At 41.2% G+C, this 121,896-nt stretch overlaps 5 protein-coding genes and 2 long non-coding RNA genes across 14 annotated transcripts; 5 read left to right on the forward strand and 2 right to left on the reverse strand.

Annotated features, from left to right (window-relative positions):
* Positions 1 to 34,944: 34,944 nt before the first annotated feature.
* LOC133479226 (uncharacterized) lies at positions 34,945 to 39,425 on the reverse strand. Its single transcript, XR_009788876.1, has 2 exons — positions 38,246 to 39,425; positions 34,945 to 36,174 (listed from the first exon to the last, which is right to left on the reverse strand). It is a non-coding gene; the product is annotated as an uncharacterized LOC133479226 (long non-coding RNA).
* Positions 39,426 to 39,825: 400 nt separating this feature from the next.
* gbp (glycogen synthase kinase binding protein) lies at positions 39,826 to 41,636 on the forward strand. Its single transcript, XM_061775883.1, has one exon. The coding sequence runs from the start codon at positions 40,289 to 40,291 to the stop codon at positions 40,805 to 40,807; it is 519 nt and encodes a 172-aa protein (XP_061631867.1). The 5' UTR covers positions 39,826 to 40,288; the 3' UTR covers positions 40,808 to 41,636.
* A 4,862-nt stretch (positions 41,637 to 46,498) lies between these two features.
* On the forward strand, positions 46,499 to 62,034 carry dpy19l1l (dpy-19-like 1, like (H. sapiens)). 2 transcript variants are annotated; one of them, XM_061775880.1, is made up of 22 exons: positions 46,499 to 46,798; positions 47,060 to 47,084; positions 48,117 to 48,204; positions 49,196 to 49,333; positions 50,445 to 50,565; positions 51,366 to 51,459; positions 52,416 to 52,473; positions 52,540 to 52,631; positions 54,426 to 54,525; positions 54,625 to 54,702; positions 55,400 to 55,486; positions 55,567 to 55,626; positions 55,728 to 55,808; positions 56,541 to 56,642; positions 56,728 to 56,799; positions 56,874 to 56,956; positions 57,412 to 57,436; positions 58,403 to 58,522; positions 58,601 to 58,775; positions 58,981 to 59,080; positions 59,191 to 59,316; positions 60,865 to 62,034. In XM_061775880.1, the coding sequence occupies exons 1-22, from the start codon at positions 46,597 to 46,599 to the stop codon at positions 61,025 to 61,027; spliced, it is 2,190 nt and encodes a 729-aa protein (XP_061631864.1). In that variant the 5' UTR covers positions 46,499 to 46,596; the 3' UTR covers positions 61,028 to 62,034. The 2 variants fall into 2 exon arrangements, with proteins under 2 accessions (XP_061631864.1, XP_061631866.1); XM_061775882.1 differs by having other exon boundaries at positions 46,675 to 46,798; positions 47,060 to 47,450.
* pkdc (protein kinase-like domain containing) lies at positions 61,919 to 65,869 on the forward strand. The gene is made up of 4 exons (XM_061776426.1): positions 61,919 to 61,925; positions 62,642 to 62,733; positions 63,170 to 63,540; positions 65,031 to 65,869. Exons 1-4 carry the CDS (start codon positions 61,919 to 61,921, stop codon positions 65,620 to 65,622), a joined length of 1,062 nt encoding a protein of 353 aa, XP_061632410.1. The 3' UTR covers positions 65,623 to 65,869.
* A 3,591-nt stretch (positions 65,870 to 69,460) lies between these two features.
* Positions 69,461 to 86,674, forward strand: herpud2 (HERPUD family member 2). 6 transcript variants are annotated; one of them, XM_061776552.1, is made up of 9 exons: positions 70,165 to 70,358; positions 70,437 to 70,699; positions 71,489 to 71,566; positions 72,027 to 72,119; positions 72,205 to 72,416; positions 72,756 to 73,094; positions 74,291 to 74,414; positions 75,917 to 76,025; positions 85,503 to 86,674. In XM_061776552.1, exons 2-8 carry the CDS (start codon positions 70,553 to 70,555, stop codon positions 75,989 to 75,991), a joined length of 1,068 nt encoding a protein of 355 aa, XP_061632536.1. In that variant the 5' UTR covers positions 70,165 to 70,358; positions 70,437 to 70,552; the 3' UTR covers positions 75,992 to 76,025; positions 85,503 to 86,674. The 6 variants fall into 6 exon arrangements, with proteins under 6 accessions (XP_061632533.1, XP_061632534.1, XP_061632536.1 ...); XM_061776549.1 differs by lacking the exons at positions 70,165 to 70,358; positions 75,917 to 76,025; positions 85,503 to 86,674 and adding exons at positions 69,461 to 69,593; positions 75,423 to 75,889; XM_061776550.1 differs by lacking the exons at positions 70,165 to 70,358; positions 75,917 to 76,025; positions 85,503 to 86,674 and adding exons at positions 69,621 to 69,956; positions 75,423 to 75,889.
* tbx20 (T-box transcription factor 20) lies at positions 81,433 to 95,561 on the reverse strand. 2 transcript variants are annotated; one of them, XM_061776547.1, is made up of 8 exons: positions 95,366 to 95,561; positions 93,324 to 93,636; positions 92,128 to 92,292; positions 90,668 to 90,776; positions 89,349 to 89,507; positions 87,997 to 88,073; positions 85,334 to 85,446; positions 81,433 to 84,456 (listed from the first exon to the last, which is right to left on the reverse strand). In XM_061776547.1, the coding sequence occupies exons 1-8, from the start codon at positions 95,493 to 95,495 to the stop codon at positions 84,146 to 84,148; spliced, it is 1,377 nt and encodes a 458-aa protein (XP_061632531.1). In that variant the 5' UTR covers positions 95,496 to 95,561; the 3' UTR covers positions 81,433 to 84,145. The 2 variants fall into 2 exon arrangements, with proteins under 2 accessions (XP_061632531.1, XP_061632530.1); XM_061776546.1 differs by having other exon boundaries at positions 85,334 to 85,449.
* An 88-nt stretch (positions 95,562 to 95,649) lies between these two features.
* Positions 95,650 to 118,946, forward strand: LOC133479480 (uncharacterized). Its single transcript, XR_009788962.1, has 3 exons — positions 95,650 to 95,747; positions 116,189 to 117,205; positions 118,623 to 118,946. It is a non-coding gene; the product is annotated as an uncharacterized LOC133479480 (long non-coding RNA).
* Positions 118,947 to 121,896: the final 2,950 nt, after the last annotated feature.

Genomic DNA, 121,896 nt, shown 5'->3' on the forward strand with positions numbered 1-121,896 from the left:
GATCAACCTACAACCCAATTCCAATGAAGTTGGGACGTCGTGTTAAACATAAATAAAAAGAGAATACAATGATTTGCAAATCATGTTTGACCTATATTTAATTGAATACACTACACTAAGACAATATATTTAATGTTCAAACTGATAAACTTTATTGTTTTTCGCAAATAATCATTAACTTAGAATTTTATTGCTGTATCACGTTCCAAAAAAGCTGGGACAGGTGGCAAAAAAGACTGAGAAAGTTGAGGAATGCTCATCAAACAGCTGTTTGGAACATCCCACAGGTGAACAGGTTAATTGGGAACAGGTGGGTGCCATGATTGGGTAGAAAAGGAGCTTCCCTGAATTGCTGAGTCATTCACAAGCAAAGATGGGGCGAGGTTCACCTCTTTGTGAACAAGTGTGTGAGAAAATAGTCGAACAGTTTAAGGACAATGTTCCTCAACGTACAATTGCAAGGAATTTAGGGATTTCATCATCTACGTTCCATAATATCATCAAAAGGTTCAGAGAATCTGGAGAAATCACTGCATGTAAGTGGCAAGGCCGAAAACCAACATTGCATGCCCGTGACCTTTGATCCGTCAGGCGGCACTGCATCAAAAACCGACATCAATGTGTAAAGGATATCACCACATGGGCTCAGGAACACTTCAGAAAACCAATGTCAGTAAATACAGTTCGGCGCTACACATCTGTGAAGGCACCATTAATGCTGAAAGCTACATACAGGTTTTGGAGAAACATATGCTGCCATCCAAGCAATGTCTTTTTCATGGACGCCTCTGCTTATTTCAGCAAGACAATGCCAAACCACATTCTGCACGTGTTACAACAGCGTGGCTTCGTAGTAAAAGAGTGCGCGTACTAGAAAGGCCTGCCTGCAGTCCAGACCGGTCTCCCATTGAAAATGTGTGGCGCATTATGAAGCGTAAACTACGACAACGGAGACCCCGGACTGTTGAACAGCTGAAGCTGTACATCAAGCAAGAACGGGAAAGAATTCCACCTCCAAAGCTTCAACAATGAGTGTCCTCAGTTCCCAAATGTTTATTGAATGCTGTTAAAAGAAAAGGTGATGTAACACAGTGGTAAACATGACCCTGTCCCAGCTTTTTTGGAACATGTTGCAGCCATAAAATTCTAAGTTAATGATTATTTGCTAAAAACAATCAAGTTGATCAGTTTGAACATTAAATACCTTGTCTTTGTAGTGTATTCAATTAAATATAGGTCGAACATGATTTGCAAATCATTGTATTCTGTTTTTATTTATGTTTAACACAACATCCCAACTTCATTGGAATTGGGGTTGTACATGCTGATTGGCTGGCACCATTGTGGTCACCACAGATCACGTATTGATCACAAAGGAGGTGAATATGGTCGCTCTTGTGTTTTGACTAATTGCTTTGTGATGACATCACTTGTTAGCGACCCCATGGTGCTCATCCGTCAGCTCAGATGTTTAGAATTGGGGGGAAAAAAGCACACTTTGCAGACATGAATGTGTTTTCTTTCCTTTGAAAAGAGTGACAGCGCAAAGCTGCGTTGGGAAGAGGAAGCCCCCCCTCGGAGACGTCAGAATTACCACCACATGTTGGCGGCGGCGGCCTAATGAAAGCAAAGCGACGCTTTGAGAGTGATGGCAAAATGACGTACAGGATGAATGGAATCATTTTGTTAGCTCTTTTTTATGAGCTTGTTCTCATTTAAGTGGAAGCGCCAACAAAATCATACCCAAATCAACAGGGTTCTTCTCCTAGTAGGGAACCATAATAACTCTGAATATTTGAAGGCGTTTGTTGCAAAACGTTAACAGGAAAAATATACCTTCTGATGTGATATCTACTCTGCTGAGTCATATTCAAAACCAACAGGGTTTGTAATTGTACTATCATGCAATCGTCTCCATGTCACAAAGCTGGTAAACCACTTTTCAAGGCCATGTTACATAGAAGGAGAAAACTAGTTCTCTCTGACACGATGGACAGAGGAGTTTCAGGACACAAAGCACGGAAATCTCAAGACAATGTTCATGACAGACCAAAGGTAAATGTAATTGACCACACTGTGTCGTCCACATTCAGTCGTTGACATATGGTTTAAATCAGTATTCATCTGTCCGCCAAATGTCACACGGCAATCTGACAACCATCAACCTGACTGACACAGAATTGTAGCGTGTGTGTGTGCTTGTGTACGTAGGTGTGCGTGTGTTTTCGCAGCAGATGGAGACCAGCCGCCAAATGACACTTGAAATTGTGCGGCATTTCCCTATCACAGGTGACTGACGGGCAAAATGTGTGATTATCTAACACACGCACGCACACATATGCATACACCCACCACCCGTGCGCACACACTTAATGATCGCTAACCGTAATTATAATTAGCCCTGACAAACGAATCAAAAAATGTAGCTGAGTAAAATATGTGATGGCTGCTAGGCTCTTCGGAGTTGCCGGAACACCACACAGAGGCGTGCACACACACGCACACACACACACACACACAAATGTGCACATTGAGTGGGTGTTTGAAGCTATTTCTTTCCACTCTGCCTCTAATAACGGTGTTTTCAAAGAGCTGTCAATCAAGTGGCACCCGCGTCTCCTGTGCTCAGATGCATGATGGGATGCGATGCAATGTTTCCACAGCAAACTGTGACCTGACCGGTTGTTTGGATGGATCCAACGCAAAGATGAGAGTCAAATGGCTCTAAATTCACATCTTTGCTTCTTGAGACTTTTTTGTACTCATGTTAGACATGCCTGCCAAATGTAGTGTTGCAAGGTCAAACTGGTTTCAGGGGCTACATTTTGTTCTATTTTCTGGCAAAGAAACATTTTTGGATAACAATCGGACAGAATTCCCCAAAATGGATTGCATTTGCATGGAATGGAATGCATTTTTGAATCATTCAGAGGTCTCCTGGAAAATGCGGAAACCCTAAAGTGGCCGCTTCAAACCAAAATGGCACAATTTCAGTGTCTTTTCAGAAAGGGCTTCTTGAGACCTGTTTGTGGGCCCAATGGACTGGATTTCACGCTGCCAAGTAAAACTGGCTACAGGGGCTGAATTTTCAAAACATCCCGGAGTGCGCTATTGAGCCAATTATTGTGAGTTTTGAGCATGGCAAAGGTCTCAAAATGTTGAAAATTGTTTGCAAAATATCTACTTGGTGGTTGAAGGGACACCTTTTAAAAGGGTTCGTTCGCATTTATAAAAAGCAGCATAATGTCCTCTCTGCTGTTAGGCTTTTAAAATGCGTACTTAGAGGAGGCTTGTTTGGGCTTTAAAAGCACCTCGTGTGCCTGCGTGGACAAAAAAAACCCAAAAAAAACATCATTACAGTTTTTAATGCAAACTAAAAATATATTTTAATGTCCTCAATCTGCAGCTGCAGGAGCAAAAACGACATTAATTACACGTCGTAAAGGGATTACATGTGCATACTAAAAGGGATAATATGCAATATTGCTTTTGGTGCGTTTACATCACGCGTGCTGTTGGCGCTTGGCTAAAGCCGCTAATGTGAGTCAATAAATTAGCTGCAATAAATAACAAGATTACTTAGCGGACCCGCGAGAAAGAAAAAACAGAGGTGTGTGCACGTGCGTGCGTGTGAGTGTGTGTAACATCCAAGATGATAAACAACTAGCATGGTGGCTAACCACACTTAATTTTCATTTCACTTTTGCCAGTTTGGAGAAAAGGAAATTAAATGAAAGCATAATTTTGACTCTCGAAATAGCAATCTGTCTGTGACGTCACATGACCACGAAGTTAAGTTGCATGACCACACAGTAAGTCGAATGACCACACCATGTTGTCTGTGAAGTCACATGACCTTGTGGTCACACGTCCGCACAGTGAAGTCACAAAAACACATAGTGAAGTTATAGTACCACACTTTGAAGTCACATGACAATACAGCGGCTGTGAAGTCAAATGACCACTCAGTGAAGTCACATGATCACACAGTAAAGCTACATGACCACAAAATAAAGCCACATGACACCAAAGTGAAGTCACATGAGCACACAGTACATTTAATGGAGCTTTGCCCCTTGTTGCCCCTTGTTGTCATGGTAACAAAAGCCATCTTTGGCATTTACATCCGACAGAACCAACCCCCTAAAACAAAGTGATTTCAACCTCTTTTTATCCTTTGTGGATTTTGATGTAAGGATGTCAGAGAGTTTCTGTTAAGACACCTGGGAACTCTTCCAAAATGGCGGGGGAAAAAGGCACAACATGTCTCTTTCAATTGCGGAGCCTTCCCGTTTGTTACGTTTGCCCCGCATCTTTCCCCAGTTTAGGTTCCGAAAGTGACGCCATCAACTTCTAAGGAGCTCCAACTGACTGACATTCCTGACGACCGACTCCAGATTGTCTGCATGCGCACACACACACTAAAGTGGGTCTGCATCTTGTTCCCTGGACTCACACATCTTCAAGTGTTTAAACATGCAGACGCACAGGAAACGGCTGTCAACCAGTCACTCAGTCAGTGTGTGTGTGTGAGACCGTCAGATTATTAATCCTTCAACTCCTCCCGCCATCACGTCCAGGCACCCCCCTTACTGAACCCCAGGATCGTCATCAAAGAAGTCATATTGTTGTAATCACTTCAGTCTTGGACAAAAGTATTGGGACACCGACAGGAAGTGCAAGGTAAGGAAAATGTCAATTCATACATTTTCCATACCGCTGCTTATCCTCACTATGGTCGCGGGTGTGCTGGAGCCTATCCAAGGTGACTCTGGACGAGAGGCGGGGTACACCAAAGTGGCCGTCACCCAATCGCAGGGCACATACCGACAAACAAACATTCGCACTCACATTCACACCTACGGCCAATTTAAAGTCTTTAATTAACTTACCGTGCATGTCAAGTTGGGATAAAAGATTTGGGACCCCCACACGAAGTGAAAATTTATAGATTGGACAAAAGTACAAGGAGACCGACAGAAGGTACAAAATGAAGACAATGTCAACAAAAGTACTGGGACACCCACACAAAGTAAACATTTTGAGTTTGGACAAAAGTACTGGGACACCAACAGGTTGTAAAAGGTAGAATTCTGACAATGTTGAGTCCGGACAAAAAGCCTTGGGACACCACAAAAATGTGAAAATAGGGAGTATGGATGAAAGTGTTGGGACACCTGCAGGAAGGTGAAAAAAAGTGAAGAAAATGTAGCATTTGGACAAAGGTATTGGGACACCTACCACATAAGGTTTATATATATATATGTATGTGTGTGTGTGTGTATGTGTGTGTGTGTGGTTATAGGTATTAAGACACCACAGAAGGTGAAGAGCAGAAGGAAATTTGGATTTTGGTATTTGAACCATGCCCAGCTGTTAAGTCGCATCCAGAATGTAAACAGTCATGACAGGAAGCAGTTTCTTCACAAAGCGTCTCTCTGAACGAGAGTCAAGTCAGCGTGATATTTAAAGAATGGCGAGCGGCGGCATGGCGAGACCCGGGGGACGCGTGTAAAAGACAGTCAGGATGAAGTAGACGCTACGGGTAAAAAGCACTTTGTGTGAGCAGGAAGGCACAAGTGACGCTGGAAGCCAAAAAGGAAGTGGCAGGAAGTCCCGTAGATGCAGAAGAGGACAGCGTTCGTGTCAAGAATGAAACTGTGTTGGGAATCACTTCCTAGCCACAATCCAGTGACCTATATGGAGATTTGGCCATTTTGGAGAGCTGTTCGAATACAGTGAGTATTGGCTAGCCCCTATATAATGCCCTCAATGTATCCGACAATGCACTTTGAAATGTAGTGAACAACCGATGGTCACTGGAAAAGCAATACATCCCATGATGCATTGCACCCATACAGAAAAATGATTGTACAAATGTAAGACCATTTCAAAACGTTTTCCACTGTTAATGTAAACTCTAACCTGTAGAAATTAATTGAAAAATAACTTATTTTTGACAGGGGTAGCAAAAATAAACTGAGAAAATGTGCTTGCAGAAGTGTGCACACCCTTTTATAGCTGGGATGGGGCTGTGTTCAAAATTAACTAATCACATTCCCGTTCGCTGAGACCAGACCAGAGCATGTTCACGGTGCGACGAACTCAGCGAAGAGGGGGAAATGTTTTTTTTTTTTTTTTTTTTTAAATATATACTGCCAGGATACGCCTAATGTCATAAAAACAACAACCTAACGTTGTCCTGCCACTACGAAAACAGGCGACTGTTTTTAAGGAAAATTTAGTCAAGAAAGAGACCAGATGACAAATGTGGGGGTGAGGTTTCAAACAAGGGTTGGGGTCTCAGACCACAGTAGGGTTTGGAATTAGGGTGACAAGGAAAGGTTAGGATTTCAAATGAGGGTTTCAAGGATTTAAAGTTTCAAATTAGGTCTTCAAATTAGTCTTTCAAGCCTGCGTTAGGGTTTCAAACAGGATTTAAGGTTCAAAGAAGAGGTTAAGAGTCACTGATGGTGTAGTGGTACACTCGCCTGTCTCTGGTGCGGGCAGCGTGGGTTCAGTTCCCACTCAGTGACGGTGTGAATGTGAGTGCGGACGGTTGTCTGTGTCTATATGTGCCCTGCGACTGACTGGTGACGAGTTCAGGGTGTAGTCCGCCTTTCGCCAAAAGTCAGCTGGGATAGGCTCCAGTGCCCTGCGACCCTAACGAGGATAAGCAGTGTTGAAAATGGATGGATGGATGGAAGAGGTTAGGGTTTCGAATTAGAGCCGAAAGCCACGGTTAGGATTTCTAGTCAGGGTTTCAAACCTGGGTTAAGGTTTCAATTCAAGACGGTTAGGTTTACAAATTGGGGTTTGAAGGCTTATTGTTGAAAAGCCAAGATTAGGGTTTTAAATCAGGATTTTGAGTCTTGGTTTTAAATTAGGGTTTCAAGCTAGGGTTAAGCTTTCAAGTTAGAGTTTCAAACCATGATTAGAGTTTCAAGACAGGGTTAGGGTTTTAAACTAGGGTTTCAGACCGAGATCAGGGTTTCAAGAGAAGCTTGTGGACAGCAACATGACAATGAAAACAATCAATAATTAATCATCACATCAAGGCTTAACTGTCCTCCATTTAGTCGTTCAGCCATGGACATACTTTTCTGCTGTTGTTGTCCTTACACCAGCACAAAATCTTCCTCTTGTTCCATGCCAACCGAGCAGAAAAGTGGAGGCGTATCAATGCATGACAGCGGAGAGCAGCAGACCACCGGCGCAAATGACGTGATGGCAGGGACAGGCGAGAGAGAGAGAGACAGACAGGCAGAAGATATTGTAGCAATGATATCGTAGCGTGACAGTGTTTTGGAAGGTCGTAGTAGTGCAACAGAGCAGCTAGACGCTGTAGCGAGATGTCGCAATAAGACATTGTAACGAGATGTCTTAAGAGAGACGTACCGTGACATCGTGGCAAGACAACAAGGCGAGACAACAAGCCGTGACATCTAGGCGAAACGTGTCGAGACACACTACGAAATCTCGATAGGTCGTACCGAAACATTGTAGCAAAAGTCGTAGCGTAATGTCATTTAGCCTATGGTCGAAGCACAATGTTGGAGCATAGCGTTAAAGCGTAATGTTGAAGTGACACATCATAGTGGCAAGATTAAGCAGCAAGATTGAATAGCAAGATGGTGTAGTTAGAAAGCATAGCAAGAACTCGAAGTGACTAGGGATGTAACAATAGTCACGATAAAAGTGCCCTGATATCGTCGCGGTGTTGTCTCGGTATAAAATAATGAGCCGTTGTGTTTAAAATTTTGCTTTGCGGCGGCTATATGCAGCCACACCGCTTAGCCAGGCTGCTACAGCCAGACTACAGCGCTCCACTTCCTCATTGAGAGTATAAACGTACCTGTATGTTGATGTACAAATTTAAGCTAAAAATTCAATTTGCCTCATCTCACCCGATGCGGACGTCAAAGTCGTAGTCTTGCGCACGAAATAGTTGATAAATAAGCAACAATTGATAAATAAAAGTAGCGATCGACATTTAGATCATTGTAACGGAGTAAAAGTACCTCTACTTGTTAACAGCAGAAGCGGCGGAAGCGTTTTTTTCTGTTCTTGTTAACTCCTGTGACTTATCCAAGCAGGCCCTGAGCGCACAGGTGGAACCTCAGGCCAATGTGCTCGCATATTAGTCCACTGCGGAGTAATATTCACAATTACATCTGTGTGTGGGTGGTGGATGTGTGGAATGGATGTAGCTGCCAGTGTTCAAGGAGTACAAAACAGCTTATGACGACCCTAGGTCCATTTCTTCTAGCGGACACTGTTCCACGGTCGCCATTGTTGTTCCTTTGTTCCTTGTTACGGAAAGGAAATTAAAAACGGCTACCGGAAATGGCCAAAAAATGCAGAAGAAACGCCACCCTGTGGTGTCCTATCCAATACCAGCTGTAGCAACACCCCCGACTTGGAGGAGAACTGCAGTAGATTTTCAAAACTGCGCACGTGGGTTGCGCTCGAGTATAAAGGCAAACTGCACGCGGGATAGCCGCAGTGACGTCAGCGCAGTCGCCGCCTGGGCGAGTATAAAGAAGCCTTTAAGAATAAGAAGAGCAAGAAAAAGAGAGGTTTTTCTGTTCTCCTGCTTTCGCCTCTTTGCCCGTGAGCTTTCCCACCATATCACAATAATTATCATGCCGTGAGATTAATATGATGATAAAATCAAACCGTGAGCTATAGATATCATTACATCCCTGGCAGTCATACAACAGTGTGAAACATTGTAGCAAGTTCGTATAACAATACAGCATAGCTAGATAGCGCAGCAAGACATTGTAGTGACACATCAGTACAAAACATAATCGCAAAATAGCGTAGCAAAATAGCTTAGCAAGAAAATGTAGCTAGATAGCGTAACAAGACATCATAGTGACGCATCGGTTCAAAAATATCATCGCAAAACATCGTAGCGACACATTCGTGCAAAACGTCATCGGGAAACATCACAACAACACTGTGTAATATCGCAGCATAGCATTGTACCATAGCATCGTTGAGTGAGCTATGTAAATATTAGCACGCATGCTAACAGATGCACAACAGTTTATTCATGACCCACTGTCGTCCCCTGGAGGCTACGGTGAAAATTACAACATGGATGTTGCAAATATAGCAGCCAGGGGGCCAGCTGCGGGAAGGTGCGTCGGTTCAGTGAAGCACAATGAATTTTAAACACGTCCACGGGTCAAAATTGCTGGGTGACTTTCTCATGACTATCCATGATGACTTAATATCACATGACCAGAGGTGGTAAAGGTTTCACCCCAGGTTAGATACCAAAATATATAAACTAGTTCCCCCAAACATGTTAGCGCATATTTAAAACCTGCTGGTGAGCTCCTTTTATCCTGAAAAGCTGATGTTACTGAATTTAGAAAAACAAATAAAGGTATTTAATCGGATGACTTGACACACGCCGACCACTTTTTCACACAGAGATACCCACCCCTAATACTACCCACGAAGCCTTATATGAAGGTTGTCAGACATCAAAATTGCTTTCGACACAACAGGGTTGGATGTTAAATTTCATACTTCCATTTTTGCTTTCTGCTATTTCACACAGATGTTGTCCCATCCATACTAGTGTACCTATGAAGGCGAATAAATATAAATGTCTGACAGCGACAACTGCTTTCGACACAACAGCGCAGTAGAAGTAAGTGCGGGGTGTTACACTAAACACCCCCATTCCAACTTTCCACTATTTCTTGACTTTGACAGGCAATGTGAAAATGTGAAAGGGGCTTAAATTTGACACAGACTTCATAATAATGATCCTAAGTTTTACTTTATTGATCCCAAAGGAAATTCCAATAGTAACTTTGAGTAGTGTGAGCGTGTGTGTGTCTGTGTGTGTGTGTGTGTGTGTGTGTGTGTGTGTGTGTAGTGTAGTGTGACACTCATCTAGTCTGTTTCATCAGCCCACGTTCTTTCATCTCCACAGCGCGCCTGAAAGCGGTAGACAGACGGGAGAGTGACGACGACACCCAGAGGTCCCTGAACGCACCACCAGACGTCCTCCACAATTCAGCGCACAACTCATAAAATCTCCAAACGACATCACGCCTGTCACATGCACGCACGCACGCACCACACACACACACACACACACACACACACGCATGCACACACTGATTGTTCCAAAGAAGACATCCTGTCTGTCTCATCAGATAATTTCCTCCCTGTAGGAGGTATGATTAAGAATCCCACTGACTCACTTTGGGACTTCCTGGAAGTCAATAAGCAATATTCACGTAGCGTAGTAGCATTATTTTGCAGCGTTACTTCGTAGCGTTACTTCAAAGCGTAACTTGCTAGCATTACTTCGTAGCGTAACTATATCTTAACTCCGTAGCACAACTCTGTAGATTAACTCTGTAGCATAACACAGGAGCATATATTCGTAGTATAACGCTGTAGAGTAACTTTGAAGCGTTACTTCGTCGCGTTACGTCGTAGCGTCACTTCGTAGCGTCACTTAGTAGCGTCACTTTGTAGCGTTACTTTGTAGCGTCACTTCGTAGCGTCACTTCGTAGCGTCACTTCGTAGCATTACTTTGTAGTGTTACTTTGTATCATTACTTCGTAGCGTTACCTCATAGCTTTACTTCGTAGCGTTACTTCATAGCGTTACTTCATAGTGTTACTTGGTAGCGTTACTCTGTGGCATTACTTTGTAGCGATACTTTGTAGCGTAACTTCGTAGATCTTGCAGCGTTGCTTCACATCGTTACCCGGCAGCGTTACTTTGCTGGGTTACTTCGTAGTGCTACTTCGCAGTGTCACTTTGCAGTGTCATTTCGTAGCATTATTTTGCTGGGTCACTTTGTAGCATTACTTTGTATCATAACTCTGTAGCATTACTCCGTAGCATAACTCTGTAGCATAACTACTTAGTTTAACTCCGTATCTTAACTCCATAGTTTAACTCCGTATCTTAACTCCATAGTTTAACTCCTTAGCACATCTCCGTAGCATAACTCTGTAGTGTAACTTTGTATTGTAACTTTGTAGCGCAACTCAGTAGTGTAACTCCATAGCGTAATTCCTAGCATAACGCTGTAACATTACTTTGTAGCATTATTTTACAGCATAACTTTATGGCGTAATCCGGAAGCATAACTAGGGAGCATAACCAGCATTACTTTGCTAGCATATCTCAGTTGCATATCTTTTTAGCATAACTTTGTAGCAGGATCGTACCTTTGTAGCTTACCTGTGTAGCGTAACTCAATAGCGTAACTCTGTAACATAACTTCGAAGCATAACTCCGTAGCATAACTCCATAGCATAACTTCATAGCATTACTTCATAGCCTAATTCCATAGAATAACTCTGGAGCGTAACTCAGTAGTGTAACTCAGTGCTTAACTAGGTAACATTACTTAGTGCCATTAATTTTTAGCGTCACTCAGTAAGGTATCTTTGTAGCGTTGCGTTACTTGACAGATTAACTCTGTAGCACAACTCTGTAGCATAGCATGGCATCATAATGAAACATTGTAACCTAACATCGTACCCACAAATCCTACCCTGACATTATAGCACAACATGGTAGCTATAGATTGTAGCACCACATCTTAGCTATTCATCGTAGCTATACATTGTAGCCAAATATCATAGCTAAACGTCTTGGCTATACACTGTAGCTGCACATCATACCTTGAGATAGTAGCAACATACTGTAGCAACACATTGTAGCACAACATCAACGCATAAGATTGTAGCAAAACATCGTAGCTATAAATTGTAGTCAAACATCATAGCACAACATTGTACGTTAAAAACAATGATGTCATTCCTTCTATTGATTGAATGACTTGAAAGCGGAACACAGGAATGAAACGTTTGTCACCTATCCTACTGACCGTGCCAACATTAGCTGCATGGTGTGTGTCTGTGTGGGATAAATTGGGTCACAAAGGGTGTGCGTGCCTTAGGGCCGCTTGTCTGACACCCCCTCCTCTAAACGCTCACGTTGGTGCACGACTGCAGCAGGGAAAAAAAAGGATGGACATGCTTCCTAGTTTAGGATGAGATGGGCACGCTGGAGTGGAGCCATTTGGCGTGGTTTCAAAGAGGCGTGAACGGCGGCGGCCGCTCACACGGTGCTAAACATTTGCTTTTTTTTTTTCAAAGAGTTTTAATTAAAATGTGAGGAAATCAATGCTGACACTGTGTTTGGATGTCATGTGATGACAGGAAGTACACTAGATTTAAGAACGTCTCACTCACTTGAAAGTACATTTGTACCACATGAACTATACGCTGGAACTGGGGACTTTTGGAGGGCTATTGTATGGTTTAACCATGGGAACAACTCTCAAATTTAGTTCTGCCTTGACTGAGTTTTTTTAAGTACCAGCTGTCAATTTTTTTGCCTTCAGATGCGAGCAAAAATTTGAGATACGAGTGCACTTCAGACCCCCGCCGCTAGATGGTTGCAGTAAACTTCCCAATTGGTTTCCTTGCTGTGGAAGGACAATATCAGTTAGTAACATTAATGCACCATCAAACTGGTTTGCCAAACGCCAAAAGATCCCACAGAAGAACAATGAAACACAATACATTTGGTACAGTCCTGTTTCGCGCTCACATTTTCCATGTGTGCAGATTATGTGGAGATTAAATGTTATTATGTGTTTTTAGACAATGCAAAACTGTTGAATAAATTGTTCTCATGAAAAAAAAAAACGTTCAAATTGAATTTTGTTGTTCTTTTGGGTGGCTGGAACAGATTAATTGCATTTCCATTCATTTCACATGAGAAAAAAATGATTTGTGTTTTTAGATAAAAGTGTGGTCACAGAAGGAGTTAAACTTGTATTTCAAGGTACCGCTGTATTCACGTTACTTTTTTCGGATGAATAAAAAAAAAAATATTTAAGAAATATATTTTTACAAATGGTGGCACGGTGAACGACTGGTTAGCGCGTCTGCCTCACAGTTCTGAGGACTGGGGTTCAATCCCCGGCCCCGCCTGTGTGGAGTTTGCATGTTCTCCCCGTGCGTGCGTGGGTTTTCTCCGGGCACTCCGGTTTCCTCCCACATCCCAAAGACATGTGTGGTAGGTTAATTGATGACTCTAAATTGCCCGTAGGTGTGGATGTGAGTGCAAATGGTTGTTTGTTTGTATGTGCCCTGCGATTGGCTGGCAACCAGTTCAGGGTGTACCCCGCCTCCTGCCCGATGATAGCTGGGATAGGCTCCAGCACTCCCGCGACCCTTGCGAGGAGAAGCGGCACAGAAAATGGATGGATTTTTACAAATAAAACGATTTAAAGGATTTATAAATTTGACACATTCGTACTTTAAAAAAATAAATAACTAATTCCCTCCTCCTTGCTCAACCGTCTTTGTCTGTGTGACGTGCACGCACTTACAGCCAACAACGAGGCGCTTTAAAGTGGAAGAGCTAGTAGACGATCTAAGGGCAGATGTATTTTCAGGGGGTGTCGGTATCGTTAACCACCTAGCTCCACGTCATGATTGTCTGTTGATGAGAAGGAAGGCGCTCAAGTTCTTATATAGTGGGGGCGGGACAAACTGCGTCACTAAGTACCGGTTTAGCCACGGCCTCCCCGCCCCCCCAAAAAATCATAAAAACTAAAATGGTGAAAAACAGTTTTATGTCATATCGCCAGAACTGAGTGCTACAGAGTTCTCAGTCTTTGCTCATGTTTTCAGCAGGTATCTTCAAACATGTATAATGTATTTAGAAACCAATCTCTGAATTCACTTTACTGGGTCTTTAAGTGAGTTTACATTATGAGGCACTAGTAAACAAGTACACTCGGAGATGAAGAATTAGCTACTGCTTGCCAAATAGTGAGCCCACATTCTTTGTAGAAAAGTAAATTATAGCAATGTATTGATAACTTCTTAAAGACTTTATGACATGATTATTACCCTGCCATTTAAAAACCCTTCATGAGTGTACCCTTGGGGTAAAGTGTGAAAAAGACGTGCTTTTGACAGAAGCAATAAATCACTGTTTTGCTTTGCTTCATGTGTGAAAACTGCATACAGTATTTTTTAAAAAACAGGACTGTAAATAAATCAACAAATTAATGAAGAGAGCTAATGAACGGAAAATAAATGTGAAGCTTGCTAGTGCATGCTGTGTGCTGCTGCAGGTGGAGACTGGAAGCACAATTTGACCAATTTCACGCATGTTTTGTTTTTACCCCCGACACCGCATAGGTGTGTGTGTTTCTACGTGTGTATCTGTCTGTGCCTCAGTCTGTATGTGTGCGTGTTAGCTTTGCGTCGAAAATGAGGTCAGCCGTGATGCTTCCAACACACTCCTTCCCATCTCTCTAACCTTTAGAGAATCCTGCCGACACTCAGATTAACTCTCAGTGAGGGTAAATCCTGGACGACAGCTCGGGCAGGCGCACACGCCAACACACACATGCACACACGCACACACAGACTCTCAATTTCTCAATCTGGGAGAAATGCACAAACATGCTTAAAAGTCTGCAAGAAGTAAAAGCTGAGACGACACAAACTCTCAATCTGTCCTTAACTCTCTGGTGTGTATACACACACACACACACACACACACACACACACACATGGTGAACTTTGGGGATGTGCGAGTAAAAAGCTGACCTGATATGACGGGAGGTGTGCCGACTCGGCATAACTAAGCGAGTGTCTGTGCGAGTTGACGCAAACCTGCAAGCAGCTGTCAGCTCAGAAAGCATCGACCAGGTTTTTTTTCTTCTTCTATTTATCATATACCGCTGATTTTTACATAAGGGTTTTTTTAAATGTGTTTTTACCGTATATGGGCAAGTCTGATTTTGGAGTTGCATGTCTTCAGTGTAGGACCATGTCCAACATTCCGGGCAGCTCTGAGCTCTACCGGAAGAGATGCAACATAATTCAGAACAAGAAGAAGAGGCAGAGAAGATCCCCAACTAATCTTTCGTATAAGTGATTCTCACAGAGCAGAGAGAATATGCCTGTGAGTATTGCTTGCTGCTGCTCTGTCTGTGTTAAAGTCGAAGTTGTTTGAAGCTTTAGAATGACCCTAACAGGTATGATCATTTCCGTTATGCCATCGATGGTGTTTTCCACGATATGTGAGCAGGCTTTAAAGCTTACATGAAATGATATGGTATGAGTGAACATTTCTACGTTTAAATACAGTGTTTGGTTTATGTGACTGCGATTGGTTGGTGTACGCCGCCTCTCACCCAGAGTCCGCCGGGATAGGCTCCAGCATGCCCGCGACCCTAGTGAGGATAGGCAAGAGTTGTAAGAGTGAGAGTCTTCTTTCTTTTCTTTGAAGTGATGTTATACAATAGTTTCCCATTTCTTGACGCTAAGAGAGTGAAACGGGGGCAAAGGAAGACTTTAAAAAAGTCTGTTTTAATAAGTTTAAATGTGTTTATCGCGTGTGGGAGGGTTTCATGGCTGGTGAGTCAGTGACATAAGAGTCAGATTTATACGCATCGTATGCATCAATGTGTCAAGCAGAGTGGTGTGGCACCCTGACATTAAAAACAAAAACAAAAAAAAATCATAAGAATCAGCATTCTATTCACGCACATAATATTCGACCATAAGGAGCGTTGCATTTCCAGCGAGTTTAGAGCGAATGTATTGCAACTTTTTACTCATTCAATTATGAAGTGCTGCGCAAAAATAAGGAATTTCAAAGAAGTCCTGACGTGTGTATCACTCGGTTTGAAAAGAGCGGGTTATTTTGTTATCTGATGTTTGAAGTTCATCTTTAACGTGTACCCAGTGATAAATGAGCGTTCACTGTGGTATACTATATGGAATATACAGTTTGTCAGCCCACGTGTCTCTTCAGGTCGGGGCCATCGTCATACACGACACGTTTGATCAAGATCTGACTTTTTAGGTTTTCTTGTTGTGTACGGTGAGTCATCAAACTTCGGTGCCTTGCTCCGCGCACACCCATTTATGAAAACTCAAATCCCACACAAAAGTTAGCATCGTCCATCTTTCTACTACAGGTATAGGCGATGAGTCAAATGGCCAAAATGCCCCCGAAATGTCTGCTTCAAACGAAAAATGGCAGACCACCTGTGTCCTTTAGGGCGTGGCTTTCGGAGACTTTTTGGAGGATCTACTTATCGACATGTCTAACACATTTCGTGTTTCTACATGAAACGGGCTTTAAGGGCTTGATTTTGAAAAAGTTCCACGTTGCCCGACAGAACCATTTTTAAAGGCGCCCTGGAAATGAGTCTAGAATGGTTGCTTCAAAACAAAATGGCAGACTTCCTGCGTCTTTTAGGGCATGGTTTCTTGAGACTTTTTTGGTGGGTCTACTCTTTCTAGACATTTTCTACCCAATTTCATATTGCTGTGTAAAACTGTCTTTGGGGGGGGGGGTGAATTTTCTAAATCGCTACATTGTGTCCGGGAGGCAGCAAACGTATGCAACACATAAACACACACAAATCACCACATACAGTATACTGTACATGCAAGCACACACCCCAAGGAAGAGGATTATTATTATCATACACGCAGACACACACACACACACGCACACAAATCTGGTTGAAATAAGGCCCCCGTGCGGCATAAATCTCCGCAATGTCAACTTTAGTGAAACCGATGACTCAGCTGAGCTCTTATTGGCCAATTCCCAGGAAGTATGCACAGTACATGGCAAGTCAATCTAAAAGCAAACGACTGTTCGTGCCATTTTATTTTTAAGGTTGAACCTTCAAGCTGTTGGTCACTCTCAGTTGAAGTTGACTGTAAAACTGACACGTAAAACAAAAGACAATTCAACATTGAATAATTAAACACCAAAATGTTCAACCAAACCATATTATTTAGTCGAATGAAAGTCTGCTACACCAATGCTAATCTATAATGCAAAATGCCATTGACGGGCTAAGTGAAATTATGATAGATGTTAAAGTGAGTCTGAACTTTCAAACAGCTGCTACTTTAAGACAAATGGAGCATAAAATACTCACAGGCATGTATTCTCCACAACTATTACGACTACTTCATGCTGTTAATTACACTGAATGTCTTCCAGTAGAGCTCAGTGCTGCCCAGCATGTTGTGGCAACCTGTGGTACTACACTGAAGGTGTGCAACTCTAAATTCGGATTTGCCGGTACAATGTAAAAAGCCATAAAAACAATCACTCAAGTATTTTTTGTTTCCATTTCGCTTGTCGTTGTCGTGTTTCCTGTAAACCGAGACTACCGCCGAAAGGTTGAAGGGGATTTTTTTTTTTTAAATCAAAAAGATTTAAAATACTAAAATAGAAAATTGAAAGTTCCAATTTGATGGCATTGCAAACAAGCTCTGGCGTCAGAACGTCGCTACGGCGACCGGCCGACAGAAGCAGAGCGGAAGATGTTGAAGATGATGCGACGCGACAGACGAGCTTTTTAAAAGAAGAAAACAATGTTTGGGTTTTTTGGTTTGGGAGATTTGAGAGGGACAACAGCACACAAGAAAGAAACACTAACCCTATCTTGAAACCCTCATTTTAATCCCTAACCCAGGCATGAAATCCTCATTTGAAACCCCAACGTGAAACCTTAAATGTGTCTTAAACCCTAACCCTGGCTTGAAACCCTCATTTTAAATCCCTAAACCAGGCTTTGACCCCTATTTTGAAACCCTAACCCAGGGTTAAAACTGTTATTTGACACCCTAACCCTGTATTGAAACCTTAATGTGAAATCTTAACCCTGTCTTGAAACTAATAAAAAAAAAAAATCCCGAACCCAGACAAGGAAATCCTACTTTTAAAAAACTAGGAACTTTAATTTGAAACCCTAACTTGAAACTTTCACCCTGTTATGAAACCCAAACCCAGGCTTGAAACCCACATTTGAAACCTTTATGTGAAACATTAACTCAGTCTTGAAACCTGATATTGAAACCCTAACCCTGGTTTGAAACCCTTATGTGACACCATAACCCTGTTTTGACACCCTAATTTGAATCCATAACCCTGGCTTGAAACCTTACGATAAAATCGTAACCCAGGCTGGCCGCCCTTATTTGAAAGCTTCCCGTGAAACCTTCAACCTATCTTGAAACCCTAACCCAGGCTTGAAACCATTCTTTGAGACCCTAACCTAGGCTTGAAACCCTTATTTGACACCCTTATCCTGGCTTGAAACCTTGAAGTGAAACATTAACCCTGTCTTACGACCTTACTTTGAAACCCAAATCCAGGCTTGAAAGTCTAATGTGAAACGGTAACCCTGTCTCAAAACCTTACTTTAAAACCCTACTTTAAAACTAGTCTTGCAACCCTAATGTGAAACCCTTAACCTGAAACCATGACGACCGTAAGTCATAGTGGCTTGTTTGCTGCGGTACTACCTACTACTAGATACAAAGTCCTTAGACCAGGAAAGATGATTCTGATTCTGTCTCCTCACAGTCATGAGGCATTTGAGTTCACGGGACAAAAGAGAACTCAGGCTCCACTGCTGGACCGTCCACGTTTGTTTCAGAGGCGTGGCGGCGACCAATCTCTTTGGGCGTTTTCACGAGGACAATTTACGGCAGCGTCAGCGAGATGGATGAGGCCGCGCGACGTGGCAACGCGCGGCTATAACACACACACACACGCAGACGCGCACACACACACGCACACACACACACACGAGTCAGGCACGTGAGGAAAAAGTCGGCATCAACCTTGAGGCCGTGTACAGATCATGAATCAAAAAAAAAAAAAGGCCAGCGAGGAGGGAAATCATTCCGCACTTTGATGTTCAGCACAAAAACCCCGAGGACACCGGACTGACTGGATGGTCAAAGCCCTCATTTGAAACCCCAACCCTGGCTTGAAACCCAAACCCAAACTTGAAGCCATACGTAACCCAGGCTAAATGGGTTTGAATTTGAATCATTCAAGTCGAACCTCAATCCTGGCTTGAACCCCTAATTTAACCCTTTTTGCAACCCTACTTTGAAATGCTAAGTGTGGCTTGAAACCCTACTTTGAAACACTCACTTGAAACCCTAATTCTGTCTTAAAACCCAGCTTTAGGACCCTAAAACGCAACTTTGAACTGCTGAGAACCCTGATTTGAAAGCCTAACCCAGGATTGAAACCCCAATTTGAAGCCTTAATCCTGATTTAAACTGTACTTTGAAGTCCTACATCTGTTTTGAAACCCTAATCATCTTATGAAACACTACATTGAAAAACTAAATCTGACTTGACATGCTAACTTGGAACCCTTACCCAAATTTGAAACCTCACTTTGAATGACTTCCCCTGCTTGAAACCCTAACATTAACCCTGTATTAAAATGTCACTTTAAAACCCTCACCCTAAGCCCTAATTCGAAACCCTAACTTGAAACCGCAATTTTATCTTGAAACGCTAGGGTAATTTTAAACCCTCGCCACGACTTCAAACCGGAATTTGAAACCCTAACCCTAGTTTGAAACTCCAACCCTTGTTTAAAACCCTATTTTGGAACTGTAAGCCTGGCTTGGAACCTTATCCCTTCTTTGAAACACTATGGGCTCGTTTAAAACCCCACGTCCCGTTTAAAAGCCTAACCCCGACCCCCTTCGTGTTGTGTTAAAGTCGTGCATAGCGCTGACATGAGTGCTGTGGTTGCACATAAGTGACGATTCAGCAGGGAAGAACGACTGCTGCCGCTTGTTGCCGTCGATCATTTAAATGTCCAGCGGACGTTTACAAGCATGCCGCCGCCGGCCTGCCCGCACGTTACTTCACCTTCTTTGTGGATTTACGACACTCGCGCCAACACCAACACTGTGAATTAGACTTGTTGACTGACACGTTGATCACGTGACTTCGCTGCCGCCACACATTTGAACAGGAAGGTTGTATGGAAAGCCCCTGTGAGCATTTATTCCACATCCATGATATCCAACATGTGCTACTACTCTCTTTGTCCTTACTAGTTGTGCAGTCACGATCAATTCTTTTTAGAATTGATTCTCCTATTGACTCTTGGTCTAATAATGGAATAATAATAATTTTGCGTCGACTGAGCCGAGTCCCCAGCCCTACTTGCTAGTGGACTATTCAGCACACTAGTAACCTCCTGGACCGTACTAGTATTACCGAAGTGTCCACTAGTAGTTTAGCCTCACAATGATTATGGAGTTGTCTATCTATCTATCTATCTATCTATCTATCTATCTATCTATCTATCTATCTATCTATCTATCTATCTATCTATCTATCTATCTATCTATCTAAGAGCAGGAGGAAATATTTGATCACGGTGAGTTGTTGATTTTTCGACTCGTGAAAAAAGAAGTATACCGAAAGAAGTGGCCAGTTAATGTATATCATCATCCATCCATCCATTGTGTTCCGCTTATCCGAGGTCGGGTCACGGGGGGCAGCAGCCTCAGCAGGGAAGCCAAGACTTCCCTCTCCCCAGTGACTTCCTCTTGCTTTTCCCGGTCCATTCTTCCCTCACTCGTGAACAAGACCCCGAGATACTTGAACTCCTCCACTTGGGGCAGGATCTCATCCCCGACCTGGGGAGGGCACGCCACCCTTTTCCGACTGAGGACCGTGGTCTCAGATTTGGAGGTGCCGATTCTCATCCCAGCCGCTTCACACTCGGCTGCGAACTGCTCTAGTAAGAGTTGGAGATCACGGCTTGATGAAGCCAACAGAACCAAAAAGCAGAGATGCAATACTGAGGTCACCAAACCGGACCCCCTCTATGCCTCGGCTGCGCCTTGAAATTCTGTCCATAAAAATTAGGAACAGAATCGGTGAAAAAAGGGCAGCCTTGGCGGAGTCCAACCCTCACCGGAAACGAGTCCGACTTATTGTCGGCAATGCGGACCAAACTCCCCACCCCCCACAGGAACCCCCGAGGGACGCGGTCGAACGCCTTCTCCAAGTCCACAAAGCACATGTAGACTGGTTGGGCGAACTCCCATGCACCCTCGAGGACCCTGCCGAGGGTGTAGAGCTGGTCCGCTGTTCCAAGGCCAGGACGAAAACCACACTGCTCCTCCCTAATCTGAGATTCGACTTCCCGACGGACCCTCCTCTTCAGCACCCCTGAATAGACCTTACCAGGGAGGCTGAGGAGTGTGATCCCCCTGTAGTTGGAACACACCCTCCAGAGGCACTGTCCCCGATGTCCACGCGATGTTGCAGAGGCGTGCCAACCAGGACAGCCCCACAACATCCAGAGCCTTTAGGAACTCTGGGCGAATCACATCCACCCCCGGCCCGGGGCCTTGCCACCGAGGAGCTTTTTAACCACTTGGGTGATCTAATGTACTGCAAACTACAATGCACTCTATTCCTTTATTAGTGTACAGTGCACTCTATTGTTAATGTACGGTACAGTTTGAGTATGTAGGGAAACATTTCAACAAGACAACGGAATGGAATGGGAAAACGAAGCATTCGGCAGCACAACAGTTGTGTTATGGATACATGCTGCCCTCTATTGGAAGTATATAGCACTGCAGTAAGGTTGACCTGAGCCATTGTGCACGTTAGAAATACATGTAACTTGTCATGAAAGGCACAACTAGGGTGACAGAAACTACGTCGTAAAAACACTATCACGAGGCTTTCGTTGCCGTAGCAATAGATGAATGTGAATATGATCCTTTGGTTACCATGGAGATATTAGTGAGGAGAATGCGTCGGTTGCCAAGGGGATGCAAGTGGGTAGGGTGCTTTGGTTGCCATAGCGATGCCGGTGGGGAGGATGCTTAGGTTGCTATGAGGATACAGGTGAGTAGGATACGTTGGTTGCTATAGCAATGCAGGTGAGGAGAATGCTTTTGTTACCATAGTGATGCAGGATTCATTATTTGCCATGTAAATACAGGAGAGAAGGATGCCTTAGCGATTATAGGTGAGGCGAATGCTCTGGTTACCATAACAATGCAGCTGAGGTGATGCTTTGTTCAGGTGAGAAGTATGCTTTGGTAACCATAGTGATGAAGGGGAGGATGATGCTTGAGTTGCCGTATGATACAGGTGAGGAGGATGCTTCGGTGGCATCGCAATGTAGGTTAGTATGATGCTTTGGTTGCTATATGATGCAAGTGAGTATGATGGGTTTGTTTTTTTTCGGAAAAGCGCCATTGTTTTGCGTCCCTTCAGTTACCGTGGTAACAACACACACAAAAATGAGGCCTACAGCTGGGGTCCTTCAATATTTATGCCTAACCAAAATGTGACGGCTGAAGCGTGCTGACTCAAATAATGACGCCACCGAAATTTAACACAATCTATGATTTATTTTAATAAGCAGTCTGATGAGAAAATATTAAAGTGCTTACTCTGCTGGAGCCAGAAGTCATTGACCGGAGGCAGACGCCGGGCAAACAGAGGCGGCGGACTTTGCAGCGTCACACCGTGTGCTCACTTTCTAATTTCAGCATCCATGTCAGGACAGTGTAAAGTTTCAGAATAGATGGCCGCTACCTAAAAGGAAGCAGGGGGCCGCAAATAGCATTTGATCACCTCGTGTGTGTGTGTGTGTGTGTGTGTGTGTGTGTGCGCACGCTCGTGTGTTTATGTAGGGCGGGAGGGAGGGAGGGAGATGGGTGGCGGGCAACTGACTGGCGCTCAGTCACTGTTTGCTCTCTTTGGGATCTTTAGCCCCATGAAATAAGTGCCAATAATGTGTTCCAGCCCCTGCCCAAAAAAAACAACAACAACATTTTGCAATCCATCCATCCCTCCATTTTCTGAGCCGCTTCTCCTCACAAGGGTCGCGGGCATGCTGGAGCCTATCCGAGCTGTCATCGGGCAGGAGCCGGGGTTACACCCTGAACTGGTTGCCAGCCAATCGCAGGGCACTCTATAATATTGTACCTTATTAAAAAATATATAATGTGATGACATAATTAAATATGTTAACCATTTTGGCGCCATTTTCTGCTTCAATTCAATGGATATTGTACAGATCTTTATTTTTTTTTTTTGTCCTGTTCGGCTGTTAGTTTCAAGCAGAATGGAAGATCTGTATCCCTTTTATGGCGGAGCAGTTTTATTGTGTCACAGTGGAGTTTTTAAGCGTCTGCTGTGGTTTCTTTGTGTTATAATTGAAGTGAAGTGTCCTGTAATTGCTGTGCCCGCACCACGGAGGCTGAGAAACCCCACCCAATCAATCGAGGGACGGGATCAGGCCCAGGGGTCCACCCGAGAGCAGCCCAGCGGACTGGACACATCCCACACCGAGGGACCCAGGGCGGTGTGCCGGCCCCACCGAGGCGCCCCGACAACCGGCCACCCGGTGGGGGCCGCAGAGACTCACTGCTAGGCCGCTCCTTCTCGTGTGTGCATCTTGGCCACATGGGGTCAGTATAACCCAGACAGGATGGCCCTCTTCGTGGTTTTCCGACCTAATGGGCCCGACCTGCAGGAGCCATGCCTCTTAATCACTCACTTAGCACACGCTCACACCATTCACTGTATATATTTTTCTCACTAATCACATCTGGGCAGATACGCATATCAAAGGGTTCCTGGGGGACTGGTATGGGATCGGGAGGGTGCGGGTGTCGGATCGGGTTTCAGCACGTCTGTGCTGTTTCCCGGTCCGTCCGGTCTGCCCCTCCGCCCTGCCTGCCCCCCTGGATTTCACAGACACTCCCCATGTTTTAATGCACCACATCTCCTTCTTCTCTTGGCTGTTAGGCAGTAGTGCCTGGGAGCTCTGCCCCAACCCCTTCGGCTAACTGACCCCTCCAGATTTTAATGCATCACATCCCTCGGGGGGGCGGCACTGATACACTGGATAGGGCCAATGACTGCCAGTCGGGGACCTGGCAGTCATAGTAACAGGGTGGAGGTGGGTCTCACTTACTTGCAAGACGGTGCTCCTGAGGCGGGGCCCACCGGGCTGGATGACTGCTTGGTGTTGAGGCTGACCTCTCATGGCCCGCGGCTGCTCCTGGGTTTCCCTCCCCTATTATCGTTCCCTTGTCGCGTGCCCCTATCCCCCCTCCTTTCCAACAAACAAGGGACACTCTCCCGCCCTTGGGCTGGGCAGGGACTGGCTGCATTGCGGGCCCTGCGGGTTGGGGCGGTGGGCGTCTTGCTCTCCTGGGGGTTGAGGGTGGAGTGGGGTGGCGGGACGTGTGGGGCGGTGGTTGGGGTGGGGGGGTTGTCTGGGGGGGTGGTATTGGGTCCCTGCGGCCCCCAACGGGTGGCCAATTGTCGGGGCGCCTCGGTGGGGCCGGCGCACCGCCCTGGGTCCCTCGGTGTGGGACGTGTCCCGTCCGCCGGCTCCTCTCGGGTGGACCCCTGGGCCTGATCCCGCCCCTCGATTGATTGGGTGGGGTCCTCAGCCGCCGTGGTGCGGCCACAGCAATTACACGACACTTCTGTCAGTCTTTGCTCATGTAAAACGGTATCAATTCACTTGCATGTGTACGCAGGCACACACCCCGAGGACTCTTTCACTGGGTGTGGGCTTACACAGTTAGTGCAACAAATAACTCGTGAATATGCAAATCGCTTGTGTTATCCCCTCACTTATACTCTCGTCCTGTAGACTTTTATAATTCACATAATTAATGCCACCACACTTCAGTTGTACAGTCGGGTTCACGACCCTTGTCCTGCATGCTTCTTCTCCTGTCCTTGTCTTGTTCTATCTTGTCCTACCCTTCCCTCACAGGATGTAGCACTACAGCCCCATACAACACTCATATTTGATGTTTCATTGTTGTAGATAGGCGGCATGGTGGGTGACTGGTTAGAGCGTCTGCCTCACAGTTCTGAGGACCGGGGTTCAATCCCCGGCCCCGCCTGTGTGGAGTTTGCATGTTCTCCCCGTGCCTGCGTGGGTTTTCTCCGGGCACTCCGGTTTCCTCCCACATCCCAAAAACATGCGTGGTAGGTCGACTGACAACTCTAAATTGCCCGTAGGCATGACTGTGAGTGCGAATGGTTGTTTGTTTGTATGTGCCCTGCGATTGGCTGGCAACCAGTTCAGGGTGTACCCCGCCTCCTGCCCGATGACAGCTGGGATAGGCTCCAGCACGCCTGCAACCCTAAGTGAGGAGAAGCGGCTCAGAAAATGGATAGATGGATGGATTGTTGTAGATAATATAATGATTTACTTCTCTTATCATGTTTACAATTAGTGCTTTGTCTTTTGTTTTTGTTTCTCTCTCCCTTCAAGAAACATTGTTCTGTTCGACTGATCTGATTCTCAATAAATCTCAATTATAATACCACAGCGGAAGCTTAAAAGCTCCACTGTGACAGATGCTTGTGTGTGTGTGTGTGTGTGTTGTTATACTGTCTGTCTACATGTATTGCTGCACCGTTTGTTCAAATATCCATTGTGTGAAGGTTTATAACATTATTTGTACGTTATCTGCCAAAGTGCTGCGAGTTGGGAAGCGAGTTGTGTTCACTGTCATCATACAGCGCTCCTATCTCAAATTTTTGCTTACAAGTCAAAGCAAAAAAATCCGCAGAACGACAGCTCATGTCTCGAACAACAGTTAGGTCCTTCGTATATCGAGGCACCATTATACATTTAGGACAAATGTGAAAAGTACGTACAAAGTAACTAACCTCTGTGTTATCCCTTTTCTTGTGAAAAATCTAAAAGTGTTTTGGGCTTTTATTATTAACACTTTAGTGGCACAGGCTGGCTATTGGCTGCTTTTTAAAGATCACATGACACCACATGAACACACGTGTATCATCTTCTTCCATACTGTCCGTCACGCACTGGAAATATATGCGGTGTCGTAAAAACGTGGCATGCACCAAATATGCCTCTTTTAGTAACACATAATTGCGATGTAGTACATACAGTAGTTCACATACTTGCGCCACGAATCCCATACGGTCTCAAGGTTAGGATTCCTGGTTTTCACCCAGGTGGCCCGGGTTTGCCTCCCAGTGTTAGAAAGACACGAGTTTTGAGTGTTATGTAATCAAACTGAAAGGAGGGAATGTCAACAGACAGACTTTACTGTTTATGTGTATGTGTGTGTTTGCACTTGTTTGATAAGCTTATCCAAGACTCCGGGACAGTGTGTGTGTGTGTGTGTGTGTGTGTGTGTTTATCAGCACATGCACACTACTATGGAATGACAAAAGTATCGGGTCAGAGGCACTGATCCCTAAATACTTAATGTTTTGACCTCAATAAGTAGGATTTTCTTTTACATTGAGTATATGAAATTCTCTGACTCAGTTCATTTGGAATGTCATATCTCCAGAACTGTAACAGATACAGACAAAATGCCCACAATTCCAAAGTTTATATCCAGTTTCAATAGTTTTGCACAGCGGAAAATCCATATTTTCCAAATCTTGATAACTCATTTTTGGGGGGGCATCACTTGTTGACCTTTAGCGGCATGTACACCTTAAGCACTATAATAGCTAAAAACATGTTTTTGGTATAAAAATGCCAGAAAAAGCCATGTTTATATTCAACTTTGATACATTTATACATGGGAAAAATCTACAGATTTTAAAGTTGTGTCTCATAAACCCATTTTTTGCTCTCCTGAGTCTGTAAAAGTACCTGTGTCTCAAAAACAGTTTTGAAAAGAGTGGGATTTGAAGAAAATATGTACCAAATTTCTTTGTTTCACTTATCTGCTCCACTAATTGGTTAAAGTATTTTGTCAGATGCCCGAGTTGTCTCTAAATGCTTCATTAAAAAAAAAAAAAAAAACTTCCTTTGTTTCTGTTCCTCGCAGTACAAAAGTTCCTTAAAAAGCATGCTTAGGTGGGTTTGTTTCAAAAGAACACAGAAAACTTGCAAAAGGCGTTCCAGCGTTTATGTGTAAAATAAATAAATAAATGAATGAATAAAATAAGCACGATCAACTGTGGTGCTTTTCCAGAAAAGGCCATCATTTAATTGGTGAGCGGGACCTCCCGCTGTGTGTGTGCTCGCCTGTGTGTGTCAGCACATGGACAAAGGCAGTGGGTCAGAGATTGGTCTTATTTGTTACTCAATGCTAACAAATTCCTATTTTGCAAAATGCATGCTCTGGCTGAGTTTGGTTTTGAAGAACACATAAGAAATGTGACGGTGAATGACATCAAAGACCTGACATCACAAACGTCCGCTTTTTCTTCACTTTCTGCGCTCTCTGTGTGTCCCAATGCTTTTGTAAATGTGTCAAAAGACAACAACACCGACTATAGTGTTTTTCTGGAAGTCTACCATATATTCGGGAGCGAGACCTCCTGCTGTGTGCGCGTGCGTGTGTGCGTGATAGGCCATTATCCAACTTCCAGTTTTACCTGCTTCAACCACCACCCACCAGAAGGCATTTGGATCACGGCCCATTTGTTCCGTTTAGATAACAGCAAAAACAGAACGAATGAGAACATCTTATCAGCTCAAATGACTTTACAGCGCTGTGTGTGTGTGTGTGCGTGTGTGTGTCGGCAGAATAAAACATCTAAGCGGAATAAAGTTCCAAAGTTCATCACCATAAACACACCAGTTTCATTTTGAGTCAACGCATGTGTGCCAATTGGACAGTTTATTAGGTACACCTGTGCCAGTGGGCCAGCTTTTGTTCTCCAGGGCCACATTTGATGGACAGATGGGCCAAGTCATTTGTAGATGAGGTTTTAAAAAAATAATCATAATAATAGGTACCATGTGTATGTAAAATTGTTCATTTCAATAATAAAATAATTAAAATTGTATTCTTCAAAAAATATGAATTTATTATTATTATTTTTTTTTTTAAAGAATTTTATGAACCAAAATGGCCAATCATGGCATATGAGAAGAAGAAGAAGAAGAAGAAGAAGAAGAAGAATCACCTTTCTTGTCATGAACATGCAAGCATGCACACGAAATGTGTTCTCTGCATTTTCCCCATCACAGTGAACACATCCACATGTTAATGGAACACACTGGAGCAGGGGGCAGCTGAAGCGCCCGGGGCGTCACTATGAGTTTATCTTGCGAACCTCCGCTACCTTAATGCTAACATTCAATGCAAAATGACAACAATGGGCTAATGGAAATTAGCATCGATGTTACTGTATTTATAATCCTTCAAACAACTGCTACTTTAACATCGATGGAGCAACAACACATACAAACAGAGTACACAACATCCATATCATCACTGTCGGGTGTAAACCCTGTATGCCCAAATATGGTCAATAGGTTTTTTTTTCAAATTTCTTCAGAAAGATAAGAAACTAAAGATACTATTGGTCTGTCCCCACGTTGTTTACACTCGATTAACCAATTTCAAGTGTTAAAAATCACACAAGAGCAGATCTATTAACTCTCTTTGACACTTGAGACTTGACAGACTGTGAAAAGTGTCATAAAACTCAGCCTCGGTGGCATTATATTGCCTCGAGAACAAAGGTCTGGATGTTTTTTGGACAATAAGAAGAGAAAATAGTTTGGTTAGATACATTTGAGTAGGCCTGCTTTGTTAAAAATTGATTGCTGTCATGCTTGGGTGCAGAAGGAACTGGTCAGCTATGAAGTATTACGCTGCTCCGTCAGCTCATTGTTTTATTTACTGCATCACTCATGAGGTTTGAAAAAGAGCTTGGGAAGATTATGTAACCACATTCGTTTGCTTTCGTTTAGTATTAAAGCCTTTTTTGTTGTTGTAGGGGTAATAAATTAACTTTTTTTTTTTTTTTTTTTAACCACAGAAAATTAGCGACGGAACATGATTTTGGGGTGGTGTTGCATTGCTGTTGGTGCACAATGGTATATGTTAGCAACACAAGGTATACTACCAACTTGAAGGATGTGGTGTTTGGTAACTCAAGAAAGATGGACATTTTTTTTTAGTTCCTAAAAAGACAGTTCTTTAATTTTATTTTTTTGTGAGGGTTACAACTGGCACAACCATCCATTCTCTCTGCTCTGTGGGAACAAGTATTACTAAAGTTTAGTTGGGGACCTTCTCGGCCTCTTATTTGTGCTCTTCGTAACACAATGTGGTACTATACCGAATGCACACAACTCTAAATTCAGACTTGCCTGTATACTGTAAAAAAATAATAATATTAAGATCTTTTAAAAATCTGCGATATAGCAGAGGCGTAAACCATAATATTCTCGAGGGTTCGTTGTGTTTACTATTATCAACGTGGTTGTAGTTTAGTTGTGCCACTGTACAGACGAGACTGTCCTCAATAAACCTAAAACCAGAGAGGGTGAAAATATCATCTACAGTATTATACAACGTGAATATTATTCGTCGCAAACTATAACATGGGTTCAGTAGGTTCATGAGGTGAAAACACGACTCGACGTCTCACTCTGCCTCCAAAATCAAAGGCAGTCAGCACTTCCTCACACACATAAAGTAACATTACATAATTTGGTGTTCCGCGAGCGGTGTGTGTACATTCAGCAATATGAGAATCTGTGTGTGGAGTCACTGTGCGCTCATCTTTCCCCTCCCCCTGCAGGCCAGTCAATCAAATTGTATTGTTTCTGCACAGCGTGTGTTCTTCACTGGTGCGGAACATCCTATAAAAGACATGTTGCGGACACACTTTGTGGTATTATGTAACACACTTGATGTGTACAGCGCTGCCGATTGCATCATGCAGACTCCTCCTCGCGATGAAGCTGCACCATGGGTTGTAAAGCACGTGCGGTCAAAAGGACCAACGTTTCGGGACTTTCACAGAGACAGGGGAAAATGTGCTTTTAAAGGGTAGTGTGAAATGGGCTAGTGAAGGAAAGGCTTCCGAAGAAAAAACCTTGAACTCACGCCACGAAAAGAGTTCTTTCACGCGGAGATCCTGCAAAATAGCTGTTTCAGAGCCCAGTATCTGTATCTGCCTTTCACACTAAACACAGACACAGGAAAAAGACAGCCAGCCTGGGGCTAGGGGCTAGGGAACGAAAACATTCCCAGGAATAGCAACCAAGACTCACTAGCCTCTTTCACGCAGAGATCCTGCAAAATAGTCGCATCAGATTCATATTGGAAGAGCCGAAATTCTTCCATTTGTGCCTTTGACACAAAACATGAAAGAGGCAAGCCCCCCTGGTGCCAAGGTATGAGAAAAATAAAATTCATGGATAATCTGTTCCCTCAATTTAGTAATCCATTCCCTCAGTTTAGTAAACTGTACCCTCAGTTTAGTCATCCGTACCCTCAATTTAGTACTGTGTTTAGGAAACACGCAGGCTAATTGTAGCCAGTCCTGCTAGTACTGCTATATAATGATCAACCCCCTCGAACTACAGCAATATTGCCTTTCAGTTGAAAAAATGGGATGTAGGATATATCACGACATGACAATTTATACACAGAATTCACACGAGTAAGAATATAACATATAAATAGAATTTACTTCACTTGACAGATATACGTAGGTATACATTTGCTAAACTGAGGGTACAGTTTACTAAACTGAGGGAACAGATTATCAATGAATTTTATTTTTCTCATACCTTGGCACCAGGGCGGCTCCGTACCTTTTACACAAACATCCTGCAAGATATGCCGAGCCGTAATAGAAGAGAAATTCATCAGCTTGTGCCTTTCACATGGAACACAGACATGGCTTGAAAGGCAGGCAGTTGGAAAGGGTCTAGTGAAGGAAAAACTTCCCTCGTAACAGGAAGAAATCATGAACTTGTGTGAGCATGATTTTGTAGCCTCTTTCACATAGTGATCCTGCAAAATAGCCGTAGAAGAGCCAATGTTCTGCTGTTTCTGCCTTTCACACAGAACACTGAAAGCTCTGAAAATGTCTCTAATGTGAAAGGGGCAAGTGAAAGAAAATCTTCCCAGTAAATAATCTTGAACACACCAAGATTTAGAAGGATCTTTCCCACAGAGATCCTGCAAAATAGCCGCATCAGAGCCGTAGAAATATTTAGAGCCTTTCACACATGGAAACAGGAAGATGGTGGCCTGTGTGCAGAAGTGGGCAGGAATCAACTACATTTACTCCATTATTTTTGCTCAAGCAACTTTTTGGATAAATTCTACTTGTACTCGGAGTAGTTTTAATGTGACATCATTTTTACTTTTACTTGAGTATTTATGTTCAGAAGAAATGCTAGTTTTACTCCGTTACATTGAGCTATACATTCCGCTCGCTACTTTTATTTTTTACCTACAGGTATTTATTATTGCCCGTGCTACAGTATTTTGGTTCATCACAGAAACACCTAAGTGAGTGTTTTGACCGCTCAATGTACTTTTTAAACTTCCACGTGGACGATTAACGGTTTCACCTCGAAGTGAACTCCAATGGTTGAAGAGTTTCAGCCATCTTGTCCGCAAATTAACAAATCATTGACTGCGTTAGTGAGAGTTTGGTGGATGTGGACACAGGGTCAACAGGTTCTTGCAGCGTGTATCTGAGGGTTACAGTTAGCGATATACAGTGTAGCATATAGCATCCCCAGTGTATCGTATGGCACCCATCTTACGTATCATGTAGCATACAGTAAATAAAGAACGCAGCATACTGTATATCAGGTTGTTATATACACTCAAGTATATACTGCACTGTAAGTGTACAGTGTATCATTTGGCATGCAAACTAGATCTAGCAGACAGCGTGTAGCATAAAGTACAAAACAAATAACACGGAATATAGCACGTTGTTTAGCCTGTAGCATATACCGTTAATACTTTAGCATACATCCTAGAAGAGCATGTTGCATCCAGCTTAGCCGTGTTTGTGTGGTATATCATTCATGAGTTGTATGGCCTTGAGACAGGTTCAACACCATAGCATAATCATGTAGCATACACAAAACAAATAACACAGAGTATAGCTTGTTGTTTAGCCTGTAGCATATCCGGTTAATCCTATAGTTTAGGCGATACAGATAGATAGATCTCAAATGTAGCATTTAGCTTAGCTGCGTTTGTGTGGTCAATCATGCGTTGCGTAGCCTTCAAGAGGTTTCCACAACATCATTTCCTTCTGTGTGTATTCATTTAAAAAAAAAAAAATCTTCTTTGTCTTCTTTTTCTAAATATGCTGCCGTTAGCCGGGGATCACGTTCCCGCGTGTGCTTCGAAATGTGCAACAAATAAATCATTTCATAGTACTGGCGGCCATGTGCCTCACATTCCTCTAGAGAGCGAGTATAAAAATTCTCTCTTTCTCTCTCTCTCTCTCTCTCTCTTTCTCTCTCTCTCTCATCTGTCTGAATGCAGGAAACAAACTCTGTGAACTTGAGCCTCTGGCTGCCCGCCAATTGCGATCAAAGTTGATTCTCTTGTTTTCTTTTCCAGACAGGAGCGCTGCCACAAAGGCAAATGTTTGACAACATCAACAAGGAGCGCATTTGGAATTGTTTGGCTGATCCCAAATCTTTAAATATTTAACTTTTTTTTTCGAAAAGAAATGTTTGGAATGTTTGTATGTTTGTACTGTCAAAGGCAGGGGTGGGCTAACGTTTGTGCGGATTTTTAAAAGGGACATAGGGCCGGGTCATTTGTAGATGAGGTAAAAAAAATTAAAATAAAATTCATGTGCATCTAAAATATGGAAAATAGTCAACTTTAACAATAAAATAATTCATTCACATTTTTTTATTTTGTATGTAACATTGTAAATTTTGTAATGGATTTCATTAGAATTACTTAATTAAACCAATTATTTAATACAATGCGTAAGAAAATGTTAACTCTCCAATCGTGACTGTGCTTTTTATTATATATATTTGTCTAAAAAAAATCCTTCTCTCACTTTTATGGCATTTATCAAATAAAACTAATTTTGGTAATCTTAATTCTCATAAAACAGAAAAATGTTAGTCTGATTTCATGTCAGACAGTCAAGAAAAAAAAGTTATTTTAAAAATAAAGTAATAAATCTCATCTTAATAGCATTATTTATAATGAATTATAATAAACTCACCAATTATTTCATAAGACTCATATGACAATGTTAAATCTAGATGTTAAATAATTATTCTTAACATAAAATAATTCATTTTCATTTCTTGTTGTGTATTTTTTATTAATTATATTATAATTAATTAACTAATTATTTAATAAAATAAACAAAATGTCCAATCAAAAGTTACAATTGTTCATTTTAACAATAAAATAATAATTCATTCTCTTTTTTTATTTTATATTGTAATCAATTTCATTCCAATAAATTACCCTGTTGGTCAATCGAAAAAAAAATACAAAATGTTAAATCTAAAAATAACGTAGTTAATTTTAAGAATAAAATCCGAGTTGATTCTCATTTTTAATTGTAATTAATTTTACTGTAACTAATTAACTAATCATTTAATCAAATAAATGCAAAATGTTGAACCTAAATTTAAAATTGTGAATTTTAACAATAAAATAATAATGTATTCTCATTTCTAAATGTTATTATTCATAATTTATTTATGATCATGAATTATCAAAAATAAATAAAAAATAAATAGGCTATCATTAATTATATTTACTTTATGCAGATAAAGTCAATTCAGAATGAAATTAAACAGAAGGTATTTAAATTGGATACAATTAAATAATATTTAATCATATTTAAGAAAGTTACCAGTCATTTACTGATAAATAATCATTTAAAATAAATGAAATAAAAAAAATTGACAAATGGTCATGAAATTCAAATATATTAAATACCCCATATTTTTTGTTTTTGTTTTATGTTGTTTTTCTTTTTTAGAATGGAATTTTTAATATATGAACCATTTGTTTCTGGTCTGACTTCATTTCTTGAACAAATAACATCCGATTTATTAATTTTTTGTAGCATAATGTGCCATGTGTGTGTCATATGTGTGCGTCTGTGTCAACAAACATCCAAAAGGTGATCAACTTGATCACTTCATCACTATGAGATTGGTGCAAGTGTGTAGCTTTCGCACAATTTACAGACAACAACACGTGATGTCAATGATGGGAAATCTTCACAAAGTCATCAACATGTTTTTTTGTGTTACTGCCTCCCTTAGCCGCACCCCCCAAGGTTGTAAACCTATGGTTGTAAATACTGCCGCATCTCAAGCGGCATCCAGCAGCGGCTCGTATTTCAACTTCGTCGCGGCCTCTCATAGTATTTGAATGCTCCGCATGTATAAATAAATGAGTCTGAGTGTGAACAGTTGAGACCCTGTCCTTGAATCCAGTTTTGGAGTTTTTTTTTGTTTTTTGTTTTTTTATCTCTGAGGTGGATATTGACATTAAAGCAACTACAGTATTTGGTCAAGGAGAAAATATTATAAATGCAGATGTGAATATTTATGACAATACACAGTTTTAGAAAAATTGACAAATGCAATGTTCAAGGTTTTCTAATAATTTCTAATTTATAATTACATTATAAACAAATATATAAAATGATGTACTGTATAAAAAGAGCTTAAAAGTATTTTGTTTTATGATTATTTTATATCAGACTTGTCCATAATTTAAACTAAATAGATTAAAACATATTAAATGAGATAAAATACTATTCAATTATATACACTTATTCAATTCAAAATGTAATTAGATAAAATAAATTTAAAAAAAAATAAGTGACCTGTCCAGAAATTGAATTAACTGAATTCAAATTAAATTAAATGAAGAAATATTACATTAAATGTGTTCAAATACAATTCAATAATATACACTTAAATTCAACATTAGATTAGATTGTATCAATTTAAAATAGTTTAATTGACCAGTCCAGGAATTAAATCAAATTAAACTCAATTCAATTACTTATTTTATCTACCTACTTAAATTAAATTGCATTATCCATACATTTTTAACAAAATGTCCATATTAAATTACATGTTAAATAGAATTCATATAATTACTTTAAAAAAATGTTTTTATAAATTATTATAATTAATTATTATTTTACATATGAATATATGAAACATTTGTTTCTGGACTGACATAATTGAATGAACAAATAGCATACACTGGGTTTCTTTTTTTTTTGCATTAAGTGAGGATGTGTTTGTCATCTTAATGTGCCTGTGTCAACAAATATCCAGGTGGTAAAAAAAAACTTTATCAGTTTATAATGTACATGAATCATTTTTATAAGCCACCTCTCTGGTTAACAATGTGGAGAATCATTCATTGGCCATCGCCTTATGTGTTTCTCTCCCAAACAAACAAACAAACAGAATGAGGAAGCGCGTGCCCCCATACTTCTCAACAGGCCAGCTTCACTTCCTCTTTAAAACCGAACGTCGGACGCATTTTAAGCGATGACTCATGCCTCTTTCTGAACGGGGCAAGGCGTGATGGCAACAAACAGGCTTTTCTTCTCCCCTTCCGGTACATTCCTCTGCTCGGAGGGCACGTCTCCGTAGTGGATCGTAATCGTTCCGTTGACGTTGCTTGTGCTCATTTCTCACACATCCTCGCCTATTGTTTTATGGGAATGAAAGCAAACAAAAAACATTACAGTTGGGAGAGTATGTGACAATAAAACAGCATCCAGCTGCAGCCGCTTTTGCGTGACATCATATCCTGTGACCTGCAATTGAGCAAGCAAAATTGGTTTTGTGTGCTCCTTTATAGTTTTGCCTCTTGACTCACTCCACAAGTCTCCACTCGCTCTCAGCCGATTGCCAAACACTTGATAGTCGACTTCTAACATTATTTATTAGACATCCGCCAATATAAATGAACACAAGTATCATCCAAACACGTGTGGTGAGAATGATCCGGCTATGTTTGTGGTATAATCCGGTCAACAGATGGACAACAACATGTTGAAACAAACAAATGGGGCAAAAATACGCTTACTTACTGGATTTGGTTTACCCTTTAATCTCACACTTGTGTTTTGATGTTGTTGACAATCTCGCTGCTAACAGTTTTTTTGTGTGTTTTTTGATGTTTCACATAAGGACGACAACACGCTCACCATTCACATTCAGAACTGTAATGTGCATGCCAGGCCACTAGTTGGTGACGTCATGTCGGAAAGAACACAAACCATCAAGTTTAAACCTTATAGTCTCAAGCAAGTCCCATGTCACATTAATGACACCGAGCAACACGGCCGAAACCAGTGCGCGACCTTCGGCAACTAGTTTTCATGTGTGGCCAACCGGCAGCCACGGATTTGAATTGCCAGTGAACAGTTTGTCCACGGCAGGGCACCCATAGATGTGCGACGCTTAATCGCTTGGTGTGCGCCGAAGAGTCGTCAACTGTTCGCGATGTTCCGCTTCAGTCGTCTTCGGCCACATCGGTGTGATCTTCCTAAAGAGAGAAGCCCAAATAAGGTCAAATAATGGTATTACTGTCCAATTTATCTAACCCGTTTGTATGTAACTATAAGGGCTCATCAACCTGGAGACCGCGGCCACTCAAGGACCCTGTGAGTAGCCTGCGAGCCTGTTTTAAAAATAGCTCACCAGTGATGCGACATTGCAATTTCCTAGGAATATTGGAGAAGTGTTGCATATTGATATTCAAATGTTTTGTTGACAAGTGGTATAAGACGTGCCAAGATAACGCAAACATTTGCAAATTGGACCATAAAGCTTATCTCACTTACTTAATTCACTCTTTGGTAATTCAGCAGGACTTCACAACACAGCTTGCAACAATAAACATAATTTAGTTTCATATCTGAGTGTCAATCAAATCTTGTTTTACACTGTAAACAACTTCCGGTTGTTTTTGGGAGGAAGTTGTACTGTAGTTTGCCAGTCTGTTTTCTGGAATGAACACATTTCGCATGCAAGTCGACTTGAATCCAAGTCACAATAACTCGAGTCCACATTTCTGACACAAACTACTACAGGCCCACAAACTACCTGTCCCAAAATCTTTTGAATAGCCTTTATTGACATATGTGTTGATTCAAAATAAGTTGCCACATGACACAAATTGTACAAAAAGCACATAAAGTATGTTTACCATTATTGTTGTCGGAACGCTAATCGACACCATGCCCCAAACAGTTGCTGGGTGTGTCATCCATTTAAGACTAAGCGTAATTGTTTCACTTCATAGACACTATGGTTAACACCATTTTAACATGATGTTAAAGAGTCAATATCTTTAATTTGTGTTCCTGCAGACTCTGACTCCACAATGTTGTGTGCGTTCAATGTTGAAGCTTTAAAACGAGTTAGTTCCCTGTGCAGTATTAAAGATGAGTTTGTTTTGTGGAGATGCCGTCAATAAACCAGTTTCAGTAGTCACACAAGTAGCCGCTCCACAATGTTGTGTGTGTGTCCATGTTTATGTTAGAAATTAATTCCGCTCACAGTATTAATAAAGATTTTACGTTGTGTGGAGACACGTCTTCAATTTGCATTCATTTTTATTGTTAGTATGACACTCTGACGTGATCACTCCACAATGTTGTGTGCGACCATGTTTGTTGTAAATTAGTTTTGGTCACATTCATAGTATTAAAGATGATCTTTAATTAAGAGTTCCAATTATTATTACACTATGAGTTGGTCGCTCCACAATGCTGTGTGCATCTGTGCCTATGGTACAAATGAGCTCCCAGTGCATTATTAAAGATGATCTTACGTTTTGTGGGGATATCATTTTTAGCCACTATTAGCCATCCAGTACACTCTGATATGTGATTGCTCCACAGTGTTGTTTGCCTACTTATGTTTGTGTTGTCAGGGAGTTCCCTGCGCAGTATTAAAGATGGTTTTACATTTTGAGGAGATTGCATCTTTAGCGACAATTAGCTAGTTCCAGTAGACTGACATGTGGCCGCTCCACAATGTTGTGCGCATCCACAATGTTATCAGCTTCACCAGTCTGTCTGGGTTCAAAACAGTCCTTTTTATTTTGGTTTGAAGCTAAACTTTTACTTGACATAAGTTGAAATATACCAAACACATTGTTTATTATTATACCAAAAATGTGCTTGGACAAATTACTCCTCCCCCCTTCTAATAAACACCTATTCCCTCTGCAGTTAAGTAACTGAGTAATAGATGACCATCTTGACTCAACTTTCACTTTTCAGGCCATTTCTCACTGTTTACTTTTCAGGCTCCAAAACTCTTTTGTCATGGAAATAAACAGCCTCAAGGAGCCTTCTCTTTGAATTCTTTTGTTCCGTTGAGAACTTTGTTGCATAAACACTTCCAGTAAGAGTCAAAAGTAAATATGGCTTTCACTGAATCACTTCCTCATGCATGTAAAAGTTGTTGACTAAAACGTGATCGGGCCGCTTCGAGTATGATGTTTGGCTTCACGCCGTTGCTGGCACTGACTTTCATCTCCAACATTTTTTGGTACCACTCCCAACCGCGCCTTGCCTCCCACTCCCCTTCCCCCGCCATCTTCTTACTTGCCACTCGCCTTTGAAGTCTGAGTTAGGGCCCCTCCGATTGGCTCGTTGCGACACGTGCTGGCAGCCATAGTGGCTCCTTATATGGTGACGAGGGCTCTCATTGACTGGAGCATCAGGTTGAGCCGTGGTGTTTCTCAGAAAGCACAACTGAACACTGTGTACTACTCCCCACAGCAACACACACGCACACACACACACACACACACTCCTATTGTCGGCATATACATGCTGGGTGCCACGCTGACTACGCACTGCAACCAGGCGCTCACAAACAGTTAATGGGGGCTATTTTTAAAGGTCCAGATTGCACTGGTGTGAAATTCAGCCATTTTTTAAAATGTCCTTACTGTGCCCTTTTGCACTATATATTAACAAACGCAGTGACTTGATATGATTTGTTTCATTGGATGCATTCAGGTGCCTGTAGAAAATGGTCCTATAACCACATTGGTTCAAATTCTATCCCCCTGAAAAGTTTGTTTTGGTTCAAGTGAGGATGTTATTGCAAAGAAATACTGTGCATTCTGGTATTAATATGTTCTCGCTTGTTATGCCAAGACAAAATGGAACACAAAAGGCTTGGGTTTCTGTCCTTGTAACCGAAAATGTGTTAATTTGTTCCATTTGTTTCACCCCTTTTGCCCCAGAGAATTCGGTTTGTTTTGGTTCAGCTGAGGGTGTTATTACGAAACACAACATTATGGTTTTGATATATTATTGCTCGTGCAAAAATGACACAAAATCGAACGGCAGAGGGTTGCCTTTCTTCACTTGTAACCGAAAATGCGATTATTTGTTTCATGGGATATAATTTGCTTAGCTGGATGCGATTAAGTGCATATATATAAAAAATAAAAATAAAAAATGAGACATAAGATTTGAACCATACCTTCAGTACGTGTGTTACTCTACAGCGGAAAAACTAACAGCTGACAGAAAGGTGCAGTTGTTTGTTTAGATTCAAACTTCAGCTTGCAGCCAACGAGAGTTACAATTTCAGCACCCCGCCGCCCTCTTACTGGTCAGTGGAGACCAGTCACGTTCTTTGCTCTCGTTGACGACCAACTTGACACAACATGTAGACTGTGCAACAAGAGAGAATAAAACTGGACCTCCTCTGTGCCAAATGGTAATGTGAAGGGAGCTCTTCTTATATATTTAACGAGAAAAGAATGTTATATATCTATTCAGTATTTATTACAGTTATTGTGTTTTATTGTGCTTTTGTCCAGCGGCCAATTTTTAAAGATCCCATTGATTTGTTTTGGTTCACTTGAAGATAGATAGTAACTATCTTTAAAGGGGCCTTCAATTGGATAGATAGATAGATAGATAGATAGATAGATAGATAGATAGATAGATAGATAGATAGATAGATAGATAGATAGATAGATAGATAGATAGATAGATAGATAGATAGATAGATAGATAGATAGATAGATAGATAGATAGATAGATAGATAGATAGATAGATAGATAGATAGATAGATAGATAGATAGATAGATAGATAGATAGATAGATAGATAGATAGATAGATAGATAGATAGATAGATAGATAGATAGATAGATAGATAGATAGATAGATAGATAGATAGATAGATAGATAGATAGATAGATAGATAGAATGCTTTGTTTGGTTCCCCTTGACAGGCATTGAGGAGTTATGTAACGTCCATTTCGGCGAGATAAGTCCAAAAGCAGCAGAGCGGTTAGGTGGGTTCGATGCGTTAATAAATCTGCAGACATACACGAATAAGTGGATTACTTGTTTTCAAGAGAATTTTAAAAAGTGAGTATGTTTATAAAACATCGCACCGACTGTTCGCCATGACTAGTTGGATGTTTTGTTTTTTTCAAAACATCCCCCGACGCCCGCTCGGCGGGAGACTTGGTACGTTCCGCATCACACGTCATCCATTGTTTACAAATCAACTGAGCTTGTTGGTGGTTGGCGGCGTGGCGAGAGCGAGGAGCGGTGCGAGGACCGGCGCCTCTCTCATTCATCCCCGACGACAACAACAAAACCACCGGTGTTCACGATGCCCTGTCGAAAGGAAAACTACATCTTCCTGGAGCAGTCCGTCACCGTCGACCCCAAAGAGGTGGACGCGCTGGTCACGAAAATCGGCGAGGCGCTGCAGCTCCACAACAATAGCGGCGGCCACCCGAAGAAAACGGCCTGCCTGCACAGTCTTAACACCGGCGTGGGGAGCGTGGTTAACCCGGCGGGGGTCCTCGGCGTCGGGGGAGGAGTAGGAGGCACGACCACCACCGCGGGGGCGCCGGTAACGAAGCGGCAAGGCTGCTGCATGCGGCTGCGGAACCGCGGCAGCAGCCGGGCGAGCCCCTACCACATCCCCGGATCGAGCGACCAGGAGTGGGACCAAATCAAGCCGTGGAACAAAAAGAGGCTGCACGCCGACGAGGACGACCCGCACCGCCTGCTACAGGAGCTCATCTTGTCGGGCAACCTGATCAAAGAGGCCGTGAGGCGGCTGCAGTTCTCCGCGGCGGACTGTGGAGACTTCCCCAAGGCGGCGGACAACGTGCCGTGCTGACGAGGCTTCAAACACGGCTCCCCCACACCCTCCACGGTCCTCCTGTGGACTTTCAAGTTGAACTCAACAAGACCGGTACCTGTGTTTCCCCTCCTCATTTCGTTCGATTTGTCCGGAACCTTGGCTCCGTTGCGTCAGCGGCAAGCGGTTAGCTCGCCAGTTAGCCGCCCGGCTAATGAGCCGTGTTGTTTATGTTTGAAAATCTCCCCCACCGAGGTGCAGGGGTGGGGGCGTCTAAGAGGCTTCGAATAAGCCAGGATTTGCTAATTTTTCATTGACATTTCCACCCTGCCCTATTAATGAAATGACATTTCACATGGGGGCTTTTTATGTAAAATGGACGCCATTTTCAAGACGACTCGGAAAGCGCCCCCCGCACACATGTAAACACGCTTTTTTTGTTGTTGTTGTTGTCCCAAGTCATCCCTTAATCTGTTGTCGTGTTTGGAGGCTGGAGTACACATTTCTAGCCTTGTTCACCCCATAACAAACATGAACTTTATCGAGGAGGACGGTTACGCTGGTTTAGTGTTGTGTGTGGCCATTTTGTTTACACTCGGGGAGAGGAGACAGGAAGCAAGTGTGTACCATTATTTACCCCCCCCCCCCCCCACTCCTTTAACTTCCCTCGGAGCAGCTACTTTCACCACTCAAAACCTCAACTAAGACACAATTTTGTCTCTTATTTTCTAAAGCAGTTTTTCTACACAACACTGATGCTATATGTGGTTAGCGGGACTGCCTTGCAGTTCAAATGTACGGGTTTCGAATCCCGGCTCCAGATGTTCTCCCTCCCCCGTGTGTTTTTCTGTGGGTCCTCTGGCCGGCTTCCTCCCACATTCTCCAGAACAAACAAAACAAAAACAAAAAAACGTTAGTCAATTGGAGATGTAAAAGGTCCATGAGTGTGTGATTGGCTGGGGACCAGTCCAGGATGCCCCCAGCTCATCTGTGTCCCTTATGAGGAGTACAGAAAAAAGTTTTTTTTTTTTCCCTGCACCAAGCAGCATGACAACAAAAAGTCTGTTGTGGATGGCAGCCTCTAGGTGTCCTCTGAAAGGGGATCCCGGTGAGCAAATATGCAGGATAGTGGGGGTTGTGGAGGCATGGGAAAGTAAGGCCAATTCCCACAGAGCTTACTATTACTTGGTTCTGTTTGTTTGCTGGTAAAAGGGGGAGGTGGTGGTCGACGGTCACATGACAACACTTTTGTGGTGCTCTACACCTTTTTGGAATTCCGAGTTCTGCTGTTTTCTTTTTTTTGTATTTGTGCTCCGTGTCAAGAAAAAATGCACGACTGCTTCGTAACGAAGTATCTTGATAATGTTCCTGAGTATTCAGGGCCTTTTTTTTGGGGGGGGGGGTTGTCTTAATAATAAACACACTTTGTTTTTCCAAACTTGTTTTTCTCTTCTTGACTTCTGGGAACGCCTTGTTGTGACTCAGAGTGCATTGAAAGTGTGTCAGTCAGACACTTTATCCACATGTGTGAGCGTGAGTGTGGACAACGTGGTGTTGGAGGACACATGTTCATTATGGGCCTATAAATACTCCCCCCACAATGTGGAGGAGCACAGCAGGCGGGGAAAAACATGTTTTGCAGTGTCCTCTGTGTTGTTTACAGCAGCTCCCTCTGCTGCTACTGCTCAGTCACTGAGTGAGTGTGAATCTGTGTCGTCATCTTCCCCAGCAGAAGACGAAGTTACCCTAACTCTGGGAGGAAATAAACACCACAAACCATATTAAGTACACAAACAGACATGGGTGAGCTGTTTTTGCCTCAGTTAATTCTGTAATCTACGTTCAAAGTACAGCGGCATGAAAGAATCCAAGCAGTCAGCTAATGCTGATGTCATCACTAATAGTGCCATAGTGTTTTGTATAGTGCAGCCTTGTTTATCACAGGGGAAATATTCCGGACCCAACCACGAAGGTGAAAATCTGCAATATACAAGACCATATATGTACATATATACACAAAAATAAACATTTTTAAAAGTTTTACTCCTCATACATGCTTCAAACACTTTTAAACTCATTAAAACATACTTAAATTTAGTAAAAGACAATTTTTCATAGTGTTCCTTAGCATCTGTTCTCACGCTGTCGCTGTCAAGAAATGGGAGACGATCAAATATCATTTTGAGGAAACAAAAAAAAAAAAGACTAACACCGTTCTCCAAATAAGAGCCTAAGCGTGCTTGCTTAGGCTAAGTTGTCTCTCCCTGTTCAAGTTTACTGTAAAACAAGAGAATTAGACATTTTAGATTTAAACATCAGACTGTTCAACCAAATAATAACATTTTGTCTAATGAAAGTCCACGAGATTAATGCTACTATACTGTATACTGCTAAATGCAATTGAGGGGCTAATGTAAATTAGCATAGATGTTACAATAATTATAAAGCTTCAAACAACTGCTACTTTAACACACACGGAGCATCAACACAGAACCAGAGAACACAACAAATGAGAAGTGTTCATGTACTACATGATTTTGTCGAACGGACGTCCACGAGCTTTTCTCCAATTGATGATGACTGTTTTCACTGTGTTCCATGGTATACTTCATGCCTTTGAAATTATTTTCCACCATTTCACCAATGAGAACCCCCAAATGCTGTGAAAGCTCTCTGCGGACCATGCAGATTGCCTTGTAAAATGTGACGACAAAAATGTCAGGGAAAGCCTACTAGAACATCTGAACTTTAATTTGAGTTAATCAGAGGCACATTAAAAGGTGGCAGGTGTGTGCAGACTCCCATTTAACATGTGTTTGAAAGGAATTAGTTAATTCTGAACACAGCCGCATTCCATTTATGAGGGTGTGTACACTTGTGCAAGCACATCATCTCAGTTTGTTTTGTCCCAAATATATTGATTCTTGCATACCCAAACCAGTCGTGTTTAATAATGTTATGCAATACAAATGCTATCTATCAACATGACAACTGCTTTTGTTTATTTCTAATATACAACAACTAACAGTCATGAAAAATGTATAAAAAGCCTGCTTTGGAAGCAAGACACTTACATTTGGCATGTTTCGTTAGCAGTGGTAGGGACTAACAAAATACAAATACTTTAATATTTTTAATAAATAATATTTTTGCAGGTCTTTGTACTATCCTCGAGTATTTTTCTGATGACTTTTTACTCTTACTCCCTTTCATTTGAAAACAGATATCTGTACTTTCTGTGAGATGTAACCTGAGGGAAACTATTGTAGTTGACTATTAATTTTTTCTTTGTTTGTGCCATCCGTCAAGTTATCAAAACAGGTATTCAGATCCAGATGACTTCATAGATCCCGGTGAGGGCAATTTGTTTACAGCTTCCAGGTCCAAGTGCACGTTCTGCCTCAACAGACAAACACATAATAAACATATTGTATTGCATATGAAAGCAAAACTGTAAACAAATTCATTTGTACTTTTGTATCTAGGTACATTTAAGAGTCTGTGCTTTAAAAAAAAAACAAAAAACTTTTACTTAAGTACTGGAGTTGATTTTATTTATTTTTTTAACACAAGTATATGAAAATGATAAAGCACAAAAGGATGGGGAGGTAGGGTATCCTGACAAACATTTGATTAGGACCACCTCGGGGAGTTCACTCCTACAGGAAGTGAGTGGAGCTTCCTGGACGCCAGGCGTCACCATGGTTACGAGACGAGGTCACTGTAGTTGCGCCAAATGTACACTTGGGGGAAGCATTTCACCAAACTATTTGGTGAAGGCGGCACTGCAAGCTTTGGCATCGAGCTTATACCAACTAATCACAGCAGCGTATCATCGATATCTATACCAATACTTCTGACAACTTAAGTGTTTCCTGAAATTGCTAAATCTGAATAAATTTTTTGGCACGGTGGACGACTGGTTAGAGCGCCTGCCTCACAGTTCTGAGGACCGGTCTTCAATCCCCGACCCCACCTGTGTGGAGTTTGCATGTTCTCCCCGTGCCTGTGTGGGTTTTCTCCGGGCACTCCGGTTTCCTCCCACATCCCAAAAACATGCATGCGAGGTTAATTGACAACTCTAAATTGCCCGTAGGTGTGAATGCGAGTACAAATGGTTGTTTGTTTATATGTACCCTGCGAACCCTGAACCGGTTGCCAGCCCGATGATAGCTGGGATAGGCTCCAGCACTCCCGCAACCCTTGGGAGGATAAGCGGCTCAGAAAATGGATGGATGGACAGATGAATTAATTTTTATCAAGTTTAAGAATCTTTCTGTTGGAATAGTAGTTAGTTAAAAACAGAAAAGGCGTTGGGCAATGTTTTTATTAACCCAGTTTGTACATAATGTCCATCCATCCATTCATCCATCCATTTTCTACCGCTTATCCGAGGTCGGGTCGCGGCGGCAGTAGCTTTAGCAGGGACGCCCAGACTTCCCTCTCCCCAGCCACTTCATCCAGCTCTTCCGGGGGGATCCCGAGGCGTTCCCAGGCAAGTCGAAGGACGTAGTTTCTCCAGCGTGTCCTGGGTCGTCCCCGGGGTGTCCTCCCGGTGGGACGTGCCCGGAACACCTCACCAGGGAGGCGTCCGGGAGGCATCCGAATCAGATGCCCCAGCCACCTCATCTGGCTCCTCTCGATGTGGAGGAACAGCTCTACTCTGAGATCCTCCCGGATGACCGAGCTTCTCACCCTATCTCTAAGGGAGATTCCCGTACACCCTGCGGAGGAAACTCATTTCGGCCGCTTGTATCCGGGATTTTGTTCTTTCGGTCACGACCCACAGCTCGTGACCATAGGTGAGGCTACGTAGGCACGTAGAGCGACCGGTAAATCGAGAGCTTCGCCTTTCGACTTAGCTCCTTCTTTACCACAACGGAGAGATACAAAGTCCGCATCACTGCAGACGTTCCACCGATCCGCCTGTCGATCTCCCGTTCCATTCTTCCCTCACTCGTGAACAAGACCCCGAGATACTTGAACTCCTCCACTTGGGGCAGGATCTCATCCCCGACCTGGAGAGGACACGCCACCCTTTTCCGACTGAGGACCGTGGTCTCAGATTTGGATACATAATGTCATTGTATAATTTTTGCCCTATAAATAAAACTTCCTCTTTCTCTCTGTCACCATCCTTCAGGTCTGTTTTTTTTTCTTCTGTGCCGCTTGTGCGTGTATGCTGCTGGCCAAACGAGAGGGGGCAAGGCCAAGTATGTCTACTCCAGAGCAGCGAATTCATTTATTTCCAACATACATAATTATGTTTGAAGATGATTGCTGAAAACGTGCAAAGGCTGAGAAAAATATAGTACTGAATTGTGGCGATACAGCGTTAAACTGGTTTACACCATTTCAGTGTGAGCTGAGTAGCATCCATTTTTCAGCTGGGTGTTGTTTCACGCATTCATTGGACACGCTCACAGCGTTTGAGAGTGGAGACAAATTGCTTGATTTTTGCAACCTAGTTGGAGATGTTTTGAACCATTCAAATTTGGCAGGGTTGTATACATCACTCCGTTCTTTGTATCAAATTAAGAACACATTTTTATTTTTCCCTTTACAGCGAATTTAAGGTTGCAGGTAGTAAAAAGTGACAATCATATCATTCAATAATAGTACAGCAGTGATTGCACAGGAATCGATATCATGACCCTGGTATCGATACATATCTATACCAAAGTGGGTGTCATATTATCGATATTTGGAGTGACCCGCCCACCACCGTAGTAATAAGTGAAAGCTTCTCCTCCTCCCGAGCTCAGGAGGAGCAGGCAAGCACGCACAGCCGCTCAGCTTGCGTTCATCTCCGGCTTCGTCCTCCTAACATGGCGGCCAAAACCCGAAAGCAGACCGGCAAGAGCGACAAGAGTCCCCCGCTCGCTTCTCCCGGTGGTAAAAGCGGCGCCAGGCGAGCCGCCGCCACTGCTGGCAGGGACGCCAAAGCGGCGAATGGGTTCTCGGGCATCCGGCACAAGCTGGGGCTAACTCACTCCGGAGCGGCCGGGTTGGGATTGACTCTTCTGCTCGGTAAACTCGGACGCCTAGCTAGCTTCGACTCGGACACCCAAAACTGAGCTAAATGTGCGGCTTAACTAAGTTGTTGTTGTTTTTTTTTCTGCACCGTATATTTACATCGAGGCTAACGTTAGCTAACCTGTGTGGTAGCTACTCAGCATTAGCCACCACTTATTTCTAATTTATTTGCAATTAAAATGTGTTTTCTGCTCATATAAACTACTTGCTTGACGTGAACTAGAGTGTTTAAATGGTATTTCCGTCTGTCCACAGCTGCTCTGAGCGGATATCTCCACTGGTGAGTTGGAAGGAGCGTGTTACGACGAAAAGCTCATTTCAATTGACTTCAGTTGTTCATTTCAGACTCAAATGTTTACTAAAGATGTACAGTTCAAATAAGAGAAAAGGAATCAAATCAGGTTACCAGGTGTGTAAGAAAAGATCCCGGACTGGAGCCACCAAAGACATATTGCAAATCCAAACGGCAAGGTTTCCTCCTGGAAGTCGTCCCCCAGGAGTCTAACTCACTTTTCCAGCCTTCACTACTTTCATGCTCTCCTGGAGGATTCGTCTGTCTGTCTGTAATCCATGTCTTCGAAATGGGTCCCTTGATGACCCCGTTGAGCTAGGGAAAGAGGAAAACTGTCACACTGAGCCAGGTCGGGTGAGTAAGGAGGTTGCTCCAGCACGGCCGGGAAGTGTCTGATGCTCGGGGCTGTGTGAGCAGGTGCGATGTCACGGTGAAGCAGCCACGGGTTGTCCTGCCACAAAGCCGCAGGATCTCTTTTCACTGGTTGATTGTCTGCCGCACATTAAAGGAGAAAATTTGTAGTTTGTGTTTGAAATAGATATTTTGTCACGCCAGTCCTGGAACTTTTTATGACACACGTCATATACAGTGCAAAATACCTCCAAGAATTATACAAGTTACGATTGTGTAATATAAATGAGGATGTACAATAACATGGTGCAAAAACCACATTTCACAGACTGTTCACAAAAAATTTGTGTCAGCCTGAAAAAAGCAATTTCACCAAGGGATAAACCATCATGAAATACAAACATCTCGCTGGCGCTACATTACTTTAGCAAGTGAAAATGTTTTCTTAAACAGTTATTGCAACTCTAAATGTGTCATCTGTAGCTTGCCTAAAACATGACTTGAATATAGTTGTGTGCAAAAAGCTTCAGAGGATTTTCCGCTGCATCTAAATTGCCTGACTAGAGAATTTCCTCCTGCATAAAGTGCACGCACCTGTCTCCTTATGGCTTGATCTTTAGATCTGACCTTTCCTGGATAACGTCTATTATTGTTATTCTCCACCTGCAGGTTTCATCTCACACAGCTCTTTGAGAATGACAGACACTTTTCACACTTGTCCAACCTGGAGAAGGAGATGGCTTTCCGCACAGAAATGGTGAAAACGAGCCTTCCAAGATTTTCAAATAATAATGTTTATTATTGTGGTTGCAGTTTCCAGTGGTGTAGAAGTGCTCTGCATCATAGTGAGAGCTAATATTTAGACCTCTTTATGTAAATGTGATGGGGGAAAAAAGTGAGTGCCTGGAAAGACAATAAAAGCATTTTCACCCATGGAGGCAGCAGTTCATAAATTAGATTGTGTGTCTGTGGATACATATTATTATTATTATTATTATACTGTAATTTAGTGTAGAACTGCTCGCTCACAGATTTTCAGAAATAGGCAGCTCACAAAAGATTCCCTTGTTTCTCTAGGCACTCCAGATACCCATTCATCGAAAAACTTGAATAATTTGATTACAAATAAACTCGAAGAAAAATCTCTGCCTCGAAGCTTCGCAGTGATTATTCTACTCCAGAATCATGCAGCACTCTGTGTAGAAATAAGTTTGCGGGATGACGGCGAGCCCAGAGGAAGGAGTGCGTAAAAGACAGATTGTCCATGGTCTGGGATTGTTTCATACTTAAAAAAAAAAAAAAAAAAAAAAAAAAAAGAAGACAACAAAGTGCAATGTGTCTACTGCAAAGCAGAATGAACTAACGTACCACAACAGCACGTCTAACAATTCCCAATACAAGGTATCACTTTTAGCTAATTTAATATAGTCTACCACCGCTAGTTAGAACGTATTGTAATGCCCCACAAGTGCTCAAGGGTAGACACAGCCGCTGGTGCACTTTCAATTGGTTTATTAAACAAATGGTTACAATAAAAACACGTAATAAACACATTCATTCACGAGCGGTTACGGCTACAACTGACACCCAGGCACTTAACGCACACAGACTGGTTAACAGTTACCCTCTCGTTCGCTGACTCGAATGGGACTCACCAGCCCAGCCCGCACCTTTTAAAGCCACACCACACTCAAATTCAAATCTAATTTTAATTGACTCTATGTGTCCGTCTTGTTTCTTTATTGCAGGGCTTGTACTACTCGTATTACAAGACCATCATTGAGGCGCCCTCCTTCCTGCAAGGCCTGCACATGGTGATGAACGACCGGCTGACCGAGTACCCGCTGGTCATAAACACCCTGAAGAGGTTCAATCTCTACCCGGAGGTACATTCCTTTTTTGGGGCTTTTAATTTCACGTTTAGAGATGGTTTTATGTTGTATCTGTCAATTTTTTTACCATAGGAACTGATTAAAATGGAAATTACAGTATATGTTCTACAGCAGGGACGGCCCAACATTTTTCACTGAGGGCCACATACAGAAAAATTGAAGGAAGAGTGGGCCCCACTACACTTTGTGTGTATGAAACAGGCAAAAAAAACAATTCAGTATGCTAAGCAGTTAAACTGTATAGATCTCAGCTTGGTGTTATCGGGAACAAAGCAAGAATTTAAAGTCAAAAGATTATTATATCTTACTATATTACAAAAAACCTGAAATAGCAAAGCATAATTTATGATGATTGATTTAAACCTTCGGCACGGTGAGCGACTGGTGAAAGCGTCTGCCTCAGAGTTCTGAAGACCAGGGTTCGATTACCGGCCCCGCCTGTGTGGAGTTTGGATGTTCTCCCCGTGCCTGCGTGGCTTTTCTCCGGGTTCTCCGGTTTTCTCCCACATCCGAAAAGACATGCACGCTAGGTTCATTGAAGATTCCAAATTGCCCGTAGGTGTGAATGTGAGTGCGAATGTTTGTGTGTTTATATGTGCCGTGCGATTGGTTGGCATCCAGTTCAGGGTGTACCCCGCCTCCTGCCCGTTGATAGCTGGGATAGGCTCCAGCACTCCCGCGACCCTTGGGAGGATAAGCGGCTCAGAAAATGGATGGATGGATGGATGATTTAAACCTTAGTCACTCATGGTTCACTCACATTCGCCTGACTTTGGTGCGGGCAGCGTGGGTTCAGTTCCCACTCAGTGACGGTATAAATGTGAGTGTAAATGGTTGTCCGTGTCTATATATGTGCCCTGCGACTGATTGGGGACCAGTTCAGGGTGGAGTTCACCTTTCGCCGAAGTCAGCTGGGATAGGCTCCAGCGACCCTGAACAGGATAAACGGTATTGAGAATAGATGGATGGATTTAAACATTTAGATGCCCATTGATCTGATTTCTTGCTGAGACAAGAACATTATTTCAGAGAAATGAAGCCTTTCAAAAAAAAAAAACGCCTTTCACTGACAGTTTGTTCGTGTGCGTGCATGTGTACTCCCCAGGTGGTTCTAGCCAGCTGGTACCGGGTGTACACAGCTGTCATGGGCTACTTTGGTGTTCCCACCAAGATGTGCTGGTCTATCAACAGAGGAGAAGGTCTGACGCCCGTAGACAGTTGTGAAGGTACGGGCAGTCACCATGGAGAGACCCTGTGTCATCTGCAAATACACTACAGCACATACACACACAGTCAGTGTACACACTGTGGTAGGTAGGAAGAAGAAAAGCTACGACTGAAGTCCTCCAAAATGAAAATGGCACACAAACACTTTTTTTGGGAGCGGGTTCACTTATCGATTAGCCAAAGTTTACGTAAATGTGATGCAATACAGTTTTATTTGATCTTTGTGAGACTTTGGGTAGAGTTGTGAGAGGAGCAAACGGCGTCAGTTCTCGTGAAAAATTCTGAAACGAGGTCAAGTGAATGATAGATGGGGAACGCACTGAAATTCTTGGAACTCAAACTACTTTAAATTCAAAATCTTTATATAACTGTAATGACACAGGGTGTATGGTAATAAACTTAACCATATTTTAACAAAACAAAAATCATAGTCCATAGAAAATGTTCCATCAAGTTTGTTTTGTATTGTATATAGGATTGCTGAATTTTTAATTATTAAAAACTGAGCACAATTAGTGTATTAGAGGTCTTAAATGTGTTGCCTGAAAAAGTATGTTATCAGTTTGGATTAATGTACCATCAATTTACATGTGTTTTTTGTATGCACGTCTCCACAGTCTTCGCAATCTCTCTAGTGTTACACACAAATAAAAGGTGTCCTTATAGATGCTTGAATGTAAATGTCAAGTCTCTGAATATTACAGGTGTCACGATGTAGTATTATGTACTTTCCATAATTCACCACCTGACAATTTAGCTGTTCATATTTATGTTAATATTGTGTATGTCTGTATGTTAGGCTTGGGTGACCCGGCATACTTCTACGTAACGTTTGTGTTCCTGTTGAATGGGTTGATGATGAGCCTGTTTTTCCTTTACGGCGCCTACCTCAGGTAATCATTCCAGTTCGACTGGTAGTAAAAATATTGATGAGGATAATGATGTGTTGCTGATTGATCCAACAAAAATGAACTGTAGATGCAAACAACCTCTCTTTGGGCCGGATTTTCTAAGATCCTAAATGCTAAATTGCATGTTCAGGCTAAGAAATTGTGGCTGCTGTTGGTGGCCGTGTTGCGGTGCTATAATTGGCACGATACCAAAATTCGGACTCACTCCATGCCTCTTTTGTGGCCTTTTCTGTTTTGTATGTTTTTCCCTCCAACTTAGCCAAATGCAGAAAAAGGCACCGCCTACTTCAAGTGCACAGACTGCTACCTTCAGTCAGCTCTGTCACCCTTCAAGTACCGGTACTGAAAACATGTAGTATCCGGTCATTTTTGACAGTGAGGTATCGCATTACTTTTTAAGTACCAGTATACCGTGCGACGGTATGTTGGCTCTATTGGCAACAGGTGTAAAAGTGGTGGAGACCACCCAACCTAAATGAGTTTTTTTGCTTGAAGTACAGTAGCTCTGATTGATTTCACCTTGTGAAATTTGTTTGAATTTGAAGTAACAGAATGAGTGTAAGCGGCAAGCAAACTGAGTTAGTGATTAGCAGAAGAGAAATCTTATCACTTCGATGATTGTTGAGCAAGCCAGCAACTGTGTAAAAGCCATGTTTTGTTTGATTTAACTCGCCCCTGTGCCCTGGAATAGGATGTTCTTGGCCAGTGCCCAGAAAAGATAATTATTCCCCTTGCCTCTAATTTAGCTTACGAATTCTTCGGTTAGAAACTTGAATACATTTCGTGGCTATTTTGCCTGTTTGCCAGAGGCAATCGTGGCTATGGCTGGTTAAATCAGCTTCCATGTCTATTTGCTTTCACAAACAAATTTGTGGCCGTTTTTTGACACACAAAGTACAAACCTTCAGTAAATAAGTCCCTTCGTGTTTCCTTTTCAGCGGCAGCCGTCTGGGGGGCGTCGTGACCACCGTGTGCTTCTTCTTCAATCACGGCGAGGTGGGTGCAGGCTCTTGAAATGTTGATGCTGCTAAAAACAGCTAATTCACCTTTTGTGTGTGTCAGAGCACTCGTGTGATGTGGACTCCTCCTCTGAGGGAAAGCTTTGCCTACCCCTTCCTGGTCCTGCAGATGCTGTTCCTCACCTTCATCTTGAGGTACACACACTTCCCATCATGCTCTTTACCCTGATAAAACCATCGAAGACACAACATTAGCTACACCATCAAATCGAATCAAATGGAATCCAATCCAAGAATTTTCCATTTTTTTTGTACCGCTCGTTCTCATTAGGGTCTCAGGTAAGCTGGAGCCTCTTCCATCTGACAATGGGCTAGAGGCGGGGTGCACCTTGGACTGGGCACTGGCCAAGAGCAGGGCACATGTAGTCAAAAAAACATTCTCACTCGCATTCACACTTTGTGTCTTGAATGATCTTAAATTGCATGTTTTGGGAATGTAAGAGGAAGTTGGAATGCTCAGAGGAAACCAATGCATGAGATTCTAATCCAGAACCTCTCAGCTGTGAGGCAGACGTACTAACCCCTAATCGAGACAAAATCAGTAAGAAATTTCTCTTTTTCTGGTTTATACCTCAAGGCAATTTTCTCATTTTCTTGTACTAAAATAATCTTTGTTACAGTGGTTAATTATACTGTAAGCAATAGCCTTCCATAATTTCCTGTGTATAATGCGCACCCATGCATAATACGTAAAGCCAAAGTTGACCTCTAAATTCTGGAAAACCCTTCTATCTATGCTTAATGCATTTTTACAATGCATGATTTTGCATGATCAAAACATGAAGTATTATCTTTATTTTTTTCCAAAAGGATTATTATGAAGTTGAGCACTTTATTTGAACACATAATACTTTCAAAGCCCTATTTTTATTTAGTAAATTAGAAAAAACACAGTTGTGCTCATATGTTTGGTTACCCAGGCAGAATTTGTAAGATGGGTACAAAAACATGAAGTGCCAGATGAAACTCAATTTTATTTTAATGAGATTCAAATTAAACTGTCAAGCATTTCAGAAAAGCATTATCATGAAACAAAACATAACCGTAAAGAAATTAATGGTGGTTGTTGTTCAGTCATCAGTCATATCTAAAAAAACCAAAACAATATTTCACAAATTCTGCCAGGGTATGTAAAATGTCTGAGCACAACTGTACATATATGCAGTCATACGTACCCCTGTTATATTGGAATGAAAGTGTTGGCTATACCTTTTTCATAGCCACTAGGTGGCAGTAGCATATTAGAATGAAAGTGGACACCTTTCTCATAACCTCTAGGTGGCGGTGGCATTTTGGAATGAAAGTGTACAGCTTTTCCATAACCTTTAGATGGTGGCATACATTTATAAAATGTTGGTTTCCCCCCCTATTCCTATGTATAGTGCGCACTATTGACTTTTGACAATTTTCTGTGGGGGAAATGTGCATTATACACGAGAAACTATGGTATTTCTAACTGATTTGCGACAATTTCATATTGGTCCAGCCTTTGTAAAACACAAACATAAACGATGGCACTCATTCCCACAAATCTTTGTAGGATAGTGGCAGTGCAAATGTGGGTAACAGAACGGTGTAAATTTACGAATACATTTGTAGTTTTTGACTGATAGAGTCCATTTCCAATGGGGATCAGGCATCCATTTTGAATTGTGCATTAGTGACTCCTACAGGACTGGAGGAGAACAGTATCTCTGTTTGACATGTTTTTATGGACTTCTTTAGGATTGTTCATACTGTACTTTGTGGAGGTCTGGGCTCTACAGGTTATCTTTATAAAGACATTTTTGATGTCTTGTATTGATCTAGTATGTAGTACTAGTCGTCGTAGTAGTAGTTCTTTGTAGTTTCTACTGTATCTAATAAAGTGTCCAGTGGGTGTGTGTAACTTGGTTCTCCCACTCTGTTTTTACCCCCCCTAACCACCAGGACCCGGAACCCGAGCAGGATGGCCCTAGTCGCTCTGGGCATCTCCACGCTGTGCTTCATGCTGCCATGGCAATTTGCCCAGTTTGTGCTGCTCACTCAGGTAAAGAGCAAGGCAGATGGAAAGTCCAAATAAGTAATTAATAAGACACAACATATCAAATCAACACATCAGGCTTTTAATATCCTTTTCTTTCCTCAGGTGGCTTCCCTGTTTGCTTCCTACATCCTGGGTTACCTCAGTGCGGCTAAGATGCAGTCAGTGTTGGTAACTCACATGGTACAGTAGATATTTGATCTCCAATTCAGTGTTTCTCACTTTATCACAGGTTTTTAGGCATTTTTTTAATGGGTTTTCTTAGTATGAAAATATGAATATATCTCCCGTGATAAACCGGGGTTCACTCTATATAACTCAGCTGAAATGTTTTGGAATCAACTTAAGGTAGAAATGATATCTGTACTGCTTATCCTCACTATGGTCGTGGGCGTGCTGGAACCTTTTTCAGCTATCTGTGGGTGGGAGGTGGAGTACACGCTGAACTGTTCGCCAGTCAATCGCAGGGCATACATAAACAAACAACCAATTGCACTACGGGCAATTTAGATTCTTCAGTTAACCCACCATGCATATTTTTGGGATGTGGGAGGAAACCGGAGTTTCTGGAGAAAACCCACGCAGGCACGGGGAGAACATGCAAACTCCACACGGCGGAGGAAGGATTTGAACCCTCAGAACTGTGAGGCAGATGTGCTAACCAGTCGCCCACCGTGCCGCCTAGAAATGCTATCTCTACATAAATTCCTTCATTTAATAGGATTGCCTCTTACTGTATTGAACTGATACGTTTAAGATCCCTTTTAATCCCCAGACAACCTCAATGCCAAGTGGTTGATGACACTCAAGCTGTTTGGACCGCATTGCTGATGAATTGTGCTCAATGGCGCCTCCTCTGTTTCGTCTACAAAAACTGCAGATCGCACTGGCCTTCTGCTTCGTCCTTATGTTTGGCAACGCCATGCTGCTCACGTCCTTTTATGCCTCTACGCTCGTCTCAATCTGGGTGAGTCGATTCAGGATTATGGTGTCGAAATTGATCTTGTTCTTTTCTTGCTAGTAGATAGTAATTCTTTTATTTCTCAGGCTATCATTGCGTTGAGGGATTGCTTCACAAGGGTCTTCAGAACTGGCCTAGTCTTCTGGGTAGGATGATTTACTTCTGCTGCTTCTTGTATACGCTACTCTGGATGTGACAAAAATATATGTTTTTCTTTTGTTTGAACATCCTTTTGTCTCTTCCTCAGGTCATGCAGGCTTTGATTTGGGTGGGGTCCACTGTTCTGCTCAAATTCCTGCTGTCCACCATCCTCGGTGCGTCAGATGATGTAAGTTAATTGTCTCTGTAAAAGTTACTGCCACAAAATCAAGATTACCTTCCCAAAAGTGCTACTTTTAGAGTTGCTGTGATGTAGACTAGATTACTGTTTGAAAGCTATTTTCCGTTAATTATTACTGTCACTGTAAGAGTTCCATTCTCTTTAAAAAAAAAAATAAAAATCAAATTCGGGGTCGTTTGTATTACTGTCTGTCCTTCAGTGATACTTTTCGCAGTTATTGTCACCTTTAAGAGCTGTGTTTTCTTTAAGATTGTTAGGCTTAGTACTACTGTGCCGAGTGCTAATATTTACTGTGATGTAGAGCTCCGATACTTATAAAAAGCTATTATTTTAAGAGTTATTGTTGATTGAAGAGGTACTTTCGCTTTAATAAAGTTAAGGTTAGTTAGTATTACACTCCCAGAGTGACACTTTTAAGTGTTACTTTGATGTAGGACTACTGTAGGTTCAAAAAGCTGTTTTCATATTAAGTGTGAGTGACACTTTTAAGAGGTACTGTCCATTTCACAGTTACTGTCACTTTAAGTGCTACTTTGTCTTTCAGAATGTTAGCGTTATTATTATTATTTATTACTCTCCAAGTGAGTAGCACAAGGAGTCACTGTAATTCTTTTGAGCTGGTGTTACTAAATACACTTTTTCGTAGAAAAAAATGATCATGTTTATTTATTATTATTTATTTAGTTATTTATTTATTATTTACACACTTTTGTTCCCCAGGCTCACATCAGTGGCCTGATCAAGTCCAAGTTTACCAGCTATAAGGACTTCCACACGCTCATGTACACATGTGCTGCAGAGTTTGACTTCATGGAGTGGGAGGTGAGACTGAAATCAATGCGCGTGTATGTGCCTGTGTCCAGAATGTGTGCGTGGCTCCTGTAACACCTTTTCCTTTACTTAACAGACTCCTGCACGCTACCTGAAAACGCTGCTGCTGCCCGTCAACTTGTTGCTGGTAGCTTTGATTGCAAAGACGGTAAGTAGATTGTTTACAATGAAAGCAAACATAAAAATACACAAACTGATCTTTTTTTTTGTTGCCCTTTTCAGACTGTGCAAGATGTTATCCGCTTCCTCAGGCATGGAGGGAAGGCGTCTGATCAAAATAATCATACTGACAAGGAAGCTGTGAGGTCAGCCGATGATATCACTGTACACTTACCTGACAGTTCATTAGATACACCTGCACAGTCTAACAGGAACTTGGAGTGTTTGTTACTTGTCATTAAATACAGATAAATGTCAATAAATAACTAAAAATTACATTAAGCAGTAAGAAATTCAATTAAATAACAAAAAAATGAAGGTTAAATATACAGAAATTAAGATTGCTTCACAAGCTGGTTCGTTAATGAAAAATGTATTTAATTAATTTTTTTATTCCTTCAAATTTTAATTCTCCATTTAGATGTTATCATATCCAGAAAGCCTAATGGAGTGCACATACAGTACAGACAAAATACAGACACACAATAAACAAAACATAACCCAAACCCAAAATGCATAACACACAACTCGCATACTGGATACACAGAACACATGACGCGCACTTGTATTTCCACAATTCAGCTTCTTCTTTCTGTCATAGGTGTGAAGTTGTCACAAAAGCAGAGGTGAGCAATGTTCCTCCATGTTTCCTTACATATTCTATATACAATGGTACCTTGACTTACGAGTGCCCCAACTTACGAGCTGTAGCTCAGTAGTTTCTTTTTGCTTTGTATTGCAAAATATTTACACACAGTAGTGCTTGTTTCAAGTGGTATATTGTTTATTCATCAAAGTAGAAAACCCTGTACTGTATTAAAACTACTATCACCCAGCAAATTGTTACTTCATTTTTTTACGTAACACTGTTACTGAATGTTAAATAAAATGTAATCATCTATTTCTAGGCCAAAGTGAAAATCTGTACAGTGGTACCTCGACTTACAAATAACGTGATTTCTGAGTTTTAAAATTTTTCTCGATGAGCTGAAGCTCAGAATTTTTTTAAAAATGTTTATTTTTGTTTGTCTTGAGTTGCGAGCAAAATTTTACCTACAAGCGCTAGATGGTGGCAGCGAGCTTCACAATAGGTAGCAGTTTTGTAGATACTGAACAAGTCTTCAAAAAGACTACTGTAAAAGTAAACAAATAAAACCCACTTTCTAACTTTCTTTTGAAAATCTGCTAGCTTAATGCTAACACATGATGTGAAACACCGTAGATGGACTAACGAAACTAGCATTCATATTGCAGTAGTCATAAACTTTTAAACAATTGATAAGGGAACACCAACAGTGCTTAACACATAAGACATAGCATAACAATACTTGCCAGCGTATATTTTCTTTGAAAAACCTAATAAAATGCTAATTACTCTGTGGATAATTTCCATTTTTGAGCATGAGTACCAACAAATTTCTTTTTTTTGGGGGGGGGGGGTGTATTATATATTGGTACAAGGAAAATACAGCTGCGATAGGGCAATTTTGAGGGTGCCTATTACACTTGAGAAATTACGGTAGAGAGGGTAAGCGGTACAGAAAATGGATGGATGGATTTTTGTTGTGAGCGTTTCCTGTGTGCTCCTGCAGATGGCGTATCACTGTCTGCAGCTGGTGGCCTTCAGTGTGTTGGCTGTCCTCATCATGCGCCTTAAGCTCTTCCTCACGCCACACATGTGCATCGTGGCCTCGCTGATCTGCTCCAGACAGGTGACCCTAGAATGGCAGCCCCACTGTGGTTGCGTGTTAACATCACTGAGCCTCACACCTTTCCGACTGTGTTCTCAGTTGCTGGGCTGGATCGGAGACAGGACCAAGCATCGGGCCGCCGTGGTCCTGGTGCTGGCCCTCATGGCGGTGAAGGGAGTGGCCAATCTGAAGGCCCAGTGGGGCATCATCGGGGAGTTCAGCAACATGCCTCAGGAGGAGCTGCTGGACTGGATACAGGACAATACCCTCCCTGGTGAGGAATATATTCATACTGACACCATCGTAGTAACTTTATTAACTGTACAAGGAATGTTTAAAGCAACATTTTAATTGTATTCACTGTCTTACAAGAATAAAAGAAGTTTACCACTGTCCCTACCCTCCCCATGCCCCAGACACAATATTGTACACATCACACTCACTGTTTTTTTTTACCCCATGTGTGTTGTGTGACATAGACACTGTATTTGCGGGTGCGATGCCCACTATGGCCAGCGTGAAACTGTCCACAGGTCGTCCCATTGTCAACCATCCCCACTACGAAGATGCTGGTCTGAGGTCAGTGCGAGTCACATGACCACCAGTAGTCGACGTGCGAAAGACCTGTGAGGGTAACATGACTGTATGTTGCGTTGTGCTGTCTTGTGAAATGTTGTTATGTCCCTCAGGGAGAGAACCAAGCTGGTGTACTCCATGTACAGCCGCATGTCTGCAGACACTGTCAAGAGCAATTTGAACAAGCTGGGAGTTGATTTCTTTGTTCTGGAAGATTCTTGGTGCACCAGGAGAACCAGGTACGACATACAACAGCACACTAGGGCTAGGACAAAATAGCCATATTGTATCTTACCTGTACCTTGTAGTTACTTTTATTTTAATGAAGCAAGTGTTGACAACTTTGGAAAGTGAATGATTTGTTTTGAACAGATGATTGACGAATGTTTTTTTTTTTTTTTTTCACTGCAGTGAGTCTAGTAAAGTGAATTTGACATCAGACTATCATTACTTTGTCTTAAACCAAGTTCCGAAAGCCCTTGAAAAAATACCTTATGTTGTAAACGGATGATTGACAATCAAAGTAGCTTTTCACTGCAATGTGTCGAGTAAATTCCATAACATTACTTTGTTTTAATAAACCAAGTGCTGACAGCATTCAGAAATGAATGTTATCTTTAAAGCAAATGATTGACAAGTGTATTTTTCACTACAGTAAGTCGAGCAAAGTCAATTCGATATCAAGCTGGATTACTTTGTGTTAATAAACCAAGTGTTGCCAATAAGCCAATTGACAAAATAAGGTTTATTTTCACTGCAGCAAGTCTCGTAAATTTGACATCAGACAATTGTGACATTGTTTTAATAAACCAAGTGCAGAAAACCCTCAAACATTTTTTTCTAACATATTGACAAAAGTACCTTTTTACTGCAGTAAATTTAACATCAAACTATCATTACTTTGTTTTAATAAATCTAGTGTTGACCACCTTCGGAAATCTTATGTTTTAAACAGTTGAGTGACAACAAAAGTATATTTTAACTTTTTTTTCCAGTGAAGACTCACAACAACTGCAACAATAAAGCCAACCATTGTTGGTTTTGTTTTAATAAACTAAGCACTGAAAAAATTTGAAAGTGAACTTTGTTTTAAAAAAGATGATTGATAAAGTATATTTTTACTTTTTTTCAGATGAAACGCAAAGGGATAGGTATTGACAACCTTTGAAAATCAACATTATTTTCCAAGCACAGAAGTGACAAAAGTATACAGTATGTTCAATTGTTTGGGAAATCCAAAATTGAGAACGGTGTCAAGAGTCAAGCTGACCATCGTTACCTTGTTTTTAGAAACCAAGTGTCGACAACATTTGAAAATGAACGTTGTACTTTTGTCAATCTGCTTGAATGAAACCTATTTTCTGATGAAGAGTGAAAACTTTAAACCGCGTCGACCGTCGTTTATTTTTACAAACCTAGTGTCTACAACCTTTGAAATGAATGGTATGCTTCTGTCTATCTTCTGTTTAAAACATTTTCATTCTTTTTTTTTTTTTTTCCCCCGCATCAAGAGTAAAGACTCAAAGCAGCATCAAGAATAGAGCTGGCCATCGTTGCCTTATTTTAATAAACCTATTGCGGACAACCTTTCAAAATGAACCTTTTGTTTTATACACATGGTTGACATTAAAAGAGTTTGTTTACAGTTTTTGTCCCCTGAATTAAGCGCAAACACTCACAATACCATTGAGAGTAAAGCTGTTACTTTGTTTTAATAGACCAGTTCAACCTTGGACAATGTTTTCAACAGATTGACAATGAAAGTGTTTTTTTTCACATTTCACAAGGCCCGGCTGCAGCATGCCCGAGATCTGGGACGTGGAGGACCCCCAGAACATGGGTAAAACTCCTCTCTGCACTCACATGTCCAGGAACTCACGGCCCCACTTCACCACTGTCTTTGCGAATCACATCTACAAAGTCCTCAAAGTGCCCAAAGAGGCCAGATAACAGCACCTGACCTCTACTGTTTTTTTAACACCCCTGCCCCTCCAATCCTCAAATCTCCTGTTTTTTATGCAGTCATGTAAGGAAAGTTTGTTGCAGGATTTCTGTTTTTGATTCCTGAGGGAAGCGGTGGATTCTTCTTTTGTCTAGTGGCCTCTTTTGCAACGAGTACCTGCAAAATTGGTGCATCAGAGCCGTAGTTGTATTTCTTCATTTCTCTGTCACACAGAATCCAGCAAAGCAGGACATTGTCGGGTCCCACAATCAGATCGTGAGAAATGTTCCAGTAGGCTGTTCAACACAGTAAAATTGAAGAATCATTTTTCCACATCCTCCTTTTATGCAAAACCCAGAAAACTGGGATATTGCAGAAATTTTGCTGCATCAGTCAAGTAGTATTTATCCATTTGTGTCTTACACACAGAATCCAGCAAAACCGGACGGACATTGTCATCCACTAATTCCCTTTCTGTTACACCTCGGATACTACCTAACTGTGTGAAAGGGGCTACTCACATGTTGAAGCAATATGCCCGCAAAGAACTTTTGTACAGCAGTGTCATCGTAATTGACTATTTTTACATAATTTATTTGTGGGCTCTTTTCTTTTTGTTGTTGTTGTTACAAAAACGTTCAGAAGTTTTACGGAGGAATTACGGTATGTAATACCTTTCGTGACATTTTTCTTGGCAAGTCATTTTGAAGAAATCTGCACTTTGTTCAGTTTAGTTGTACTGTTGTGCGGAAAATAGAAAAGAAAAAAAAAAAAAGCAGCACACTTCCACTATTGTTTTTACCCTCTCACACTGCCAAGCTAACTGTAGCGGTTCATCACATCCTAACAGTAGCAGCGTGTGGAAGAAGCAAAGGATGCAAAAATATGAAGCTAAAGCGATGCGGGGTGACTTTAACCAAGTTTAGCATTGCAGCAAGGCGCTAATCTGTAAGCCTCAATGTGCCAAAGGGAGCATTAAAACAAATCCACAGAGCTTTTTTTTTTTTATAAATGTTTTCAGTCTTTTTTAATGTACTTGCTGTCTATGCCTTGCACATTTTTAATAGTTATTTGTTTTGTATGGAAATAAAGGGTGCAATGGAAATATTTTCTTGACTGTATTTGTAATTTTGGTGGAAGATTCGTCATAATAATGGTGGGTTAGGTTTTGGTAGCAAGACTACATTTAAATTAGTTTACTGCTTTTAAAGACATGTAGAAAGGCAGTACTCAGCAAGTAGTTTGTGTTAATGCCCTTGCCGTAGATATTTAACCTGTCAAGCTTGCACTTTTGGTTTTGAGGGAGACTCCCAACATGTTGTATTTTCGTTTAAGAAATGAAAACGTGTGGGGTAAGTATCAAACCTGTACGATTGCATTCTTCCTAATTATGGGCCACACAAGTATTGTTAGCGCGAACGAGCTTTAAGATAGTTTACTGTTTTCGCGAACGTGTTGAAAGTACCACCGTGTAGTTCGTCCAAGTGGATTTGCCGTACTATTTTGGCGTTAGTTTATCAGGGCTCCCACGTGCGTTCCTGGCAGGACACGCCCTGCTCCAATATTACTGGCTCCAGGACATGGCGCTGCTGCACTATGATTGGCTACTGTATCTCGGTAAGTGACCGATGACACCAGAGTCTACGCTACCACTTTCGATTTCGAAGGGACGTCAAACTGCCGTATATTTTCGCCAGAGGTGGAAAAGTGTTCGGTTAGTATCAAAATATTCCTTATTATATAGGGAGATACCACTTGTGTTAGCACGAAGGAGTCTTAATTTCATTGTGTATTTTCGCAAGTTGGCATTGCTACCGTGTATTTTGTTCTAATGGACATGCTATAAAGTTTTCGCGTTATCTTAAGTTCTACGAGCAGTCATACCCTGGACCTTTGGTTTACCAAGGAAATGTGGATTATGGTGTTATTGTTAAAGAATATTTCGTTGTGTATCCATCTTATAAGAATGGTTAATAGACGTCTTGAGAGCAAAACGACAGTAGGGGGAGTTGTTTTCCGCTCGATAGAGCGGCATCGTGAAACTAGGTAGTTTGTCCAAATGGACTTGCCGTATTATTTCCTCATTATAGTTAATTCCGGGGTCCACCGAAGTGAAGAGTTCTGATGCTCCCCATTGACCATAAATGAAGCCGGAGCACCGTGAAGCGATACTGCGGGCGTGCAGCGCGGCCTCGCTACGCATCGGCGCCAAGATCCAGACGCTGTGGAGCGGCTACGGCGAGATCGTCCGCCTGCAGTTGGAGGGCTGCGGGCGGCCCTCTGTGGTCGTCAAGCACGTCAAGTTCCCTCCCGCGCAGGCTGAGCACGCCGCCGCCGACCCGGCGGCCGAACGCTCCCATTTGAGGAAGGTGAGGTCCTACGAGGTGGAGACCTACTGGTACCAGAACTACACCACCAATCCTAGGTGCAGGATACCCGCCTGTCTGACCGCTTGCGCCCATGCAAACGAGATGCTCATCGTGCTGGAGGACCTGGACGTGGCCGGATATGACCAAAGAAGGTACTATTAACTTACACCGCATTTAGATAGTTGCGTCCCTGGAGTTCCTGACCACCCATTTATTAAAAAAAAAAAAAAAAAGTCACTGTGTTTGACACCAACGACTTGGTTGCTTGGTTGGGCGAATATTCTGTATTTTCAAGTAATGGCCTGTTTTTTCTTTTTCTTTTTTCTTTTTTTTTTATTAGTTCCTAGAGGGCTCCTAAAAGTCATTAAAAATAGCTGCAAAGTTGCTACAAGTGGCAACACTGAGGAGCCCTAGCTTTGTTGAAACACCCCAGCAATTCCCTTGACTGTCATTTTAACAAAAATGTACTCGGCATTGGCACCTCTGAACTGTTTTCAATTGTGGGGGGGAAATGCACGTCCCCTTTGAAGCAGTTCCCACATTTTCTCAAATGTTCTGACATTCTTTCGTCAAAACCCACAAAGGTGAAAGAATTACAGTACAATTGAAATGGATTAATGGAGAATTTTTTGTTTGTTTGTTTGTTTTCGTTGCACAATACAGTATTATGTCAAAGAAAAACATACTAACTACAACTAGATATGACAACAAAGGAAACAATAACAGATTTTGCACACCATGAACTTTTATGATTTTCCTGTTGTATTTTCACAAATTTGCAGTAGTGTATAAAAGTAAAATCTAATATGATGCTGTTAACAACAGTAGATTTTGCACCACATGATCTAGTATGATTTCAGTATTTAATTTTTTTTGCAGCATATACAGTAGTATGTAAAAGCAAAATTAATATATCACAACATCGTAAGCAATTAGATTTCACACCACATGATCTGGTATCATATCACAGTTATACACCTGTTATGATTTCACTATTGTAGTTATCCATCCATTCATTTCCAGCCTATCCCAGCGGGGTACACTCTGAACTGGTTGCCAGCCAATCGCAGGGCACATACAAACAAACAACCATTTGTACTCGCATTCACACCTACGGGCAATTTAGAGTTGTCAATTAACCTCCCATGCATGTTTTTGGGATGTGGGAGGAAACCGGAGTGCCTAGAGAAAACCCACGCAGGCACAAGGAGAACAAGCAAACTCCATACAGGCGGGGCCGGGGATTGAACCCTGGTCCTCAGAACTTTGAGGCAGACGCTCTAACTATTGTAGTTTGTTGCACAAAAATGAAGGCACATTTAAAAGGAAATTGTAATACAATATGATAAACAATTCTAGATTTTGTACCACATGATTTGACTGTTGTATTTATTATTATTTTTGCACAGATATACAGTAAAAGAAAAATGTAATACAATGTTGTCAACAATTGTGGATTTTACATCACGTGACCTGGTAGGATTTTGGTACTGTATTTTTAAACATCTTTTTATTTATTCACTTATTTTTTTGTTGCACAAATATGCAGTATTATATGAAACAAAAATGTATCCAATACAATAGCAGATTTTGCACCACATGTAGTTGTTTGCTAAATAGGCGCCTTTTGTTGTCCTCGCAGAACCAGCGTGAAGGATGACGAGATGAGGGCCTGCCTCAGCTGGCTGGCCCACTTCCACGCTCACTTTCTGGGCGTGTCCCCGCAGGGCCTGTGGCCAGTCGGCACCTACTGGCACCTGGAGACACGCCCGGACGAGCTGGAGGCCATGGGCGACGCCAGGCTGAAGGTGGCGGCCGGCGCCGTGGATGGAGCGCTCAACGGCTGTCGCTTCCGTACAGTCGTGCACGGCGACGCCAAGCTGGCCAACTTCTGCTTCTCCAGCGACGGACGGGACGTGGCGGCTGTGGACTTCCAGTATGTGGGCGGCGGCTGTGGGATGAAAGACGTGGCGTACTTCCTGGCCAGCTGCCTTGAGGAGAGAGAGTGCGACAAGAAGGTGCCGGGCCTGCTGGACCATTACTTTGCAGAATTAAAGTGCGGGGTGAGCACCCAGGTAGACTTTTTGGCGCTGGAGGAAGAGTGGCGGGAGATGTTCGCCTTCGCCTGGACCGACTTCCGTCGATTCCTGCTGGGGTGGATGCCAGGACACCGGAAAATCGACCGCTACAGCAAGAGGCTGGCTGATGAGGTTCTGCACAAGCTCAAGCTTTGAATGCAAACAAAAAGATCAGTTTGACAGTTTTTATTTGTACACTACTTACACATATTTGGGAGTTTGCAATATTGGTCTTTCGGGCCCAACATCTCAAAAGCCCAATAGTTTTTGTGAGTTTTGTAATACAGTACACACTCGCAGAAAAATATCATTTCAACACAATAATCAGATTTTAAAAAATAGAGAGATATTTTGTTGGATGTTATGTGACTGATACAAAATAAAAATCATGTCTGTGGCTGAACTATTATAATTATTTTTTTAAAGTCTGACCCTGTTTCATTTCAATACATTTTTCCAAAAAAGTGTCCATAAACCCCCCTTTCAGAGGTCTTAAAAATGTGTCTATTGTTTCAAAAATTGTAACATTTAAAATAGCACTGAACTATTGTAAAACAGTTTTCTTTCCTTTACAGTATATCCAAGTATGTTCATGTTTTGATTTTGAGTCAAAATGCAATTTGGAGATAAATTGTCAGTCATCATCTTCTTTTCCTTTGGGCTTGTCCCTTTAGGGGTCGCCACAGCGCGTCATCCTTTCCCATGTGAGCCTATCTCCTGCATCCTCCTCTCGAACACCAACTGCGCTCATGTCTTCCCTCACGACACCCATCAACCTTCTCTCCGGTCTTGCCTGGCAGCTCCATCCTCATCACCCATCGACCAATATACTCACTATTTCTCCTCTGGATGTGTCCAAACCATCGAAGTCTGCTCTCTCTAACTTTGTCTCGTAAACTTCGAACCTCGGCTGTCCCTCTGATGAGCTCATTTCTGAATTTCTCCAATCTGGTCACTCCGAGAGAGAATCTCAACACCTCCAGCTCTTAATTCCTGTCGTCTCTTCAGTGCCACTGTCTCTAATCCGTACATCATGGCTGGCCTCACCACTGTTTTATAAACTTTGCCCTTCATCCTAGCAGAGACTCTTCTTTCACATAACACACCTGACACCTTCCTCCAGCCGTTCCAACCTGCTTGGACCCGTATCTGCACTTCCTGACCGCACTGACCATTGCTCTGGACGGTTGACCCCAAGCATTTCAAGTCCTCCACCCTTGCTATCTCTTCTCCCTGTAGCCTCCCTCTTCCCCCACCACCCCTCTCATTCATGCACATATCTTCATTCCTCTGCTTTCCAGTGCATGCCTCCATCTTTCCAACTGTTCCTCCACCTGCTCCCTGCTTTCACTGCAGATCACAATGTCATCTGCAAACATCATGGTCCACGGGGATTCCAGTCTAACCTCATCTGTCAGCCTATCCATCACCACTGCAAACAGGAAGGGGCTCAGGGCTGATCCCTGATGCAGTCCCACCTCCACCTTAAATTCGTCTGTCACACCTACAGCAAGCCTCACCGCTGTTCTGCTGCCCTCGTACATGTCCTGTATTATTCTAACATACTTCTCTGCCACTCCAGACCTCTGCATGCAGTACCACAGTTCTTCTCTGGGTACTCTGTCATAGGCTTTCTCTCGATCTACAAAGACACAATGTAGCTCCTTCTGACCTTCTCTGTACTTTTCCATCAACATCCTCAAGGCAAATAATGCATCTGAGGTACTATTTGTAGGCATGAAACCATACTGTTGCTCGCAAATACTCACTTCTGTCCTGAGTCTAGCCTTCACTACTCTTTCCCATAACTTCAATGTGTGGCTCATCAACTTCATTCCTCTATAGTTCCCACAGCTCTGCACATCACCCTTGTTCTTAAAAATGGGCACGAGCACACTTTTCCTCTATTCCTCAGGCAGCGCTAGAATTCTATTGAACAAGCTGGTCAAAACCTCTACAGCCACCTCTCCTAGATGCTTCCATACCTCCACAGGAATGTCATCAGGACCAACTGCCTTTCCATTTTTTATCCTCTTTAATGCCTTTCTAACTTCCCCTTTAGTAATCATTGCCACTTCCTGGTCCACCACACTTGCCTCTTCTACTCTCCCTTCTCTCTCATTTTCCTCATTCATCAACTCCTCAAAGTATTCTTTCCATCTATCTAGCACACTACTGACACCAGTCAACATATTTCCATCTCTATCCTTAATCACCCTAACCTGCTGCACATCCTTCTCATCTCTAGCCCTCTGTCTGGCCAACCTGTATAGATCCTTTTCTCCTTTTTTAGTGTCCAACCTGGCATTCATGTCATCATAGGCCTCTTGTTTGGCCTTTGCCACCTCTACCTTTGCCCTATGTCGCATCTTAATGTATTCCTTTCGCCTCTCCTCGGTCCTGTCGGTGTCCCACTTCTTCTTAGCTAACCTTTTCCCTTGTATGATTTCCTGTACTGTGAGGTTCCACCAACAAGTCTCCTCTCCTTTCCTGCCAGAAGATACACCAAGTACTCTCCTGCCTGCCTCTCTGATCACCTTGGCTGCAGTTGTGCAGTCTTCTGGAAGCTCCTCCCATCCACCGAGAGCCTGTATCACCTCTTCCCGAAAAGCTGCACAACACTCGTCCTGTCTCAGCTTCCACCACATGGTTCTCTGCTCTGCCTTTGTCTTCCTAATCTTCCTCCCCACCACCAGAGTCATCTTACGCACCACCATCCTATGCTGTCTAGCCACACTCTCCCCTACCACTACCTTACAGTCGGTAACCTCCTTCAGATGACATCGTCTGCACAAGATGTAATCCACCTGTGTGCTTCTACCTCCCCTCTTGTAGGTCACCCTATGTTCCTGCCTCTTTTGGAAAAAAGTGGTCACTACAGCCATTTGCATCCTTTTTGCAAAGTCTACCACCATCTGTCCCTCCAAGTTCCTTTCCTGGATGCCGTACTTACCCATCACTTCTTCATCACCCCTATTTCCTTCACCAACATGTCCATTACAATCTGCACCAATCACGACTCTCTCTCGCTCTGTCTGGGATGCTCAGAACTACTTCGTCAAGCTTCTTCCAGAATTTCTCTTTCAAGGTCACATCCTACCTGTGGGGCATAGCCACTAATCACATCACACATAACACCCTCAATTTCAAGTTTCAGCCTCATCACTCGATCTGATACTCTTTTCACCTCCAAGACATTCTTAGCCAACTCTTCTTTTAAAATAACCCCGACTCCATTTCTCTTCCTATCTACACCATGGTAAAATAAAGTAAACCCTGCCCCTAAACTTCTAGCCTTTCTGCCGATACACCTGGTCTCCTGGACACACAATATATCAACCTTTCTCCTAATCATCATGTCAACCAACTCCCGAGATTTTCCTGTCATAGTCCCAACATTCAAAGCCCCCACATTCAGTTCTAGGCTCTGTGCTTTCCTCTTCTCTTTCTGCCGAACAACCCGCTTTCCACCTCTTCTTCTTTGACTTTGACTCACAGTAGCTGAATTTTCACTGGTGCCCTGCAGGTTGACGCCACCGGTGGCGGACGTTGTTAACCCGGGCCACGACCGATCCGGTATGGAATTCTTTGGATGAACGCTCATATTTGTTTGGCAACATTTTAAGACGGTTGCCTTTCCAGACGCAACCCTTGCATTTATCCGGGCTTGGGACCAGCCTACAGTTTGCACTGGCTTGTGCCCCCCATAGGGCTGCATTAATTGTCTGATGTCATGTGATAAAACTTATGTCATGTGAATATGTGGCTGTAATGTGTAGTCTGACCCAGTTTGCACCCAACATTTATCAAAATTAAGACCTTAATTTCCCTTTTAAAAATTGATAATACTCAGATCTACCTTTCATAAGTTTTAAAATGTGATTTTGTCATACAATTGCAATATTAAATAACTAAAGCACTTTCCTTTACATTCAAACAGAAATGTTACATTGTTGAGCTACGACGACATTTTATCCGTTTTCGTAGTCGCGCCCATGTTACGTCATGACGTAGGTCACCCGACGTGGAAACGTCACATACACTTCTGCAATGACGTCATCGACAACGCCAGGGTCTGAGTAAACGGAAGACGACGGCGTCATTTCACCATCGAGGCATTTAAACAGGTACACACGGAAAGCACGTTAAAGCCGCCTTTTCCCTTTCAAGGCGCTGTGAAAGCCGCGAGTCGCCATGGGGGAAACTGGGCGGAAGCCGTGCTGTTTTGGTAGCCGCCGAGCTAAAGCGAGCTAGCAGCGACGTTAGCCGCCGAGCTAACGCTGATAAACATGCCAATTAAAAAATACTGTACGCTATTTGTTAAAATCCGCACGTCGGGTTAGTGCCATTTAGTTAAATACTTAAAACAGTTCGAATAGTTTAACAAAAAATAAACCTGGTCCCCAAATCGTTTTAAAAAAACATTTTTTTTTTATTTTTTTTAAAACACCCATTCGAAGAGTTCAGCATGACTTCTAAATGCCAGCAAAGTTAAGTATCGGCTCTTCGTTCCCTCGGCAGCTCGAACTCAAATCACTTTCAAAATTAATCCCCTGAAGCCTGTTTAATTTAGCAGCAAGACAGTTTGTAGACATGTCATAAGTTGAATTATAAGAAAGCCTCAAGAAGCCATCCCTGAAAAGACATAAGACGTCTGCTTTTTTGTTTTGAAGCCACATTCATTCTCTTGAATTTTGTTGGATAATTTTTTTAAAGTTTACATTTTGGAATACATTGCTATTTCTATTTATTAGAAAAAACATAACCAAAAATAATAGTAATTTTTGGGTGGTGGAACAGATTAATGGTATACATTTCCATAGGGAAAATGTATTTGATATGCGTGAATTGAGGTCTGAGCACGGTCACTGAATTAACTAAACTAAGTCAAGGTACAACTGAAATTTAAAATCCCTTTAGTGTCTTGTGAGTTCATATGACCGGTTCTCATTTCTCCCTCCTGCTGCCAGAAATCTCCACAGACGGAACAAAGCAGAACCCCCAAGAAATGATGTAGAAGGCGTAGCATCCCGCAGCGTTGCTTTGAAGGGAGCTTCCTCAGGAGGTGACACCAGGATTATGAGCCATGGAGTCAGGGGCAGCAGACACCCCAGTAACCCTGGTCATCAAGGCCCCCGACCAGAAGTATGAGGACCGCACCATCAACTGCTTCCTGAGCTGGACGGTAGAGAAGCTCAAGCGTCATATGGCCAACGTGTACCCCGGCAAGCCTGTGAGTCATGCTCGGACGTCTCTTTGTCATGGATTTGTGAAACAAGTGTTCGGTATTGGACAGTTCACCATGATATCACAAGTACTTCCGGGTGGCAAAAGCAGGAGCTTTCTATGATGGCACCACCAGTAAACAAACACTTCCATATCATTTGACCAAGAAAGAGTGATTTAAAAAAAAAAAAACAAGATAGATAGCTTCCATGATGATTTTAATCTTCTACCGCCGTAGTTTGAATGTGTTGAAGGTCAGTTGAGAAGATGAGGTTGCGTGAGATGGAACACCGGCTGTAATTCACATTTCACCCAGTAGGTTGTTTAAAAAAAATAAACGTGGTGGAAATTCTGAAATAAGTCAAGTGGGAGTGGCTAATTGACTTTTTTGTTAACACATTCACTGCCATTGACGGCTTTAGAAGTCAAATATCCATGTTAACTGGGAAGGCTGGCAGTGAATTAATTAAGGAAGGGCATGTGGGCTAAAAACTGCCAAACAAATCATCCGAGTGACTCGCTGTGGCAATCCCTTTGGGACAAGCCGAAAGTTACAACAAAAATGGGATTTATCCTCCATACACACAGCTTCTGCTCAATTAATTTAGATTTTTTAAATAAATCCAACCTCAGTCTTTTGGGGTATATCTGGTGGTGCAAACCCAAACACAGCAAGTTTTTGTGATTGTTTCAGTTCACGTTAGCCGTAGTCAATCACTTTTATGCCACCCGAAAGTATCCTGGCGCCTGTTCACAAAAAAAAAAAAATTCGAAAGATTTCCTCTGTGTACTGCAGCGGTCCAGAGATCAGCGATTGGTGTACTTGGGAAATCTCCTGGAGGACCACCTCCGTCTCCAAGATGTGCTGCGACAGGTACACATCGATCACAGCAGTCTACCATTTTGGTTTGGAGTCGCCATTTTAGACTCAATTTGGTCATTTCCTATGGTTCTTCAAAAATGATTTTTGTCCTAGAGATCTTGTCCGATGGCTACCAAATTTCAAGCAGATGCAGTGAACCCCCGCCTATTTGCGGTTCACTGTGCACAAATCCAACTTTTTGTGTTTTTTTGTTTTGTTTATGTTTTGTTTTGTTTTGTTTCTCCCGCCCCCAAGAATAAAACCTTTGTACAGGATATCGGGGGAGGAGCCAAGTTTAAACTGAGTTATTAGCAGAAGTTATGGAAAGTCTTCGCTGCATGTGTCAGTTTTTTGCTCTGCTGAGTGGATAAGCAACTTCTAAATGCTAACCCAACCCTCAGATTTTTTTCAACCTAAACCCAAAACCTCCTCTTGTGGTTTCTTGCATGTCTGTGCCAACCATTTGAACCAGCATGACGAGTACCACGTGTTGCATCTGGTGTGCAACTTTTGCACCCCGCCGGGCTCTCCCGCACCCTGTAGTGCCTCCACGGTCAACGCCGGCGTGAGTACAACGCCGCCATCCCTCTGTTTGTCTACTCCTCTCTGTCACGTGTCAGTTTCTGATTAGTCCTCTCATCTTTGTTAAGAGTTCCAAAACTGCAATCTCGACACTTCCTGACATTCCTGCTGTCCCGGGAGGTCCAGATGGGCTCAGGCATCGAGGTGGCATCCTCAACTTGAACCCTCGGAGACCTGCTGGCATATTCATTACCAGGCCTCATGGAGGAGCTCAGATGTTGACGCCCATGCAGATGTTGTGGTGGCAGCAGATGTATGCGCGGTACTACTACATGCAGTAGTGAGTATGATTCGTCTCACATTGCTTGTTGTGCAGTGTACATACAATATGAACTCAATAATATCGCGCTACAGGGATTTTGTGTGTGACAGGAAATGTTAATGAGTCTCCTGTTTTCAGCTTTGAACAAAATGGATGCAGCAGCAAGTAGCTAAGACCATTTGATAGAATTATAACATGTAACTAGGGCTGGGTGATAAATCAATTCAATTATGTATTTTTATATTTTTTTTTAGTTACTTATTTTAGTGACTTAGTGCATCCTGCTTGTTTTTCGAGTCTTTTCTGGTGTCAATCCTCCACGAAACAATATGTCGTCCTCCGCCTTCCTCTACGCAGCCAAGCGGTGGTGGCGGCCTCCCGGCCTCCCACCTTCCCAGCTGCCACCTCGCAGCCGCCGCCTCCCCGGCCCAACGAAACCGCGCGGCCCCCGCTGGAGCCCGTCCGGGCCGCCGACCCCCTCCCGGAGAACTTGGTGCCGCCTCCCGCGGCCGACGCCAACATCCAGATAAACGCGCAGGCCGGGGGGGGCGTGCTTAACGTGGACGAGCCGAACCGTGACTGGCTGGACTGGCTGTACGCGCTGTTCCGAGTCTGCGTCCTGCTCAGCTTCGTCTACTTCTACTCCACCTTTGGCCGCTTCGTCGTGGTGGTGGGAGCCATGATGCTGGTCTACTTGTGAGTCCCTGGGATTTGGGCGAGAGAAGCGGGGTGCACCCCGGACTGATTGCCAGACAATCGCAGGGCACGTACAGTATGGACAAACAAGCATTCAGACTACAGACATTGTAGAATCCTCAATGAGGCTAATGGGCATGTCGTGGGTTTGTGCGAGAAATCCCGAGTAACCCGAGGCTCCTTGACTGTGATGAAGACGTGCTAACCACTAGCTGGATGTGCTAACTACTAGCTCCGCCGCGCTGCCCTAGAGCTGGTAACTGTTAGTCAAGATTGCGTCTCTGCTTACCTTTCTTTTAGATTGTAGTGTGTCTGACCATTGCTTAAAAGTGGCGGATTTTTCAGCCAGTCAGTTGCCAAGTCATAGGCAGAGAGAGTGCGTGAGGGCGAGGTTATGTAAATTAGCCACTCTCACACGTGACAGTGGAAATTGCGAATGGCTCGCTCACAGGCGCATTTTCAGAAATAGGCACACGACAAAAGATTGACTTGGTTGTTCAATTTCACACTTGAAGGGTGGGCAGATACTATTTGTACACGCGACATTAAAAATAAGGCTGTAACTAGCGATTATTATAATAATAAATTAATCTGTCGATTATCTTTGGAATGAATACAAAAAAAAAAGACCAAAATTCCAAACTATTCAAAAACAGGATCTTATTTCAAATTGGCATTCCAGAAAATGCACAAATATAAATTGATTCTCATTCAGTTACTGGTTTGGTCCTTTACGTCTGTCAGAACATGGGGAAAATGTTTTCCCAAGTAAAAGATGTTTGCAAATGTCTTATTTTCATGAAAAAAACAAAGATAATAAGTATATATTTATTATTATAATAAATAAATTATTAATATTACAGTTGGAAGGCTGAAATTCTGAGGATTTGGGCAATTTTAAGTTCAACAAGGTCTAACGATGATCCCTTTTAAACTCGCAAGGATCACCGGTGACACCGCGGTGAATGTTTCTTTCAAATGATTGACAAAAATACACAAAAAAGACCAGCTGTTTTAATAAATAATATATCTATTATTATGGTGTTAATAGATTTCCAAAATTGGTTATCAATTGATTTGATAATCGATTAGTTGTCGATTCATCGTTGCACCTCTATATAAACATGACTTTGACATAATATGTCCCCACTAAACACTGTTTGAGGCAGATGTTTAGATAGTTCTTTGTGTTTTAGGCACCAGGTGGGCCGGTTTCCCTTCAGGACGCTGGAGCGGCAACAGCGGCCGCCGAACTTTCAGGATCCTGAGCAAGCCCAAGCTTGGGAGGAAGCAGAGGTGCAACGGGGCGTACGGGAATTGGTGCGTTTTGACAAATTGCAAAACGCTGACGTACACACTTAACATGTCTGCGAACAGAGAGGAGCTCGAACAGTATCTTCTTCGCATCGTAGCGTGAACTTAGCACGTTATTTCAAGATAGTTTTACCTTCAAACAAGATAAACAGGCAAGTGTTAAATGATAGAAGAGAAGACATATAACATCCTGTTACCCAATTAGTAGTAAAACAAAAAAATAATAAAAAAATGGGAGGGATGATTACTTGGTGAGTCGAAGAAATATCTATAGAATAATACATTCTGAAAAGATTCAATAGTGACAGCCCTAGTATGAGTACAATAAGAACAATGGGGTCGTACTGGGGGGGAAAAAAAAATAGTGCTCCGATCAACCGGAGGGCCATATCACATTTAGAAATGATGTGATAAGGTCATAAGATATCCTATTGGTCTAAGAATGAACTTTTTACACGATTACATGATACTTAGCCTTTTAGTTTTTTTGGTGTGGTAGCATTATGTTTTCATACATTCTAGACTCAACTTCGACCAAATTACATTCATTAACTTTTGGACAAGGAATGAATTTCACGGGATCATTTTAGTTTCCGAAAGGCGTTTAATGGCTTACTACACTCCAGTGGAGCAAATGAATGACGCTAATTTGATTTTAAGTAGTCGAGGTACACTGCTGACCATGGACAATACTTTAATTTCAAAAGTTGGCTCTAGAAAGACTGTACTATTATATTAGCATTATAAAAGTGGGATTGTACTGAGACTATGAAAACAAATGTCATTTTTTTAAGGTTGTTTTACAACTTGCGCATTGTCCAAACAAACTTCAATTTGAAGGGTTAAAAAGTAAAAAGGAATGTATATTTTATAATGATGACAAGAGCCGATGTTAGTTAAAAAACGTATGCGGTAAAAGAAGCAAAAAAAGAATCTTAAAAATTCCAGACGGCTGAAAGTGGAGTCAAATCCAAGAAGGCCTGAGGGTTGAACGGCGTGTTTGCTCGTCTTCAGGAGCGGGTGATGGACGACGGCATGGAGGAAGCCGAGCGAGAGGACCGCGGCTTGCTCGCCACGGCGTGGTCCTTCGTCAGCACCTTCTTCGCCTCGCTCGTTCCGGAGGGCTGGCCCCGACGACCACCCGATTTACCCCCTGTGCTCCGTCCTCGTTAGTCCTTAACAAGCCTCAACCGGCCTGTAAACTAGTGAACCCATGTACATTTTTATGAAGGCTCCTCACTGAAGTCTGGCAAAGAACTTTTGGGAAATACTATCATTATAATAGTAACAATCAGTGAATGGATGCATAAAAACACAAAAGGGGAGTGCGCAGTCCTCTAGGGGGGGAAAGGTGAATGTTTCACAATGTGCATCATGATGGTGTGGTTTGTCTATTTAACAATTTACCCGCAAGAATTTTGTTTGAATTCATGGCTATACTTATTCTTTTTGGGGGGAATAAAAAGCTTTCCGTCTGTTCAGTTGTTCTACTTTTTCGTTCTTGTTAGTCCTCTACTGTCCTGCTGGTGGCAGCATGCGTCCACGGCAAAGGCAGAACGCAGGCAGGCCGTCGCATCTCATGAACATGCATGAGGAGAGCGGAGCCGGGATTGGCCAGTGAGTGTTCAACTTGTTGAAAACCATTCGCGCTCACGTTCACGCCTACAGGCACTTTACAGTCTTTCATGCATGTTTTTGGAATGTGGGAGGAAACCGGAGTACCCGGAGAAAACCCACGCAGGCACGGGGGAGAACGTCCAAATGCCACACAGGCGGGGCCGGATTTGAACCTGCAACCTCAGAACTGTGAGGCAGATGTGTTAACCAATCATCGCCAATATTAAATACAAATACATCTTGGTTTATTATGAACTGCACTAGATATGCAAGGCTATATTAATGCTTGAAATTTAGATAGAATCAGAAATGTGTTGACTGCACAGGAACAAACTAGCCAACCGTCTGCCAAGGCCAAATCATTTGTAACAAATCTCATTTGAGTGCAGTGTGACTCCAGTCGTCTTGGTGACGATAATATTAAACTAAACCAACACATCTGGAACATTACATTAATACACAAATACTGTATATGCAAAAGTTGAATGAAAACAACAGCTCGTGTATGTAGTAAAAAAGTACACACATCGAGCGACAAAAAAAATCAATCAATAAATTGTCTACATGTAAGCAGTTAAATGCCAGTAGTATTCTCATCAGCGGTGGAGTCACAACTATACATAAATAAATGCAACTATATATAGACATAGCAAGAATAGTCAGCAGCATTGGATGTAGCAAAATAACTTCATGTTTCAATAAAGAGAAAACAACCAGCAGAATTGGAAAGTGACAACTCTACATGAATAGACACGATATACTGTACATATGCACAGAACTTCATATGAAGAGTAGAAAACGTAGTCAGCAGCATTGTTTTTAGGAAAACTGCAGGTTTCAGTTTAAACCAAAAAAAAAATATCTATAAACAGTTGAAAAATATTCTATTTTTATATATTTGATGTAAACTTCTGGTGTCATCTGTAAATGTAGATTTGAATTGAATTTGAAGCAGCAAGACTAATCAGCAGCATTGTATGTAACTAATGACTATAATGTAACAATAGTCTACATAGAAGCATTTCAATAGCAATAACAATAACATTATCAGCGCTGATACTATGCAGACTATATTAATGTCAGATGTGAATGTGCACAAAAAAGCAGCAAGAATAGGCAGCGGCATTAAACGACACGACGCGATGCACTTGGGACGAGTCCTCCGAAACGTCGTAATGCAATCAGCATGGATTTTTGTGTAGCGGGCTCAATTAATTATGCATGACATGGGCTTGACGGACATTTGATTTGGTTACGTCCCCTCCCCGCCGCGAGCCGTCCATCCAATCGGGTTAGGATCTTAACTCCGGTGCCCTCCTTCCGCCTTCCATCGCTCCTTATCTGAGCTGAGCTTTTTTTTTTTTTAAGAGTGTTTGGACGCTTGTAGGATGTTTCATCATCGTAATAAGTTGTTGTTATTCAACCTGTTTCTCTGCTATCAAACCTCCTTGTCTTTAGAGGACATACTCACTTCATTACACCGTGTGGGTGAGAGTGTGTGTGTGTGTGTGTGTGTGTGTGTGTGTGTGTGTGACAGTTTGCTGAGTCTATTTGAGGTCACCACGCACACACACAGATACAGTGTATAGTCTACTGTTCGCATAGCTAAAGGTGGCTTGTTAAGATTTACTGGACACTTGATGATGTTAGGTTGTTAAAATCATGTTCATTTTGTAGACATATTTGATCATTTATAAGCCATAAATTAGCCAAATGTTTATTATTGTTGCTGTAGTTTGCATTGAACTTAAATAGTACTTGGGTTATGGTAAATTCTGAGGAGGGATGTGTGGTGACCCACAAGAGGGAGACATTCACCAGGAGTTGCAGGAGATGAGAGAGTCAGATGGAGTTGTTGGCTTCAAAGGGAGTGGTTGGCTGTTTGATGTGAAAACACTCAGTTTGGACTGTATGAGGAGACTAAAGTGACATGAGTGGTTCTCATCTCCTCGTCTTGTTATTTACCCCATCTCCACAATTGGTGATATATATTCCAATGTGAATGACCAACTGTATATTAGTAAATAAACAGAAGCAAGAATAGTCTGTATATAAAAGCTGTATATAAATATTTTAAAAAAAATAACTTTTTGATTTGAGCGATTGAAATAAATTCATTTTTCCACCATATTCAAATTTATTGTGGTGCACCTGTGTATGCAGTTGTGAATGAAATTAGCAATATTAATTCCAAAATATATTTACACGAATAATACAAATACAATTCTGACCATTATATCACCATTAGAAGTAGCCATAGTAGTAATCACAATAGGGATAAAAACAAATCAAATAATGGCTAAAATAAGAAAGTAAGTACAAGTAAGAAAATTACAGGAGATGTGTACCTGAAGTGCTTAGTATTTTGACACGTTTGAAAGAAATTCAAAGAAAATGCATCAGAGAAATGGCAATTATTTGTTTTTATTAATCTTATACAGCACATTATTGTAAAGATCTTTACAATACAATTTTTTTTTTATAAAAGTGGAAAAAAAGGAAAACATGATTCACTCGATGCAAACTGCTGTGGATGTTAGCTTTATAAATGTCAATAATGTCAAACTTTTTATGCTAAACGTGTTCCTGCGACGCTCCGTTTAAATTCCGCGTCCACTTCCTGTCTTATTCGTGTCTCATCACGAACATGTCGCTTGTCCTTGGAGCACTTTGGGTGGCGTCTTGGCTTTTGAAAGCACTTTGCCACTAAATGCCCGCAGACACGCCATCCATCACGCGGCCTGCTCTTAATCTATTAGCATATTGTTAGCAAGATAGCCGCCGCCCGCCAGCGCCCCGTAACCGACCTGTTAGCTCGTCTTGTAGCGACTGCTAAAAGCCCGAGTGGAAGAAAATGGGCCAAAATGTTAAATTGATAGAAACCAGGCAGGGGTTGCAAATGTACTCACACTCCGTACTTAAGTAGAAGTACAGATACTTAAAATACGTTTAAAAAAAGACTGCTAAAGGTAGAAATACTCATTAAATGCCTGTACAAAGACTCTGGAATGTACTTAAGTCCAAAAGTTAAAAGGTACAGACTGACATGTACTTATGTGCAGTACAAAAGTAAAGTACAATCTCTGAAATGAACTTCACAACAAAAGTTAAAAAAAAAAGAAAAAAAAAAAGTGAAAAATAGCGAAGTGCAAAAGTAACAATAAAAAAAATAAAAAAATCAAGCCTCAAATGTACTGAAGAACAAAAGTACTTACTGTGAATTGTACTTAAAAAGTACATTTTGAAATGTACTTACCTACAAAAGTAAAAAAAAAAAAAAAGTATAGACTGAACTTTTAAGTACAAAAGTAACAAAACAACAAAAAACACAATTTTTGATTAAAAAAAATAAAATAAAAATACTAGCACATAATGAGTTAACAATTTACCTGTATGTGTTTATTTGTCAGATTAGATTCAATTTTGGTTTTGTTTTTTCAGGCTGGGTGGGAATAGCTTGCTTGTCCGAATCTGTTGCATCTCAACGTTAACGCTCCCTGGTTCACGTTACTCCATGTTGCTGCCGTTACTGTTGTTTTTCCCCATCTTATAAAACCTCAACATCTCCACCAAGCAATCAGTCAAGATTTCAGCTGCAGTTGACGTGACCTCTCAGTCTTTTTTTACGTCGCGCCATCACCTGCCGAAGTTAAAAAAAGATATCTATATTTTTGTGAGTGTGTGCGTTTTTCTTCGTTTTATTTTCCATTGATTCATTTTTAATTTATTTTCACATTTAATGTTATTTTACTTTCCATTTATTTTCACCACTAACAGAAATTAACTTTTGAAATACCGTATAATATTCTGTCACCAATTTTGGGTTGGATTTATTCCCTCATTTATTCATCTTTTAAAATCTCTTCCCCATTTTTTTCTATCGAATTTTAATTTCATTTCTAATTTTAAAAACATGTTCTCCACTTAGGAAAATGTTTCTTTTTTATTTATTTATACATTTTCCCCATCTAATTTTAATTGTGTTGTTACATTGAGTAATTTGCGGCTCTGGATGTTGTAGATACGGGATGTTCAGTCCCTGTACGACCAGTGTCAGAGTTTGGTTCGCATTGTACAGTAAGTCGGACTCGTTTCCAGTGAGGGTTGGACTCCGCCAAAGCCGCCCTTTGTCACCGATTCTGTTCATAACTTTAATGGACAGAAATTCTAGGCGCAGCCTAGGCGTAGAGGGGGTCCGGTTTGATGCCCTCACCAGGTCGGGGATGAGATCCTGCCCCAAGTGGAGGAGTTTCAAGTATCTTGGGGTCTTGTTCACGAGTGAGGGAAGAATGGAACGGGAGATCGACAGGCGGATCGGTGCAGCGTCTGCAGTGATGCGGACTTTGTATCTCTCCGTTGTGGTAAAGAAGGAGCTAAGTCGAAAGGCGAAGCTCTCGATTTACCGGTCGCTCTACGTGCCTACGTAGCCTCACCTATGGTCACGAGCTGTGGGTCGTGACCGAAAGAACCAAATCCCGGATACAAGCGGCCGAAATGAGTTTCCTCCGCAGGGTGTACGGGAATCTCCCTTAGAGATAGGGTGAGAAGCTCGGTCATCCGGGAGGGGCTCAGAGCAGAGCTGTTCCTCCACATCGAGAGGAGCCAGATGAGGTGGCTCGGGCATCTGATTCGGATGCCTCCCGGACGCCTCCCTGGGGAGGTGTTCCGGGCTCGTCCCACCGGGAGGAGACCCCGGGAACGACCCAGGACACGCTGGAGAGACTATGTCTCTCGTCTTGCCTGGGAACACCTCGGGATCCCCTCGGAAGAGCTAGAGGAAGTGGCTGGGGAGAGGGAAGTCTGGGCTTCCCTCCTGAGGCTGCAGCCCCCGCGACCCGACCTCAGTTAAGCGGAAGACAAGATGGATGGATGGAGAATTGCATCATTAACATTATTTTTGTGTTTGTGAATTTATTTATTTTCACTTCCATTTTATTTAATTCAGACATTCATTTGTAATTTGTTCTTTGTCTATTTGTAGTTTTATGTCCACTTTAACATGTATAATTCTTCTTAAAATTCTTCATTTTATTTTAACCATCCTTTTTCTTTTACCACAATTTTTTCCTGTGTAAGTTGGATTTTTTTTGCATTCATTATTTTTTTTCTATTTCATTTTTAAATTTCCAATACTTTCCCCCAATGTCCCGCTGTGCAAAAATGACTTCAATTGTTGTTGTTGTTTTTTTAAATAGGCCTTTACAAAAGTAATCCGCCACCAGAGGGTGGTGGTGGATCAGTATTATATTCCCAACGTCTACTTGAATTTAGTCTCTACCAGTGTCATCTACATAACCCTTATAACCCCATAATCTTAATAATCACATTCTATATATGTATAAATAATAAAAAAGATGTGTTCCTCATCTGTTATGTGTAAATGAATGGAAAGAATAAACAGTCAGCATTTGGGTGGTGATATATATTTTTTAAGTTTGACAACTTTTTTAAAGGTGATACATTAGACATTATTTTCAGACAACAAAATAAATATATTGCACTTAAAAAACAAGATCAACAAAACACAAGATTGTTTGGTGCTCAAATGACAACAAACATACATTTGTTGTTTGTACATTTTACATTCATGGAACCCAAATAAATAGGATGAAAAGAAAATGTTTTTTTTTTTCAATGTACACATTCTTATGCGCCATCACAACATGTTTAGGATATAAAAATTAGAAACTAACTATGAAGGAAGACATCTAGAAACCAGAATTGAAAATATGACATCAGTAGTGTGACTTTTCAGTCAAACCTTTCTGTTTCAGTGATGAATATGAATTTTAAAATCCTAATTGTGAGGAAAAATTCACATAAAAACAAGGTTATCATGTGACCATTTAGCTGAGTTGATGTTTATAATACCTGTAGGCCTTCTTTCAATGTAATCCAGTATAATCTAACATTTGGACGCCAATGTTAATATCGACAGTATACAGAATATACAAAAAGTCTACAGACCCCTGTCTTAACTGCCATCTTTTTGTGACATATAAATCAAAATACATCATTTCCAAACTTTCTCGGCCATTGCTGTAAAAATAAATGTCAGGAAAAGTCTGCTAGAACAACTGAACTTTATTCAGTCTTAATCAGAGGGACTTTGAATCAATGCAGGTGTGCACTGACTGACGTTTACCATCAGTTTGAATGTGATTGGTTAATTCTGAACACAGCCACATCCCAGTTATAAGAGGGTGTGCACACTTTTGCAACCCCATTATCTCAAGTTATTTTTTAATGTCCCCATTGTACAGGCTGTAGGTCACATTGGTGGAAAAAGCTTTGAATTAATTTATCTTATTCCCATTTTTCATATCACAAAAACCAGGCCTTTGATGGGGTGTGTAGACTTTTTAGATCCACTGTACTAAAAGCCAAATAATAATAACGAATAAATGACATGAAAAGCACGGATGACAATTCCCAGGAAGACAATTTTTGTTCTTTTTTCACTTTCAAACGAAAAGACAAAATGCATCTAGTTAGCGTTCGCTAACAAGCGAGGAAGTTTACGTTTTTAAACTTGAAGTTAGCAACTCAAAGTGAAGCTTTTTTTTCCTTTTTTTTTTTAAATGATGTAGTCCAGCATGCGTGCTAGCGTTTGTTTGTCTCTCTATAATGAGCCAATGTAGTGCTTCCTTCCTAACTTAACATTTCTTACGTATTATAGTACACGTGTTTGGAAGTTCGTTGTCTGGTTTCCAGGAAATGTCGGCAGCCTCACGAGTCGTCCCAGCGACGATCCAAACCATTGAGGTTGAAGCTTTTCTCTTTCTTTTTTTGTCTACCTGAGAGGTGACATATTCCTGAATCGGCTTCCTGGTCCTCGAGGATCCTCGGAGGGCTCTCTCTTAGGTTTTGTTACAGTTGCAGTTTCTCCTTCACTAAGGACCGCATTATAAAAGAACAATGATTATAGTACGAGAATATAGTATTAAAAGAATGAAGTCCAGATTAAATGTTGCAAATAGGAAAAACAGCCGAAAGAATTATTATTTTTTTCAGTAAAAAAAGAAAACAAAAAGTTTTTTAAGTCTTAATTTGGGGGAAAAGGGTCTACATTTCTTGAATAAATAAATCAGAAAACATTTCTTGGTTTGAAGAAAACATCTTTTTGGGAGGGAAAGTTAAAAACAATTTGGGAAAAAAAATGTCTTCATTGGAAAAAAAAAACCTCATTTAAAAAAAAAAAAAAAAGTTCAAAAATTACAGGGAAAAGTTTTGATTTGAATTAAAAAAACTTATTAGAAAAAAGTAAATCTCACAAGAAAAAAAAATCTTTTTCCTGGTACAAATCATAATTTTTGGGAATATTTTCTTTTGAAAATTATTATTTGTGTTTAATATTAAGAATAAGTTTTTTTTTTCTTTTTGAGCAAAAATTTTGTAGTTCCGAAAACAGTTGCAATCTCATGAGAAGAAGTCTTATTTTTATTTTTCAGTAAAAAGTCTTAATTTTGAGGGGAGGGGGGGAGTTGTGATTTTATGAGAAATCACATCCTATTTTTTGTTTTTAAAAAAGTCATAAAATGTTGCAATATTATGAGAAAAAAAAGTCTTATTTTGTCCTTAATTCAGTCTCAATTTCGAAGAAAAAAAGTTGTGATCCTTTGAAAAAAACATTGTAATCTTACAACAAAAGGTCACTATTTTCAGATAGAAAAAAAAAATCGGAATATATCAGGGGGGGAAAGATGGAAAAAAAGATATTTTTTCAATAAAAAGTCCGAGTTTTCTGAAGCAAAAAGTTTTTTTTCCCAAATAAAAGGTTCTAATTTAATGAGGAAAAAAAAATTGCAATCTTGTGAGAAAACAGGTCTTAATTTTGTTCTTGTAGTATAATTATTCTTATTTTCCTTTCAGTGTGGCCCTTTGTCCAACGTTCTATCACATCCAAGCCATTGATTGAGGTTCGCCGTCTTGTTGCATTGGCAAACAAACATCGGTAGCTCTGCTTTCTGGTCGTTGAGTGCCAGGATGTTCCTCTCATGGACTTTTTTTTTATTGTTTCTTCCGCTTGTTGGAGGTCCTTTTGTTATTGTTGCCGGGGCGGGTGAACTATTTACACAGGATGAAAGCGAGGCGGTCCGGCCGAAGGGGGTGGAGTCAAGTCATACGAAGGGCGTCATGACGGCCGAGGGGTGGCGCAGGCCTTGGATGGTGGCATAGGGACCCTGCTGAAAGTAGTGGTGGTAGCGCGGCATGTGGAAGGACGGGAAGGATGGGCCGCCGCTGGGCGCCAGGGGCACGCCCAGACGGCCGTAGGGGGGCAGCGAGCCCTGGATGGGGTGCGGCAGGGAGGCGGCCCCGGAGGCCCCCATGGTCGACAGCGACGGAGGGGGCTGGAAGCCCGAGAAGCCCGACGCGCCGCCGCTCACCCACGAGCTCAGCGACAGGTTGTCCGAGGCCATGAACGCTGAGCCTGCGCACATCAACGCATAAATTGTTTTGTCATCTTTTTTCAAGACAATTCAATGATTCTCAATGTACAGTTCAGTTGTATTTAACTTTGAAGTTCCTTACATTCGCATTTCATCTTTAACATTTTTAGGCACAATTTCTATGTGCAATATACAGAAATGTTGGTCATGATGGTGATACTTCTCATTTTTTAATCATCTTTTTTTTGGGGGGGGGGAGTAATATTTTTTAGAGAACAAGTCATATTTTTTCAGGAATAAAGTAATTACTATTATTATTATTAAAGTCATATTCTTTAAGAAAATGTAAACGTTTTTGAAAAAGTCATTTTTGGGAGAAAAAGGTAATATTTTTAGAGACCAAGTCTTATTTTTCAAGATAAAGTAATGTATATCTTGAGAAAGTCTTACTTTTTTGGGAAAATACATTTTTATGAGTTAAAAAATGTAATTATTTGAGGGAAAAAGTGTTGATGACACTAGAATTTTTTTTTTTTGCCCCGAGAAGTTTTTTTCATTTTTAAAAAACATTTATCAGAGATAAAATGTTATTTTTTTCCCAAGACATTCAGATTTTATCATAATACATACTGTACATAATGAAAACTCAGATTTTCTCCCAGATAAAAAAAAAAAATAAAAAATAAAAAATCAGAATTTTTTACAAGAATAGAGTTGCTGTCACACTGTATTAATAATGGAGCTGCCTCATGTTGCCAAAAAACAAAATGTTTATTTGAGCGTATGAGAAAAAGCTTGGGTAATAAGCCACACGCTGCTTCAACGGACATTATCATCCAAGCTCACGTAGCAGGCTGCTGTGGTAAATCCTAGAATATGAATAATGATAACGATTATAACAATAATGTTGCTAGTCACCTCTGGCGTGTGGCAGGTGTCCGTCGTCGGGCATGTGGTCGTCGTCTCCGGCATACGTTCGGATGGGCGAGCGGGCGTACGAGTGCTTGTGGATCAGATTCTCAACACTTTCCCTGCAGCAGAATTCCAAGAACGACAGCCCAAAATAAATCTCTTTGTTCTTGTTCAGCTCAGCTCCTTCTTCACCACCACAGACCGACGCAGAGTCCGCATCACTGCAGACGCTGCACCCATCCGCCTGTCGATCTCCCGCTCCATTCTTCCCCCACTTGTGAACAAGACTTCGAGGTACTTGAACTCCTGCACTTGGGGCAGGATCTCCACCCTTTTCCGATTCAGGAACATGGTCTCAGATTTGGAGGTGCTGATTTTCATCTCAGCTTCTTCCACTCGCCTGCGAACCACTCCAGTGAAAGCTGAAGATCGTGGCCTGATGCAGACATCCGTACCACATCTTCTGCAAAAAGCAGAGACGTAATACTGACGTCCCCAAGCCGGACCCCCGCAACGCCTCGACTGTGCCTAGAAATTCTGTCCATGAAGGTCATGAACAGAATTGGTGACAAAGGGCAGCTTTGGCGGAGTCCAACCCTCACACAAAACAAATCATATTCGACTTACTGCCAGCAATGCGGACCAAACTCTGACACCGGTCGTACCCGTATAAGGGGGTCCTGTAGCCATACTCCCGGAGTATTCTCCACAGGACTCCCCGAAGGACACGGTCGAAAGCCTTCTTCAAGTCCACAAAACACATTTAGACTAGTTGGGCATGCACCCCCGAGGACCCTGCCGAGGGTGAAGAGCTGGTCCACTGTTGCACAGCCAGGACGAAAACCTCCCTGCTCCTCCTGAATCTGAGATTCAACTTCGAGACGGACCCTCCTCTCCAGAACCCCTGCATAGACCTAACCAAGGAGGCTGAGGAGTGTGATCCCCCTATAGTTGGAACACACCCTCTGGTCCGCCTTCTTATAAAGGGGGACCACTACACCGGTCTGCAAATCCAGAGGCACTGTCCTCGATGTCCATGCGATATTGCAGAGGCGTGTCAACCAGGACAGCCCCACAACATCCAGAGCCTTTAGGAACTCCAGGCGAATCTCATCCACCCCTGGGGCTCTGCCACCGACAAGCTTTTTAAGCACCTCGATGACTTCAACCCCAGAGATAGGGGAACCCGCCTCAAGAGTTTCCAAACTCTGCTTCCTCCTGGGAAAGCATGTCGGTAGAAGTGAAGAGGTCTTCAAAGTATTCGTCCCACTGACTCACAACGTCCTGAGTTGAGGTGACCACTGCCCCATCCGCACAATACACAGTGTTGATGGTGCACTGCTTCCTCATCCTGAGACGCCAGATGGTGGACTAGAATATATATATATATATATATATATATATATATATATATACACACATTTACATATATATACATATACATATATATATATATACATATACATATATACATATATATATATATATATATATATATATATATATATATATATATACACACATATATACATACATACATATATATAAGTAGAATATTTCCGAGTAAAAGTCGGAATAATGTGAGTAAGAAAGTTATGACTTCACAACTAAAAAAAATTTTTATGAGAAGAAAAATCATATTTTTATCAGAAGTAAATGTTATTGTTTGAGAAGAAAAGTTGCATTTAAAAAAAAAAAAAAGAAGGAAGTCTTCATGTTACGAAAATCAGATTGAATCGGATCTTTACACACAGTTTGTACACAGTATATACAATAACTTACTTTCAAGCAAACATGTTTGTCATGCCATTTATGTTTTGTTACTTCCTTGTTGTGACATAATCCATATCATAATCAAATCTGACATTGTGTTTCTTGGAACAGTTTTTTGTGTGTGCGTGCGTGTGTGTGTGTGTGTGTGTGTACCCCCACACTCCCCCCAAGTGCATTACCTCATTTGAGTCTTGTCAAGCCCAGTGACACAAATTGTTTGCGTGTTTGTGTGTGTGCACGTGTGTGTTAAGCGTATGCGGTGGTCTGCATGATGCCATCCATGCGTCCACATTAGCCCCTCCCCCCTCCCTCCAATCAGGTTAGTAAAGTGCAATATGTGTCAGCAGACCAGTACAAATGTGCGTTTTTATCAGCGCGACCCCATGGCAAAGTCCCACAATGCACTGCGAGAGGGAGGGAGGGCGGGGCCTGCTGGCTTCAATCACTCAGAGTCAGCCAATTGGATTAAAGCGCGTCGGAGTGCAGCCGCATGGCAACTGTTCACTAATCACGTTTTCTCTCTCTAGCTCCCCAAAGATCAATTGATCAGCTCCAATTCACAGCCTTCAAATACACTCTGACACCACCCCCAAGTGTGTGCTTGTAAAAGCGTGTCCATTACGTACAGCGGATATAAAAAGTCTCCACACCCCTGTTCAAATGCCAGGATTTTGAAACATAAGGAGCAAAAAGGAAACCCAAGAGAATTCATTGCAAACGTTTTAACATTAATGTGACCTATAACCTGTCCAACTCCATGGAAATTATTTGAAATGATTTACTCCAAATAAAGTTCACCTGTTCGAGTAGGCTTTTATATTCCAATCGTACAGAGTTGAAATGGATTATAAATTGCAAGTTAAAACAGAAAATGGCATTCCCAGAATTCCCTGTACCTCTCCATGTCCGTCAGCCGCGACGAATCCCGAAATCCTTTGGCGAAGGGGTTACTGTCGATCTTCAGCTTGGTGATCTGACACGCACACACACGCGCGCACACACACACACACACGCACACACACACGCACACACACGTTGCTTTTTTTTTTAATATTCACTGAAAAAAACAAAACATTTTTTTTTTGCTGTTTTTCTGCTCAAAGAAATAAAACTATTTGTTGCAATCTTGTGGCATCTTGGTGCCAAGGAACTATGTTGAAGTAAGTTGAGGAGTTTCATTTAGACAGAACTAGTACTTTGCCTACCTTTTGTGGCATTTAAGTGTCAAGGACCTATGTTGAAGTGAGTTGAGGATTGTTTTTTAGAGGAAAGTAGTGCTTTGCCACTATCTTGTGGCATTTGTGTCAAGGAACCATGTTGATGTGAGTTGAGGAGTTTCATTTAGACAAAGGTAGTGCCATCTTGTGGGATCAACAGGTAATAATAATCCTCTTGGGGGGGGTGAATTAGGGGGACACTGTACCTTTAATGGTGGTAAATTGCCAGGTTAACTTCATCCCCCACATTCTATGTCAGTAGCGTTCACACAGAACAGCAATGCAGGTAAAACATGGTTTGACAGGCATTGTGAAAGGGGCTACCGAAGAAATAAACTTAAAACCTTAAACACAACTTAGACTCAGTCGCCTCTTTCACATAGAGATCCCACAAAATTGCGGCATCAGCCATAAAAGAAGAAGCTTGATTGCTTTTGACACTACATGCCGGTCGTTGGGAGTGTGTTAAACTTGAAGCCCCTGCCGACATTGTGGTCTACCCTTTCACACAACCTTAAAAGTACCTCCGAAAATTACCGGTCAACTTCATTGCCACAGAGCAGTGATGCAAGAAAAACACACTAAAAAGTTGGCTGTGTGAAAGGGACTAGTAGTATTGGAAAAACTTCACTTCCACAGAAAGAAAACCGTGAACACAGTCACTCACCGAATTCACTAGAATACCTTTACACACAGATTTTGCTGTCGGTGTGAAAGGGGCTCTTAATGGAAAACATTTGATCGTTTTGAATACCACCGAGACTCAGTAGCCTCTGTCACCCAAAGATCGAGAGTCGTGACAGAAGATGCTCAATTGCTTTTGACACCACAGCGCGGCAGTAGTGAGCGTGTTAAACTTCACACCCCTTTATATACGATTACACGCAGCTTTGACAATGCCTCCCAAAACAGCAAACGGCCAACTCGTTGGTCGGCAGATTTCGTGATAGTACCCTCCACACAGAACACCGACGTGGGAAAGAGTGATTTGGCAAGCTGCGTGAAAGAGACTAGCGGCGGGGGTGACTCACCAGCTGGTTCTGGTATGCGGTGACTGCGGTGAAGACGGTTTCCACAAAGACGAACGTGCGGAACTCCTCTGACTTGAAGTTGAGCAGCGAGGCCGTGTGCTCCTTCTTCTTGATGATGTGAACCCGAGGCTGGTACTTGTGCATGGAGTTCAAGATAATCTGAAAGCACACGCACACAATTGAGCCACTTAGAACTAGAGTGGGCTCACTCAATTTTTGGTCATTGCGAGGAAATGAATACAGAAAACATCCCTGAGAGTGACGTCATTCATTGACATATAAATCACTACAATATAAATCCACCTGTTTTTATTGCAGCCATAAAACTTTGAAGCTGCTCTCCTGTAAAATGAAAACAAAATTGAATTGAGTTAGTCCCCTCCAGTTCTCAGTAGCTCAATTTTTATGGTTTTGTTTTGTTCTGGCTGATTCGAGTCAAGATGCACAGAAAATGAAGCCGCCAAGTTATGTGACACAAAACCACTAATCCAGTATAATAATTGAACTCCTGAGAACTAGACTGGGCTAAGTCCAATTTAGATCATTTTTAAGTAAGTGTAGAAATGAATAAAGAGAAGGCATAACTCAGATGAATACTAGTGTAAATCAATGTTACGTTCCAATGTAGACATATAGAGGTCCTCTGTCCTCTATTGCACCAAGCAATTTTACAGATTCATCAGTGGGCCAACTCCCCTTTCCGAGATGGCCGTGCCCATGAAACTAGACTTAACATCCCACACAAAAAAAAATAATTCAACTGAGCTTCAGACATTGATAGAAGACTCAGAAAGTAAGTAGTGTAGTAGTTTGAATGATTAAAAAAAAATAAAGATATAGAATCCTTTTCTTTAACACATTCGCTGCCATCGACGGCTTTAGAAGTCAAATATCCATGTTAACTGGGAAGGCTGGCAGTGATTAATAGCTATTTTTAGTTATTTTATTTAACGTAATACACAAATTATGATCCCTTAATGTAAATAAATATATAACTGAAGATAAATGCCAAAGGGTTTCCTATTAGAAAGCTATCGTGCCTAACATGATGTATAAAGCTGTAATTACAAACGGACAATATAAAATATAATTATGAAAAAAATGAAAATGTTATAATCTGAATTCTTAAATTTGGTGAGAGTAAAATGTTAAAAATTGGATATGTATTAGTTAATGTTTCTTCTGCTGTAAGAGAGCGATTTAAAACAAAACAAAAAAGAGTTCAGTCAGTGCCAGAGCTGTATATATTTGAGTTTTAAAAAATGAAATGTTTTACAGTAATGATTTGAAATCAACATATAACATATATACAAACTGACGTGTCCGTGCTGGTCGAGCTCGTTGTTGGTGAGTTTGACCTTCTCGAAGGAAACCATTTGCTTCATCAGCTGCTCGCCGCTGAACGGAGAGTCGGGATGTACGTACAACCTATGAATGTAACACCACAACAGAGACGTCACACACTCGCCTCTGATTGGCCGAGAGCTCTCAAAGTAGCCAACCAGCGCATACATTTTGTGCAACAATTATATTGTTTGCATTATGGACATTTTTAACGGTCTTTTTTTTGTTGTTGTACCAAAATAAAAATAAGACAATATGACAAAAAAAAATAATTAAATGTATAAAATATTTAAATGTGTCCTTTTTAACTTAAAAGTTGGCTATTTGTGTCACTGTACACATTTTCAAAAATAATGCTGACATTGTTAATATTTTACCCTTTCCCATTGAATTAAACAAGAAATTGCCGCGTTACAACTACAATACTTGCGCTACATGTTTGAGTAAAATGAACATTTTTGTTTTATTCCATAAACTACTGAAAACGTACTGTTAAAACATACGAAACAAATAAGCAACACACGAGAGGGAGTGACGTGCTGGAGATCGTCACGGCTGTGATTCGGTTGTAGGGATGAGGCTAACAGGCCGAGTGCGGAAGGGAACATAATTTTTGACAACAGATCAACACGTGCAATTTCATAATTAACAGTGACAGGCGACAGAAAATTATGATTTGCATATTTAATCAGTTGTCCTGCTCCGCCAACAAATATAGTTCCGCAAATAGTGGCTTGACATGCCAAAAACGTCAGCGTCAACATTGACACGCACATTGAAATACACGAACACACAAATGAAGTTTGCCTTTACTCTTTCCCTTTCACGGAGCAAATTAGGCGATTTGTCCACGTTACGTAAAGTCGCGTCACGCTATTATGTCCCTTAAGTGGGAGTTCTACACAAAATAGTCCGGAAATGCTAAATGACCCGAGGACGGCGAGCTCGTTATGACTGTCCGCTCCTGTTTGTACATTTATTGTGTCATTAACCTTACATTACCACCGTTGATACTTTTAATCAAATATAATTTTGGGGATTATGTCCATATTTGTGACTAAGATTTTTGATGTTAGCTAACGGCTGAACGTTAAATTACCGTCTTTAGAGCACCTGTTAGGCGGAGTGATATATACAGTTAAAAGTCCCATGCGCTGCTGAACAGCGGTGATGGAATGACTTGTCCAATCAGATTGCTTGGGCGGAACTAACTGTTGCGTGACGCCATTTGGAGGCTTTCTTTGCAGGAAACGAAAACTGGTAAGAAAAAAAAGGTACATTTTTCTTTTGTTATTTATGTATTATTATTTAATGTTTACTTTAAGTATTAATTAATGAATTTATCTCCCCCGCCCGCCCCCAACATGTTTGTAGACATTTTACAGTTTGTGATACACCTTTATACACGCGTATATGAATATATTTTGATGTTTACCTGGCAGGTAGAGGAGGGTCAGCCTTGCCGGCCACCAGCCACGAGGATCTGTGGTAAGCGTATCTGTACCTCTTGTTGTCCACCGGAACAATGTCCATCAACACGATGTACTTGCACTCCTGCTCCACACCCGAAAAAGACACCCGGATGGTCGGGAACATCCGCCTCGAACACACACACACACACACACAAACACACACACACACACACACACGCACACACGCACGCGCAAGAGCACACTTTAATATCATTATTAGGAGGAGTATTTTTAGATTATTAGTCATTTCATTTAGCGTTGCCTTTCAGGGATCTCAAGGTCACCTTACAGTGACGTCAACAGTACTTTTACAAACATGCGTAATGGGGTATGCAATCAACACTAAAAAAAACAATAACAACAATGTTTACTATTTGATCATTAATATGAATATTAAAACAATAACTAAACAATGAATCAGAAATGTGAGAAATATATATATATATACTTTATTTCTCACATTTCTGCTGATTCTTTCATATTGATACAAAATATGTTGTCAGCTCGTTTTATTGGAATTATTCTGTAAATAATTGTCTCGTCGAGACTGATATTGTTTTATACATGATGTAATGTTCGTTTTTAACTGATCAAATGTTTCTTATACTGATATACCTTTGGCCATTACAAATACAGCAAAGATCGTTGAAGGCGATTGCATGCACGAAATCATCCGTGTTATTCAAAATAAACGACCTTATGTAGAATTTAGAGGTCTAAATTACAAATAGTATTACACTGTTTTATTATTTTTACACTTAACTCTATTAAAATCCATTGCAAAATGATGTTAGCAATCAATGTGACTCTTGACGATTTGGTAAGAAGTCATGTCTAAAATGGGGAATTCTTTCAATATTGAAAAGTCCACGATCTTGACGCTTTTGAACCAAAATGACACGTTTTAGTGCTGGTCAACTTACTAAAAACACTCATTGTGTGAAAGTTACAACAATGACGTACAATTAGCAGAAAGGGCTGAGTTGTATTATTATTATTATTATAAATGTGTTTCAGATTCATTGTAAAATAGTAATGAAAGTCCTTTTTTCCTGGAAGAAATAGTCCTTGAAGTACAAACATGATGTATTTATTATTATTATTATGATGATGATGATTATTATGATTCTGATTTTTTTTAATCTCTGTGTTTTGTCACCTTCCGGACTTGGTGATGATCATCTCGGTTCCGAGCTCGTGGAACTTGTCCCAGAGTTCTTTGGTCTCGAGGCTGCAGGAGATGTTGGCCATCTCCTCGCTGCACGGGACCCCCGGGCTGGTCGGGATCAGGGGCTCCGTGCACGCCCCCGCGGCCACCAGAGGCGCGCTCCCGACCAGGTCCAGTGAGGACGAAGATAAGGAGGAGGAGGAGGAGGAGGAAGATGAGGATGAGGATGAGGATGAGGATGAGGATGAGGACGAGAGGTCCGAGAGGGGCGGCTGACTGCACGAGGACTTCTCCACAAACTGCTCTGCAAAGGCAAAATTGCGTTTGGATTTATTAATACACACATTTGTAATTATAGAAATGAATTACAAGTCATTCAAATTATTGCAAGAAAGTTCAGTTATTGAGGTGACTTTCGTCGCGGGATACAATTGTTGTGATGGCAATCAAGGACAAATGTATGGTTATACTTTATTGTTAAAATATAGGTGTTAGTTTTTTTTTTTTTTAAATTAGATGTTATAATTCACGTTGTGATAAAAAAAACAAAAAACTGTTTTATAGGAATGAAAACATATTTTCATAATACAGCTTGTGAAGAAGGCCATGAAAAGAATTTATTATAAAAAAGTTTACAAATTTTGGGTGAAAACATTTTGTGAAGTGCATATTTAAAAAACAATTTTGAACAGTTACTTTTCATTGTAATGCATATTTTGAATTTATAACAAAAATATTTAGGAAGTCCATCACATTAAATTGATTATGCCTTTTTAAAATAGAATGCCGATACCGACAAAATATCACATTCTTTATAACTCAACATAATACCTTCAATAAATTCACTACAAATATTTTATATATATTTATATACAATTTCTCATAAAATACATTATGATTAATAGACAGAATACAATGCATTAAGTACATTACAATTACACGCTGTGTGCATGAATACAAGTTATTAATAAATACATTCTCATTTACTAAATCAATAAATAACACCTAAACAGAAAAAACACTACATTTATATTGTGTAAATGTTGCAATGAAATATATTCTGACGAATACAATTAATATGAAACACACAAAAATAAAAAGAAAAAAATAACACGACACTACCTACATAAAAACACCACAAAAATTTACTGTATGTGCATAAATACAAATAATCTTTAAATTATTTATTCTAATGTATCACCCGAATATGATAGCATAAAAAAAAACAAATAAAATGCATCACAACGGTACATGAATACAAGTGGATATTAAATATATTCTTGTTTTTTAACTCACTTTTTGACCGTAAATAAAAGTAAGTACAGTACAAAAATATATCGGGACACTTATGAATACAGGTTGTCAATACATACATTTATTAATAACTTGAATACAAGTAATAAATAAAGATGTGTGTAAAGATGAGTGATCCAGCTCCATGATGTCATCAAGCATATTCTATTTATTAATTGAATATAATACCCATATAGAAAATTGTAAATGAAAAAAAAAAAAAGTAATTTAGCTTCTCTAAATTGTACTATTTCTAAATGCGAGTAAGATGATAATTTTTGTTTTATGTTTTATTCTATACACCGCTGACAACACAACTCCCAAATTCCAACGAGAAATATTGTCATTTAGAGGGTTATTTTTAGAACATGAGAAATGGGTCAAAATAACAAAGAAGTTACAGTGTTTATTCCCCCCCCCCACGGAGCTGTATATTCTTATTTATTAACTCAATAGAATTCCATACATAAAGCCTACTTGACCGTATGTGCGTGAATACAAGTTTCCTTAAATATATAATTATTGCTATCATATACTGTACTGAAAAAAAAAAGGACTTTAATTTTTTAATGTTGCTTTCCTAAATTTCCAAGGTGCTTTATTATTACTCTTATTATGATACAGACTTCCACCTTCAAAATAACAAGAAAATAAAACGTAAAAGGGACACGAATTTGCGTCATACTTTTGCTTTTTATTTATATATTGCTTTTTTTCTTATTTTATTTTTTTGCACGTACCGAGGGGCTTGATGGTGCTGTCCCCGCCGTCCTTGTCCTTGCTCGGCTTGCCGCTGGACATGAGCGCGGCGATGGAGAAGGCGTTGGCCCGCGAGGAGAGCTGCGGCTTCGGGGAGCTGCTGTACTCCATATCGTTCCGCAAAGAAAGAAAGTTTAAAAAAAAAAAATCGAAATCAAAATGAAAAAAAAAAATAACCCCCCCCCCCCCCCCAAAAAAAAAACAAACAAAAAAAAAACAAAGTGTAAAATAATATAGAAATAAATCCCCTTGCTTGATGTGTTTTAGAAAGTCCAGTGTGGTCGCATGATGGAGGAGAAGAAGAAGAAAACGATGAAGAAGCAGAAGAAGGAGGAGGAGGAGGAGGACATCCAGGACTTCCAGGTGACTCGGAGGTGCTTTGCAGATCTTTGTGGGAAGCTCAGAGCCAACTTGAGGCTCTTTATTTATTTATTTCGTTTTTTTTTTTTACTCCAATCATTTTGCTGAGGCACGTACGTCACGCTGTCCCGTCTCGGTGGCCAATCAGAGCAGGCCTTGTGGGAAGGGGGGCGGGGCAGCAAAGACGTCATGGTGCACAGGAGTTGCATGCGCGAGTAAGTCAACTGCTATCTTCTTCTTGCTGGGGAGAAAGCTTTCTGGCTTGGAAGGGAAATAAAATAAACAAAACAAACAAAAAAGAAAATACAAATACTAACAATAATAACAACTATAATAAGCAAGGCAAAGCAAACAAATGTATTTATATAGCGCTTTTCATACACAAGGTAACTCAATGTGCTTTACATGATTAAAAGCATTTCGAAACAAAGACAAAAAAACAGCTTATAAACATTTAAAACAAAGAGAAAAAAATAAAAATACAATTAAAAGAGCGTACAGTGCAAGAAATATCATTTAAAAGTGCAAATGCTCTAAAAAGCATGGGAAGAAAGCAAAGTTTTGAACCTGGACTTCAAAACATGCACACTTGGTGCTGACGTCACTTCTGTTGGCAACTTATTCCATTTGTGTGCAGCATAATAGCTAAATGCTGCTTCACCATGTTTGCTTTGGACTCTGTGCTCCACTATTTGACCTGCGTCTGTCGAACTCGGAGCCCTACTGGGTTCATATGCCATTAGCATTTCGTTCATGTATTCAGGACCTAAACCGTTTAGTGATTTATAGACCAGTGGCAGAACTTTAAAATCTATTCGAAAGCTGACTGGAAGCCAGTGTAAAGATTTTAGAATGGGAGTAATATGCGCTGACCTCTTTGTTCTGGTCAGAACCCGAGTTGCAGCATTCTGAATGAGCTGCAGCTGTTTAATGCTCTGTTTAGGGAGTCCAGTCAGAAGACCATTACAATAGTCAAGTCCACTTGAGATAAAAGCATGGATGAGCTTCTCCTGTTCTTCTTGACACATGCAAGCCTTCACTCTGGATACGTTCTTCAGATGGTAAAAGGCAGTTTTAGTAATTGATTTGGCGATTGCTAGTACCTGCTAGCCTGGTTTTAGCATCATTTCTGTACGTTATTGAATTTCTTCTGTGGCGCTTTTGTATTGACAAAATCATTTCTGTATGTTGTGTAGTTTCATGTGCTGCACTTAGATAGACAATTGTTTTAATTTTTTTTTAAAAAGTATTAGCTTGGTCACTGATGGTGTAGTGGTACACTCGCCTGACTTTGGTGCAGGCAGCGTGGGTTCAGTTCCCACTCAGTGACGGTGTGAATGTGAGTGCGAATGGTTGTCCGTGTCTATATGTGCCCTGCGAATGACTGGCGACCAGTTCAGGGTGTAGTCCGCCTTTCACCCGAAGTCAGCTGGGATAGGCTCCGGCGTCCCGCGACTCTAACCAGGATAAGCGGTGTTGAAAATGGATGGATGGAAGTATTAGCTTCGTATTCGCAACATTTTTGTACGTTGTTGAGTTTCCTGGTTTTATGGGCTTTCATTTCGATTACATTTAGATCGTTCGTTCCTGTTAGCTTTGCATCAGCATCTTGTCCACACGTAGTGAAGCTTTCTGTGCCACATTTGGATTGACGATTGTTAGTAACTTTCAGCTCGGTGTCAGCCTCATTATTGTACGTCATTGAATTTCATCGGTGTCAGAATTTGATTGCCAATTTGTGTTAGCGTCACCCCGGTAGGTTGTCGAATTTCCATGTTCTCGCATTTACATTGACTTTTGTTTTGTGACTGTTAGCTTAGCATTAGCCTTTATGTCAGGGCCAGGTTTTGCATTTAAATTGACAATTACATTCATAACCAACTAAATGTAAGAAATGTATTTCGACGTGGAAACCTAACGTTATTCAAATCGCAATTTGAAGAAATATTTGCTCGGTCTTAAATATGGCAGTTTTGCGTAATTTTCAACTTTTTTAACACTTTATATTACAAACATTTTTACGAATAATGCGTGACATGACTTAAGTTTTGACATTTTTGTTTTTGTTGAGTGATAATTGGTTCACATTCAAAATGAGTTCCTTCTGGCTTCTGATTAGCTTGAGAAAAAAATCCTTGCGTCACCTATGTTAAAGCTAATTAGCCTTTCATTTTTTTGTATACTTTACTTGTATTATGTTGCCATAAGCAAGTGTGCGCTAATGTAATCTTATTTAGTATACAGCATCTAGTACATTTTGGTTTCATCTATAGTACACTCACAACATCAAATTGACAACAATGAATTCTTATTGTGGGACCATAAATGCACCATTTTCCCTCTATTGCCACTTTTTCCTATGTAGCCATGCGCTGGATTTCCTGTTCTACGGTTAGCACATTTCCTGTGTGGCCATAATTTACATTTACTGTTCTCGGTTTATGAATTTGTTTTCCTCTTTTGCCACCCATTCCTGTGTCGCCATACATTCATTTTCCTGTTCTATGGATAGAATCACCCTTTTTCCTCTTTTCTTATGTAGCCATATGTTCCATTTCCTGTTCTGCGGTTATCACATTTTCCCCTTTTGCCACTCTTTGCTGTGTAGCCTTCAGTTCTATTTCTTGTACTATGGTTATGATATGTTTGTCCTTTTTGTCCGCCATTTCCTCTGTAGCCTTCAGTTGCATTGTTGGTGTAATGGTTTTCACATTTTTCCCCTCTTTTGCCACCACCCTTTCCTGTGTGGCCATATGTTTTATGTTGATTATCTGTTGCCAACTTTTTCTCTATAGCCATGCATTTCATTTCCTGTTTTATGGCTATCACATTTGTTCCTCTTTTGCCACCGTTTCCTCTGTAACCCATATGTTTAATTTCCTCTTCTATGGTTATCATTAACAGCTTTCTTTATCACCTGTATTGCTCAGTGGCGCAATAATGAAACAAACACTCCTAAGATGTCAAAAGCAAAACACACTTGTCGACTTAATTCTTTGACTGAGCTGAAGTGTCACATCGCACATGATGCTGGTTCATTGTTGTTATTGTTTTTTTTTTGTGTTTTGTTTTTTTAAACTTTTGAGGCATATTTTTATTTTGTAATTACAAAAAGATGGACAAGACCGCTATTTATAGCAAATATAGTGCGTGTTGTGTCCTCTAAAGTGTCCCACACGTGTGTGTGTGTCCTCCATGTGACCCGATATGCGTGTGTGTGTGTGTGCGTGCGTGTGCGCGCATGTGTGTGTTTGAGAACGATGTGCGAGGGTTTTAAAGCTTTTAGGAGAGTCCAGAATGCAAATGTGCCTGTGCAGATATTTAATAAGAGACCCGCGCTGACAAAGTGGATTAGTGAGCGTTGGCGTCTGCAGTGGATAATGTGCTAAAAGCTTTCCTTTGCGCTGCTCGCTGGATATTATTCACACTTTGAGGGGCCGGCGGGGCCTTGAAGGGGCAACGCGGCTCCAAGCCAAACGGTCCAGTCACTCGCACAAACTACAAGGCTCTAAAATGGACACGTTTTAAAAATGGATACATATATTTACGGTGAAGCATAATGGGAAACAAGCAACAAAGAATTAACTCTAAACTTCAGCATTTAGCCTTTAGCGCCTGTTCCAAATTAGTTGCAATTTCAACCTCCTCAGGGGGTGTTTTGATTTCTGAGCAGCAGGGAGGCAAGAATATTTGAGCATTTTAGTGCTTTTAGCTGAATGAAAAATACATTTCAAGTATAAGTCATGAAAACAACGACTTTAGCGCTTGTTCCAAATACAGTGGAACCCCGCTGCGGAACTCCCGCCCCCCCTCCCGCAAAGAGGTGAATCAATGGAGGCCAAAACGCAAATATATCCACTGTATGTCGCAATTACATTTTCTACAGATGGTGTTTGGATTTCTGATTCTGATCATCAGAGAAAGCAAGGCTATTTTGGAATTCTACCGCTTTTAGCTAAATCAAAACTCTAAATCAAGCATGAGTCATGATAACAATGACTAATAGTTGATGTTAGCATTTAGCTTTTAGCGCCTGCGCCAAACATTTGCAAACTTAATGCATGTTCCAAATATGTTGCAGATACAACTCCCACAGGGGGTGTTTTTGTTTTGGAGCAGTAGAGAGGCAAGAATATCTTCGTATTTTAGCACTTTTAACCACAATCAGGCATTAGTCAAGAAAACAATGACTTGGAGCAGACGTTAGCATTTCGCCGTTAGCGCATGTTCCAACTATATTGCAATTACAACTTCCTCAGGCAGTGTTTTTATTTCTGAGGCGCAGAGAGACCAGAATTGGTCAGCACGATTGCGCTTTTAGCCAAAATAAAACTAGATTTCAAGCATAATTCATGAAAACTATGACTAAGAGTAAGCATTAGAATTTTGCCTTTCGCGCCTGTTCTCAACATGTCACAATTACCACTTTGTGAGTTTATGTCTGTAAGATTATTTCTTGAAAAAAACACATCTTTAGTTTTGTAAAACAAGGATTTATTTATTAGCGTCTTTATGTAAGTTCATGAGTTGTTTTGTCTCAAAATGAGAAAATAAACATTATTCTCCTAAAATTGTGACTTCTTTGTAAAAAAACCAAACATGACTATTCTTGAACAAGATGGCTTTTAACGATATATTACAACTTGTCAAAAATGTCTATTCTCGTAAGGTTTAAAACATTTTTCTCCAGAAAATTAACACCTTCTCGTAATCGTCTCATAATATTACACCTTTTATCCTAAAAAAAAAAAAAAAAAAAAAAAAAGACTAGTCTTGAAAAATGTGTCATTTTAGCACTTTCTTTTAAACTCTTAACACATTTCTATATTATTTTAGCACCTGTCAACCATGCAAACAAAGACCGTATGTAGAGTTTTTTTCCGGGCTCCATGTGGCCCGGTCAGCAATACGGGTGACAGCCTTTGTGTAATAAACAGAATCTTGTGTGCTGTAATGGGGATTTACTTTGACAAAACAGGGGCATGTACATACATTACACGTCTTCCTGTAGGCAAATAGTCGGCGTAATCTGCTGAAAAAGCGGCCATGTGGGGCCAAAAAGGTCGGCTCGCGACAACAGCCATTTTATTACGGGCCGGGCTCAAACGTCCCGCCGGGCAATTCAATCACGGGGCGATTATTTTTCCACCAAATTCCACTCTGAGGGGAATTGGCCGTCGCGGGCGGCCGACCTCGCGGCGCGGAGGCCATTTATCCGGCGGGATAATGGCGGAGATGCTTTCATTGTCATATCCCTGAGTGCAGCGCAGATCTTGTTATGTGCCACTCACCCATCACACGCTTTTCATTCCTGAGCCTTTCTAAGGGGTTTATGGCTAAAGTAGAACACACTATATTAAAAATACTATCACCTGGCAAATTGTTACTTGGCTTTTGTCGGTGACACTTTTACTGATCGTGAAATCAAAGCGAATGCTTTATTCGAAGCCCATTCCGAGTCAAAACCTATACAGTGGTACCTCGACGAATGAGTTTTTCGAGATTTGAGTCATCGCATAGATGATTTTTTTGGGGGGGTCTTGAGTCGCGAGCAGCGAACTTCACAACGAGCAGCGGATAGCGAACAATTCTTCAAAAAAAGACTACTGTCAAACTAAACATCAGACAAAGAGAATTAATTACACATTGCGTATTCAACCAAACCACATTCATTTGTCTTACAAAAGTCTGCTCGCTAACACATAATGCAAAGTGCAATGGACGGTTAACGTAACTACCATCGATGTTGCGGTCGTTATTAACCTTTAGAAGACATATTGGAACAGAGACATTAGCAACACATGTCGATTGAGCATTCAACAGCACTCACAGGCATATATTCCTTATCCTCTGCGAAAAATGACAATTGTTACTGCAGCTTACTGGGCTCTTGTGACCGTCTTCTTTGTGTATTTACACCAGATGGAGCAGCACAATCACCACTGAATTATCATGATGCACAAACTGCACTTAATTTGTTTTTTTTTGTTATTATTGTGTTTGTTTTTAATAAAATACAATATTGTGGCGTGCTATTTTCTTCTCTAAAAACACACTACAAACATTTTTGTTGGTGTTTTTGGGAGGCTGGAGCGGATTAACGGCATTTCCATTCATTTGGATCAGGAACTAGGAGATATGAGTGTTTTGAGTTATGAGCATGGCAACAGAACAACTTAAACTTGTAAGCCAAGGCACCTCTGTATTGTCTTAATATAAAAAAAAGAAAGCTTTTAGTTCAAACTATGCTGGTTTATTACCAAAAGAATCTGTTTCGGGTTTATTCCGTTTCTAGGCAACATTTTAACATTGTTCATTTACAATTGTAAAAATAAGTGACTTTATTTTGAAGAAATATGAAATCACTTCCAATCAATGATTAGGTCTAACGTGCAAGAGTGCGAAAGTCTGTTAGCTTGTCTCGGACATTTTGCATCATATGTTAGCATTTAGCTTGCAGGATTTTGTTAGACAAAATGACATGGTTTGGTTCGGGTTAGTTTTTGGGCGTTTCAGTATGTAACGTTTCAATCTCTTTTGTTGTACACTCTGTTTGTACGTGTTACTGCTCTGCGTGAGTTAAGGTACCAGTTGTTTCAAGGTGCATAATTACCGTAACATCTATGCGGATTTCTGTGAGACCATCTGTGGCATTTCGCATGGTATGTGCTATTAAGCTCCCAACTACACGATGTTTAATTCTCGTTTGTTTTACGTGTCAGTTTTGGCACTAGGAATACTTTAGAAACTGTTATTGAATTAGTTTGTGTTTTAAGCCTCTGTCGGAGAGGTAAAATTACACACAGTTTTTACACACAGTTTTTTTGATGCCCATTTAGCAGATTTTGACCTATTGCAGATGGGTCTGGAATGTATCCCCTGAAATAGTTTAAAAATGAACGATAGTGCGAAAATGTTGGAATATTTTTGCCTCTTTGCCGCTCAGAAATGAAAAGGTCCTCGAATGGATTATTTCCATTTCCATTCATTCCAGTGGAAATAAATTCCAATTAGATGACTGAACAACACTTTGTCTTCACAGAGTCCATTCTCATCCACCTGCTGTTAGCACACTCACACGCACACACATACGTACAGACTGTCTGGTTCATATGACTAATTAGCGCAGCGTCACACTGCGCTGCTGCCTTTGCTGCTTTTGATGTTAATTGCTACGTCAGTCGGTCGGGTTAAGTTCAAATGCAGGACCAAGCCCCCCCCCCCCCCACTCCCACCCCTCACCTTCCCCCACCTGAGCCCCCCTGAGTCCTCCCAATTGTAACCTCCACCATAATCCACTTGTACACCCAAACACGACACTTTAGTTCACTTCAGTTCAACTGTGCATGTTATTTTGGGTAACTAGTGTCAGTCTGTGAGGAAAAGGGGAGCAAACAGATGTCTTAAAAATATCTATACATTAAAAAAATGGATACATAAGAGTTTTTTTTTAAATTGACTTTTGTCTTGTGGGAAAACAATTTTTTCACAAAGTTATATTCCTGAAAAATCTGACTGTTCAGGCAAGAGTACATCATTTTTCTTACAATAAGTTCTTTGCATGCCAGATTCTGACTTTGACTAATGATTAAGACATATTTTTCAACAGGCAAGATTCCGACTTTTGTTTTGCAAAAGGTTCAGATTTTTTTCGTGCAAAATAATCACTTTTTTTCGTGCCAGATTTTGATTCTTTCACTTAAGATTCTGACATTTTCCAAGCAAGACGATGACTTTTTTAACTGTTAAATTAAACTTTTATCCACGTAAGATTCAAAATTTCACACACAAGATAGGATTTTTTTTCAAGGCCAGCTAACATCTTTTTTCTCTCAAAGTTTTTCCACCAGATTCCAACTCATTTTTTCTGACTTTTTTCCACGCAAAACAATAACTTTTTTAACAACATAAGATTCAACATTTTTATTCTCTTTTCACGCAAAATTGCAAAATTCTTTTAAAATTTGTGTTTTTCGCAATTTTTTCACACAGGATTATGACTTTTTCCCACCCTTTATAAAAGATTTTCACGTACGACTACAATATATGTACGTAAAAGTATGACTTTTTTCCTCACATGATTATACCGATTTTTTAATGTGACATTATGTTTTTTTTTCTCAAAAATATTTTTTTTTCAAAAAAACAAGTTCTTGTGATATCATGCATTTTTCGAAAAAACAAAAACAAAATGTTTCCGACTTTAATCTAAAAAAAGGGGAGTATTATTGTAATGTTACATCTTATTTTCTCTTGAAAAAAACACTAATTTATTCTTGCATGATTTCATCTTATTCCCTCAAAATATCCTTTTTATTGTATTCTCCAGAAGGCTGCAGCATGTTAGCATTTAGCCCTAACCTGCTGTTGCAAATATGAGTGAATCGTTAGTTACGTATATCTAACTCCATCAAAGTTTTGTCCGAGCTTGAGGTATATTAAACAAAACAAAAACAAAAAACAACGTTAAAGTAAAATTTCTAAACATACGACCTCATGGAGTGTTTCTGATTGCGCCTGTAGGGGGCGTCGTCACTGAGCTACTCAAACAAGTGTCGGACGTTAAAACGAAATGTTCGACTCTTGTGAATAACGGAAGAGACACGGTCGTCTTCCCTTGAGAGTATTTGAGCGGCGACAGACACGCGAGAAGCGAATAACAAGCTGACAGCCTTTTTGCAAAACAGCGATGTCATTTTAGCGGCAGCAGCCTGGTGCTAAAAGCTAAGAGCCACGTGTCTTCAACGAGCAACGAGGTAATTGTGTTGTGATTCCACCCTGCTGAGCAGCCACCATACTAAATAAGGACACGTTCACCGCAAAGTCATCCTGTCATGTAACATCGGCCACTTCACCTCCTCGTACTTTCACCCATGCTGGGGAAGAAAAAAATATTCACAAAAAATATTCTGATAAAAAGTTGTGATATTCTTCCAGATATTTTTTTAAGAACAGTCTGTCAATCTAATTTGAATGGAGCTGTTGTTTTTTTTCTCAAGAAAAAGGCATACATTTAGAATATTATAAATAATAATAAAGAATAAAGAGTATTTATAGAATATAGTAAAACCCCTGTTTATCACGGGACTCACTCACAATTGGTGAAACGTGATTTTGAGAGACTATACAAAAAGATAGCTACTCTCCCCCTCCCACAACTCATTAAAAGACATTTAAACGCATAAAACCACAGTTTTTAAGTATTCTTTAGCACCCATTCTCACACAGTTCTCCCAATAAGAGGCAACGCGTGCTTGTTTCGAGCTATTTATGTGTCCCTTGAAGTTTACTATAAAACTGACACATAAAATGAAAAGGGGATAAAATGCTCAACCAAACCATATCATTTCATTTCCCCAAAATCTGCTAGCTGAATGGTAACATATAATGCCAAACGCCATAAACGGACTACTGTAAATTAGCATAGATGTTATGGTAATTTATTAGAAACTTCCGAACAACTTGTACAGCACCTATATACACACAGAGCAGCAACAGATACAAACAGAGTAAACAGCAATTTATTCCAGGAATAAATTTAGATTTGTTTTCTTAGTGTAAATGTAATATTACAAGAATAGTTTCTCTTTTCTTCTCAAATTACAATAAATATTTTTTTTTAAAACAAACAAAAAGCTTGTCAAGAACAGTTGCATATATATATATATATATATATAAAAGTTGCAATCTGATGTGAATCCATTATTGTGTGAAAAAATTCAAAACTTCTTCTAGATTTATAATCTTTTTTTGTTACTTCTGTAATTTTCAGTGATCTTCACAATTAACTACATCAGTCATCGTTCATTTACACAATAATGGATTTGACATTTTTAAGGATATATTAATATTTTGGGTTATGTTGAAAAAGTTGAAATGTGAGTACATTTGTATTTGTGAGAAGAAAATCTTCACCTGTTTGAGAAGTAAATATGTAAATAAATAAATAAAGTAATAAAGTAAATAAACCAAAGTAAAGTCCGAAGCCAGAGAGTTGCAATTTTACAAGAATCAAGTCAGATTTCGGTCAAGGAAAAAAAAACAAAAAAACTGTAATCTTTTGAGAATAAATCCGTATTTTTTGAGAATATACTTTATGTTTTACTTCCGGTTGTATTTTTGAGTCGTAATCCTCCCAAAACAAAACTTGGTCAAGTGTCCAGCAAGTGAAAGCAACAATGGTTGTCATGCTGTAATCTGGCGGTCTTGCGTCTTGCGTTTGTCTTGGCTGTAGCCGACTCTCCAAATTGAGGGATTAGCACGACGGCTAAACCAACAGCGAGTGAACTGGAGCGGAGCCAAGCGGCCCCGAGGAAAAAAAAAAAAAAAAGCTCCATTGTTGGAAGTGTTGTTATTGCTTGCAATAATCTGCGCTTAGCGCTTAGCGTCTGTCTGGGGTGAAAGTGGAAGGAGAGGATTACGGCCTTTGGAAAGGACCACGTCTCAACCCTCGCGGTGAGAAACTGAATGCGTGAACTTGACAAGATTTCTCAAAGGCACAAACTCTTCCCTTAAAGTCCCTCAAAAGGGAAAATATAGGTCTTCTAAATTCGGCACACCACGGAGATGAGTGTTGTTAACAACCTTGCCAAAGATGAATGATTAAAAAAAAATATATATACGTAATGAGTCTTCAAAAAAAGTGAAAATCAAGCCGTTTTCTCTGCTCTCAAAAGCCGTGGGACCCTGAACCCAGGACCCTCTCAACTGTCAACTGTAAGTCAAATACCATTGCTACGACCTGGAAAAAAAATGGATGCCACTTCATTCAGCGTCTTTCTTATGCCTACACATAACTACATGTTTGAGCCGCAAAAATATATCCACTTAAAGCCTCCAGTGGCTGGAATATATTCCACCGGGTCGTCGGGGGGGTTTTCCACGCCATGACGGCGAGGCGCTCTAAAGCGGCCACGCCAGAGCGTCGACCCTGTCCACACGGTGGCTGTCAAGTCGGACTTTTAAGTTAACCCTTCTCTTCCTGACGTGCGCACACTCATGGCCAACAATGAGGCACTCTAAAAGAGCTACGCCAACGTGAAGCCGCTGTCTACTTGCTCAATGTCAGACTGTCATGTCAGACTTTGCTTTTTTCTCCTCGCTCTTCCGCCTTTTCCCTGTCGTGTGTGCCCACACACAGCCAACAATGAGGCACTCTAAAGCGGCTATGACAGCTGGAAACCCCAGTCCACATGTTGACTGTCAAATCGGACTGAATGTGCCCCGCCCCCCCACCCCCCCACCCCACCCCGACATTCTTCCGTTTTTCTATGCGTCCCGTGAATGTACTCACTGTTGACAATGAGGCACTCTAAAGCTCTAAAGATGCATTCTCGGGTCGTAGGCACAGCTAGCGGGAAACTGCTAATAGCCCCGCCTAAAGAATTCAGGAAAAATGGTGAAAAAACAGATCAACGCTTTCGCTCCAAAATGGACTACTACATAGTTCCCAGTCTTTGCATGTTTTCCTCAATTACATTCAAACATGTATAATCTATTTAGAAACAATTTTTTGAATTCACTTTAAAGGGTCTTTAATGATGAATTATTATGTCCATCTCAAATCTCGGCATCGGGTTGAATTTACTGTGTGTATTATTTGTTGAGGCTGAAGAAAATGGCAGTAACAAAAGTGTAGTGTGAGTTAGCTTTGTGGCTTCTTGTCAGTGGTGTTGTTAGCCTGATGTCAAGTGAAAGTGCTGAGGGGGGAAGTTGGGACTTAAGGGGGGACCGAGGGGGCCTCTTCCTCGTGCCTCCAGTCGAGTGGAAAATCTCAGCAAATTAGTTACCGCGACGACGGCCTGTCGGGGAGCTTTCATCCAGCGCAGCGGCACAAGCGCCCCCGCCCAATCGGCCTCCTCTTGCCTGCTTAACAACATCTTCACTCCCCCTTTGACTCTCCCTCGCCGCCATCCGAGCGTCCATTACCCTGCCCGGCTGTTAAACGCCTCTCCGGCATTAGCACCATGAAGAGGTGTCACATAAACACCCGGCACCCGCTAAGAACCTTCGGACGCCCCCGGAGACGCCACTCCATCCGGTTGCTTGCCACTTTATTAGGTACACCCGGCTAAAACAATTGAGAGATGATTGTCAACTTTATGTTGCTGGTACACAGCTAATATAATGCCTATAATCAAAAAGACAGGTGGGGAACTCAAGTCACATGACTTGACCCAAGTCAGACTTTAGTCGGCAAGTTTAGGACTTGCTTTGCCTGTATTCCGTAACGTTTATTACTGTGCGTAAATGCCAAAAGGTGAATTCAATTACTTAAAGCTGGGATCCACTACTTTTTGTTGTTAAAAAGAAAATATTTTTACTCAAGCCAATACTAGAGGAAATGACAAAATGCTGATTAAGCCTGTCAGCTCCTCTAACGTCTAGGTGTATTCGTCACTTGTTTATTTGTTTTGTATTTAGTGAATGCCCAATTCATTTCCTGCACTGGCCCAGTTGGTGGCGCATACAAAATGACGTCGAAGGAAATGAGAGCACGGAAAGGAAGAGGATTGCTGAGCAATGGAGGAGCGTAGTTGTAAAACGCTCACTTAAAATATTATTTTGCTTTTCTGTAGCATAAAATAGTCGTGTAAATGAAAATAATACTACAAATTGCCGCAAATTAACAAAATCGACCTCTTTTCGAGGAGCCGTTGGCTGACCTCGTGGGTTTCAACAACTCTATTATACACTACGTTGGTTTATATTCACCCCCGAGGGGTTGGGAGAGGGGGAGACGGTTGGACTCGACACAGCCTACGTCATACCCAAGCGACGGACCGCTTTGTTGTAATGCTGAATTCCAGCAGTAGGGGGCTCCTAAAATAGCTTTAATACGTTCGTGTAATGTGCTAGTGCACATCCCATATTTGTTTGTGCTAGCATGTTATTTAGGCTAGTATGCTAATTAATACTGTGCTATTGATAAGCCTCATGTGGAGGTGGTTTATGTGTGTTGAATAATTTAACTACTCAAGACAGTCATCTATGCACATGGGGCTCATGATTGTGAACATGTTAGATGCATGGTGTTGATGCTTTATGATCCTCTCTCTTGTGAGTGCTTTGCTGCCATCTTGTGGCATCTATACACAATTCCGAATCCCTTTTAGGGATGGTGGCATTTATTCGCGGCAGGGCTCAGTCCCTATCTGCTGTCATTGAGTAGACAATACAGTGTATGTTGTGACTGAGCAAGACCGTATGACTTGACTTGTAACTTGCCTAACCCAAGTAATGACTTGACCTGCTTGAAATTTAGTGGGGACTTCACTTGACTTGGCAAAATATACCATACTGGATACCAAATTGGATACTAAATGTATCACAACAGCGGAATCAATGGTGCATTTTAAAACATGATTTTTTTTAAAAAACATTTTTTATGCGCATCACTGCCGAACGTCGGACTCCATCAGATGACAAAGTGGACACCATTTTTATTTGTGTCGGGAGTTGGGATGTGTGACATTGTGGATGTGTTATATCACAACGTGTGTGTGTGTGTGTGTGTGTGTGTGTAAGTGTGAGAAGTCCATTCAGAGGCGTGAGCGTGTATGTTCCATATCTTTGGATTTTAGCAGCAGTTTTTCACAGCTATTGCCTTTCCCTCGAGGTTCACACACAAACTGTTTGTGCGTGTACAGCACATTTACTGTACCGTGTGGATGCACTTCTCCTGACGGACCCTAAGGAGGGTTTCATCTTTTAATATTAACTCAAACTTTGTTACTTTACACGCATGATATGTTAGCTTAAGCCACAATTTAATGACGTATCATCTCTTAAACATAATGTAACATTGCAAAAATGATGCCATGATATAATGGGAATATTCAAATTATTACACAATATTGTGAAGCACTATTGCGACGCTAATTTAGCAGTCTACGTCTTTATTCAGTACTCCATCTTGTCAACAGACAAATGGACTAAAATGGCAATCACACAATATCCAAATCGAATTCTTTTGCCCATAAAAAGCTGCTTGATGAAGATTCAACAAACAAGCAGCTATGAGCTAGCAAAAGAAGCTATTGTAGTGGTTTACCTCTTCACTCAGTGCTCATTCTTGTCAACGGACATATGTACTCAAAAGCAGCACAGTAGTCATACCATATCCAAAATCAAAGTCCTTTGTTCGCAAAAAGCTGTTCAAAGATAGTGGGTTGAGCAAAAACAGGAAGTAAGCAGCGACAGCTCGCTAGCTAGCCAGAAGCTAGCGGGAGAAGCTAATGCAGCATTCTACATTTTCACTCAGTGGTGCTTCCTGTCAACAGAAAGAAGGACTCAAAAGCACCACAGGAGTTACACAAGCTCCAAAATTAAGGTCCTTTGTGCACAAAAAGCTGCTCAATGCAAGCTCCACAAACAATCAAGCAAAAAAAGGAAGTAACCACCGAACAAAATAGAAGCGACAACGACGCTAAACATGGCTTAACAGAACCAACACTGCCAGTAGCTAGATAGCAACTTGTTTGAGAAGCTAACATAGCATTGCAGTCTTCGTCTTCACTCAAACGCACCACACCGCTGAGCTTATTTTAGCGTCCAGCGCAGCTCTTGACCTCGCTCAATCAACAAAGACGGCGAAGACGTCCTGAAAGCTCTCTGATAAAAGAGCAGACACTCGGGGGCGTGTCGCTAATTTGAGACGCTGACTAATTGTGGATCGCTAATGGGCAGCACAGACACCATTAGCGTCTGCGAGATAAGTCTATCTAGGAGCTGATGCGACACACACACACACACACACACACACACACTCATGTATACTCACATTCTGTATACAACACACATTAAGCTAATCCATTGTATAGGCTATAAAGATTAGTGCGGGTAAATAAAGACAAATAGACTGTATAGAAAGACAGGCATAGTGTATATAAACATAGACAACTCATAAACAGCATCATTTTTAAAAAGATCGATGACCATATACATATAAAGATGGATAGGTTGCATACAAAGTTAAACAGACTGAATATTGAGGTGAATAGGTTCATAAAAATGGACAGAATATATACAAAGTCTGAGTGAAAACGTAAACTACCACGTTAGCTTCTTTCGCTAATCGCTTGCTATTTGTTTGAGGCATCATTGAGCAGCTTGTTGTGTACAAAAGAATTCAATTTGGAGCTCGTGTAACTGGCGTGGCCCACTTTAGTCCATCTGCCTGTTGTCAAGAAGGAAGTGTGCGTAAAGAAAATACCAAAATTGGTGTCTTTCCTTGTATAATGTTGAGCTACTGCAAGCATTTTATGTTACAATCTCCTTTTTGGAATAAATGTAATAATAGTGACATTTTTTTATTGGTTTCTGATTTTAAAACTAGTTATCCATCAATATGTTGTGTATGTGTCAATATGAGACAATATTTTATATGGGTTCACAGTCATAACGGCCCTCCGAGGGAAGCCATAACTACAACTTGTCCCGCGACAAAAATGAGTTTGACACCCCTGCACTAAGCGCTAGATGTTCGCTGTAGTCTTCACGCTGCACTATTTGCATATCTGTTGTTGACCAATACTGGCCACTCATGCCAGAGTAGCATGTGCACCACTTGCACACTGTGTCTATATACACTGACTGAGGAGTATCTGCAACATTTGCAAAATTGGCATTGTCTCAGATTATCGCACTACTCGTCACTTTAAACCGCGTACATTCCTTGAAGTCTCGGCGCCCTTTGCACAATGGTCATTGCAACGGACTATTGCTATATTAGTCATTCAAACTGCTCTAATTGCTAGAGGACTCGGCATCGTTTTGCACAATTGAGCAAAAAAAAAAAAAAAAAATATTGGACTTGCATTACCAGATTACTGCCAACCTTTTATTGCTCAGCGACTGTTTTTTGTCAATGTCTTTATGTCTCCAAAGCGTTCTCTGTCAATTGACTGTCTGTTGTCGTACTAGAGCGGCTCCAACTACCGGAGACAAATTCCTTGTGTGTTTTTTTTGGACATACTTGGCAAAATAAAGTTGATTCTGATTCATTGAGCAGCCTTTCGTGAACAAATACCTTTCATTAGGATCTTGTGTGACTGGCATGGTGCATTTGAGTCCATCTGTCCGTAGACAAGAAGGACGTCCGAGTGAAGTCATTGACTGACACATTATCTTCTTTTGCGAGCTGTTGGCTGTTTAAGTCCATCCATCCATCCATCCATTTTCTGAGCCGCTTCTCCTGTCTACGGTCGCGGGCACGGGGAAAACCCACGCAGGCACGGGGAGAACATGCAAACTCCACACAGGCGGGGCCGGGGATTGAACCCCGCTCCTCAGAACTGTGAGGCTGACGCTCTAACCAGTCGCCCACCGTGCCGCCTGTTTAAGTCATCATTGAGTAACGTCTTGTGTACAAAAGACTTCAAATTGGAGTTTGTGTAACTGATGTGGTGCATTTGAGTGCATCTGTCTATAGACAAGAAGAAAGTCGGTGAGATGACGTTGACTGCTACGTTGCTGCTTTTTTCGCTAGCCGCTTTTTGTTTGTTTGAGTCTTAATCAAGCAACATTATTTTGTGTACAAAATACTTCAATTTGGAACTTTTGTGATTCGGGGGTGTGTTCAAGTCCATATGTCTTTTGACCAGGAGCGCTGAATGAAGATGTAGACTGCTAGCCGCTAATGATCATGCTAGCCGCTAACGATCAAAAGGTAGTGTATCATGTGAGTGTCGCGTTTGTTTGTTTGTTTGTAATAGCTTTGTTTTCAGGGTGCCATCAGAACCAAACAAAAGAAAACAAACCGTCTTGAAAGCTTCTGCATGGTCGCCAGCCCAGTTGCGATCCGATATGGCTCCGCTTGTCTTATCAGGTGCTGTGAGTGGCACGTAACGCTAACAGTGACGGCCTGCTGTTCCCAGGGAGGCGGGGTTGTGTGTGTGTGTGTGTGTGTGTCTGTGTGTGTTGTCTGGGATGGTGTTGCCTCACTCGTTCCATACAGTATTTGTCCATGTCTAGCATACCAAGATGCCGCCAAGGAGCGAAGACGACGACAATGACGTCCAAATGCATATTTACGTCCTAAAGCGGGCTACACGCGTGTTGACATGATCGGCCCAAATTTGACTGTTTGACTGCCTCCATCCTGTAAACATCCATCTGTAAACAAAAACGCCAAGCTCTTCACATGCTATTTGCATGACAACAATGCTTTTACATGCTCTGCACATGAAAATCACGGTGACATGCTCTTTACGTGAAAACAATACTCTTTCATAACAATGCTTCTCAGTAAAGACTCCGTGTCGAGCGTCACATCGGAAAAGGTTTCACTGTCTACGTAGAAGACACAATGTTTGGCGCAGATTTTTGTCACGCATTCCAATACATAGGTGGATGAAAGCCCGATTGGTGGACTTTATTCGCTTTGCCAAGTGGTGAAACAGGTGAATTGCAGTTTCATCATCAAAACGGAAGACGGTAAACCCGCGTTTTTGTCCAGTCGAATTTCTATGAATATGACATAAAATGAGAACATGTTCAAGAGGCTCGAAAACGGTCATAAATATTTTGTTTAACGCTGACAGAAGCAGACTGGGATGGTTAATAACAACCAGGAACTGCGGAAACTGATCGTAAATGGCGGACATGGCGTGTGGTTAACTTATTTACCCATCAGGCTCTGCTTCCTGCTGCATTAACCTCTTTATTTTTATTTTATTTTTTTAGCTTTTAAAAGCTTTTCAGAGCGATAAGCCACCAGCGCTCCTGCCCGTGGGATAGAGGCGGTTGTCGTGGCAACCGGGAGCTGAGACACACTCGCGCACAAACACAAACAAACACACAGAGGCTATTATTACGTTTGAGTGAAGTCGTACATGATTTTTTGAACGTATGGACTGTAGTTTTTCCAACTGTATTTTTATACCGTATTTTCTGGTGCGCTTTCCTTCACTCTCTCCACAAATCCTTATAAACCTTTACATTTCAAAAATCAAGGCCTTTGCTATCTTTAACACTGACAACAAAAGGGTCCTTGATTGAAATGTTGACAGATTTTCAAAATGCCAATTGGCATATTCCTTTGAAAAACTTTGTAAAGAATCCGTCATAAGTCTGCGGTCATTATAAGAAGGTTTCATATTGATGTTATGGAAAAGAATCATCATCTTTATATAAAATCATGCGCTTTAAAGGAAAAGAATGCTCTTAAACCTGCTCCTTACATGAAAAGATTGCTCTTTACATGATCTTTACATGAAAACAATGCTCTTCACATTAGAATAATGTTCTTTACGCGCTCCTTACGTGAAAATAATCTTTATATTCCTTACGCCAGTAGAATGCTCTTTACATGCTCTTTAGAAGAAATTAAGGCACTTTACATGAAAATAATGTTCTTGTCATGCTTTTTACATGTAACTAATAGTCTTTACATCTTTTTTTTTTTTTGCGTGAAAATAATGCCCTTTTCATGCTTTACAGGCTCCTTAGGGCAGTAGAATGCTGTTTACATGAAAAATAAAAATGGACGCATGGCCTCTGTGGCGTTGCGCTTACATCCCTCCGTGTTTCTCGTGTGCGTCCCGCTCCAGGCTCATCTGCGGTTTATCTCATTGATAGGCCTGACTCCAGGACACCATTGTTGAGACCGACGTCTTTTTCTGCAAAAATGATGGCTTCAAACCTGGGTTATGGCTTCAATTGCGTTCATAATTAGGGCATCAAACCATGTTTAGGGTTCCAAATTAGAGTTTGGAATCAAGGTCGGGATTTCAAATACGGGTTTCAAATTAGGGACTTTCGTATTAAGGTTTCAAGCCCTGGTTAGTGTTTCAAATTCAGGTTTCAAGTGAAAGTTAAGCTTTTAAATAAAGGCTTCAAGACAGGATTAGAGTATCAAACAAAGGTTTAGGTTTCAAGATGGGGGTTAGGGTTTCAAGGTAAGGCTTCAAGACAGCGTAGAGTTTCAAATTATGGTTTCAAACCTGGGTTACCATTTCTAATTAGTTTGTAACTTGTTATTTATGACATAAAAATAGATAATTGTTATTATTGTTAATTGTATTTTCTATAATTATATATTATTAATAATGCTAATGGTTGTGTATGTGTTCAGTGCCTTAGCGAGATTTGATATTTAAATATACGTCTACTCAGCTGATTGTGTTTGCCTCGCTGCGATTGGCTGCAGGACAGGAAGTGAGAGAAGGTGGAAACAGGCTGATGTTTTTCTCCCACACTATCAGTGGACCGCTCTCCGTCTCCCTCGTTTTCCTCCTTCTCCTTCCTCGTCTTGTCCCGGTGCTCAGGAGGAGCCGGCCAATATAGATAAGCTTGACAGAGGAGTCATCCAATAAAAGATAAGCGTCCGAGCGGGCCGGCCAATAAAAGATAAGATGGCGGTAGGTGGTTAGGTGCGTGCGTAGGTCTGTGACTTCCTGGCCGGTCTCGGCCGGGCTGATAGGCGACGCTCCGCTGATACCTTTGGCGTCTTGTCGCCGTCTGCGCAGACCACCGACATTCTCACCAGCTAGCAGCAGTTCCTTCACGTAGAAACGCTGGAAAAGCAACGCATCCCATAATGCATTGCGCCAATATCCCAAAAATGATTTTTTGCGTTTCTTGGGGTATCGTTTGATTTTCGCCACGAGACAAATCCATGGATTGATAATATATTTCAAGTTGAGAGTGACGTCGTCGTTGGTGCAAGGACAAAAAAAAGTTTCTCATCATCGTCATCATCGTGAAGATCATCGTCATCATCATCATCATCATCATCATCATCATCATCGTCGTCGTCGTTGTTTACTTGATGAATTCACTTTTCCAAACCACGTTTGATAATCTGACGCTAAACGCACACATCCATCAAACGGACCCTCAATTGTGTCCCACGGACCCCCTAATGGAACACACACACACGCACGCACGCACACAGACGTGCACGTCAGACACATGAAGACAGAGTTGTCGTCTTTCAGGGCAGTCGAGATAAAGCGAGAGTCCTGCTCCTTGTCACACAGACACACACGCACACGCACGCGCACTAAAAGCCCCCCCCCCCCCCTTTCTCTGAAAGCCACACTGCAGTCACTAATGATGGACAGCTGAAGGCACACTCTCGGGGCGCCAATCAAATTTGCAGGCCTGTAATTGGATTACAGCGGGCAGGGGGGAGGGCTTTTATCTCACCCCCCACCCCTCAAAACACACACACACACACACACACACACACACATACATATCCCCCTTCACTTGTTTGTGCTCTCGTCTGCCGCTTGAATGATGGACAAAAGAGCGGCCTGTCGACTGGCGGCTGAGTGCTGATTGGTCGGAGCCGACGTGGCTTTGTTGTGTGCTTTTTGCTTCCATCTCGTGTGTGTGTGTATGCGTGTGAAGTGCGTGCGTGTGTGTGTGCGTGCGCACGAGGCACCAAAGAGCGAAGCGTCACTTAGCTCATTGCCTGCTTTCTGTTGGCTTTTCAGCAGGCCTCAACACCACGAGTCGTGAAAGGACACCGCAGGGGTACAGCGTGGGCGAAGACAATACGCAAAAGAACCAGGAAATAACCCCAAACAATCCAAAATCCAAAATGTTTTTGTCATTGCAACTAGCTGCTGATGTGTTTGGGGCCAACTCATGGAAAGTCAGCAGGGAAGCCCAATGTAATATTAGATGGCACTCATATAGGAAATAACCTCATAATACACTATACCAGAGGTCATTTGCAGCTTTCGGGTTTCAGATAAGGGTTTCAAGCCAAGGTTATGGTTTCAAGCCAAAGTTAGGGCTTAAAAATAGGGTTCCAAGCCATGATTTGGCTTTTAAATAAGAGGTTTCAAGTCAGTGTTTCGGGTTACAAAACGCGTTAGGATTTCAAATTCGTAGTGTTTCAAATGAGGGTTTCAAGGTAGAGTTTGGGCTTAAAAGCAAAGTTTCAGACCATGATTAGTTGGGGTTTTAAATTAGGGTTTCAAGCCAGGGTTAGGATTTTAAAACCGGGTTAGGGTTTCAAAATAGGCTTTTAAATTGGGATTTCAAGCTGTAATATTAGACTTTTATCTTTTATACAACTATTTCCAATTTTTTCCCCCGGATGAATTTGTTCACTTACAATACTTTTAATATTATGATAATATTAGCATGTTTGATACATATGCATATTGTTACTTTTTCCATTGTTTATGCTTTGTGCGGTATCCCTGAGTGCCCAAAAAGACAGACTGTGTAATATAATGTAATGCATTATTCTTATTATTTAGACCACCAGAAAAAAGAAAAAAAAAATACATATGAAATAAGCTACAAATTCAAAATGAGCATTTATCATTAATAGCATTATGAATCCGAATGAAAAAGAATCCATTTGAAGTGGCAGTAACGTTTGGTAGACGCGGAGCGCGCTGTGTTGTGCTTGCCGGCTGTCGGTCTGGTGTGAGTAGAGACGCTCCACGCGGCGAGCTATCTGGCCGTGCTATCCTATCGGTGGCCCACGCTGCCTTGTAAGGTGTTTCAATTTGTCTTTTTTCATCTTCGCGTTGATATTTTTGTTTCCATATTTTGAAGTTGATGTGTGTGTGTCGATCTTATTTGAACCCTTTTTTGTATGTGTGTTTGTGTGTTACTTTTGATCACCACACGTTTGTGTTGATGTTATTTTGATGTTTGTGTGTGTTGATGCTATTTTTACACTCATGTTTTGTTATTATATGTAACACTAAAGTGTTTGCGTTGATGTTGTTTTGACATTTGCATGTCTTTGCATTATTTTAGTCTTCATTTGTGCTTGTGTTGCTATTTTTGTGATTGTGTATGTTTATGGTATTTTCTTGTTGTTATTTTACATTTTTTTTTGCATCACTCTTTTCATCGTTAACTTTATTTGTATTTGTGTCGATGTTACTTTTACATTGATGCTATTTATACATTTGTATGTGTGTTAATGTTATTTTGATGTTCATGCATGCAGTTATATGTGTGGTATTTCTACATTGTGTATTTTCATGAATATGTTTACATTTGTGTGTTTTTGCGTGCATGCGTTTGGGTTTGACATTATTTGTATATTTATGCACGTATGTTAGTTATTTTTAACATTTGTGTGAGTGTGTGTTTGTGCTGATGTTATTTTTCTGTGAGTGAATTTGTCTTATTATTTTAAGGTGGATGTGTGTGTTTGTTTATTTTTATATTTGTGCGTGTATGTTGGTATTGATTTGTTCATGTGTGTGTTTATGTTTTTTACTTTTAAATTAGGGAGTGCGATTGTAACGTTTGTTGATGTTATTTCTGCGTCTGTGCGTGTGTGCGTTTGTGTTGTTATTTTGATTTTGATTGTGTGTGCTTACATTGATGTTATTTCACCAGTTGGGTTGTTTTTTTGATTTCCGTTTACATTCATGTTTGTGTTGATGTTGATATGTGTGCATGGTTGTAATTCTTTTGTTTATGTGTGTCTTTGTTTTGAATTGATTGTACTTTTTATGTTTGTGTGTATGATTTTGTTTGCGTGCTTGTTATGTTGCTGTTCTTACATTCATGGGTGTGTGTTTGTGTCTTTATGTCTATCCTATGTGTGTTAGTGTTGATGTTGTTGTTATATTTTTCTTCATCTTTGCTGAGTTTGTGCGCTTGTGTTGATGTTATTTGTCTGTGTGTGTGTTTGTGTGCTCTTTTTTATTTTGATGTGTATGTTTATGTGATGTTATTACATTCATCTTTGTGTTGATGTTATTTTTACATTTGTGTTGATTTGCGTTGACATAATTCTATGTTGTTTGTGTTGATATTGTTTTTACCTGTTTGTAATATTTGTAACTAAATTGGTATTGATTTGTGTGATTATGTTTGCGTGCTTGTGTTGATATTGTTTCTCCGTGTGTGTGCGCGCGTGTGCGTGTATGTGCTCTACTGGCACAGACGTGGCGTCTGGCCTCCGCTGACACGTTCCAGATGTTGCTGAGCTGAAAGCGCGCCGCTCAGCCTCGCCGCCGCTGAAGCAAAACTCGGGACAAGTTAATCCGGCAGAGCTCGCCTTTATCAAACGAAACCCAGCATCCTCCTCTTTCTACAACCCCCCCCCCCCCGGCCTCCGCACCCAATGACTCACATACACCCCCCCAAGAGTCCAAGCCCCCCTGTACAGTGATGGATGAGCTACTTTGCAAGCACTTGTTCAAGCGTCCATTTGTTTCTGTGCGGATTATAAACGTCTCCATTGCTCAAAGTGTCCTCATCCACTTGTTGCAGGCCTTTCACTCACTTTGTGCTTTGTCACTGACATTCTCACAGAAGCCTCTTAACTTTCGTATTTGTGGGAAGGCTGAGAGTGGGAAGCCATATTTAACATCATTAAAGTCACTTAACAAGACAACAATGCCCCCCCAAAAAACAACAACAAATTGCCGATAATAACAATCCTAATAGACCTATGTTTCAGTTTACTTGAGTTTTAGCTTTTTGTTTTGATGGCTTTAGATTAAAATAATGAATAAATCAGTTGTTTTAAAAATACTATAGTATATATTGTGAGTATAGAAAGTCTACACACGTGTTTAAATGGCATATTTTTGTAAAATGGGGGGGAAAAAAGGAACCCAAGATGGAAAATTTCAAAACGTTTTCCACCATCAATGTGATCTATAAGCTATGCGACCGAATTGAATTTTTATTTCAAAAAGAGGGGAGGGAAAAGCAAATAAAAGATGCGGTTGCACATCTGTACACACCCTCTCCTAAGTGGGATGTGGCTCTGTTCAGAATTAACCAATCACATTCATATTATAGACGTCAGATCACACCTGCCGCCATTTAAAGTGCCTCAGATTACCCCCCCCCCCCCCCCAAGAAAAAGGTTCAGCTATTTTAGTATTCTTTTCCTGACATTTTTTGCCGTCTTGCAAAAAGCCAAAAGGTTTTGTGCTAACTACTATTTGGAAGTGTCCATAATTCGCTCCACCTTGACCTTGATCCCAGTTCAAACGAGAAAAAAAATGTCCCAAAGCATGATGATGCCAGTGCCATGCTTCACTGTAGGTATGGTGTTCTTTTGGCGATGATGGTTTTGTCTTTGTGCCAAAAATACCTTTTGGAATTATGGCCAAAAGGTTCAACCTTGCTTTCACAGTTTGCAAAAACACACTTGAAATCTACCAAATGCATGCGGGAAAATGTGTTACGGTGAAAGTTGAACTTATTGGACTTAGTTTAATGCCAAGGTGGACAAGAATTTTTGAAATGATTAATCTTGGTTTTATGTTCTTAATCTCTCGCATTCCTGCTGTTTGAACAGGGGTGTGTAGACTTTTTACATCTACTATTTAATACAGAAAAGCCCTTTTTATTGCGGGGATACATTCCAGACCCACCCCAGATACACTGTACAGTAGAGGAACAAAGTCAAAAAAAAACAACAACAAAAACAACTCGAATATTTTTCGCCCCTCCCACAAGCTTTAAACACATTTGAACTCATTAAAATGCACAAACTTGTGAGAACACTTTTTTGAAGTATTGCTTAGGGCCTATTCACACTTTCCAAAAAATGAGATAATATGGTATAACATCACTCTGAGGAAACGAAAAGAAGACTCACCCATACGTTTCTCCAAATAAGAGGCTGAGCGTGCTTGCTTCAAGCTGTTTGTCACTCCTAGTTCAAGATTACTCTAGAACTGACACATAAAGCAAAAGAGAATCATTTCGTCTCACCAAGGTCTGCTGGCTTAATGCTAACATCTAATTCAAAGAGCCATAGACGTGCAAACAGAAATTAGCATAGACGTTACGGTAATTCTAAACCTTCGAACAACTGCTATCTTAACACTCAGAGGAGCAACAGCTACAATCAGAACGGAGGTTCATTGTACTTCAAATCCAAGTGGTGTTTATTTTTCACGGCTCAGTCATGTTTGTTTTCAGGTTGTCGTGTGTGATTGAAGACTTATTGAAATGAGGATTTAAAGGCGAACGTGCTCACGAGCGCCGGTCGGCCATCTTGACTTTCATCCGGCATCTTTGAGCTTCCCGGATGCAAAAGAGCCGCGGCGTTAACGGACGAGCCACTTTTGCGAACGACTTCAAAGAGGCTCTTGCGTGTGCGTCGCGCTAATTGTGCCATTTTTGCGCTCGTGCGGCACGGAGGCGGCGTGCCGGAGAGGCCTCCGGGCATCCAGGATCACGAGGAGCTCAGGGAGGAAAGAGAAGGGAGCTTTGGGAGGATTTGAGGAGAATGGCAAACCACTTTGGCTCCCCGGCGTCCCGCCTGAGGCCCAACGCTTCCCATGCTCACGCGCAAGATCGCACTTGTAAGCAACAAAAGAAAAACATTTTTTTGGGTTTTTTTGTAGTAGTAGTAGTAGTAGACTAAATAGTACATTGTGTTACAGTATACGTTACACTTACATTCCAAACTTCATGGAATTGAATTACAACTTTGGGGAAATCTATTTCATGAAGTTCAACGAAACATTTGGGGGGAAATGCCACGAACGTTAGGGACTTTATCAAAAATGTGGGAAAATGCCACAAGGTTAGGAATGTCATTAAAATTGAAGATTTTTGTTTTTCACAGTGTAATGAAACATTTGGGGGAAAATGCCATAAAGTTTGGAATTTAATGGCAATCCTGAGGGACATTTTACGTACTGAAGCAGTTTGGAAAAATGACACTAACATTTGGAATTCAACAACAACAACAACAACAACAACAATAGAAATGAGTTGCAGAGACATTTTGGCGACTCGCGGGGTAACCAAAAATGTTTGGGAAATCCAAAAATGTCTCTTTAGTTCAGAATGTCTCAAATAAAATGGGGGATAATGAGCAATTTTTCTATCAATTAATATTTCACTATGGCAGAGTGGACATGTTAAGCTTGCCAACATCCAATAAGTTGACAATCACCAAACAGAAGTGTAAATATTTTTTTGCAACGAGCCACTGTTTCAGCTCCCACTGTTTCTTAAAGGCGCAGTTACCCAAAAATGGACAGCAATTTCAGGGACACGTGCAAATTGTTCTGTATGATTATAAAAATTGAATATCCATGATTAAAACAACTCGTTTTATCAAATAACTTGCGATGGACGATACATCCGTGTCACTTATTTTTTGATGTAATATTGTTCAATTACTTATTACACAAATCACGCCCAAATCACGTAAATCCAATGAAAAAAAAAGGTATGAAAT

Source organism: Phyllopteryx taeniolatus, chromosome 6 (genome assembly GCF_024500385.1).
Source record: "Phyllopteryx taeniolatus isolate TA_2022b chromosome 6, UOR_Ptae_1.2, whole genome shotgun sequence".
Classification (NCBI taxonomy): Eukaryota; Metazoa; Chordata; class Actinopteri; order Syngnathiformes; family Syngnathidae; genus Phyllopteryx; species Phyllopteryx taeniolatus.

What these genes read in the sequence shown, in the direction of transcription:
- dpy19l1l (XM_061775880.1), top strand. Translation starts at nt 46,597, where the DNA reads ATGGCGGCCAAAACCCGAAAGCAGACCGGCAAGAGCGACAAGAGTCCC. An exon ending in CTTTACGGCGCCTACCTCAG is followed by an intron (nt 51,460 to 52,415) that starts GTAATCATTCCA and finishes TTTCCTTTTCAG; the next exon opens with CGGCAGCCGTCTGGGGGGCG. An exon ending in TTGACTTCATGGAGTGGGAG is followed by an intron (nt 56,643 to 56,727) that starts GTGAGACTGAAA and finishes TTTACTTAACAG; the next exon opens with ACTCCTGCACGCTACCTGAA.
- herpud2 (XM_061776549.1), top strand. Translation starts at nt 70,553, where the DNA reads ATGGAGTCAGGGGCAGCAGACACCCCAGTAACCCTGGTCATCAAGGCC. An exon ending in TCCAAGATGTGCTGCGACAG is followed by an intron (nt 71,567 to 72,026) that starts GTACACATCGAT and finishes CATTTGAACCAG; the next exon opens with CATGACGAGTACCACGTGTT. An exon ending in AACGGGGCGTACGGGAATTG is followed by an intron (nt 74,415 to 75,422) that starts GTGCGTTTTGAC and finishes GCTCGTCTTCAG; the next exon opens with GAGCGGGTGATGGACGACGG.
- tbx20 (XM_061776546.1), bottom strand. Translation starts at nt 95,495, where the DNA reads ATGGAGTACAGCAGCTCCCCGAAGCCGCAGCTCTCCTCGCGGGCCAAC. An exon ending in GACCCTCCTCTACCTGCCAG is followed by an intron (nt 90,777 to 92,127) that starts GTAAACATCAAA and finishes TTACATTCATAG; the next exon opens with GTTGTACGTACATCCCGACT. An exon ending in AGCTCGACCAGCACGGACAC is followed by an intron (nt 89,508 to 90,667) that starts GTCAGTTTGTAT and finishes GTGTGCTTTCAG; the next exon opens with ATTATCTTGAACTCCATGCA.
- pkdc (XM_061776426.1), top strand. An exon ending in CAGAGGTGGAAAAGTGTTCG is followed by an intron (nt 62,734 to 63,169) that starts GTTAGTATCAAA and finishes CCATAAATGAAG; the next exon opens with CCGGAGCACCGTGAAGCGAT. An exon ending in GCCGGATATGACCAAAGAAG is followed by an intron (nt 63,541 to 65,030) that starts GTACTATTAACT and finishes TTGTCCTCGCAG; the next exon opens with AACCAGCGTGAAGGATGACG.
- gbp (XM_061775883.1), top strand. Translation starts at nt 40,289, where the DNA reads ATGCCCTGTCGAAAGGAAAACTACATCTTCCTGGAGCAGTCCGTCACC.